The 144,179-nt window shown below is 36.1% G+C and overlaps 1 long non-coding RNA gene across 1 annotated transcript; it reads right to left on the minus strand.

Annotated features, from left to right (window-relative positions):
• Positions 1-14,989: 14,989 nt before the first annotated feature.
• On the minus strand, positions 14,990-94,247 carry LOC127502951 (uncharacterized). The gene is made up of 3 exons (XR_007926968.1): positions 94,101-94,247; positions 17,534-17,719; positions 14,990-15,860 (listed from the first exon to the last, which is right to left on the minus strand). It is a non-coding gene; the product is annotated as an uncharacterized LOC127502951 (long non-coding RNA).
• Positions 94,248-144,179: the final 49,932 nt, after the last annotated feature.

Genomic DNA, 144,179 nt, shown 5'->3' on the forward strand with positions numbered 1-144,179 from the left:
TTTGATTTGTCACATCAAATAAGTTCAAACAAATTGAGTTATGGCCCTAACTTTGTAGAAAAATGACAAGACATCAAAACTTTTATCACTGTTTTTGTCCTGTTTTATAATGATAATTTTAACCCAATTTCTCTCAGATTTTGTAGGCTTGTATTGTGTTTGCTACACTGTAAAAAAAAAAAAAAATGTTGGTTTAAGTTAAAAAGTAAGTAAGTAACCTGGTTGCCTTAAAATTTTGAGTTCATTGAAAATAAAAAAATGAGTTAATACAATGAGGGCGATTGGTTTAATCAACAGAAACTCAAAATATTATGTTATCTGAACTACATTAATTATCTAAGTTGATTTAACAAAAGAAAAAATGTAAATCATGAAAATATTTTGTTACAGTGTACTTTAGGTTCGTTTGTTTATGTTTCACTCTAAACTATTGGTCTCATAAGCATCATTTACAATTGGGACGGGTGGGACGTGTCCCCACACTAAGGCTATTATTTTATTAACTCACATTAAGAGATATGTCTGACAGAGAGGAAGCACCTTCTATTATTAATAAGGAGTTTTCAGTTGCCTAGAGTGTTACAGTATAATAAGAGGTGATGTGTCGCAGCAGTGAGTTATTTTTAATGTTATGCTGAGTGATCTGCACAGTTGTTTTTGAATGTGGAAATCAACAGCGGCAATATGTTCTCTTCTGTACAGGACGCTTTGCTCGATATCCACTCCAATTAAATCACACAACAAAATGCAAACAAATGCGTCCCCACTAATATCCATATACTGACATATATATGTAATGGTAGATATCAGGGCGGATTAGAAGTTGGAAATCCTAGTGTATCCCACCACTTTTTTGACTAAATGGATGTGATTAGTCCATATGTTTAATAAATTATCAGTTATAGTGGCTTTTAATTAATCAATGATCTAGCAATTATGCAGCTGTGATTTAACACCATCCCTCCCTTACGATTAATCTAGCAGGGATAGGTGAGGCAGCAACGACTGTCTGCTATATGGTTCATTAATCAAGCGAGGCATTTTTTATTTTTAAGGGCACAGCAGTTCATCTTTTTTTCTCATTTTTTTTCCTGAGTTTTTGATCTGACCATCGGCCCATTTCCTGACCAAAAATCAAATTATATGTGAAAATATTGTAATATAATGCGAGCCAACATACATTATTTTTAATGTATTTATTTTAACCCGGCACTGAAGAAAGTGCCTGTGGCAACATTCCTGAAAAGCTGTATTATATTGCTTCTTGCATGTTTCACAACACTTTTACAGTGAAATGTGTAGTGAGTTGCGCTAAAATTGTGTTCATTTTTATCTGAAACAGATGAACCTGAATATGGCAACATTTTATTATGCTGTTTGTTGTTTGTTTTGTCAAAGATTGTAAATGAAACGTCAAATGAATGGCAGTAATTAATAGTCTATGGTGTTTGAAAATAATGTACCACCTTAAACCCTAAACCTAACCAACAGTATTAAAAAAAATCAAATGCTAGATAAAAACACATTTGCTGAAGAACATGGCATTTAAGTCATCAAGGTCTTTTATCGTGGTGTTTCATTAGTGCTTCATTAGTCCATATGGCAAGTGCAATGCTGTACCAGGTGAGCTACCGAGCAAGTTTACTATGTCAGAAAAGCCACACACATGGAGCTGGTTATGTAATGCAAATGTCAAAATGTATTTACAAAATCATGCACTATGCTAAAAGTGTACATAGCATTGTGCAAAGAACAATAATGGTGATAATCTGACCCCGTAATCATAATTTATGTGAAAAGAATATAAGTTGTTGGTGTTTTACTGCCACTAGTATTCATTTCAGCTGGAAATGACAGTGAATTGTAATGTACTGGTACATTTTGGAATTTTGCAAAATATATATTTCAGTTTCTTGCCAGGTCTTATTGCTATGCAGGCTCATATTCTCTCACAGAACTCTTATACGTAGCCATTGTCAGTTGTATTCATCTATCCAGCGACATGTTGTGCATTGTAAACACATTTCAGCCTGTGATAGTGCGACACAGTGGCCTTGTCCTTGTGTTCTGGATATCTGGCTACATCTCTACATGCTCAGGTTAGTTTATCACTGATGAGGCTTTAGCTGTGTTCCTCCATTCATCATGTCTGGTGAGACAAGCACAGAGAGGACCTTGGCAGTGTGTACTGCATTATCATTTCTTTCCCAGGGGTGGATTAGCCTTCACTGTCCTTCTCTTTTCCTTGTGGGGGAAAGAAATTTCACCATAAAGCCAGCTCCTGCCACAGTGTGTGCTTGTGTCGAATAAAATTGTCAAATTAGAGTAAATAATTGTCCTCACCTCTGAATGTTTGTAACTGCTTGAGACTTTCGAACCGCAGAATGTTGTAAAAACACCATAATGAAGAGTGAAATGCTAGAACTGAACTAAAGTTTTCTCTGCTCTGCTCTTAATGGAGCATCTTAAAAATAGCTACATAAACTTGTTCCTTTTACTCTTGCAGAGATGGAAGATTCAAATGTTTTAACAAAACACATGACTGTCAAATTTGAACAGGGAATCTGTTTAATTCCCACTGTATATATGAGACTTTCCCCAGTCCTTCACACCACAATTAGACTGGATGAAACAATTTAACTGGGAAAGAAGAATCTGATGAGGACTTGCTAACCAGATTCATCTTCATCATGACCGGCCACAGGGGTCACACTACAGTATTGGACAGTAATTGAGAACAACATACGTTAAATTAAAGAAATGAAACACCTGCACATTACATGTGATGTGAGGTGATTGTGCCATGTGTCATGCTGTGAGGTAATAATGTGAAAATGTGGATTTATGGCAAAGATAACATTGTTACAATTTCCAGTGCGTTTACATAAGTTAAAGTGTGGGATGTGGTGGTTAAGGGTAATGAGATTTCAAAGACTTTAATGTAGTTTGTTTTATATAACTAGAAATTTGACCTTTATATATATATATATATATATATATATATATATATATATAAGCAATAATACTGTATAACTGACTAGACTAGTGAAAGAAAGTGTAAATAGTGCATTTGACTGACTTTAATTGCCAGCATAAACAGACAAACAATAAACGAGCGTACAAACAAACATTTAAAGTAAAAATAATTAGTTTATTAGTGCTAATGGCATGTGGTGGATTTCTGAAAAGAAGAGGCCATTATAAACTATTATGCCCTATAGGTCCAAAATGGATAATTCCCAAGCCTCAATTTTAGATTTGACAAGTAAATTGGCCACTTGGCTACTTTATTTGAAACTGTAACATAATAGTAGTCGGACCCTTAATTTTTTTTTTTTTTTTTTTTTTTTTGAAGTGAGCTAATCAAATGACCCAAATTGTATTCAAGTAACTATAGATAATGATTATATATGTAAGTAATTGCAAACTAACATGTGATTAACATACACATACAATTTGAACCAAATACCCATATCAACACAAATATTTCATAATATTGGTTTTGTTTTATTTTTAGACTGCCATTTGCTTCCTCGTATGTATGTATGTATGAATGAATGAATGAATGAATGGTATATTTATATAGCACATTTCCTATGTACAACTGTACACCCAAAGCGCTTTACAATCATATCAGGGGGTCTCTCCTTAACCACCGCCAGTGTGCAGCACCCACTTGGATGATGCGACCTCAGCCATAGTACAACAGCGCCAGTGCGCTCACAACACACCAGCTATAGGTGGAGAGGAGAGAGAGTGATAGAGCCAATTCAATGGTTGGGGATTATTAAGAGGCCATGATTGGTAAGGGCCAATGAAGGGAATTTGGCCAGGACACCGGGGTTATACCCCTACTCTTTACGAGAAGTGCCATGGGATTTTTAATGACCACAGAGAGTCAGAATTTCGGTTTAACGTCTCATCCGAAGGAGAAAATTGGGAGAAAATGTCTGTTATTAGTGCCAATAACATCCTTATAAATCCTTATAAAGGACTTTACCTTTCAATACAATAGAGGAAAGGATTATACAACTGCTTTAACTGATGCCACAATGAGAGGCACCTTGTGTTTTAAGACCCCAAGTGGGATGGCTGGATCAATGTGCTAAACTCACAGCTAACATTACATGTGTGTAGTAAGTACATTGATCTTTTTATCTCCCAGGCTTTGGCTTGTTGTTATCTGGTAGCAGAGTAGACCTTGCGTCACATTTAACATTCAGAGTTCAACAGCTATTCGGCTAATCTTGTGGTCAGTTCTTTGTGTCACTGTTTGAATCAGGTACACAAAGAGTGAACGTGGTTTCTAATACAGTAGAGGGACAGAGTTTACAGCAAATATAATAGATCTTCACAATTTAGGGCCCAGTTTCACAGACAGGGCTTAGATTAAGCCGGGATTAGGCTTAGTTCAATTAGGACATTTAAGTAGCTTTTTAAAATGTGCCTTAGAAAAAAAAAAAAACAATTACTTGCATCTTGAGACAAAACAGTAGCACTGATATATTTTAAGATTTATCACTGCAAGTTGCTTTCAGTTAAAACAACTCAAATATGCATTTTAGTCTGGGACTAGGCTTAAGCCTTGTCTGTGAAATCAGGGGTAAGGGTCTAACAGTGCTTGTCCACTACAGCGGCAAAACTCCAGTCAGTGCCGCTGACTTGGGGTGTGTCTGCAGCGAGTGTGTTTAAACTCTGGCACAAGCTGCATATTTTTAAATGCTCAAGACAGACGTCTCTACCCGAACCTCACAGTGATTGGCTGCCAACCGTGTTTTTCACTTGATATTTGCATAAAGTTGAGAATTGCCCAACCTTTTGACGCTTTCGACCGCTTTCTTCGGTCCGCTGTCAATCCCACAATGCACCACGCGAGAGTGAAGCTCAACTTCGATCTGAATTAATTGAAAACGCTCGCTCTGCTTCGCTCCAGTGGACAAGCAACGTAAGTGTCAATAAGGTATCTGAAATGCAACTTTTCCGCTCCAAACATCACATTATGGAAGAAATGGTGTGTTGAAAATTTCTTACATTCTTATAGGTCTGCATAATTAATCTAAATAAAACCAAAATCGCAATATGGCTGATTTCGGTTGCTAATGATGAGGAAACTGGTCTAAATGCAGCATTTACAGATTTATTAAACAAAAAAAAACACTAAAAACTGGAAAACTAGGAAACAGAACAACCGATTAAAACGTGACAAGAACTGACCATGAACAAAGAAACCCAGAGCTTAAATACACAGACAAACCAATCAACAAAATGAATAACAGGTGCTCAAATTAATCAAATCATGAAAAACTATAGAAACAAACTGAAAACTAGGACACAGAACTAAGGGTATGTTTACACAATAACGATGTACTAAAAACGGAAAGGTTTTTTCTTTGCGTTTTTCATGTACAGACGACAATGTTATCAAAACGTTCTGTAAAAATGACTAAAAACACTGTATTATTCATGCCAGGCCAGTTGTTGGCGATGTCACTTTGTGAAGAAACCTATACACGTAATACGCATCCACATGACGTCACACAAATTCGTGTTTTTGTTGTTTACATGTTGTTTTTCCAAACTTGCACTTTGAAACTTTGCATTTTCAGGTGACCAAAATGGCGCTGTCGTGTAAATGAAAGGCAAAAACAAGACCTAAAAACAAGCACAGCAAAGCACAGTTTTTATCAGAAAATTCAGTTGTTTTCTTTCCCAAATCGTGCAGCGCTACATTTTCTTTTCACCCACATTCTCATCTTGCTCAAAACACATAAAATTACACATTTTTGAGATTGACTACAAAAGAAACTATTTTTGAATCAACCGAACTAATTTACAATTGTGTCAAATCAAGTATAAAAGTTGACAACCTATGTGTCATATTTTCAGTGTTTTTTTTTTTTTTTTTTTTTACAACACCCTAAAAATGTAAAAGTGAAGGTTTATGCTTTGACAAGTTGACATGTCCGTCAAACATTACGAGCACTATGAATGTCAACATCCACCACTGAAGGCTCATGGTTAAGTTTAGCACAGGTCCTTTGAACAAAGGTCCATGAAATTATTAAGCCTTCAGGGATGTTAAAATTGCTCTTCGATTTTGTGTTACATTCTCTTTGCTCGCTGAAAGCAAGTTTCTGCAAAAGCATGCCATTACTCTTTCACCGTAGCTGTTGAGGTGAAATACATAGTACTTTCAAGAAAAGACAATCTCCTGAACCATTCATATCTTTGGAAGAGAGGTTACCTTAACAGTGCAATATGTGATTCTCTTCAGAAACATTTTTTGTTACGCTGGTTGAAAGTCTCATATCCTGATAGCAATCACTATGTTAAGCGGTCTAAATGTATTTTTATTAATATACAGTATATCATCTCTGGAAGGCGTAGGACTATAAAATGTTCGTTCAATCATTGCATTCTGTCAGAACGAAATGATAATGTGTTCCCTGTCGGTCAACGTGTGTTTGCATACCACTGCCAGCCTGTTCATGCAGGCATCATACGTCATCAGTGCGCTTCTTGTACGTTGTGCAGAATTAGCGCGAGAATGACAGGCAAACAGCAACAACCTAACTTTCCTTCTGAACCGACAACAAGTGGCACTTGAAAAGTACCGACCAAAAGAAAGACAGTCTTAGAAAGGGCTACAACGAAAAAAAAAAAAAAAAAAAAAAGAATTTCCTTCACCCTCGCACTCACTCAGATACGTGCGCGCGCTCAAACTCAAACTGTCCTTGCTCTGTCCCTAAAATTGTCTTCTTTCCTGGATTTAAAGTTGCCAGAAGCTTTTAACCACCCTGACTGACCAGTCAGGGTGGTTAAACCAGTCATGGCTTAACCGGAAAGGTTTTTAACCAGGCTTTTAACCAGTCATGACTGACTGACGAAATAACACAGTGTAGGCTACCTTCAGGTAACGTTACTGATCATCAGATTTCAGCGAGAGCACGACGCGCGACAAAACTTATGAAAAGAATGTGCTTTTGGGTCGAATGCAAATGAAACATCCAGTTGACGTTCTTTCGAGTTAAATAATATATACAATCATAAATGAACTTGTTTGATCCTAATGAGAAGAAAAAAAAAGAAAAAAAAACCATGCAAGGGCGGATTCGAACCACTGATAATTACAGCACAGCTGAACTTCTGACTCTACTAACAAAAGTTCTACCAGGAGACCATCGGGGAATACAAAAATTAAAGGCAGATTTATCTATAATATAAGATAAATCTTGGGGTTGGGGTTACACCACCGGCAGAAACATAAATCGGCGCCTATGACTACATCCACACGTTTTGTGCATGGATTCGTAAGGCCACCACCACCAGATGTTTCGACCATTGTTACTGAGTCTTGCTAAAAACAATGAGTAAAACATTGTTTCCTCCTCCAATGAAAATACCCTCAGCGTCCCTGCGGGTATTGTGCATGCCATCCTTAGCACGAAAGATAGTTTCGTGTTGTTCTTTCGCCTGATATTCTGCCTATGTTTACATTGTATTTTTGCTGAAATACTATCACCTTTCTGGTTATAAAGACAGTGATATTGTTTATTTTGTGTTCAAAGCTGTCACGCTAGAAATGTGAAATATATCCATTTGCTGCATCGAATTCCTTTTTTAAAAAGTTGTTTACGGTCGTTATTGTAGTACTGTCACTTACCGTACTGTAAAGTTTTCTTACCGGTGAATGACAGATGATGGCATGGCTTTGGATGGTGTTTTGCAGGAAGGGTGGGATGTACGCTTTCAATGCTAGCAAGCTAAAGTTAGCATTTTCCCAGAACACCTACTGCACCTTTAAGGAAAAGACATGAAGTACAGTACTGATGAATACAGAGAAAAGTATAGATGAATTTTTTTTTTTTTTTTTTTTTTTTGACTTTCATAACATTTTAACTTAACATTTAATAAGGATGTTACTGTGAAGAAAGACAAGCATTCTATTTCTATTTCTATGAAACTATGTCTGATATATATATATATTATATATTATATATTTAACCTTTGTTTAACCAGGCAAGTCATTAAGAACAGGTTCTTGTTTTCAATAACAGCCTGTCTTTATAAGGACAATCTAAATTGTTCCCTTAATGTTACTCATTTGGTGTACCCTAACAAAAATTTGGGGAGAAAAATGGACAATCAATCAATCAATACTTACTGAAAAAACACAACAGTGACAATGGCAGTTTGATTAATGAAAATAAACAGTAAATAAAAACAGGCTCACACTGTGTATTTTGAAAGAAAATAAAATATTATTAATTAATCAGCAACCTTTGTCTTTTCAGTCAGCCCAACATGACTGGCTAAGCCTGCAAACTAGTCACTCAGCCATAGTCATTTATTCAGACTGAAATACTCCACTGAATTTCATTCATAACTGACTAATAATTGCCAGCAAGCATTAGATTAATTGGACTGCATGATTGACTTTGTAAATGAGTAAGCAATTAGAGTCAGCAGCAGTCACAGGTGCCCCTCAGACAGCATTTGTAAACTGCTATAATTATACTAGTAAAGTTTACACAACTCAATAGGACTTTAATCATAAGTATTTTCAGCAGAGAGCAGGTCTGCTTGATTCCACATTCACACATGTGATACTGGACATGTAGTGGCCACATTCAAGCACAAAGATGTCTTCCTGTTGCTTGGTTACAGCATTTGGTATTATCTGTTTTTTAGTGTTCCTCTTGCTCCAGATTAATTAATCTGCAAGCCTTTTGATGTGTTTTTAAGTGTCTACAAATATTTAATGCACTGCACATCAGCAGTAACATTTTCGCAATTAAAATAATTTTCGTTTATTTATACTTTTTTATTACCGAGCCACAGACACGACATGTAAAAAATAAAATATATTGTGGCCACGGATTAAGAATTCCTTCTGATGACGTATTAATTGCATATTCAATTTTAATTGGTTGAGCCAATTAATTAGCAAGAATCAAACCCACAACTTCTCACACTCCAAGCCCCCCAAAACTGAAATCACTACACAACTAAAAAATATAATTGAAGCCAAATATTGTTAATATAATAAAATAATACAAGTCTAGGATTAATATAATTCTGTAGACATCAGTGTTTATATCCGAACAATAAACATTTATCCCAGTACTTCTGTGATAATTTGAGTAACAGAAATAACAAAACTGTGTGTGGTTGAAAAGACTGTTTGTGAAGCCGTTTCATGCCTATACATGAATGATAACTTCTTTCCCTGGGTCAGTGGCAGTGCAAACACTGATTTGAATGTTCAGGCGTGATTTTGTCAAAGGTTTAATAGACACAGGAGAATCGTTGTCATTTAGGAATGAGGTCGTGTGGATGAGATCACGATCTTTTAACAATTAATCGTGCAGCTCTGGTAGGTGGCACATGTCAAATTTACATCCACATGAATGGCCAGACCCAGGGTTTCCCAGCAGAACATTGCCCGGAGCATCACACTCCCTCCATCGGCTTGTCATCATCCCACAGTGCATCCTGGTGCCATCACCTCCCCAGGTAAACGGCGCAGATGTACACGGTCGTCCACGTGATGTAAAAGAAAACAGGACCAGGCGACCTTCTTCCACTGCTCCAACATCCAGTTTAGGTGCTTTCAATGGTGGACAGGGGTCATAATAGGCACTCTGATTGGTCTGCGGCTATGCGGTCCCATATGCAGCAAAGTGTGATGCACTGTGTTGTGACAAATTCCTCCCATAACCATCATTAAAACTGTGTGTGACTTGTGCCACAGTAGACCTTCTGTTGGCTCGGACCAGACGGGACAGCCTTTGTTGCCTTCGTGCATCAATGAGCCTTGGGTTCCCAACACCCTGTTGCAGGTTTGTGGTTTGACCCTCCTCGGACGACTGTTGGTAAATCCTCACCACTGCTGAGCAGGAGCAACGCACAAGCATTGCCATTTCAGAGATACTCTGACGCTGACGCCTTGCCATATCACAGGTGCTCAGATATTTATTCCTTCCCATTTCTCCTTATATATACAAGAATGTTAAAACATTATATATATATATATATATATATATATATATATATATATATATATATAAAACATAGTTAGAATGTTATAATTACGTTAGGTTCCTGTGACGGGTAGGTTTAGGTATAGTGTAGGGAAAGACGATAGTAAATTGAGCCAACATTAAGTCTCATATAAAAGATTTTGTCCTTGTGGGGTCCAAGTAAAGGACCCCACAAAGTCAAAGATTATGTATTTTTCGTACTCTGTTGGGTCATCTGGCCCCACAAAGTAATAAATACAAGTACACACACACACACACACACACACACACTCCCGAGAGCCTGCACAGCTTTTCTCAAAGCCAGCTAACTAAAGCAGCCATTAGCTTTTTATCAACCCCTGTCAGAGTGATGGAGGGATGCCAGGCACATCCACATAGACCGCCTGTGAGAGAGGCTACTTGCAGTTTACGAGGGCCATCCTCATGCATAACAAATCAGCAATACATTTGGAGATCTGTGCGAGTGAGTTCAGTGGAAGCAAGATGCGTTCTCAGACAAGCAGATGCTTTATAAAAATATTTTTCTTTAAAGACCGTCTGCCTCTGAAGTCACTGTTTTTTCTTGTCATTTTTGTAAATAAAGTGATTTTTGAAAAACTAATTGTAATCAAGATTTGTAGCATGTATATTTTGTATGTATACCCAACAGTTTATTTATATGTTAAATGCATGAAAATATATTAAATACGTAAATCCTGAAAATACATTAAAGAAGTTTAACTTCACCGATTTTCAACCTGCTTTGTATTGATACAATGTTTACTCTTTCTCTGTGTTACCTGGACTAGAAAATCATGTTTATTTGTCAGAAAATGTCCACCAGATGAATTGTATCATACTTTGTCTACTCTTTAAACAATATTTTTTGGTAAAAGAAATGGAACACTAGAGCAACAGCTTACCTGTACGTGATGGTGTTTTGCTTCGGGCGGAACTGACAGAACATTTCTTTCAGGTTTTCCCTCCATGGCTTTAAACACTGTGTTTGTACTCTTCCAGTTTGAAATGTTTACTACAGACACAGAGGTTTTTCAATTTTCCATTGTGGCGTTCTCTCCATATTTACTATTCTTTGCAGCTTTTAGCCACTCCCTTCAACATCCAGCTGGATTCTTTACTGGAAACTAAAAGATAACTCACTCTTGCTAAACGTTTACCCTTTGAATTCTTGCACCCAGGAACAATACAAGTCGACACCATTACGACTAAAAGTTTGCTAAGAAGTATTTCCTACTTAAAACAAGGCAGTATTTGACTCTGGTCAAACATATCCATAGCAAATGGGTGGGAGTGGCTTTGGATTGCAACATGCCCAGTGCATTATGGGTGTTGAAATTCCCTTATCTAGTTGGCAAAAGGAATTTTTTTTATTATCATCTTCGCACCCACTACGAAAGCACACTTCACACTTTAACAACCAACTTTAACAGTAAAGCATTACAAAAATAATGTAGAAGTTTTTTCTGAATTAACTTATATGTAAAATCCAGCCCACACAATCGTATACCATATGGCCATCATGACACATCCAGTTACAATTATAGATTTATATGATTCTACACGAGTCATTTACAATCAAAACTATAACTAGAGACAGGATTCTTTTAGATGATAACCACATATAATTTCTTGATAACATTGCTTTGACTGTATATTCCACAGCATGTTTATTAGAATGATCTTTCAAGTCATTCAGGAACCAGATTTTTACCTTGACAGTTGCTTTTCAATATGTTTTGTAAATCTTGCCATCCAGTGTGACAAATATTTGTGTGTGTAGGCATGTGTACATGTGTACGATTGGAATGGCAGCTAAACATCTGCACCAGCATCTTTTGAACAGTTGAAGTTTAAAGAGAATGAAACATGGCTTCATGTAAATTGTGTTTCTCCCATGCAGTGAATCCCTGATCAGCCTCTGTTTGCATCTAAGGCTGTTTGTAAGTCTAACTTCTCATTTGTACATCTACCAGCAGACAGCTTCCCTGAATTCACATCAGCAAATATGCATCTTTGCAGTAGTAAATCTTACAAACATACATTTCTGGAGACCTAAGTAATAAATCCATTAATAATCTAGACTACTGACAGCAACACCACCTTTAGGTTCTAAACATTATTTATCACTGCTTATATTTTACTGGGGTATTTTTTCTATGGCCCTCTATGTCAATAATCAGAATCTGCATACTCAAACTAAACATCTTTCCCTGATTTACACAAAAGTGACAGTATGTTAATTAAACATATGGAGCACTTTCCACAAACAGGGCTCTGGGCTCAGAAGTGAAGGACCTATGAATTCTCAATAGCAAACTGTGTGTGTGTGTGTGTGTGTGTGTGTGTGTGTGTGTGTGTGTGTGTGTGTTACTTTAAGAGAGCAACCTTACATTTGTATTTATATATATTTATATATATTTACATTTGTATTGAGTTTCTCTGAGGAACGCAAAGGTTTCTTTTGACTTATTATTTTTCCATTGCTTTTCCTTTGGAATAATAATGGTAACACTCTACAACAAGGTATCATTTGTTAACATTACTTACTTACACACACACACACACACACACACACATATAATTTTATAGTCATTTAAATTATTATTCATTTATGTCATTTCTACCAGAAAGACCCGGGAGGCAAAATAACGTAACAATGTTATTTATTAACGATCAGCAAGCAAAATATTATGAGATAAAGTTCTTTGGCGTAGGCCCCGTCTGTAGCACACATCCTGAGGGTTGTGGGCTCTGCATTTCCTGCCTGGAGATAAAGGCAGGGGCGTAGCCAATCCCCCAGGAGGTATGGACAGGGACCATCCTGGTGGTGGTGGGGAGGATGGAGGTGGAGGTTGTTAGACAGTGGAAGTGTTAGATAATGATTGGTTAGATCTAAACTAATAAGTCACATAACATTAGAGTCTTCCTGGCAGAACTTACGCTAGAGCATTCATTTCATGTATTTATATTTTAGATTACTATATTACGGAGCCCCTAAAGGGACATGGTGAAGAAAAAAGAAAAATATGAGATGGGAGGAAAATGTATATGTCAATGCAGATATATTAGCTTGGGACAAACTTTAATGTTGGCTTGACAAATTCTGGCCAGAAAGTTTGCAGTAGTTTCAAAAGTTTCCAAATAGATAAATAGACACAGACACACAGCATTTATAGAAATTATTAGCATAGCCTGTTCTAGTTGTGGGTTGTTAACACATTGCTAGCATGTTTTACCACGTTGGTAACATTGCTAGCATGTTTTAGAATGTTTTAAATATAGCTAACATGTTTTAGCATGTTTCTGGGCATGATTAGCATGATGCTAGCTTGTTTGAGCACACAGATAGCATTAGCTTTGCTAGTGATTGAAATAGAGATTGACAGGGATTGTCAGTTACAAAAGATATATTAAGCAAACACCAAGGATGGTGACTGTAACAATAACTATAAATGGGTCATTGACGAATAAGGTTTTTAAGTGTAAAAAAAAAAAAAAAAAAACATAATGGAGATATAATTAATTTTGTGAGATTGTGTTTTTTTTTTTTTTTATAATCAATTAACACTGCTTTTGTCACTTTTTACAAGATAGACAAAATTTGTCACCAAAAAAAGTATTTCGGATTAACCAAAATTTCGGTTTTACCGAATGACACTTTTGGTTATACCAAATGACGATATTTTCAAACAATGCTAACAGGCTGATATGTAGCTAACTAGCTAGTTAGCTTGCTAGCTAGCTAACAAAAGGACAATCAAACATTTTATATTTAGTGCAATTTTTGAAAATATTACAACATTTTCCATGTTGTACCGAATGACCTGATGTTTCAGGACAAGTTAAAACATTAATTTTTCAAATAGTTAAAAAAGAGTTAGTTACTTTGCTTCATGACCGTATGGTCCTTTGCAGGTGTCTGAATGAACGTCCTGTCACATGATATTGACTGCATGACTTGATCCAAAATGGTCCCTTTATATTGATTACTCTGAATGACATCAATGAAATTCATTTTTCTGGACATTTTTCTCATAACAAAGCAATGACGATGTTGATATATTATGTTATAAAATCATGCCAGAATGAAAAAAATATATACATTTATTACATTTTAAGATATTTTAATCATAAATGAAATGGCTGTATTGGCCTTTGGACGGTTAAACCAAATAACCTTTTGACACTTCAAAATCTTTAAAATACCTTTATATGTAGCAAAATATAATTAAAACTTTTAAATTCAATAAAACAGATCTAGTTGTACTACCTTACATACATTGGATGCCATATCTTTGTTTTTTATTATTATTTAGGCCTTTGGACACACACACACACACACACACACACACAAACATACAAAAAAACAAAACAAAAAAAAACATCCGACATTGTCCCAAATTTAGTAGCTTTATATATATATTTTTGTACGAATATGTAAACAGTCATAAAGAAAGAACAGAGCCTCTGCTTTTAAACAAACAAACAAACCAAATCTAGCTTCATTCATTATTTTTCAATTAGCACTTTTTCAACATGTTTTATAAAAAAAAAAAAAAAAAAAAAAAATAAACCTTCAACTTTATGAACAGGAAGTTGAGAAAATCATGTTTTTTGTCAAAGACTTCATTGAGGGGTGCATTTCCAGAAAGCATTGTTAGCTAACTATGGTTGCAAGTTCTGTCATTACCAACATAGTTCAATGATTTGGCGTTTCCCAAAAACATAGTTCTAACAAACATTTACAAAGAGCATCACAAACATATGTGCTGTTGAGCTGTGGTTAGAAGCAAACTTTCTTGTTAAATGACATGTGGACATAAATAAATCTCTTGGGCATAATCTGTCTAATATGAGAAAAGGGAAGTCCACACCACAACTATAACAATGATATTAGCTAGCAACTTTTTGCTATGCCATATTCTCATGGGATTCTTGCCTTATTGTTTGGCCATTGTCTGGTTTGTATAATACTGCTCATATACAAAAGATTCAAGATGATTCAAAGTGGAATGATTTGTAAACATGCAAAACCCAGCTAAATAGCTGCAATCATCCTCATAGATCATTTGGAAAACAAACTGCCTGTAATATAATAGATGACACCTTATTTTTGAGGGCCTGTGGGAAATTATCTTCACTCTGTGTGCCTCCTGATGGGACAGAGGAGCATATGGAGAGATAGAATACAAAGGATCCCAGTTGACAAGAGATTTCTTAGGAGCCAGCTGGAAGAAACATCGTTTACATGTCATTATAAAACCTGTGAAGTAAGACCACAATCAAGGAATCTTTCCACATGTGCTTACCGAGATAGAAGTGCTGGCAAAACCTCAAATATAAACAGGGGAAAAGAAAGTTATCTCTTCCAGGCAGTACACACACATGGACACATTTACCAACATTCCTGGCATCCTAAAGCACAGGGTAATCTCAGTCAGTTATAGGCACATACTGTACACACCTGGTACAATCGCTGGTAACTGTGATTACTTGTAAGCTAGAATCATGCAAAATATGTCTGCATCGTGATTGGATTGCTTTCATGTCTTTCAATATGTAAATCAACCATATAAGTGGAATGATGTTTGAAGTACATTTGCATCATAATAATTGCATTATCATTATATCATTTTAATGTGTGACACAGAAAATGAGATTATGCACATGATACTGTCATTATAAACATCCAATCAGGAAGACAAACAAACAAACAAAAAAAACCAATGAGGCTTAATCTTAGATAGACAAACAGATAGCGATGGATGGATGGATGGATGGATGGATGGATGGATGGATGGATGCAGACAGACCGACCTATCGACAGACAGAAAGACAGACATTAGATGATGATCGAGAGACAGACAGACAGACAGATAGATAGATAGATAGATAGATAGATAGATAGATAGATAGATTTTTTTTCACTGAGGATAAAATAAGCTTGTCCCATCTATCAGTTCATAATAAGATTTCCCATTAAATCAGTTGGGTTTGCCTTGATATAAATCATGTATTTGATTATCATATTTCACACAGCATGAAACTCAACTTTACCTTTCATCAGTTTTAGTTTGTGATAAGATGAGACAAGCTATGCTGTTTTTTTCATTTGTGTCAAGGACAAAATGTTATCGGGAAACTTTATACAGGAAACATTAATAAAACCCAATGTCATCTACAGAACATTGAGTTCCAAATAATTAATAGCTGCTTCATCTTATCAAGTACAAGCTGCTTATCAACAAATTCTAAGCAGAAGAATTCTGCTCAAAACACTAGAGATCTGCCACTGGGGGGGAAGGGGTGGGTGGTTTTTAAAATGTCTTTTTTTGTGTGTGTATCTCTGAGTATTTTATTAGAGGATTGGTTCACTTCTGAATGAAAATTTCCTGATAATTAACTCACCGTCATGCCATCCAGGATGTTCATGTCTTTCTTTCTTCAGTCAAACAGAAATTAAGGTTTTTGAGGAAAACATTCCAGGATTTTTCTCCAAATAGTGGACTTCAGTGGGGTTCACTGGGTGGAAGGTCCAAATTGCAGTTTCAATGCAGCTTCAAAGGGCTCTACGTGATCCTAGACTAGATATAAGGGTCTTATCTAGCGAAACGATCAGTCATTTTCTAAAAAAAAATAAAAAATTATATACATTTTAACTACAAATGCTAATCTTGCACTAGCTCTGCGATACACCACGCATGGCGTAATCATGTTACAAAGGTCATGCTTGACGTAGGCGGAAGTACCGATCCAGTGTCTACAAAGCGAATTTACAAAGATTCAGCCTAGCGTTCTTTACAAAAAAAAAGGTAAAACAATGATATCGGACCATTTTAAAGTTGGAGGAGAAAATTAGATGTTTTTTGCCCTACAGCGGTACTTCCTCCTATGTCACGTGTGACCTTTCAAAGTAATGCGTGGCACATCACAGAGCAGTGCAAGACAAGCATTTGTGGTTAAAAAGCATATAATTTTTTTTTTTTTTTTTTAAATGACCAATCGTTTCACTAGATAAGACCCTTATTCCTCGTCTGGGATCATGTAGAGCCCTTTGAAGCTGCACTGAAACTGCAATTTGGACCTTCCACTTGGTGAACCCCACTGAAGTCCACTATATGGAGAAGAATCCTGGAATGTTTTCCTCAATCTTTAAATTTCTTTTCGACTGAAGAAAGAAAGACATGAACATCTTGGATGACATGGGGGTGAGTAAATTATCAGGAAATTTTCATTCAGAAGTGAACTAATCCTTTAAGTATTTTACATTGACATCTTCAAAAAGATAAATCATTAAAATGCCATCAGATGTATTTTACATATAATGCAAAAAATCATGACTGCTGGGATAATCCATGTATTTCCATGTACTTCCCCTAATTATATATTTGATGATGCATCATCATCATCCTGTACATGCTAAAATCATCACCGATTTTATCACTGAATTCACTAGATTTCAGATTGAAAAGTTTACAACGTTCCTTCACCTCTTATTCGCACGAAGTTGTGCATTTCTCAACTTTTTGATGCTTTCACAACAAGTTCCACTTCTCTGTCAATCCCACAATTCCCAGTGCGAGCCTGTCGCTCAGCTTCCATAGAGAATGAATTAAAAACGTCTGCTCAGTTCCACGCCGGTGAATACGTACGGTAAGCATTTTCTTGGGAGTGATCTGTAATCATAAAAGGTATGTCACGTGTGGTGCCTCAGAGAGTCTCACACATCTGATTCATAAAGACATCAAATAATTGCCAAGGAATGGGAAAGGCACCAGTATATGGAGGAAAAAGGAACGTGAGTGAAAATAAGCTTTAGTGTTTTATTATCGCTCCACCAAGCAGCACTTTAATAGCACACCTCCATCAGACACAGATCTTGCAGACCGACACACTTCTATCAGATATAATTCTATCGGATACCTTTCTATCACACATCCCTCCTTCCAGCAGATACAGAGCTGATTAGGTCTGATTCCCACAGAGGAAATTGGTGCAGGAATGCTCTTAGACCCCATAATTCAGGTTGATCGCATTTTCCAGTGGAGATGCTGACACCATGTTTTGTGCCTTTCCTTATTCTGTTTTGCTCCTCTTTATCCCCATATTATCCACTTTAAGCCTTTGCCAATCTATTTTTTTTTTTCTTGCCCTTTCTTGTGTCTGTTGCTCCTGCCTTTTGGTCCTCTATCTCTGTGGGCGTGAACTTTCCCATTCAGAAAAACTAATTCTTAATTACAATGGCTGGCATGAACAAGTGTCTAACACAGCTGTCTCACTGATGTTCCTGCCAGTTCAGATAACCTCCTTTACAAATAAGCATGTCTGTCATTACCAATAGAGTTCAAAGGGGCTTACGACCATCGTTGACTAACAATGCTTTCGGGCAACGCACCCCAGATCGTTTCTGTGCGCACCACGCACACACCTGAAGCACAGCGTCTTGTGATTGAATGGCTTAAAATCATGAATGTTTAAACTGACAAGACTTAATAACATGTGAAAACGATAAACTTTCTTAAGGAAGCGGCACTACTCCGATCATTCAGATAGGTGATTATAGTTTTAGGGGGGCTGAGACAACAGATAGAGGGGCTAAAGCCCACCTAAAAATGGCCTAGAACCGCCCCTGAGTTGAGGTAACTTAAAAAGTTGAGTGTGATAGGTTGTCTTATTTTTTCAAGTTGGCTGAACTTGTTTTTTTTTTTTTGTTTTTTTTAAGTTGTCTTGACAAAAAGTTTTAAGTTCAAATGATTACCTGGGGCTCATTAGATGAACAAAAGTATTTAAGTTGATTTTAACTCAAGCAAGTTAAAAAGTTGAATGCGATAGGTTGCCTTTTTTTTTTTTTTAAGTAAGCTCAACTTTATTTTATTTTTTACAGTGTGGTGAATAAGCGGATCTTTTCCCTAGATTTCCTCAAGCAGATTTTTGGTAAAACTTATAAGTTATAGTATAACTAAAAGATAGCTTTCCATACTCATTTGTATGTTTTTAAATGGCAGTGAAAAGGAATATTCAAAAACTCATTCCCAAGCATCAAATATTCAGTCCTAACATGATTTTGTTCTACATTTGTTTTTTTGTTTTTTTTTCAGATTCAAAATGACTGAATTTGCACCAACTTTCCTCAAAACATGATCATATTTGCACTGATATTTTACTACCGTACTCATAATAGTGACTGGAAAACATATCATTTCTCTGTGATATTTATGTGAATATTTAAGCAATACCATGCAAATATGGCCACATTTGCGCAGGTAATCACAGCAATGCTTTGTTCAACAGTTCAACAGACAAATAGCCTTATTAGCCTTATTATAAAAAAAAAAAAAAAAATCAAGGAATTTAGACTCTCTTTTGTGTCTCCACTCCACTGATTAGTTAAAGATCCAAACATTACAAATTCAAAAAAAGGGATGTTAAAAAAAAAATGCTGTTTCTGAGAAGTTACTGCAGTGACAAAGAGACAAACTGATTATATGATTTCATACAACATTTCAATAAACAAGAGGTTCATACTGAGCAAACACATAGGCCTATTGCCACTTACATTATCTGTTTTTGCTCCTCCAATGAAAATAGGCTACTTTCAAAGTAGAAAGCATCAAACTGGTGTTTCTTTCCTGAATGCTTCATTGTGTTTAAACAAATTGGTCGATTAACTGATTCAATAACTCTTTCCTAAACAACAGTCACTTGTTCCCGTTTCTTAGTGAATCAGCGTTTTGAACAAAACGGTTCAGTGAATGATTCAAATGACTCACTCATACAGACAGTCACTCTTTGCCACAGGCCTACATGAAACGATATATCCTTCAGAGTCACACAAAAAAATCTCCATCACTAATACTCCACAAACACAGACAAGCGAGTGATATAAACAGCATACTCCTGTTCGACCAAACAGATTCGAAGACCAGAACTATCTGTTGTATAAAAACAGTGAATACTGTTTTATTTGCCTCAATCTTAACAACTATAAAAATCAATTTGCCGCTTTAATTGTTTATTTATTCATGAGGTAATCTGACTCAGATGATAATGTCTTGCACCCTTCTGAGTGCTCACTTCAAGTGTTCTGCCCTCCAGTTTGCTGCAAAAATGTGATTAATCATTGAGTTGATCAGTTTGATTTACCTCTGATTTGGGAATCTTGATAAAATTATATTTCCCCCTTTAGATTTACCTTTAAAAAAAATAAACAAATGATGTAGCGAATGGTTGAAATTGCATTAATTCTTGTGCACAAAATCCTGGAGGTATGGAATATTATTGATGCTTGGACAAGATCCCTATTTCAGAGGTATATCCCTAAAATGAAACTACAAGGAAAATGAATTTCTCACAATATTCTGCGTCGGCATTTGACAGTGAGAACCTGTTGGATTTATAGGTATGTTAGCGGAAAAGATGGCTATTGATGTTCAGAACCTCTGGATCTGTCCCAGCCCCTCTTACTGTGATGATTACTTCCATCCTCTCTTTCGTATATGTCTGAACAGTCCCATACTAGCTTCTTTTATAGTAAAATAAGTCTGCACGTGATGTGCACATGTGAACAAACCTCAGCAGAGTGTTTTTAATAGTGAATTAACAGTGCAGCTATGTAAATATGCCTTTTCATTCTGTCTGTTGCAGATATTCATATTCTGAAGGTATAAAGCACCTCAGAGTTTAATAAATCTTGGGCCGTCAGACGTTGAGTCACCAGCCCCCTTGGTTTGATTTAAAGGTGACAGGTTTATAACCAAGCGCTCCTGGCTTTAGTTTGAATGTGTCAACCCTTAAACAGGCTCACACACGCGCACACTGATTGGCATGTGTCCCTGTACGTATATATATATATATATATATATATATATATATATATATATATATATTATATATATAAAAGGGACATATTCTTAATTGGAAAAAAAGAAGCATTACCAAAACTAGAGTAACAGTATAAAGCACAATGAAGTGCTTCATGTGTAATAAAACAAATGTAGGGCTGATTTATCCATTTGTGGAAAGTGCTTGCGCAGAATCCCAGAGAAAGCTGGTGCTTTTTTTTTTTTTTTTTTTTTTGTGAAATGTTGAGCGTTGTGCAAAGGTGGCATGCAAGCCCTTGAAAACGAACCATTCAGTAAGTTTAGCTGTGCCAGTAAAATTATATATAGCATACACATGATCTCAGACAGGATGTAGTGTTAAATTAGGTCAGTGCAGTCTGTGTTATTATTCATGCATTCAAATGCAGTGTAATTGTGGAAAAGGAAATACATAAAACTGGCAGAGTCACTGTAAAGGCACAGTAATGAAGTTCTCTGTAATTAATTTTTTTAAACAGTTTAACTGACAACACTTGGCTTAAATCAAGGATATATATTACAGTAATATTGTGAAATATTATTACAGTTTAAAATACTGTTTTCCATTTGAATAAATTTTAAAATGTAATTTACTTCTGTAATGCAAAGATGAATTGACATCATCACTACTCCAGTCTTCAGTGTCACATGATCCTTCAGAAAACATTCTAATATGCTGATTTTATGCTCAAGAAACATTTCTTATTATTATCAATGTTGGAAGCAGTTGTGCTTAAAATATCCATGACAGCCTTGCTGAATTAAAGTATTAATTTCTTTAAGAAAATCTTACTAACCCCAGATATATATATATAACACATATAGTGACACTTCACAATAATAGTAAGGAAAATTAATTTCACACGTAATTACTTAAATGGACAGTAGACATTTTACATTTTATCACGAAATTCAAACAATAAATGGCATTTTGACGCTTTGTGTCAGATCGCTGTAGCGCCAGATCAGGCGAAAGTGCTGAGTGTGAGTCTTTTCTTCCACATTAATACAAGGTATATCTCCAAAAACATGCATGAACATCAAAAGGTCTGTTGAAAGATACAGTACTTACCGGAATGTATCGTGTCTCATGTAATCACTTAATCTGAGTTTTAACTGTGGAAAGATGTCAATAAAACAACTCATGGACATGAACAATGTGTCACATAATGTCACATTTACCTCAGGAATGTTTTCCAATGTTCACAGCTCCTTAGTTAGCTTAAAAAAAAAAAAAAAAACACTAGAGAGGAGCATATTTACTGTTAATTATATGTTTGAATAAATTTGCTATGAATATAAGTGGCTTATGAAAATTACTTTATGTGCAACTGAGATTTATACAAACATTTAATTAGCTGAAAATAAATAGCAGCTGAATATAATACCTCTGTTGTTAATTGTAACCTCTAATATTATAGTGTACTGAATCTTCTGTTCACTGTCAGGGACTATTTTTTTTCCAGCGGAAGGAAGCCTTTTAATGATTTTACTTCATGAAAGTTGCATTGATAGATATTTTTTGGCTTTAATATTTGTATTGTGTGGTAACCGTTTTATGAAAGCCCCATGAAGCCATGGTTTACAGTGAATTTATAACAGCTAAGGGGGTTTTAGGTGCTCTGCATTGTGCCTTAACAATGCCCCTTAGCTGTTATAAATTCACTGTAAACCACGGTTTCTTGGGGCTTATTGCTTTAATCGGCTATCGGTATCGGCAGAAAAATTTTGTATCAGTGCATCTCTAATAATATAATATATAATATACAGTTGCAAGAAAAAGTATGTGAACCACTTGCAGAATCTGTGAAAATGTGAATAATTTTAACAAAATAAGGGAGATAATACAAAATGCATGTTATTTTTTATTTAGTACTGTCCTGAGTAAGATATTTTACATAAAAGATGTTTACATATAATCCACAAGACAAAAAAAAAAAGCTGAATTTATTAAAATAACCCTATTCATAAGTATGTGAACCATTGATTCTTAATACTGTGTGTGGTTACCTGGATGATCTACGACTGTTTTTTTGTTTTGTGATGGTTGTTCATGAGTCCCTTGTTTGTCCTGAGCAGTTAAACTGAGCTCTGTTCTTCAGAAAAAAATCTCCAGGTCCTGCAGATTCTTCAGTTTTCCAGCATTTTTTGCATATTTGAACCCTTTACAGCAGTGACTGAATGATTTTGAGATCCGTCTTTTCACACTAAGGACAATTGAGGGACTCAAACACTTTTAAAAAAGGTTCAAACATTCACTGATGCTCCAGAAAAAAAACATGATGCATTAATAGACGGGGGGTGAAAACATTTGGAATTTGAAGATCAAGGTAAATTGTATTTAATTTGTCTTCCGGGAAACATGCAAGTATTTCTGTTGCTTCCAAAGGGCAGTGCTAAATGAAAAAAAATGATATTCAAGCGAAATAAGAAAAATTTGGATCTCTTCATCCTGTTTAAAAGTTTTCACCCCCCTACTCTTAATGCATCATGTTTCCTTCTGAAGCATCAGTGAATGTTTGAACCTTTTTTAATAGTTGTGTTTGAGTCCCTCAGTTGTCCTCAGTGTGAAAAGATGGATCTCAAAATCATTCAGTCACTGTTGTAAAGGGTTCAAATATGCAAAAGATCCTGGAAAACTGAAGAATTTTTGGGACCTGGAGATTTTTTCTGAAGAACAGAGCTCAGTTTAACTGCTCAGAACAAACAAGGGACTCATGAACAACCATCACAAAACAAAAAAAACAGTCATAGATCATCCAGGTAACCACACACAGTATTAAGAATCAATGGTTCACAAACTTTTGAACTGGGTCATTTTAATAAATACAGCTATTTTTTTGTCTCATGGATTATATGTAAACACATTTTATGTGAAATATCTTACTCAGGACAGTACTAAATAAAAAATAACATGCATTTTGTATGATCTCTCTTATTTTGTTAAAATTTTGCACATTTTCACAGATTCTGCAAGTGGTTCACATACTTTTTCTTGCAACTGTATATAAGGTTCAAACATTGTATGATAGGTCAACGCTATCTCACGACCAATTCGTACGTATTTTACGAGGTGGCTAATTCATACGAATTCATACAATTTGTCTCCAGTGATGGGTAGATTTAGGGGTGGGGTTTGGGGTAGGTCATTCGTACGAATTCATACAAATTTGGCAACTCGCAAAATACGTACGAATTACCAAAAAACGTATGAATTCGTACGAGTGAGGTTGTACGAATTCGTACAATTTAGCCACCTCGTAAAATACGCATGAATTGCCGTGAGATCGGGTTGGATAAGTGAATATTCATGTAAAAAAGGTGAAATACCCAAATTCAAAACTGACAACTCTCTTGACATTTTAACCACTGTAAACATTTATTACTCCCCCAACATTTTTCTCAAATATGAAATATAATTTTAAACCATTCAGTTCAACTTCAATTCAAATTAAATAAATTAATAATAAATAATAATAATAATAATAATAATAATAATAATAACTAAACACACACACACACACACGCACCAGCTGGGAATTTGGGTCTCTCATTGTTTAGGTGGAAAGAGGTGAATATAGAAACAGTCAAATTAATCATCACAATGAAAAATAAACACAAATCCTCACATTCCTGGCTTTCATTCACCATGGATTCAGACTAAATATGATAACCATGATGCAACTGTCCAGGTCATCCTTTAGTCTCCAAAAAGCAGCCGGGCCTGTCTATCATTCAGGCCTCTGTGAAATATTAATCACTTCAGAAGGAAATAAACATTAATGTTTTTTTTTCTCTTTCCTTCAAAAGAACATTTATCAATAATGAATTTAGGCATAAATATTATTTCCAGCTCTACACATATTTTAAACTGACAATTTGCTTATAAGATCTGAGTTTAAAGACCTTGAAAGAGACATAATAAAAAGGCTGCTTAAAAAAATAATAATAATAAAGGTGAAAAGCAAACCAGCCCTCATCAAGGTTGTTTCATCTTCTGAAGAAAAGAAAAAAAGAAAGAAGAGAGATAGAAATAGAAATAGAAATAGCTTCCCCACATTTCAGTCCCCTCTCATTGGGCTGAAACTAAAGAAAGTAAAGTTGTCTGATCTTGAAAAAGGGGGAATCATCCATCAAAGCCTTTTCCTTTTTAACTTAAAAACAACAGGGGACTTTAATGAGGTGCTCAAAAGACACCGACACCAAAAATAAATAAAGAAAAGCAGTTTCTCATCTGTCCTGGGGCCATGAACTAATCCAGTCCCTCCTCTTGCCTAGTGGCTCATATAATGACTACAGTGTCTCTCATACTTTAACCAGTCCTTTCTAAATGACTTTGAAATGTCACTGCCTCAGCCTTCTGTAACTCACCTTGTCTGGCGTGTGTGAACTCTGGTTTTACCGTCGTAGAGTGATTATGAGTCCAAAGAGAGGCTGTGTGCTCATGGAGAGCTTGCCACTTGAAATGTTCGCTCCAATCTTTCTCTCCTGTTGCTAAGCGCTGGTGTGGCATAGCACCATATGCTCAGAAAAGGTTAATGATCTGTTAAAGAACTGCCTGGATGCAATCATATGGTGACTATCTTCAAATTATTCTGTTCCCTTTTGAAGTAGAACTTCGACGTGAGGTCTGGAGTTGGTGCTATGGGGAACGCCCTCAGCATGACCGGTGTCTGAACACATGTACGAAACATGCCAATTTACTGGCCAACGGCAGTCTATCACATGAGCGGAGCAGCCACGAGCAGTGTTGGGGGTAAGTAACTTGAGTTACATAATTATATTACTTTTTTCAAGTAACTAGTAAAATAAGGCATTATTTTTAAACTTAAAACAAAATATCTGAGTAACTTTTTTCAAAAAAATAATGCAAGTTACATTGTTTTCCCATGTATTGACTGACAGCTCTCCTGTCCCCATGTTGAGAGAAATTGGGAGTAAGTGCAGAGCAAGCCCAGCCAAGGTGAGGAAAAAGTAACGCAAAAGTAATGTAACGCATTACTTTCCATAAAAATAAACTAAGTAATGCAATTAGTTATTTTTTTAGGGAGTAAAGCAATATTGTAATGCATTACTTTTGAAAGTAACTTTCTCCAACACTGGTTGCGAGTATAAGAGGGTCAACTCCAGACACTGCGTCTCATTCCTCTTCTCAGGGAACCAGGGTTACAGTCATAACCTGAGACAATTTATTGCATTATACAAAGACAGTATCATAGAGAAAAATGGTGTTTTGGTATTTAGCCTCAATTTCAGCGTTACTTATTACATTACATAAAATAATGTACATACATATCAACATTACTTATTACATTACATTGCATTATGTTAATACATTACATAATGTATACGATATAGTTTCACAACATAAACGGTGCTCAGATTCCATAATTTCTTGAAGAACGATGATGGAGAGCAGATCATTCAGGTGAAATCTGACATAAACTATGGACAATATATAAATATTTAATGGATTTAATGCTTTTGTGGACAAAAATGCTTTTGGATGTTTATCAATGGGCACTTGTCATGGACTTTTTACCCAAGTGTGACAGATTAGATTCATCTCACAATCGCTATTTCATAACAAAGGTATGAAGTCCCTTTTGATTTTGCATGTTGTCATTTACACTGCCAACACAAATTACAATATTACTGTTGCTGGAGCATCTATATCGTAAAAACAGACACCGTAGAATGACACTAAACCCTTAGAACTTTCAATGTACTTACTATACAGTATTCTATATAGTAAATGTAAAGAGACGTCAAGCCCGAGGTCGGGTCAGTGAATGTAAACAGGTTAACAGTTTATGTTTGTCCAAATACTTACAAATATAGCTCAAACACTATATGATAGCTTTATATTAATTTTAATTAGGTGAAATGACCCAATGTTCACAGACAAAGAGAAAATATTGAATATGAATATACTTTTTTATTCATTTCAAAGTGTGTGTTTATTATAACTTTAATATGTATTTAAAATATTATGTAAAGTGTTACCAAGTAAAGAAGTCATGCTGATCCAAAAACACAAAATGATAGATAGATAGATAGATAGATAGATAGATAGATAGATAGATAGATAGACAGATAGATACTGTAGATTGATAGATAGACAGAGAGATAGACTTCTTTTTTCTTTTCTTTTTTTTTTTTTTTTACAATAAAAGGGTTTTAAATAAAATTCTCTGTAGATTGCATATTTCTAGAAAGTTCAAGGTTGCTTCAAAAGATAAAAATGCTTAGATCATGCTGTGATATTTTTCAACTAAGTGGAAATATATCTGAAATATATCTACTGGTGGAATGACTAATGGGAAGAATGCTGAGAAGTGTCTGCATTGCGCTGATATTTGAACATCTGTCAGTCAGAGAAGCAGGCCGAGGCGAGTGGTGCCCAGCTGGCTTTGCTCACCCAACTGCTCAACAGGAGGGCAAACAGAATTAGGCAAATCTGAGGCAGTGCTGATGAAGAAAAACACAGATCTTTTTCCCAAACACAGCGGAGAGTAAATCATGGCACAACAGGGCATTAGGAGGACAAAATGCAGGCTTCAGTGTTGCCTTTCGTCTTGGCCAAACGGCCACATTCTAGAGCACCAACCAAACCCGCTTTATAAAGCATATGTGTCTATGTGTTCATGGAACTTCAGTTCAACAAGCTCAGGTTTCCTGGGCTGTCACATGCTGCAGTGATAAATAGAACCTATAAGCTGGGGTTTCCCGAGAAAAAGACAAGCTGAGCACTAATAAAACAAGGATGTCTTTGCCAGGGCTTAACTGCTGGATACAGTTCAGAGGCAGAGGTCATAGAATGGCATTTTAGCCTTTCCTTTTAGACTTTTTCAAATGTATTTTTATTTATTAATATTTATATTATTTAGTATATACACCGATCAGGCATTACATTATGACCACTTTCCTAATATTGTGTTGGTTCCCATTTGCTGTCAAAACAGCCCTGACCCATCTATCTATCTATCTATCTATCTATCTAAACATACCTCTACTTATTTTGTTTTCTGTTTACTAGCAACCGTGGAAATTAAAACCATAGATGATATCACTTCTTGTGCTTGTTAGAGCTGACTGTGACCTCATTAATTTTCCATGGGGTTACAAAACCAAAGATGACACACCTTCAATCTATTTGAGGATTTAGAGTCAAATGCACCGATACCATGTTTCCAAGGTGACAGTTCCTCACACTGATGTTGGGGCTGCATTCTTGTTCCACGTGTTGGAACTGAGGTAAGGCTGGAAAGTGTGGCATCATCTCTGGATTTTATGTAAAATAATGAGCCCCATGCTTGTGGTTATATGGGCACCGCCGTGCTGTTGAAACTCCAAATGAGACCATTTGCATTAGAAGTTCTTGCGTCGTGATTGTTAAAGAGATTTGTAGGCTGTTGAATCACATACATATGCCAACCACTCCTTCAGAACCACCAAAGACTCTATCATAATTCCTATATTTGTTTCTTATAAATTAAAAACTATATAGGATCAAGTTATCCAGGATATATCCACCACAGACAATTTCTGAATGATGAACTCTTTAAACTTTACCGTTTAAATGAAATACATTAAACAAAATAATTGTAAAATATATGCTAAAGTGAGTGTGAACTTTACTTTGTGCCAAAGGAAATATTAACAGAGTAAAGAGACATGGTGCCAGGCAGTGCCAAGATTGAACAACATAAGCGTTCAGATCTTTTCTATCAAGGAGAATGTGACTAATGCTGATCAGCGGAGCATATGGGGAAAATCTCTCATATTAAATCTTAATTGTCAGTGCAGGAACTGCTCAGAAGTGAAATCATGTCACTGTAGTCAAGCTTCAGGAGCTGATCCTCACTTCAAAAGAATATATTTGAAGAGGAAAGATTTACTTTTATTTGTTTACGTGAGACAGTTTGACAGTTTGTGCCTACACCACCCATTGTCTATATTGTGGGTTAGTTGAGGTTTAGACAGTAAACCCTGGAATGTGAGATGAGGTTTTCAAACCTCAGATGAGTAAGAATGGCATGTTTACCAAGAAAGGACTTTAGCAAGAAAGAAAACCACAAAATGCATAAAAACAGAAAATATGAAACTGTCTTATAACATCAGTTCAAATCAAATGGCTTTTTTTTACATTCCAGAATTCAACCTGAAGCATGATTCAATGTCTTTGAACAAATCGAGAGTGAATGATTCAGTGACAATTGCTTGTTTTAGTTCCTGAATGAATGAGCATTTTTGAATGAATTGGTTCAATGAATAATTCAATGACTCATTCGTATGGACTGCAACTTGTTTCACTCCTCAATAATTCAGGGTGTTTAAAAGAATTGTTTGAATGAGTCAATTGCCCTGTCCAAAATGGCACAATTCATATGCACTTACACTCTTGTGGACTGAAAATGGCCATGATCATGAATTCGAAGAGACCATAGGTCCCATTTGTCATTTTAGGTTTCAGAAAGGTGCTCGCGAGTACCCCATTTGCGGCCAATTTGTAACCTCGATGTGCACTTTTGCCGAACCCGCACTGAAGCTAGATCAGCAGCAGACTTCTTCTCAACAGTCAAAGCGTAGTTATGTCACAAAAGTGTGGACTCATAGGAGGACTGTTGAGGGTGTCTTGTGATAAAAGACTGAAAGATCCAATGAGACGGATGGTACACAATTGACGATGTGTCATAATGGTGTAAAGATCTTGAAGACTTCTTCAAAGTGGACTGTGGTGGTGCTGAATTATTCAAGGCCAATGCTGTGCTGAATTGTAAGGGATTGTAATACCTAGTCCTAGTAAGCAAAAACTTCATTATAATAAACTTTAAAAGGGATACATTCTTAAGGTGATTCCTACTGCTTTTAAAGATTCTGAACATGTAGGTTCAGTATGTAGTTATGATATTGAAATGTGCAACATTAAATTCCTCTTATACGTCATGTCAAAAACTCTAAAGAGTGAATATCCCTGCTATTTATTAGAATATATTGCTTCAAAAACACAGATGTTGTGTACGATACCTCAGGAAGCCGCAGTAAAATTCCTTTTCATTCTACACTCATAATCTGTTAAAACATCTGTGAAATGGCATCAGAAATGACACATTGCTCATGCAAATGAGTGCACTGATTGGAGGCTGCCAGCTGAATGCAATCTCATGTCTAACCACTCCAAGCATTCGCAGACCCTCCAATTAGATGGCCCTCAGTGATAACATGGTCTTCCTTTACTCCTTCACTGTTCACAAGTGCAAGAGTCAGATTCAGTTCAGAACCCTTAAAAACATGATGGTATCTTAATACCATCATAGAGACTGACTTTAACAGTTCTTAGAATGACCCTTTTCTCATGATATTGCTAAGCTCTCTCAACTTTCTCACATTGTACTTGTGAGAGAAGAAAAAAACTGACCAGGGCTAAATTACTATTTTCATACTTTAAAGAGGATCTAGTAACCATAACCATTTTTAGCAACCATAATTTATACAACATGCTCTATAGTGGTTACTTTTAGGTTTTATTTGTATAATCATGTAAAGCAACTTTCATCTGACATTAAAAAGATCAGATAAATCCAACTTTATAGCTGGAAAAACTGTTTAGCTCTAACACTGGTAAAACTCACCTGTCTGTAGCTCTAGTAATCCTGAAGGCATTGAATAGCTGGTTCTGGTGTGTTTGATTAGGGTTGGAGCTAAACTCTGCAGGGCAGTGGCCCTCCAGGACCGAGTTTGTCCAGGCCTGCTATTAAAGAACTACACCACAGTCGCCCAACTTCAATATCACCACCACCAAGCTTCCAACGAAAAAAAAAAAAAAAAAAAAAAAAAATCCCTGAAAAGTTAGAATAGTTCACAAGAGTGTGATTTTAAACACAATTAAAGCTGCAAGCAGCGATGAAAGGGCCCTCTCACCCGGGCTCCCCGCCACCATCTGGCCTTTGGAAAACAGTGAACAGTGGGCGACATGTAAGCGAGTAAATACAGGAGAAATATGGCAAAGTCATTTCAAAGTGCCACACTTCCTGCTGCCAACAGGTGGTGCTTTGACTGTAACTGAATATTGCCATGAAGATGTCTTTAGGCCAGGACCATTACCAAACATGTGAAGTTTGGAGCAGATCGGACATTGTATGCCTGAGTTACAACAACTTCCTGTTTCGTGGCGTTAATCGCATACATTAGCACTTAGCCAAGTGTTGCATTATTTAACGTGTTTCTACTATGTTTGGTACTTCATGGCATATTGAAATGTGTTTCTGGGAGTGAATTACAGTGTAAAGCATGCATTTCCTGTTGCCAGCAGGTGGCGCTATGACTAATTGAATATTGGCATATAAATGTCTTTAGGCCAGGAATCTTATCACACATGTAAAGTTTGGGGCACATCGGGCATTGGCTGAATCCCAAATGGCACACTTCTATGCACTTTCGGTCTTGTGGACTTACAATGGCTGCCGCATACGCATGTCCGTTAAGTCCACGAAGACCGTAGGGTGTCCCATTTATCATTTTAGGTTTCAGAAGGGTTCTTGTGAGCGCCCCCTTTGTGGCTGCTATGCGCCCTCGATGCGCACTTCAGTTGAGCCCGCAAGTTAGCAAGCTACGCAGAGAACTATACCCGGCAGTCAAAGCGGCATTATGTCACGAAAGTGCAGACTCGGAAGATGACCGTGAGGGTTTAGGGTGTAATTTGGGATTCAGCCATTGTATGCCTGAGTTACAACAGCTTCTTCTTTCATGGCAAAACATCAGAATATGTCAGGCTGCCACAGACACGCCCTTCAACGAAAACTCTAAATCATCACAACTTAACATCACTAAGGCCTTAAGATTAGACTGACAATTTATGGTGTTAATCTGATTTAATCTCTATGAGGAGTTAATCACAGTGTAAAACAAGTCATTTCCTGTTACCCACAGGTGCTATGACTGTAACTGAATACTGGCATGTAGATGTCTTCAGGCCAGGACTGTAATAAATCATGTGAAGTTTGGGGCAGATCGGACATTGTATGCCCGAGTTACAACAACTTCCTGTTTCATGGCGAAACATCAAACATGGTCAGGCCGCCACGGACACGCCCTTCAGCGAAAACTCTAGATCTTCGCAATTTAAAGGAACACTCCACTTTTTTTGAAAGTGGGCTCATTTTCCAATTCCCCTACAGTTAAACAGTTGAATTTTACCGTTTTTGAATCCATTCAGCCAATCTCCGGGTCTGGCGGTACCACTTTTAGCATAGCTTAGCATAGTTCATTGAATCTGATTAGACCGTTAGCATCTCGCTCAAAAATGACCAAAGAGTTTTGATATTTTTCTTATTTAAAACTTAACTCTTCTGTAGTTACATCGTGTACTAAGACCGACGGAAAATGAAAAGTTGCGATTTTCTAGGCTGATATGGCTAGGAACTATACTCTCATTCCTGCGTAATAATCAAGGAACTTTGCTGCCGTACCATGGGTGCAGCAGGCGCACTTAGCGAGATGCTAATGGTCTAATCAGATTCAATGAACTACGCTAAGCTATGCTAAAAGTGGTACCGCCAGACCCGGATATCGGCTGAATGGATTCGAAATTGGTAAAACTCAACTGTTTAACTCTAGGGGAGTTGGAAAATGAGCCTATTTTCAAAAAAAGTGGAGTGTTCCTTTAACATCGCAAAGGCCTTAAGATTACGCTGACCAAATATGATGTTGATCTGATTAAAGCTCTAGGAGGAGTTTGTTAAAGTACAATGTGTGGAAATGGCAAAAACTGCACAAATTTTCCAGAGAAAACTCAAAATATTTCACTTCCTGTTGGGTTTTCAGATTTTGCACCCGGGGACTTTTTTTGTAGGTATTGGGCTGTTACATATGTCTACCGAATTTCATACCAGTACGTGAAATGTAGTGCGAAGGGTGCTTAATTGAAATTTTGTGGGTGGCGCTATTGAGCCATTTTGATACACCTAATTCTGAAACCGATATCAGACGTAAATTTTCACCACTTCTGACACGTGGGCAAAGTGACATCGGTGCTCGGGCCCTAATGAGGCAGTGAAAGCAGACTGAGTTTACCTGTTCGGCTTACGATGTTTTTGAAAACGAAAGTTAAGGTTATGAGCTTAATCTGAGTAAGCTTACCCAAGTAAATCAAATAACCTGCTTTCTGAAATACCCCCCGAGAGGTGTCAGTCAATAAATGGGAAAACAAAGTAACTTGCGTTACTTATTTGAAAAAGTAACTCAGATATTTTATTGTAAATTTAAAAGTAATGCATTACTTTACTCGTTACTTAAAAAAGTAATCTGATTACGTAACTTATGTTACTAGTAATGCGTTACCCCCAACACTTCATTTTGCTTTAAGGTTTTATTTAAAATGTAAAAATGTTTCCTGCCTACAGTACCTCAGTAAATATAGAGGAAAGAGAGATGGTTTTAATTGAAGCCCTGGCAATCATTGTTTTCATTCAGCTCCTTGCACTACTGTTGCATCAGTTGAGGTTGTCAGGTATATACACCGTTACATCTGCGGTTGTGTTTTGGCAGAGGAGGAAAGAGAGAGGGTTGACCAGATGTGGCCTCTTTTTTAGGTGCGGTAGAAGCAAAACTATAGAGAGTCTCAGCCATCTGTTAGAGCGAGGAGTCAGTAATCCAAGCCTCTCTATTCTTTCCCTGTATCCACTCCAGTCTTCTGCTAGCTTTGTGCCTTATGTTAAAGAAAACAAAATTCGAATCCATTTCCTGCACAGGATCATACGATTCCTCATGCGTGCGCATGAGAATGGGAGACCTGATGTGGTTTGGTGGTTGTAAAAGAGAGTGAAGGGAGACAGAAGGTGTAGTGTTGAAAATAGAGAAGGTGTCGTGTCAGTAGATGGAGAACTTTCACTCCAGCAGCAAGGGGCGCAAATTGAAATATATTTCTGAAAACACTGACTATGATTGAGTGTCGGTGCAATAAAGGAATGGGAGGACCTCACGGAGAAGACAAGATTGATTTTTCTTTTCCTTCACAATATGCTGCCAAGTCACTGAAAATCACATAAAAATGTGTTTAATGCTAAAATATCCAGTCCAAAATAATTTCACTACGAATAATTGAAGTAAAAAAAAAAAAAAAACTATATATATACTGTAAATATACCGATCAGGCATAACATTATGACCACTGACAGGTGAAGTGAATAACACTGATTATCTCTTGATCACGGAACCTGTTAGTGGGTGGCATATATTAGGCAGCAAGTGAACATTTTGTCCTCAAAGTTGATGTGTTAGAAGCAGGAAAAATGGGCAAGCGTAAGGATTTGAGCAAGTTTGACAAGGGCCAAATTGTGATGGCTAGATGACTGGGTCAGAGCAACTCTAAAACTGCAGCTCTTGTGGGGTGTTCCCGGTCTGCAGTGGTCAGTATCTGTCAAAAGTGGTCAAAGGAAGAAACAGTGGTGAACCGGTGACAGGGTCATGGGTGGCATGTGGGGAGCGAAGGCTGCCCCGTGTGGTCTGATCCAACAGACGAGCTACTGTAGCTCAAATTGCTCAAGAAGTTAATGCTGGTTCTGATAGAAAGGTGTCAGAATACACAGTGCATCGCAGTTTGCTGTGTATGGAGCCCGCATAGCTGCTAACCAGTCAGGGTACCCATGCTGACCCCCGTCCACCGCCGAAAGCGCCAACAGTGGGCACGTGAGCATCAGAACTGGACCGCGGAGCATCGGAAGAAGATGGCCTGGTCTGATGAATCACGTTTTCTTTTACATCACGTGGATGGGGGGTGCGTGTGCATCGCATACCTGTGGAACACATGGCACTAGGATACACTATAGGAAGAAGACAAGCCGGCGGAGGCAGCGTGATGCTTTAGGCAATGTTCTGCTGGGAAACCTTGGGTCCTGCCATCCATGTGGATGTTACTTTGACATGTACCACCTACCTAAGCATTGTTGCAGACCATGTACACCCTTTCATGGAAGCGGTATTCCCTGGTGTCTGTGGCCTCTTTCAGCAGGATAATGCGCCCTGCCACAAAGCAAAAATGGTTCAGGAATGGTTTGAGGATCACAACGAGTTTGAGGTGTTGACTTGGCCTCCCCAGATCTCATTCCAATCGAGCATCTGTGGGATTTGCTGAACAAACAAGTCGGATCCATGGAGGCCCCACCTCGCAACTTAGAGGACTTAAAGGATCTGCTGCTAACATCTTGGTGCCAGATACCACAGCACACCTTCAGGGGTCTAGTGGAGTCCATGCCTCGATGGGTCAGGGCTGTTTTGGCAGCAAAAGGGGGACCAACACAATATAAGAAAGGTGGTCATAATGTTATGCCTGATCGGTGTATATATGCATTTTGAACAGTTGTATATATTTTTAGAAAATTTGTATTGCATTATATTACTGTCAGCAACAGGTTGCAATAATCGCATGACAATAGAGAATGCAACCAAACAGACTTGAACCACAAAATCCAACAGGGAACACGTAGAAGGTCACAAGCAATAAGCACAGAACACAACCACTTAATACAACGGCAACACTGAACCAAGAACTGTGAGAACAGAAAGCTTTGGAAATCAATGGAATAGGGAACAGGTGAGAAACTCAAATCAGTAACCAAGGTAACTATGACTGTGTCTGAAAATTTAGGCAGCTGACTTGTTGCCTCAAGCTTTGAGCAAGCTTTGGTGATACCTAAGTGAATGGTTAATTACTATAATAGTATTTTTTCTTTATATGACATGAGAAGTGGAAAAAGCTGGTCAAAAACGTACATTTACAAACAAACTGACGACCAGCAACTACTTTCAGATGCCATATTTATTTTCTAGCTCAACTGTCACGAAATGGAATGCACAGGATTGTGGGATATCACAGGCAGTGGAGGATACATTTATGCTGCCTTCAAAAATCAGTCAGATGAAGGTATCAGGAAGTAAAGCTAACATTGGATTCTGATGTGCCTTGATGCTTTTCTACATTGGAATACATCCTCCAAAGTCCGCATTTTTAAGCTTTCGGACACAGCCTATGACGAGGACACAGGCAGACAGAACAAGACCAAACTAAAACACAATGAAACTAACAGAAATAAACATAATTCTGACAATTATACAGTAGTAGCCAAAAGGAGGAGGTTGGTTTGGAGATTTGTTTGAACCATCAAAATATGAGAAAAACATATTGTACATTTTTAAATATTTTAAATATGAGAGAAGAACAAAACACTAAACACACCACTATAGCTACAGGCTATGAAAAATGCACATTTTGGCATGGTTCATTGTGTTATTACAAATAAAACAGTTGACTCCAAGCACAACTACGCAATATGCTTACATATACAAACACATTTTTAATAATTTGAATAAAGGGTAAAGATGTCAATTGTCCTAGACTGGACATCACTTTTGGCCACTACTAAATATATATACACTACTATTGACTATATATAGTGAAACAATTATAATTTTTACAGCTCCGTTTGGTGACACTAACAGCAATTTCCACTTCCATCCCTGTGGGTCGAGGAGTGGCTTCATATGCATGTGAAAGTGTGCAGTGGACTCTATGAGGATTACAGCAGCTGGCTGAGAGGCAGGGATGATGGAGGCTGAGTCTGGCTGCTACTGAGTCAGGAGTGGGCAGAGAGAGTCAGCAGCCTTCCTGAATAATAACCAGACACCAGCTCCACATTTCACCATCTAAATGCTGCCAAGGACACACACACACACACATCTATGGACAGTCCTGACCATTCTCTGGCAGCTTGCTCATTTATTGGACACCAGAATAGAAAACGATGGGAGAAGAGCTTTGAAGGAGAGAGTGAGTCTGAAGTAGAATGTCAAGCTTCTGACCACAACGCCAAGTCTAATGTGACTAAATAACACAGAAGAGTATATCAAAATATTATTTTGAAAACAGCCAAAACTATTTCCACCAATCCACAGTAGAATTTTCATAATTCTTTCATTAGTAGAATTTTCACCTTTTACAAATTCACATTAAAAGAAATAACATTGCAATTGACATTTAATTTTATTTACTGTGGTGTAGATTACTGTGGTGTATCATACTTTTGAGTATTACTTATTTATTTTGTTTGTGTATTTTAGTTGCATATGGAGACTAGGTCAATGTTTAATTCCAACGAACCTTTTAATTAGAGGTTCAAGCATGTAGCGCTGAAACCATATTGTAACTGTTAAAATTTCCAAAAATCAGCATTCTCCCCTAAAAGTGATCAGGCAGACCAAACCGTAAATTGTAGAGACTTGAAACTTTGAGGGCTGGTAATACTCACACCATCTACAACGTAACCAAGGCTCGCCCCAATCGGCCTGACAGGGGCGCTACAGCGGTCAAAAGTACGAAATGGCTCATAACTCCTGAACCGTGTCTTGTATCGTTAGAATCATTGGCTCAAGGCGGACAAAATGCATTTGCTCATCATTCTGCCAAAATTTCCAGGTATTTTTTGTATTTTTGTATTTTTTTTTTTTTTATAAAAACCTTCTTTTGCGAACTAGTCGTAGGTTTTTGGCCTGATTGGAACCAAACCAGTGCAGCAAGACTCTCTAGAGTCTGACTGTCAATAATTTAAAAAAAGAAGAAGTTGAAATTACAATTCATGGTCCTTAAGGGCCGCCAAAACGTTCGAAGTGGGTGGAGCCACTTTTACTAAAAAAGCTATAACTTGTGAACGGAATGAGATATGTTCATCAAACTCAGCACACCTATGTAAGAGCTCATTCTGTGGTCGCGTGAAAAAGGACGTGGCAACTGGCCACTTGGTGGTGTTATAACAGGGAAAAAAAAACATGAAAATAACTACTTCACCGTCAGTCCAATTGACTTGAAATTGACATGTAGTGTCTTTGTCTGAGGACACTGATGTATCTCAAAAAATGTCTGCCATCGGCCATTGAAGTTTGAGCAGCTATCAGACAAAGTCTGAGCAGCTATCAGACAAGGTTAACGCAGGCTGACCGGAACGAAACTCGCTGGGCCTGTTTGACTCACTGCCCTAGAGGCCTGTCAGAAATTCGAAAGAATTTGGCCACCGGGGGCGTCTTCGTGTTTTTCACATGCATAAAAGTATTTTTTGCACATGCCCATGACATTCTTACCACATGGTAGAATTCCATATTCAGATCAACTTTGCCTCTAGGACCACCGCTGTCCATCGAATAGTTCATTAAATATTGGAGATTATTTCGAAAACTAACTTTGGTCAACTACTCCTAGGTTTCTGGCTCAATCTCGCTAACTGTTAAAAAGCATTAAAAACTATATATTTCTTATGATAAATTCTGTATTTGCTGAAAATGCTCTTTTCCATTTATGATCGAGATTGTTACAGGTTTGCTAATTAAAATATAATACCTTTTTACACATGTGCTTAAAGGCCTTAAAGGGTTAGTTCACCCAAGTTCACCCTGTCATTAATTACTCACCCTCATGTCGTTTCAAACCCGTAAGACCTTCGTTCATCTTCAGAACACAAGTTAAGATATTTTGATGAAATCTAAGAGGTTTTTGTATCCTCCATTGAAAGCAATGAAATTACCACATTTAATGTCCAGAAAAGTAGTAAAAACATTGTTAAAATATAGTCAACATGACTGCAGTGGTTCAGCCTTAATGTTATTAAGTGAAAAGAATACTTTTTGTGCGCAAAAACAAAACAAAAATAGTTCACCATAATATACTTTTTTTTTGTGACAAATAAATACTGAATGCAAAAATAAATTTGTCAGCTACTTTTTGTTAGCTTGTCATATAATAAGTAGCTAGACTAAAGAATGAGTAAATTGTAGCTTTGCATGCTAGCTTCCTCAATACCTCTCGATGTTCACGTTAGTTGCCTCATCATGCCTGGTGTGCAGCAGGATGCTGTGATCCTGTTAGGAATAGCAATTCTCCTACTGAACTCATTGATTTTTACTCTTTGTGTATCCTACTTTGTTATTTAAATTTCCTTCCTCATCTTTTTTTCCAATCATCCCTTGATGTCTCTACTATTCAGATTAAAATAGACTCTTGATTGAGTGACATGAGCTACTGATAAGAGCATGTTGCTGTACACTGAATTCTTGTTTGTGTGTTTATCTAAATTATCCACATCTCTGTGCCTAAATGGCTCAATCTCTGCTTTGAGTTAATATCTTGGGATGTTCTTGGCTTAAGAATGATCTTATTTGTATCACTTTGAAAGAAATTTAAAGCTTTAGCAGTATAGCAAGGTACCATTTTGTCATCTATTTTTATCTTCTCCGCTCCCCGCCAGGCCATGCAGGAAGCACTTCTAGACATAAACATCATCAAAGTCCCCTTCTAGTGAGTTCATTTAGTGGCCATCTCGGGAATGCACTTGGACAGCTATTCTCAGTCATGCACGTACAGCTTCTGTCTAATTGAATGCTGAAAATATTGGAATTTACAGTCTCTGTTACTTATGTTGCCATTTTGACGAGGAGAAACTACAATTGTTCATTACAAATAAAAATGACATGGAATTACAGATAAAAAATACATTAGTTTCCTTTTTTATCAATGCTAGATGGTCTGATTTAGTAATCAGATAGGTAACACAAACCACCACAGTTGTATGTGATGTTCAACTGTAGGTTAAATCTGAAATCATAACAATAATCCATGAAGCACAAAGTGGTGACAGCAAATATTGGCAGCTGTCTCCGTGAAACGATCCAAAGACAACAAAAAAGGAATCCATTTCACGATCCAAACTGCCTCAAGCAAAACTCTTGAATATATTCCAAACATTCTATGTAATTAACCATCCAAACTTTAGCAAATCCAGAGACTAGTTGTTCTTCAGCGTGGGCCATCTGACATAGGATCAGAGCTGATCCACTACGTGATGCTGATTCATAAATGCCAGTGTAGTGTAGTTACAATATATTTATAACATATGTACAGTATAGCAAATTTAGTGTACGAGTAAAGTACTGCAGCTGTATTGGCATGAATTTAACATTAAACTTTTATTTAAAGTGTATGGTATTATTGGTTATTATATCAGTGTGGCAGAGTTTCTGATACATTTTGTTGTGTTACATGATTATTATCATTAACAAAAATTGAAACTATTAAAACATTTGTTAATTGAAATAAAGCTGAAATAAAACAGTTAGTTAAAATAGTTGAAAAATTTAAACTAAATGAAAATTAGAAATGTTGCATGTAGTAGAAGCACTAAATTATTAACTGGAAATAAATATAAACTTAAAATAAATAAAACTAAAATAAAAATAAATTAAACCTAAATAGCAATAAAATGAAAAAGCACAAATGGCTAAAACTAAAAATACAAAAATTAAACCTAAATATTAAAATATTAATAAATCTATAATAAAACTCAGATAAAAAAACTAGAACACCAAAACCACTAAAACTAATGCTAAAAATATTAATTTTCAAATAAACAAGCAATTAACACATTATTTATGCACTGAAAACTAACTAAAACCAAACAGAAATTTAAAACAAAATACTATTTCACTTTAAGTCCCTTTAAGACAAGTCATTTCACTCGGCGGCCATCTTTGAAACGTTTTGTTCAGGCTTGATCAAGCTAATGCGCATGCGCAGTCCTAAGTGCGCATCTCGTGTCTCATTTCTGAGCTGCGCACCTGACTGTTTCTATAGGAACCAGTGATTCTAACGGCCGCTGCAGTGACGCAATGACTTTACCAATCAGCGACTGACTCTTATTTAGAAGGCGGGACTTATTCCACCAAATTGCACGTTGCACTTTCTCCCATTGAAAACAATACGAGTGAGGCATCTTGTGTTATTCTATAGTCTTTGAAATGGACAATTAGTAAGAACTAATAAGTACAAATAATAATAATAATAATAATACAAAATGTCTTTATATTGACCCACATTACCCTGTTATGGCTGTTATTTTGAACATAAATATTTAGAGATTACAACTCATCTCTTGATCTCAAGTTAACACTCATTAAGTCTGAGTCTTAAGTGTTCATATGTCAGAGCTGCAGAACAGAGTAAACACAAGAATCATTGACTCAGTTCTGTTAATTAGCTAACACACTCCAGAACAACCTACACACTGTGGAGCTTTCCATAGTAAAAGAAAAAATATATCTGTTTGTGACCTTCCTGCTTTACCTATAAAGAGCACCAGATATATGAGGGCTCTTCTATGTTATTCAGCGTTTGTTATCTGTGCATGAGTACCTGCTTAAAGGCACACAGGAAATATGCTTTGAAAGATGAAGCCCGACTGTATTTTATTTACAGATAAAATCTTTGAAAAAAAAAAAATAATAATAATAAAATCTGTCCATATAATACCGTCATTCCTGCCAGGACTAATTCGCGTTTTCCTTCTAATAAAAAATGATTTTATTTTTTAGAAATCAGTCTGAAATAATCAATATTTATATATCATTTTAACAAACTTTTCCTGTAGCTGTGCTTGTGAGGGCAACAGGTCTTTTATCTGGGTCGTGGGGAAGTAATAAACTCTGGCAGTTCTTTCCTGCAGACCTCCTGATGATAGGAACCCAGAGCCAATCTGTAAATCTAACTACATTTTTGGGTCAAACTGTAATCTCAGACCATCAGCACAATAGCGCTCCAATTTCACATTGCATTCAGATTCAGATATTGTAGAAAATTGAATTATGCACAAGTACAGTTTTTCACAAGAGTCAGGCACAACATATGTACTTTAAAAATAATTATTGGATCAAAATAATGCAGTATTACTTACCCAGCAGTCATTACCTCAGTCTTCATTGTCACATGATCTTTCAGAATATATATATAACACTGATTATCTCTTCATCATGGCACCTGTTAGTGGGTGGGATATATAAGGCAGCAAGTGAACATTTTGTCTTCAAAGTTGTTGTGTTAGAAGCAGGAAAAATGGGCAAGCGCAAGGATTTGAGCGAGTTAGACAAGGGCCAAATTGTGATGGCTAGACGACTGGGTCAGAGCATCTCCAAAACTGCAGCTCTCGTGGGGTGTTCCCGGTCTGCAGTGGTCAGTATCTATTAAAAGTGGTCCAAGGAAGGAACGGTGGTGAACCGGCGACAGGGTCATGGGCGGTCAAGGCTCATTGATGCACATGGGGAGCGAAGGCTGGCCTGTGTGGTCAGATCCAACAGACGAGCTACTGTAGCTCAAATTGCTCAAGAAGTTAATGCTGGTTCTGATAGAAAGGTGTCAGAATACACAGTGCATCGCAGTTTGTTGTGTATGGGGCTGCATAGCCGCACACCAGTCAGAGTGCTCATGCTGACCCCTGTCCACTGCCGAAAGCGGCAACAGTGACCACAGAGCAATGGAAGAAGGTGGCCTGGTCTGATGAATCACGTTTTTCAATCTTCTGTTGTCTAATTTTGGTGAGCCCGTGTGAATTGTAGCCTTAGTTTCATGTTCTTTGCTGACAGGAGTTGCACCGGTGTGATCTTCTGCTGCTTCAAGGTTTGACATGTTGTGAGTTCAGAGATGCTCTTCTGCAGACCTCGGTTGTAACAAGTGAGTATTTGAGTTACTGTTGCCTTTCAATCAGCTGAAACCAGTCTGACCATTCTCCTCTGACCTCTGACATCAACAAGGCATTTTTCCCAGAGAACTGCCACTCACTGGCTGTTTTCTCTTTTTCTGACCATTCCCTGTAAACCCTAGAGATGGTTGTGCGTGAAAATCACAGTAGATCAGCAATTTCTGAAATAGTGTCGGACCAGCCCGTCTGGCGCCAACAACCTTGCCATGTTCATAGTCACTTGAATAACCTTCCCCATTCTGATACTTATTTTGAACTTCAGATTGTCTAGATCATGTCTACATGCCTTGATTTGCTGCAATTTGATTGGCTGATTATATATTTGCCTTAATGAGCAGTTGAAAAGGTGTACCTAATAAAGTGGCAGTGAGTGTATATAGCTACAGTACTCATGTTTTCTCCAAAGAGCTTTAGGAAACAATGAGTCTTGTTTAAGGTCATCATGCCAAAGGTCACACTCTTTATCCTGGGGCATCTACAGACCATCATATTGGATCAGTCACTGCCTGAGGCCCTGGAGCAAACAGTGACGGATCCACAGTTTCAGAAACATGGTCTCGGGAGAACGAGGTCAAGGCACTGCTGGCTGTGGTCTCTAAAGGTCATGATGTGAACTTTGGAGTGCTGATATAAGCATATGACAGTACTTTTGCTGGGTGGACAACATGTGAGCACAAGAAAAATGTATCTGTTAAGACTTTGCTGTGAAGAAATACAGCTTAACTTCAAAAAACACAATGTATGAGATGCTAAATCTTCTTTTTGGCGCACAAATATGAGTTATTAGTATCTCTGCTTTATAGATAACAACCATATTACAGTCATTATTAGTCATGGATTGGGTAATTGAAAGGTGGAATCCCAAACTGTTCATAAATCACCTTGAATTCTGTATTTTATCATATAACAAACAGCCTTAAACTTACTCTAACAGCATGATTTAAATGAATGGGCCTCATATCATATTTGCTTTAGATAAAAATATGCATCACTATGTTTTGAGTCCTCAAAGGCCAGGTTAGATGTACAACAATATAATACTTCACTGCCAAAAGGTGTTCTTTTTGTTTATTTTTACCATCAAAGCAGAACTGACTACAAGACTAGCCCACATTTGTCTGGAATTTCCCCTAATAATCAGGAAGCAGGTGTGAATTACCAGAATTCAGCAAGATGAACACTTTACGAGATTGCATTTTGGACCACTGATTAGTGCAGTATTTTTCCAACTAGTTATAGTAACTAACTGATGGAAAATAGGTCAAGACCCAAGGGCATAGCAGAAGTGAAAAGAAAAAAAAAAAAGAAAAAAAAAAAAGCTACTACTGTATGATAAAATAATAAGCCCCTTGAGAGTGTGCGTTACTGTGATTTTACCATGGTTAAGGGGCATTGTTAGGCACAACAGTGAAGCAGAGTTAAAGACCCCATAAACTGGAGTTTTATGCCTGTTAGTTAATCTATAGTCTAGTTTGTTCCTAAAAGAACTTTTAGCAGATACAGTATGCATATTTAAAGTCTTTCTCTTTGGGGAGAAATAGAGAATGCCCCCTCTGCAATATCACCTGTCACTGACTAGAAATAGGAAATAACAAATCATGGTTTAGTGGTGTGCCTTAAACTAAATGCTATTGGCTATTACAATGAGCCGGTCCCAATTTGACTGAATACATTAGTAGTGAGGATTTTTCAGTGACTGTTTATGCAGGTTATATCTTTATGCCAGTAGGGGCCGACATGTTATTGCATTATGAGTGAGCAAGTTAATCATTAATTCAAACAATTCATTAATCATTCAGCTGACTGTCTTTGTGAATGAGTCATTGAATCACTCACTCAAACAATCTGTTCAAAAACTCTACTGTGTGTTGCAACGGTTCTGCTGTGGCTTTGTTTGGGACAAACAAACACTATCTTTTTGAACTGTTATATCAATATCATACAATCATGCTGCTTCCAAATTACTCAGAAACAGATTGAGACAGCGTTGCTAGTTTTAATGTGACATGTTTGAATTTACAGAGTACACTACACAAGGAAAAAAAAAGAATATTGTGGTCATAAAAATTTATGAATTTATTCCCATGACTTTATAATTTTTTTCCTTCATACAGAATGAATTAGTACAACATGGCCATGATTTAACTAAAACATGGGAATGAAACAATAGTTAGTGGGAAGAATTTCTTAATTTGTGGCCACAATTGTTTTTTCTTGCATGTGATATACAAGGCTCCAAACAAATTAACACTTAAAGTGACAATAAAATCAAAACTGACCATTATTATTTTTTATGAAATATTGCAGTATTTATTACAAATGATTTATCAGTGCACATTTTTATTTTTTATGCCCTCATAATATTTAATTAAAATAACTTCCCCTCCCTCTTGCAGCTTCTCTTCTCTTCTATGATGACCTGTTACTGGCGCAACCTGTCACTCACATGAGATCAACAAATAGCAAACCACAACCGTCCAATCAATTCCTGATGGACAAGTCCCGCCCAACATTTTTTTTTTTTTTTAAGAAGCCATTTCACTCGATCAGACATAACATTATGACCACCTTCCTAATATTGTGTTGGTCCCACTTTTGCTGCCAAAACAGCCCTGACCCGTCGAAACATGGACTCCACTAGACCCCTGAAGGTGTGCTGTGGTATCTGCACCAAGATGTCAGCAGCAGATCCTTGAAGTCCTGTAAGTTGCTAGGTGGGGCCTCCATGGATCGGACTTGTTTGTTCAGCACATCCCACAGATGCTTGAGTGGATTGAGATCTGGGGAATTTGGAGGCCAAGTCAACACCTCAAACTCATTGTAGTGCTCCTCAAACCATTCCTGAACCATTTTTGCTTTGTGGCAGGGTGCGTTATCCTGCTGAAAGAGGCTACAGACACCAGGGAATACCGTTTCCATGAAAGGGTGTGCATGGTCTGCAACATTGCTTAGGTAGGTGGTACGTGTCAAAGTAACTTCCACATGGATGGCAGTACCCAAGGTTTCCCAGCAGAACATTGCCCAAAGCATCATCTGCCTCCGCTGGCTTGCCTTCATCACATATTGCATCCTGGTGCCATGTGTTCCCCAGGTCAGCGACACACACGCACCCGGCCATCCACGTTATGTAAAAAAAAAAAAAACTTGATTCCTCAGACCAGGCCACCTTCTTCCATTGCTCCGTGGTCCAGTTCTGATGCTCACGTGCCCACTGTTGGCGCTTTCGGCGGTAGACAGGGGTCAGCATGGGCACCCTGAATGGTCAGCATCTATGCAGCCGCATACACAACAAACTGTGATACACTGTGTATTCTGACACCTTTCTATCAGAACCAGCATTAACTTCTTGAGCAATTTGAGCTACAGTAGCTCGTCTGTTGGATCGGACCACATGGGTCAGCCTTCGCTCCCCACGTGAATCAATGAGCCTTGGCCACCCATGACCCTGTCGCCGGTTCACCACTGTTCACTCAAATCCTTCAGTTTGCTCATTTTTCCTGCTTCTAACACATCAACTTTGAGGACAAAATGTTTACTTGCTGCCTAATATATCCCACCCACTAACAGGTGCCGTGATGAAGAGATAATCAGTGTTATTCACTTCACCTGTCAGTGGTCACAATGTTTTGCCTGATCAGTGTACGTTACAATAGGGAAGAAAAGACTATTGCAACTTCTGTTTCATGCCGACATTAATACATATGGCCCTATCATACACCCGGTGTTTTTTGCTAGTTTTAGCCCAACGTAGTTTTCACGTCCAGCGCCCACATTGTTTAAATAGCAAATGCACTCGTGTATGTTACATATAGTATGTAATTATTTACATACTTCTTGTTTGAACTGTTGTTTAAAAGCAATATCAAACTCACATATTCCTTGATATTGCTGCATTACTTCTTCTCAATAAACAATTCTTTAGATAAGTAATACAGAAACCACTCCCATTCTATCAGACGCTTTTAAAAGGGACATGAACAGACATTCACAGAATACAGAAGTCATAACAGTAGTTTAGTCACTGCTGGTGGCAGACAGACTCTGATATAGACATACCTTTGTGACTCATTGTTAATTTATGAGTGTATATTCATATGATGGTGTTGGTGAGATAGAAAAAAGTTAGGGAATGAAGTGGTAACTCTGTCTAAGCACAAATGTCTTAACCCAGGCCAGTAGACAGCAGAATTATGCAATTATAAGATACTTTGTTTTAGCCTAAGTCTAAGTTAGCATGTTCAATGAAATTGTGATTATAAATATAACAAGAATATATAAATGTACAGAACACAGTACAGATATAGAACATATATAGTACAATCTTTTTAAAAATCCATTAGGAAAGTCAGAAAATTCCCCTAAATAAAGACTGCAGTGTGCCTTCAGTTTAACAAACTCATCTGATTTTAACACAACAGTTGTTTTTCTACTGTTGAGAACGGTTAGGCATCTGAAGCTGCAAACAAGCTCAGATGCACTGCCATGATATGTGACATAAAATACATTCCCAGTTCCCTGAATTTGTCAGAATTAAAGGCCACCTCCTGTAGCGCCGACTCAAAAGCTCCATTCCACCACAAGAAAAATAAAGGCCGAGTCAAAGGCGGGTTCAGTTATTGTAATCATTGGCACGGATGTTGTGTGGTTGCTAGGGATGACGTGGGTGACTCGAACCACAAAGCATCGAAGTCCTGCCAATAATCACAAAAGACCAGCCCCCAGAAAAAAGCCAGGCTGATATTTTAAAACAGATTCCTTACAGCACTCATACCTAGATATATGTTTCAAATCAGATACAAACCGCTATTTATTTAGAACATGTGTGTATTTATTTGCTATATAGTACATGTTAACCACATGCCATCCACAATATGGTTTGGTCAACGTAAAATAAGAAGCTAACAACAATATCATTATACTCTACGAAATCAAAACAATAATTAAATGCCAATAAAAACCTGTGTACTTGAGTCCCAAGTAGATTTGTGTTGAAACAATACTTGAATCAAAATTAGATTCGTTTTTGCAGCACAAAATCAACTACACATTGTAAGTCTATAAACATCTGAAACCGTCTCCTGTGGAGGATACTGTATATATTAGGGTAAAAATTGTTACCAGCCCTGCCTTCTCAATATCTGGCAGGTCATATATACCGCAGTCTTTCTGATGGCCGCTGTAAATCCCTCCTCTCTCGTGTCTGAGTGCTTTTGGGAAGAGAGAAATTGTAGTGTAAATCCAGCCTTTCCTTATTCACATTAGCATGCAAAAGGTCCGGGAGCAATTTGGCTGGCAAATGTTCCTGAGCTCACAGTACATTAATATAGGAGGGACACTGGTTTGGCACAAGCATTTTATAAAGACAGAGACATTGGTTTTGAGATACTTACTTTATTTTTCCTTATGAATCAGCAGAAGCGTATTTCAAAAGCAATATTTCATGTCTCTTGATTATACATAAAAATAATATATACATATATCAAGGCTTAGTAGGGATGTCACGTCATTGCACCTCTGGAAATGTCTGAAGGTAAAGTGAATCAGTTTCCTTTGAAGAAAATTGCTGTTGCAGTTCTCTGTATACTGAATTACAGCTTTTTGAGGCATGTTGACAAATGAATTACTATAAAAGAAGTCAAAGTAAACTTTAAGTTCAGCAAGTTTCTGCGGAGAACTATGAATATGAAACTCTGGCGTGACTGGGAATTATTATTATTATATTACAGTCACTGACAGGAGGGCTAAAAGCTCCAGCCAGACTGTCTGCTATGCCAAAATGTTATGATTAACCAATTCAAAAATCCACAGAAGATCCATTTAATTTTACAGCTCCAAAAAACTAAGAATAGACCCGAGACTTCATTAAACTGTAAAAAAAAAAGTTATTAATTTTAAATAATGTAATGTCTACAGTATACAACAGTTAATTGCAGTGGTGTAGTCTACGTGATACGCAGGTATACGCCGTATACCCACTAGGAATGTTCAAGGATTTCCGTATACCCACTTAAAAAAGCGCGAGGATACATAACCATCCAATAAATCACAAAATATGATTTTGACATGAAACAAAGTCTCATATTTCTCAAAGTCTCAAGTTTCATATTTTGCCCATTTTACTTCGGAATAAAAAAAAAATAATAGGCTAAATACCGTTTTGGCGCTCTTTAATGTGATCGTGACAGATCGCAGTAGCAGTTCAAGAGAAGCGGCAGCCTGACGCGCACGTGAACTGATCCTCTCCTCCGCTTTAAGTTACCAGTTACAGCGCGAAATAAACATGAATGAACATCTCAAGGTATGATAAAAGATACACTACAACTTAACGAAATCCATATCATGTCTTGTATAATCGCTTAATCAGTGTTTCAACCGCGGAAAGACGTTAATAACGGCTTGTAAACAATGTCATGTAACGTCACATTTAACTCAGAACAAACATATTCAGTGAAAATAAACTCGTTAGTCAGCTAGAAAAATGAACTCTAGAGAGGAGCATTTAGCTGAATATATACACCATATTACATATTAACTATAATTTTTAATGTTCTTCAATAGCCTATATTATGCATGTTTGAATAAATCCGTTGACAGCCACCATTTAAATGTTTATATTTCAAAAAACGAATTGGAGTAGAAATAAATTTAAAGTTAGTAGGCCTATTATAACTTTATTATTATAAAAATTTCCTTAAGTGTAATTTAAGTTTGTATACAAATCAGTTCATTTTAACCTTCAATAACCAACTGATTCCCATATTTTACAGCATTAGTTGAGAATTTTTTTCTTGAGAAAATGGATAAACCCAGCAATTGGGTTGTTTTAACCCAGCAGTTGGGTTAAATGTTTGCCCAACCTGCTGGGTAGTTTTATTTAACCCAACTATTGTTTAAAAATGTCTATATGGCTGGCTTAAAATGAACCCAAAATAGGTTGGAATTTGAAAATCAGACACATAATTATAGAGGCAACAATAATAATCAAAAGGTAAACATTTATTAATAAACAATTTGATAAATGTTTATTGTTTAGCTATTATATTTAATATTAATAAATGTTAATTTCCAACATATTTTGGGTTCATTTTAAGCAAGCAATACAGCAATTTTTACACAATAGTTGGGTTAAATAAAACTACCCAGCAGGTTGGGCAAACATTTAACCCAACCGCTGGGTTTGTCCATTTTCAACCCAACTTGGATTGTTTTTAACCAAACATTTTTTAGAGAGTAATAATAGTTGCAACTTGCACTCTTAAATGTGCATTGAAACTTGCCAGCTGATAAAATATGCTCCAGGGACCATATTCATATAACATCTTAGGCTATCTTAACTGGTTGAGTTAGATGGTGATTGACACTAAACAGTAGAAAATCAGTCCAGAGTCTCTTCAGCTGTAAATGCCATTGGCTGGTAAAGTCTTTTGTTGATTATAATAAATTGACATGTTGATAAAACACACATAAGCAGTCTTTCAGAATGCTCTCAATTGCATATAGCCTAGATCAGATGCATACTACGTGCAGTAGTGAGTGTGGTGGTGCTTATGGGGTGTCGCTCTGGGACAGCTAAGTATGAGGCTGGGAGGAAAAAAATCACAGTATACTCACTACAAAAAACTAGACTACACCACTGGTTAATTGGTTAAGTAACCTTAAATGTAGTGAGAAATCATAGTAAAGACAATTAAAATTGAAATAACAATACTTAAAAAGTAAAAAGTACAGTATAAACTATATTATAGTTACAGTTTCAGAGAACATAATTATAAATATATTATAAGATACAGCATATATAAGAATATACGACTTGCATATAATACTTTTATTGTAAATTGTTTTTTATTTTTTTATTATTATTATTTATGAGTATTTTTTCACTCCAAAAATCCCTAAGTGACCCATCATATTTGTATATTCATATTTTATTAAACACTAATCTCTGCTCTTATTTTTAGTTACATTTTGTAAATAATTTAGTTATTTCATTTTTTATATTTTTCATTGCATCACCTCTGATTATCAGTATTTTAAAGATTTAAGCAGGTTTTTAGAATAACATACTTTTACCTTTTAGGTAACACTTTATAATAAGGTCTTATTTGTTAACATTAGTTAATCTATTAGTTAACATGAACTATTTATGTACAAAAATATTTTTTACAGCATTTATTAACCTTTTATTAATGCTGGTTAATAAAAATACAATTGTTCTTAATTTGTTCATTTTAGTTCACAGTGCATTAACTAATGTTAACAAATACAATTTTTAAGATTAATAAATGCTGTAAGTATTTTTTATCATTAGTTTGACTAGTATCTAGAAGTATCATTAGGTTAACTAATGTTAACAAATGAAAAGTGTTACCAGATTTTATAGTTATGGACTGCAAAATGTTATGACTCCAGTAATGACATTATCAGTGTGTTTTTACAGTAAATTTAAAAACCTTTAGAAGAGAAATAATCTTACACTGCCATTTGATGAAATAAAAAAGTTTAGTGAAAGCAAATAGGACATGGAGAGAGCATGAGTGAAGCTCTTTCATGTGAGTAGCAAGATCCATTTGCAGTTCATGTTAAGATTTGTGTAATAATGACAGCAAAAACAAAATGAGATTTATAGTAAAATGGAGTTTTAACTTTCGGTATTTATAGGAAAATCCACCAAAAATGGATCAGTGTCACTGAACATTCTTTACTATGCGATATGTTATTTGTATGGCAGTTATGCCATCCATTCTCTCTGCTTGACCAAGAATCAAATGAGCCTCGGCGGGAATCATAATGGGATTCCACACTGTCAAATAAACTTGAATATCAGTGTTCAAACTGAAGTAAGTCTCTCCCAGTGTGTGATAGAGATCAGCGGCAAACTTATAATGTTGAGGATAAAATCTGTGGTTCTTATTCCTCTGTGATTTAAAGATTCATGTGATATTGAAGAAAGTATAAACGTTTAGATCCCACATAGATAGTCAAGTTATATGCTTCTAGATTTCATGTGTTTATACTGACTGATTGCCCATAAATGGAACATGAAAGTGGGTCATTTTCAGAGAAATCACAATAGTGTCTGTAACAGCAAAGTATGTAGTAGTAATCAAAGCTCTCAGAAAATGATTATAGATATGTGATTGCTTTCTATTGTCACAAATCCCGAACATGCCATTACAAAAATAAGTCATCATAGTAATTCATCATAATTGTAAACCTGTCAGTACATTGCAACAAAATATAAAATCATTTAAGAAAAAAGTGTTGCATTGCTATAGCAACAGAGTGTTGGAAAATCACAGATGTTTCACATCTGTGAAAAATACTAATTACTGATATGTCATATATTTAATAAACGATCCATTGTTGATATTGTAGACAGATTTAGACCATTTGAGAATGGTACAATCCATATATTTTTAGTATGGATTCACCATCCACAAATATGACAGTCTTGGAATTCAGGCTTTCAGCCAAGTGAAGCAAAATGTCTCACTGCTTATAGTGTCAGCCTCAGACGGTGTGCCAGAGGACCTCACACAGTTCATTCTCTCACAGGCTGATACATATCACACACTGAACTGTGAAAAAATGCAAGTTCCAATCAGGTTGCCAAACAATGCTGTTTTATGAATATGAATATTTTATAATATAAATATATTCTAAAATATAACATATATAAGAAAATACATACTAATAATATTATATATAATTAATATAACGCATAGCATATAATATAATACTTTTATTGTACAATTTGTATTTTTTTCACTCCAAAAATCCCTGTGATCCCTTTGTATATTCAGATTTTATTTAAAAACTCATCTCTCCTCTTGTTTTTAGTTACATTTTGTAAATAATTTAGTTATTTAGTTCACTCAAAAAATGAATTGTTGAATTTACTTAAAAAAAAAAACAGTGTCAAGTGGTTTCATGCAACTATATTGAGTAATTTGTACAAATAACAATTTAGTTGTATGAACAAAAGAAATTCAAGTAAAGCTGACAAAATTTCTTTGAGTAAATACAAATCATTTGAATTTGTCACTGTTACATAATATTTATATGTGCAGCTTACTTAATAATGTTATGTTTATTACGTAAGGTGGACACATTTATTGACTTAATTTACCTTATTAAATGAAATATTTGCTCTACAAAATGCACTCAATAAATAAATAAATAAATAAATAACTCATTGAACAAACTCAATTGGATTGAGATAAGGAATTCCATCCTATAAATGTGTATATATGAGCGGTCACAACCTAAACACAGGGACCACTCTTCTGCATAATAGTAATAACAAAATTCAAAAACATAACATTAACCCCACCAAATGTCCAACATAACTAAACATTAAACACTAACATAAACTAACAACATCCTTCCCTTTACTGAAAAACACATAAAATAACACTTTAATCCCTAAATTTACTCTTCTAATGCAGTCCCTTGCAAAGCATGCTGGGAACTACAGATCCACTGCCCAGTTAGTTGTCAACATTAATTTGTGCGTTTCACTCAGCAATGTTAAGTTGACTGAACAAACACTTTATTAAAGCTGACAATACTTAATTTAAGTACAAACAACTCAGTTAAATTAAGTTCATGTACTTACATTAGTTTTTTAAGTAATGTGAACAAGGATGGATTGAGTGAAACTAACAACAGTGAAAGTTTATTTTTTTGAGTGTTGATGTTTAATATTTTTAATTGTATCACCTTTGGGGCCTCATTTATAAAATGTTGCGCAGAAACTGTCCAAAATTTGATCTTATGATCATTTCTCAGATGTGGATACGTGTGATTCATAGAATAAACGTACACACAGAACACGAGCGTACGCCTCTTTTTCAGATGTGAAATCTATAAATAGCAAATAATCTTGAACTTGCGCGCAGCTGAATGCTTTCAGTTCTCCACGTTTTAAACGACACCTAATTAATGTCATTTACATATAAAATATCAACAGTCATTGTCCAAATCCTTGGTGGGCAGCAAGAATAGCTTAGATTTCCAAAAACCTGCAGTAATCTGACCAGGAAAAGTGTGTACGTCTGCTCAGACCCTGACGTGACGCTAAGCACTTTTCCACGTCAAAGACCGTTTTTATAAATATGAGCGTTGACGCACGCTTTATAAATGAGGCCCCTGATTATCAGTATTTTAAAGATTTAGGCAGGTTTCAGTAGTTAATGTACGTTACTATTACCTTTTAGGAAGGTAATAGAATTTTTGATATATTAAATATTATCACAGTTTAAAAGAACTCTTTATTTCTGTGAAGCAAAGCTGAATTTTCAGCATCATTACTCCAGTCTTCAGTATCACATGATCCTTCATCTTAAAATTCTGATTTGCAAAATCAGATATACCACATTTATTTATTAATAATGGTTGTTATTATTGTAATTGTTGAAAACAATTTTTGCTGCTCAATATTTTTGTGGAAACCATGAAATTTTTTAAAGGATTCTTTGATGAATAGAAAATTCAATCAACAGCATGTATTTGTAACAGAAATCTTTTAAAACCTTATAAATGTCTTTACTGCCACTTTTGATCAATTCAATGCAACCGTGCTGAATAAAAACATTATAAAAGCATTCATTTCTTTTTCTTTCTTTTTTCTTTTTTTAATATGTACACCAAACTTTTGCATGGCAGTGTATAATGGTTTCCACAAAAATATTAATCAGCACTGTTTTGAATACTGATAATCAGTGTTGGGGTAACACATTACAAGTAATGCGAGTTATGTAATCGGATTACTTTTTTAAGGTAGGCTACTAGTAAAGTAACGCATTACTTTTAAATTTACAACAAATTATCTTAGTTACTTTGTTTTCCATGTATTGACTGACAGCTCTCCTGTCCCCATGTTCGGAGTAAGTAAGTAAAGTAAGTAAATCGGGAGTAAGTGCAGAGGTGTTGTATACGTAGCCCGCACATGACATGCAGGAAAAAAAAAGTAAATTGTGCGCATTATTTACTAATTCGTTTACTATTTCATTCCCTCAATTTGCTGACTCGTGCGCATGATTTAGCAAATCGGGGGAACAACTCAGTAAATCGTGCACAATTTATAAATCAAGGGAACGACATGGTAAAACATGTGCACGATTTAGCCTACTATTTTTTTCCTGCATGTCATGTGCGGGCCTCCGTACTTGTGTGTAAACATGAAGTACTTCTAGACCAGGGGTAGACAACATCGGCCCTGGAGAGTCGCTGTCCTGCAGAGTTTACCTCCAACCTTAATCAAACACACCTGAACAAGCTAATCAATGTATTCAGGATTACTAAAGCTACAGGCAGGTGAGGTTTTTTTCTTTCTTTTTTCTCAGGGTTGGAGCTAAATCAGCTAAACTCTTTAGGACAGGACCGATGTTGCCTATACCCTTGTTCTGGACTAAATGTGAGCAGACATTTACTCATCTCACTTGCACAAAAAAGATTCAGTATTCCTCAAAAGGAATAAAAAAACAGTCAAATGCAAACTATTAAGCAAACCTGCAATAATTAAAATTACCTACAGTATTTAATCACCAATAAGCAAAAATGACTTTAGTTAAACATCACATTTGTTTCTTTTTTCTTACTTTAGTAAGAGTGTCATTTCACTTTTGGTATGAAAGACCCTTCACATTTGCTAAAAATTTAACTTTTGTTATTTTGGTATTAAAACAAACAAACAAACAACCAAGTCCTAGTCGAGAAAAAAGTAACGCAAAAGTATCCGTCTTTTTATGAAGTTTTTGAAGTGTCAAAGTGGAAGTTGCAAAGGCAGTCAATGGAAGGAAATCTGACAGAATTCTGTCATCAGAAATATCTTAATTTGTCTTCCGAAGATGAACAAAAGTCTTGTGGGTGTGGAATAACATGAGGGTGAGTAATTAATGACAGAATTTTTATTTTGGGGTGAACTAACCCTTTAATGCATTACTTTTAAAAGTAACATTCCTCAGCGGTGTTGATAATAATAATAAATGTTTTTAGGCACCAAATCAGCATATGATTTCAGAAGGATCATGAGACACTAAAGACTGGAGCACACACACTGTGGAAATAGTTAATTTAAAAAAAAAAAAAAAAAAAGTATCTTTACTCATTTCTTATTTCCTATTAACGATCCATCCATCCATCCATTTTACAGTCTACTATTTGTGTATGTAATGCCGGTGTGTAAGTAAAAAAGTAATAATAAAATTAACTTTGAGTCATTTTTAGAGTTAACTTTATTGATACAGTCAAAGAGTCAAAGTCAATATAGAGTCAAAGTCTAGCTATGAGACACTATGATAATGACTTTCAGAGGATAAAACACATACATATCATTGCATGCATTATTCTTAAGTGATTCCGAGCTAAATTTCAACTGCGGGATGCTTTAGTTTGCCTTTATTTGAAATGAACATAGTAAACTGAGAGAGATGATTATAGTTTTTGCCATGCATCTACTTCAGACCTCTAGGCCTGAAATGACAGCAGAGATTCCACACCCTCCTCTCCATTCCTGTTTCCACTTTACATACAGTACTTTATTTCTCATCTTGTGACACAATCAGCACTCTGCACAATTAAAGAAAGAATCCAGGAAACGGTAGTGTGACCACAGCAGATTGTGAGGATGCCATATTGTGTTATCCTTGTGTCTAAGATGATTTATGCTGTCTTGACGTCTCGTCTGTCTCTCACGGCACGTGTGAAGAGATGCTCTCAGCCTCCGAACCAACTTCCAGAGTCTCTTTGCCAAATGTGCATCTCACACTGAGTCTACCAGCCTGAGCTTCGCTATACCAGATGTCAGAGAGAAAGCAAACACTGGGGAGCTCTTGATATTTAATAATAACATGAAGGATGAGCTGATGTCTGAAAAGACCTGAAGACAATGGTTGAAATGACGGCATTAAAAGTGTTGTGTTTATCTATTCATTTATATCTATTTATTGATTTATATTAATAATAATAATTTCAAAATATTCTCAGACTTATGATTACCAACTTATAAGGCCTACTTGTATATACTGTATATGGGTCATTGACGGATCCCATCTATTCACTTTGCTTGGTAAATAATTATTTTTCCTTCCTGCTTCTCTGTCTCCCTTTTTTCTGTTTGTATGTTACCACTCTCTTGGTATAGGCTAAGTGATGTTTATCATCTAATTGCTTGACCTCTCATGTTAATTATCTGCAGTTATTTGTTGTCAACTTCTGTTCTTCTGAATGTCCTTTCTGACTGTCTGTTATATTTTTTGTCAATTGATTGTATTATTGTTCGTCTATTGATTGTATTAATTTTGTGAAGCGACCTTGGGTTCTTGAAAGGCGCTTTAAAAAATAAACATTATTATTATTATTATTATTATTATAATTATAAGGTTTTTAAAATTATATATATATATAAAAAAAAAAAAAAAAAAAAAAAAACATAATGGAGAAATAATTAATTTTGAAGTTTTATTAAGTGTTAACAATGAGATTATGTGGTTTTTATAATCAATTAACACTGCTTTTGTCATTTTTTGCAAGATGGACAAAATTTTTCACCAAAAAAGTCATTTGGTTTAACCATAATTTCATGACACTTTTGGTTATACCAAAGGACGATATTTTCAAACAATGCTAACAGGCTGATATCTAGCTAGCTAGCTAGTTAGCTTGCTAGCTAGCTAACAAAAGGACAATCAAACATTTTATATTTAGTACAAGTTTTTAAAATATTACAACATTTTCCATGTTTTATAGCGGTTCTACCGAATGACCTGATATTTCGGGACATGCGTATGAGCAAGTAAAAACATGAATTTTTTAAATAGTTGAAAGAGAGTTAGTTACTTTGCTTCATGACCATGTGATCCTTTGCAGGTGTGTGAATGATGTCACATCCTGTCACATGATACTGACCACATGACTTGATGCAAAATGTTCCCTTTATATTGGTTACTCTGAATGACATCAATGAAATTCACCTCTTCATTCTTTCTCATAACAAAGCAACAAGTTCTACACATAATTTTAATACCATTTTGCACTGTGTTGATATATGATGTTATAAAATCATGCCAGAATAAAAAAATATATACATTTATTACATTTTAAGATATTTTAATCACAAATGAAATGGCTGTATTGGCCTTTGGAGGGTTAAACCTAATGACCTTTTGATACTTCAAAATCTTTAAAATACCTTCATATGTAGCAAAGTATAATTAAAACCTTTTGGATTCAATAAAAGAGATCTAGTTGTACTACCTTACATACTTTGGATGCCATATCTTTGTTTTTTATTATTATTAAGGTCTTTGGACAAAAAAAAATGACCCGTCACGTCATTGACCCATATACTCAGCTGTGTAATTAATAAAGTCCAGATTTACATAAAAGTGTAACGGGGTAATAACCAGTATTTAAGAGTCAAGCAGAATATGACTTGCAAATGTAAGAGCAGGTCTGAAAAAAAAATTATAATATTTGCTAAATAAAAACATTTGCTTTCAAAATACAAAAAGGCTCCAGCTTCCCATGAGGCATTTGTGTGACTCCCTGGCATCAACCCATGGCCAGCGCTCAACCCTGTCTGTGCCCTGCTGTTGCAGTAATTGAAAGAGTAAAGTGCTCATTCCACACTTGCCTCTGTTTTGGTTCATAACCTCAGGGGCAAACAGCCGTTTAGAATTTTTGAAAGAGTGTGTGACAAGTAAACATTTAATGCATCTAAATACTCCATGGGCTTAGTGTTTGAGCAACTGTGCATCAAGCATGTCAGCAGCCTGTGGGTCTCCAGATTGCAGTTGTTATTTGCGATAACATGTACAAAGTAAATGAGAATAACAATTAGTAAATGACAGAGCATTAAATGAAATGGATGTGTGTGCATGTGTGTGTGTGTGTGTGTGTGTATGGGGTTGTTGCTAAGAAATGACACACAGTCAAAATATTTCGCTTACAATTGTTATTGACCTTTACTTTGCATTGTTTTCTTCACATATTACATATCTTGATATCTGTGACCCTGGACCACAAAACCTGTTTGCAGCAATAGCCAACAATACATTGTATAGGTCAAAATTATCGATTTTTCTTTTATGCCAAAAATCATTAGGATATTAAGTAAAGATCATGTTCCATAAAGATATTTTATAAATTTCCTACCGTAAATATATCAAAAACGTATTTTTGTGAGTGGATATGCATTGATAAGGACTTCATTTGGACAACTTTAAAGGCGATTTTCTCAATATTTTTTTTTTTTTTTTTTTTGCACCCTCAAATTCCAGATTTTCGTCCAAATATCGTCCTATCCTAACAAACCATACATCAATGGGAAACTTAGTTATTCAGCTTTCAGATGATGTTTAAATCTCAATTTCAAAAAAATTTACCCTTATGACTGGTTTTGTGGCCCATGGTCACATTTCATATCAGGCTTGTCACTAAGACTGCTCTCCGATTGGTCACTAACATTTGATAAACCTTTTTTTTTTATTATTATTATTATTATTAGTAGCAAAATTGTTCATTATTTGTTGTTATTTGTATATTGTACTCTTTTATATTTGTATATATTTGAAGAGTTTTAGCAATATATTTAATTAAAAATAATTTAATTCATTACAATTAACATGTAAAGCAATTATAAATAAATTTAAGTCTGGGTTTAGGACAAGTGTAAAAAATAAATAAATATACAGTTTATACAATCATTTGAAAAGCACAAATGAATATACGATATAAGTTTTCAAGAACTTTTAACCTTCAGTTTGACCTTCATAACAAAAACTATGGAAGCTTCTTGTTACCACTGAATAAAAAATGTAATTATAATTGCGACTTATCTTACGTGATATAAACTCACAATTGCGAGTTACAAAGTCAGAATTGTGAGATATAAACAATTGCAAGTTATAAAGTCAGAATTGTGAGATATAAACTCACAATTGTGAGTTTTAAAGTCAGAATTGTGTGAGATAAACTCACAATTGTGAGTTTTAAAGTCAGAATTGCGAGTTATAAAGTCAGAATTGTGTGATATAAAGTCACAATTGTGAGTTATAAAGTCAGAATTGTGAGATATAAAGTCACAATTGTGAGTTATAAAGTAAGAATTCTGAGATATAAACACAATTGCGAGTCATAAAGTCAGAATTGTGAGATATAAACAATTGCAAGTTATAAAGTCAGAATTGTGAGATATAAACACAATTGTGAGTTATAAAGTCAGAATTGTGAGATATAAACACAATTGTGAGTTATAAAGTCAGAATTGTGAGATATAAACTCACAATTGCGAGTTATAAAGTCAGAATTGTGTGATATAAACTCACAATTGTGAGTTTTAAAGTCAGAATTGCGAGTTATAAAGTCAGAATTGTGTGATATAAAGTCACAATTGTGAGTTATAAAGTCAGAATTGTGAGATATAAACTCACAATTGCGAGTTATAAAGTCAGAATTGTGAGATATAAAGTCGCAATTGCGAGTTATAAAGTCAAAATTGTGTGATATAAAGTCACAATTGCGACTTATAAAGTCAGAATTGTGAGATATAAACACAATTGTGAGTTATAAAGTCAGAATTGTGAGATATAAACTCACAATTGCGAGTTATAAAGTCAGAATTGTGTGATATAAAGTCACAATTGCGAGTTATAAAGTCAGAATTGTGTGATATAAAGTCACAATTGTGTGTTATAAAGTCAGAATTGTAAGATATAAACTAGCAATTCTGACTTTTTTTTTTTCTCAGAATTGTGTTTAGGCCTATATCTTGCAATTCTGACTTTATAACACAGTTGCGAGTTATAAATTCAGAATTGTGAATTATAAAATCAGAACATTGAGATATAAACTGGCAATTCTGAGAAAAAAAAGTCAGTCTTTTAATCCTCAGAATTGGACTTTGTAACTTGCGAGAAAAAAGTCAGAAATGCGAGTTTATTTAAAAAAAAAAAAAAACTGACTCAAACATGCTTGTATCTCTTTCTTTTCTTTGTCAATTTTTTCAAATAAAATCCCATTCTCACAAAGGACTGGCTCTCAAATGAAACTGCACTGCTCTTGGCATTAAAATGAATAAAAAGACTAGTATTTCCACTTTTTTTTTCTCCTGAGTTACAACCTTTTATGATTAGCTGATGCTGGCAGAGCTGCGTTTAGCAAAACAAGCATCATCAGACAGAACAAATAGACAGGCGTAGCTTTAGCTTCAGGAATTTGCCAAGTTAAATATATTCAGCTCATTTCTCATGTGGATCCTCAAAGAAGGTTGGACAGACTGACCTCATCTGCTAAATATTGTTTCTGCCATCATACGCGCAGAAATCTCAATTGAAATGCGCTTGCAGCGTTCACAGAAACACGTGTCTACGTTAGTGTGTGCGTACATCTACACAAAGCTATAAATTTGTGTTTTCGTGGTTGCATGTTGCTAAGACCCGGAGGGATATGGACATTAGCCAGCTAAAATACAGATGTCTGACCAGCACCAACAGTGTAATTCCATTCAGCTGTAATTTATATTTCGACCCCGTCGGCAGACCTGCCATTCCCAGTTCAGACGGGAAATCGAAGCTGACTGGTACTTAATGAGAAAAGTGAAACAGTTAACTTTTATGAGACTCCCACAAAAGTCACAAAACTTTCATTATAATACAAGAGCCTTAAGCTAATCATGCTCCGCCGTAAAGCGCTCTGGCATTTAAGAGCGAAATAATTAACTTCTCATCTCCATTCTGTGTGAGTGACACGAGAACAAAGAACAGCGTCCAATTATAGTGCTCTCCTTTACCACGCAGGTCAAATTCTAGCATTGCTAGGTGTGAAGTCTTTAATGACTGTGTAATTCCTAACTCGTCAAATCCTCCGTGTGAAAGCAATATGTCTCGCCCCTAAAGTTAAGACAAATCAATATTATTCTTTGCTGGTTTCAGTGGTATTGCGTTTGCAGTTTCAGGTGCTTTTTTTTTTTTGAGTTGTGTCTGCGTTTAGAGGCGTTATTTGAGAACATTGATTTCTAAGGCTTTGTGCACTATATTCTAACTGCCAAAAGGTATCAACAACAAAACCTAATAAAAAAGCCCTGTGACCAGAATGTTTACATACAGCACTGAGGCTCTGGGAGTTCTGTTTAATATGAAAGTCTGTTTCTGTTTCTAAATAATAATAAAAAAGTGACATTTATTGTGACTTTATTTTTTTTTTCCTTTTCATTCTGACTTTATTACTGGTAATTCTTATTTCTTGTAATTGTGAGTTTATTTATTTATTTATTTATTTTTTTTTACAGTTGTGACAATATCTTACAACTATTTTTTTCTTTCTTGTAATTGCTACTTTATTTCTCATAAATGTGAGTTTATATCTCACAATCGCAACTTTATTTTTCATAACCGAGTTTATGCCTCAATAACAACTTTATTTCTCATAATTGTGAGTTTATGCCTCACAATCGCAACTTTATTTCTCATAACCGTGAGTTTATGCCTCACAATCACAACTTTATTTTTGATAATTGTGAGTTTGGGCCTCACAATTGCAACTTTATTTCTCATAATTGTGAGTTTATGCCTCACAATCACAACTTTATTTCTGATAATTGTGAGTTTATGCCTCACAATCACAACTTTATTTCTGATAATTGTGAGTTTGGGCCTCACAATCGCAATTTTATTTCTCATAATTGTGAGTTTATGCATCACAATCGCAACTTTATTTCTCATAATCGTGAGTTTATGCCTCACAATCACAACTTTATTTCTGATAATTGTGAGTTTGGGCCTCACAATCACAATTTTATTTCTCATAATTGTGAGTTTATGCCTCACAATCACAACTTTATTTCTGATAATTGTGAGTTTGGGCCTCACAATTGCAACTTTATTTCTCATAATTGTGAGTTTATGCCTCACAATCGCAACTTTATTTCTCATAATTGTTAGTTTATGCCTCACAATCACAATTTTATTTCTCATAATTGTGAATTTGAGCCTCACAATCACAACTTCATTTCTCATAATTGTGAGTTTATATCTGTCACAGTCACGCCTGTCCTGGACTCCGTTTCCCATGTTCCTCCCTGTTCCACACCTGATCTCACTTCCTCATCAGCTTTCCCGCTCTCCCCGGATTCCCTGCACCTGTTCGTCATCGTCAGCACTCCCTTTATATTGGACTCACTCCTTGCACTCCCTGTCCATTCTTGATGTTATCTTATGTTAAGTATTGTGTCGCTGTTCTGTTCCTTGTTTAATAAATACCCAGTTTTGTTTGAAGTCCGTATTTCTCCTCATCCCTGCTGCAGCAACACACCATTTGTAACAATATCTCACAATCAACTTTATTTCTCATAATTGTGAGTTTAAGCCTCACAATCACGACTTTATTCTCATAATTGAGTTTATGCCTCACAATCTCGACTTTATTCTCATAATTGTGAGTTTGAGCCTCACAATCACAACTTTATTTCTCATAATTGAGTTTATGCCTCACAATCTTGGCTTTATTCTCAAAATTGTGAGTTTAAGTCTCACAATCACAACTTTGTCTATTTCTCTTTATTGTCACTTTATATCTAACAATGTGCTCATTTTAAACTCAATATCTCACAATTATCTAATTTACTTTTACTCTGTGTAACGAGGCTTCCATAATTCATCATTAAACACAGAAAATAATTATTAGCATAAAATGAATGTCATTTAAGAAGAAAATATGCAACAAAAAATATTATGATGACCCACCATGATACAATACACCAAACATTACATTTACAACAAGTATACTGTATATGACTCTTTGTCCCACACATAACAAAAGCCAGAAACTCACGGAAGGAGTAGTTGCTGTTAAAGTATTGTTAGAGGATAATTTGTGAGATGCCAGGTGAGTTAAATAAATACAATCTGTCATGTGGTAATCTTACAATCTTCTCCATTTTTCATTTCATAAATAGGATGTCCCTTGTAAACAATAGAAAGGATGTAGCCTCACCCGTTTCAACTCAAAATATATCGCCTGCACGCCACTGGCATACGCTCAATTGCTGATTAGTTTCCAAAATCGTTATATTATCTCAGCAAATCAGAGGAAAGCGTATCACAAACAAAACAATGGCTCTTACACAAAGCATCTAATATTTTACTTCTCAATGACGTGATTAGGGAAGGAGAAAACGAACAAAAATAATAATTTTCTTTTAAATGAATCTATTTCAGTAAAGGTAAAGCAGGACTTTTATTGACTGTCTGCTGTATTTCTCACACCACACACACACACACACACACACACACACAGACTAGAGCTTGCTAAAATAGCCAGTTCCACAGGGTTTTATCACTCCGCCTAGGAACAAAGTCATTTTTACCAGGTATCAATTTACTATAATACTGAGGTCAAACTAGATATTGGATTTGGAAACATTTGCAAGGTTGGAGGTAGCAAATATTTAGTTTGAAACACTTTGTAAACAAGATATCCACAAATAGAATTGTACTGTCTGTAAAATAATTTGACCTTATTACTTTTGGATGGGCAGAAATTCTGATCAGAAAATGTTATTGCCATGGTTTTTAATTTCATAACTGACAAATTTTGCAACATTGACACTGTTATTGAACTGAATTGAGCTGAATAACAACACTATTGTCTTTTTAGAGCTGCTTATAGCTGAATTGAACTCGATTCATAATTGATGAACTTTACACAGTTATTGAACTGAACTGAATCAACATTGAACTGAGCTAAAATTGACACTATTGTCTTCTGTAGAGCTGCTTTACAGCATAAGTTGTATTTGTCTCATATTTGATAAAGTTTGTATCACTGATCACTATACAATACAGACTGTATTTTGAAACATTCTGTATTGTATAAAGTGCTATCTAAATAAAGGTGACTTGATTTTTTTGTATGCTAACACTGTGAAGATTGTTCCACTATTTGAATTGATTTTTAACCAACCAACCAATTAGGCATGTAACGGTATCAAATTTTCATGTTGCGTTAATTGCTGAAGCTTTAATCACGGTATACGGTATTATCACGGTATTGAAATAAGTTGCAAAAAAGTGTTTTCATAGTATAACAGGTTTAAGAAGTCTTTTTTCTTTTAACAAAATTAACTCTGAATGATTAAATACAATAACGCAATACATAAAACAATTATAAAGTAAAATTTTTCAAACATTAAAGTGCAAAATAATCATAAAGAACAACAGTTTACAATAAGGTCTCATTATTTAATGTTAGTTAATGCATTAACTAAGATTGAGCAATAGCTACATTTGTTACAGAATGTATTATTTTTTTTAATGTTAGTTAAAAAACACAAGCTATCAGTTAACTGATCATTGTTAAGTTTTATCTCAGGTCCACTGAATAAGTTCTTTTGATTTTAGTAATGTTATTAAACATTAACTAAGGAATTAACATTAACTAAGATTAATAATTGCTTTATAAGTATTTTCCATTGTCAGTTTGGTAATAATGAATTAACATGTTAACTAATGAAGCCTTATGTCACCAAGTTTTACTGAACAATAACAAATAATCAGAACATTTTCAGTCATTATAGGGCATGTTGTAGTCCAGATTAAAATATACAAATATTTAAATTTGAAAATAAATAACCTATTAAGTCTTTTAATATTAAGTATTTGGTGCTGTGATGAACAACATTGCGATTACAAAAAAAAATGAATGGCTGTTTGAAACATTTTAAAAACCGTTCAGTAGCGCAGCTGCTTTGTTTACGGTGTTTCCAGGGTAACCGCTGCATTTCTGCTGTTCCATCAGCACCCTGAACGTGCACTTTCAGCATGTCTCCTTCACTCGTTCCGCCATGTGATTCTCATGCATGTTGGGCTTGTTTACATCTGAGTGTGTGTGTCCCTGTGACGCAGCATACAGCGGTGTTGTGCATTTTATATGGCTGATGGTGAAAGTATTCTTAAAATTCATTATAAAAATTTGAATAATTCATAATAAATAATTATTCACGATATTTTGAAGTGCCCGCGATAACAATATCGTGCATATTCATTATCGTGACATATCGTATTACCGAATATCGGCAGATGTCTACAACCATTCAAACCAACCAACCAACCAATCGAATGTACGGAGAGAAGACACAATATGGTGAAAGTTAAGAAAGTAGAAAAGTGAAGACAAATGAATGCAAATATCAGCATGTACTGTACTGTTGATCAGACAGCGATTTAAGCTGCTGAAAGCCAAAGCCTGCAGTTAATCAAAACCTTCTGATGCTAAAATCAAGAAGTGCTGAGTATAAAGCGTTCCACATTTGAATCCTGTGCACCAGTCACCGACAACCACAAGCTCCATCTGAGGAGCTGCTAACTTTAATAAAGCGGACTATCAAACTTGTTCCTTCCCCTGTAAAAAGAAAATATTAGTGTACATTTTGCAGAAAGGGAAGATCCACATGCCAGTTTTTTTTTTTTTTTTCCAACCAGCAGCATTGCCAGTTTTTAGTTTCAGAGGTTTGGAGAGAATTAGAAACAAATGTGGGGTCTTTGAAACAGCACTTCTGATGTATCACTCAAAAAGATCTCTGTTGGCTCGACTAAAAACAGAAAAATCCCTTCCCTGAAACTGACAACACCCTTCTAAACGCAACAAGCTCATCATCAACAAACATGAGCATTTGCTGTATTGCTTTCACAGAAAACACATGCAAGTGAGTCGTTCCATGTTTTCGTCTCGCACACATGCAGTGTGAAGCTGAGTCAGCTTAGTTATGAACTTTCAGTCTGCAGGCACGATTATTTGCAGCAGAAGCGGTATTTTGAATGACATCATTGGCGTGAAGCGTGTGATGTGTGGCAGTGTTTGGGTTAGCTAGGTCTGTTGCAGATGTCTGGGTGTCAAATCATCAACATTCACAGCTTTCTCACATCCACAGTGGAAATTCTCACACACATAGATCAAAATACATATGAAAAACAAACACTTAGTTACTGACTTCATGTGATAGTTTTATCGGATTAACACTTTATACCTAAATAAAGCATCATTAATAAGTAATTTGCATATAATATAATTCATAATTAGTAACATAATAAGTAACTTTTACAGCAAGGTTAACATTAATTATGTTTTTGGAAAGAAAAAAATTATTTATGAATATAGTTTCCTGTTAATGCTTATTATTTCATAATGCATGAACAAATATTGATGTATATACAACTTCAAGGCAAGACACTACATTTTTCTCATGCACTGTGAAATCTCCATTTTAGTTTCACTTACATACACCAAACTTTACACCTTTTTATTTTCTGAAGGTTTTTACAGAGGTGTTTGTTCATATTCGCTTGCTATATAACATTTTATATCTAAAAACATTGATTTTTTTTTTTTTATTTATTTTTTCTGGATAGTGACAGTATTTTCTGATGTATGGAGTGATAAAACGAGATATCCAAAATCCCCTCAGTAAAAACCTTTAACTCTATGTCAATAAAATGAAACAAGAGTGTTGAATCTGGCTTCATCAAATGTTCAGATTTCTGTTCTGGAAATGTATGCAGTGCATATTTAAAGATAACATTTCAAGATTGTAATACAAAAACAAATGTCTTAATGTACTGTAATTAATAAACAGGAGAAGGCTGGTGATATCTACTTTTTTTTTTTTTTTTTACCTTTTTACCTGTAGTGTCTTGTAAAATAAAATACAAATTAACATTAAACAATAATTAATAAATTCTGTTAAATATGTTTATTATTAGTTTATATGTTAACTTTTGCTTACTGTTAACAAATAAAGCCATATAATAGTGTTACCCAATACTACTACTACTACTAAACATTAGAATCACATTAATCGGCATATTAGAATGATTTCTGAAGGATCATGTGACACTGCAGACTGGAGTAATGATGCTGAAAATTCAGCTTTGCATCACAGGAACAAATTAATTTTTAAAATATATTAAAGGGTTAGTTCACCCAAAAATGAAAATTCTGTCATTAATCACTCACCGTCATGTCATTCCACACCCGTAAGACCTTCGTTCATTTTTGGAACACAAATTAAGATATTTTTGATAAAATCCGATAGCTCAGTGAGGCCTCTATTGACAGCAAGATAATAAACATTTTCAGATGTCCAGAAAGCTACTAAAGACATATTTAAAACAGTTCATGTGAGTACAGTGGTTCAACCTTAATGTTATGAAGCGGTTACAATACTTTTTGTGCACCAAAAAAAACAAAATAACGACTTTATTCAACATTATCTAGTGATGGGCGATTTCAAAACACTGCTTCATGAAGCTTCGGAACTTTGCGGATCTTTTGTTTCGAATCAGTGGTTGAGAGCATGTATCAAACTGCCAAAGTCACGTCCCCCAGTGGTGAACCATTGACATTTCGAAACACTTATGACGTAACGAAGCCTCGTTTACTGAAATCACGTGACTTTGGCAGTTTGAGAACCACTGATTCGAAACAAAAGATTCGTAAAGCTTCAAAGCTTCATGAAGCAGTGTTTTGAAATCGCCCATCACTAGATATTGTGGAATAAAGTCGTTTTTTTTTTTTTTTTTTTTTTGGCGCACAAAAAGTATTCTCGCCGCTTCATAACATTAAGGTTGAACCACTGTAGTCACATGAACTGTTTTAAATATGTCTTTAGTAGCTTTCTGGGCATCTGAAAGTGTAAATTATCATGCTGGCGATGCAGGCCTGACTGAGTCATCGGATTTTATCAAAAATATCTTAATTTGTATTCCGAAGATGAACGAAGGTCTTACAGGAATGACATGATGGTGAGTAATTAATGACAGAATTTTCATTTTTGGGTAAACTAACCCTTTCAAATAAAAAACAATTATTTTAAATTGTAATAATATTTCACAATATTATTGTTTTTATGTTTTGTATACATAAATACTGTTTTTACTTGCAGCCTTGGTGAGTATAAGAGACTTCTTACTGAACTCAAACTTTAGAACAGTATTGTATTAATGATTTTTATAACTATTTTGAATATACAATTACAACCAATGACTGTATTATATGTAATAATGTTTTTTAACATTGTTAATGAACATCTTTATAATGTGCTATAAGGCTTCCATGTTAAAAGTGCTATTTTCTGAGAGACACCGATAGTCTTCATTAAGTCAGTCATGTGAAGGTCATACACACTATTCTCCATTGAGTTGAGAACACTGGAAAAAATTTTAGAGCTCTTGATGTCTCAGGTGCATTTGGAGCTGTAGGTATCACACTGTTTTATTAAAGAACGTCAAGTCAAGAGAGACTTGTGTAATCAGAAAACTGTAATGGGATAACTAGCATGTAACATGTGGTGCATAAGTGGTACGTAAGATCTTGTCCTGGGGACCTTGACTTGTAATTGCTTTTGTCACCTATAGCTGGGTGAAATTTGCCTCAGACAGAATTCAAAAGAGCAAAAGCTGTTTGTTGTTTCGACAGTATTACAATTTAAAATTAATGTTGTGACACATTTCAAAATTGCATGTCGGCAAAAAATACCACAAGGTGTGACACGGATAGAACCAGGTGCACTAGAAAACGGGTTTAAGTTGTTATCTGAATTGCATCTGCAGTGCATCTCTGTATAAGACAGATAATATTGTAGACAATACTTCACCAAATATAACTCATCAAATAGTGAATAAACAGGATATAAACATGCAAACGTCAATGTCTCAGGAAAAAAAAAAAAAGACCAAAGAAAGTAGCAAACACAATGGGCATTGTCTGTAAAGGTGAATAATGTTAAACAGGTCATTCTCCACTCATGGATTTCAGTGCTCTGACGCCTGCCAGGAAACTGGCTTTTTTCCTGTTCTGTTTTATTCCAACTTCCTTTTTGAAGCAGCTGAAAGGGAGAAGCGTTTCTGGCATGTCTTAAGTGAACGTGATTTACAACTGAACCTCAATAAAAAAAAGATGACCTAATAAACATCAGTCAGCTAGTTTCACTCCTTTAATCATATGATTTCCTTTGTAATTTTTAGGTTAGTTTTAATTAAATGTATAATGTCCTGTGCAATAATTTTCAACTGAGGTATTCTTAGTTGAATAAGTTTCCTCTTTCCTGACATTACGGTTCAACTTTCACTACCGCTCAAACGTTTGGAGTCTCTTATGCTCACCAAGGCTGCATTTATGCATGTAAACATAGTAATATAGTGAATTATTATTATTATTACAATTTAAAATAACTTTTTTTTATATTTTAATATATTTTAAATACTAATTTATTCCTGTGATGACAAACCTGAATTTTCAGCAAAATTACTCCAATCTTCAGTGTCACATGATCCTTCAGAAATCATTCTAAAATGCTGATTTGATGCTCAAGAAAGATTTCTTATTATTATCAATGTTGAAAACAGCTGTGCTGCTTGATATGTGTGTGGAAAATCTGATCCACTTTTGTCAGGTTTCTTTGATGAATAAAAAAAGTTGATTAATATTTTTGTGGAAACCAAAATGCATAGATAATTCAAGAGAACAACATTCATTTGAAATAGAAAACTACACTACAAGACCAACAAAAAGTATGTAACATATTGTGTAAAGCTATAGTACAGATTCTGTCGTCAGTTACTCATTCCAAGCCTCTATGACTCTCTTTCTTCTGTTGAACACAAAAGGAGATGTTCGACAGACAGCCTCAGTCACCATTCACTTCTATTGCATCTTTTTTCCATACAATGACAGTGACTGAGGCTGTCATTCATTCCCTTATCATCTTTTATGTTCCACAGATGAAAGTAAGTCATAGAGGAAAGATGTGAGAATGAGCAAATGATGAAAGAACCTTCATGTTTGGGTGAAATATCATTTTAAGAGGGTAATATCTTTTTTGAAAACAATATATTAGAGGTGTATTCTAGCTGGCAAATTAAGCCTTTTTTTCCTCAATCGGTGACACAAACAAATACCCTCACCTAATATTCATGGTATCATGTTTATGTTTCAAATGGTGTTGTGAACAGGACCGCTGACATATTACATCTGCGTTTGTTCTCTCGTAGAAGCTGAGACTCTGTGGTAGGTGATTCTGGGCACTCGTTATTTCTCTCATAGAACTAAAATAACATGGAAGATGTTAAGGGTTTGTTCTGTGCTATAGAACATATTGAGTTTGTGCCGTCAGAGTCTGAAATGGAAATTGAAAGAGGTTATAGCGATATATAGTGTAAAGGCAGACGACATACAGACCTGCAGATTATTATTGTATCTGTCAGTGCAGATGATAAATGTCATTATAAAAAGTACAGCTTGAGAAGAACGTCTAGCAACAATGATTCATTGATCAATGAATAGATTCATTGTCATTAGTGTAAAAAAGTGTTTGAAAAGACATGAAAAGCATATCACCTTAACAAAAAAACTGACTTGTCATAGATTCAAGAAAAATTCAATAAAAAATGTCATGATACAGCAATGAAAATGGAGCATATATTAAACCTTAAACACATACCTTGGGTCTTTATGAACCCAGGACGTCATTCAGTACCCTCATTCATTTATTTTTAAAGTTAAACATCAACCTTCTTAGTATTAGTAAAGAACAGATTGATTGGTGAAACATTCATGCATTTAAAGGGGACCTATTATGCCCCTTTTTAAAAGATGTAATATAAGTCTCAGGTGTCCCCAGAATAAGTCTCAGCTCAAAATACCCCACAGATCATTTATTATACCATGTTATAAATGCCCATTTTTGAGTGGAAGAAAAAACATGCTGTTTTCATGCATGCATCTTTAAATGCAAATGAGCTGCTGCTCCCCACCCACTTTCCGGAAGAGGGCGGAGCCTGTACAACTTTGGATACTCTGCCAAAGACCAATACATCTGTTTGGTTTGGATTATGATCTCTTTCGTGGCCACACTCACGTGACATCGTAGTTCTTCGTCATCATGAAAGTTTATTATTTGCAAGCGTTTTAAAGCCATAACAGTTTAAACTTGTGTTATATGGTTTTCTGAGCGCTGAATCCGCCTTTTGCCGAGCTCGCTCTTCTCCATTTTCCCATCACATATCACATCAGAACGACATTTATTTTCAATAAAAATGAAAATAATGTTCTAAAATGTTCTAATGTTCTGTTCAATAATATTAAAAGTGTATTGGGTAGGGTTAGGGGAAGGTGTAGGGAGGTTTTTATTCTCCCAATAAGGCAACATAAATTTAATGATTTTAATAAATATAATCATTTACACTCTATGATATTATTGCATCCTGTTAACAATAATATCATATAATATCAATAATAACAATAATATCCTGTTAATTTTCACTTAGTGTAAATATCATCTATCACTATTTGCACTTAGTGTAAATAGCTGCCGCCGGGTATTAAACTGATTTCTCTTACACGTCTTATTGCACTTAAACTGTCAAATACACAAGGTTATGTCTAAAACACACAAAGTTCACAAACACAGTTGGTTATGTCTGTGAACATAAACATCAGGGACAGAAATGCTCTGGCGAGGAGATAAACATGGTGGACTGCGTACAGCTCTCTCAGGGGAGGAGCTAAGCTAATAGGGCAGATTCCCTCGCCAGTCATGGACGGGGCTTCCCCCTACTCTTATGTAGGAGTCTGGAACCACTCATTTGGAGAGACTGCTTATGATTTATGTGGATTATAAAAAAAAAAAAAAAAAAAAAAAAAGGTGGTGGGTGGATTTTTACCATTATAGGCTGGTTGTTTACACACTGTGGGCACACATCTGTGTTCAAACACCTTACAAAAGTGAATTTTGCATAATAGGTTCCCTTTTAAGGGTTACATCTTCATATCAAAAGGGGCTGAATTTACTTTTAAACTGGCATTTCTAAACATTTAAGAAATGTTTGACATTTAAACTTTTTAAAAGTTCTTTGAGTTTCAAAAGCAGATCAGAAACTGTAGCGTGTTATAATCACAGGACACCCAGACTGCAGCACCCATTATTTTGTTCTTGTGAGGTCACCAAAAATAGGTGAAACACACAAGAGCTGCAAGAGTGTTTGAAAGAGTGTCGAACCTAGATTTTCTTTTGGCATCACATTTAAAGGTTTTATAAGACTTTCTTTATGGCCCCATTAACTCCAAAGCAAAGGAGAGCAGAAACTACAGCAGGGTTTAATTAGTCATTACGCATTTGCACATATGTGTTTCGCACACAGTTACATACAGTTTCGCATTTGCATATAGAGTTGATTTAGAAAAATACATTTATAAATATAAAAACACACAAAATACAACATGATTCTTCAGTTAACTAGCCGGAAGGAAACTGTGGAGGTAAATGTCTGTATGAGACAAGTGTATTGCATGTCCAGTCACCTCAGGTCCATGGATACTTACTATACAGTATGTGATGTATAATGTACAAAAGTACAGCAAGACCTGGTGAAATTCACCAGGTACATCTCTTTTAAAAGTACAGTTGTTTTTATCAGTCAAAATAGACACAGAGAGCATATGTGAGCAAAATATATAGTCACTGGATTTAACAAAGGTTGTGAGGTTAAAAGATATTCATGGTTTTTGCTTGAGGCAGCTAGTAGTCCTTAGCGAGATGTCCTTTGAGATTTCTGAGTTATGAGCAAAATATCTATCTTCAAGAACACCTAAGAAGCTTCCCATTTCCACCCATTTTGTTCCATGTCCAACATTATTCATCACTTTATGCCAATAACAAACTGTGTTTAGATGGAAGACATGTTTTTGGGAAGTTAACGAAATGTTTTAAAATTTCTTTTCTTTGGGCAATATTTTTTGTCATTGACACAAGTACTCTTAGGCTCTACCTTCACAGTGATAATATTAACAATATCCCAACAATCAAAGAAAATCATATATCTGCCCCTGTCAATTGGGAATTTGGAGTATCTTGCTTGGATACGACTAGTTTTGACTAGTTTTAAGAAGCATTCCTCAACTTTTCTAGCACCTTCCAGAGCAGCTGTTCCATTTGTGGATGGTGTGTAGACAGTCATATACAGTCTGTGTTTGAAATGTGACCGGTGACCCACATAAACCAGACACGAAACTGCCAGTATTATCTTGGTGACCTGGAAGAAGTCTTCTTTTTCGCTGAAAGAAAAAGGCACCTGTCTTTCGTTTAGCCTAAAAACAGAAATAAAGCTGGACTTACTCAGACACCAGATGAGCTCATCCTCTCAGAATGGGGGTAACGGTCTCAAGCTGAATCTTAATTGTGTTTTTGGAAATGTTCATGGGACCAGAAGGTGCCATTGGGTTTTGGAAGCAGACAACAATGTGTCTGGACCAAGAGCCTTGCTATTCCTCAAAGACTCTTAGATTTTTCTTCTTCTCAACTTCCTCCTTAATAGCATCTCTGAGCCTCTGGCACCAGATCGGGCTTTACAATCATTCCTGGTGGGGTTATTATATCATGATGGATTACTTTGCTATCGCCAGGCTAGTCTTGAAGTAGACTGTGCTGGTCAATGAATTGTTTTATTTCTTGTCGTTGGAAGGAAGACAGCTGTTCTCTGTGTTGGATGTCCACACTTGAGTCTTATCCTGGGCTGGCACTGGCTTGATCTACATGATGCTACTACTGGATATTTGATTGACATAATGCAGAATAACAAAGATATACTTATGATACCTGACTGTCAAGGAAGTGGCCTCACTAGGATCATTCCCATATGTTTGGAGAAGGCATGTTTGTTTGCAAGCGATTGCATTTTTTAAAAATCTAATTAATTACATGATGTGCTGATTAATTAATCTAATTAATCACACATCAATTTTGGCTGGGAAATTACCCCAAAAGAATCATTATTGTGTTAAATAAGAAAAGCATCAAATAGATATTACAAAAAGTAGCTTTAGGGAAAAAAAAAAAAAAAAAAAAATGATTCAACACAATTTATTACACAACAGGCATGATTTTTTGAATTCTGAATTTATAGATCATTTATTGCAGCTCAGAGGTGGAATGAATGCATTTACACTGCAATTACAATTGCATAAATAATGAATGATACTCAATGCAATGATGGGTTTCAAATGGGTAATATATATATATATATATACACACACCCACACACCATTTTGCCAAAAGTATTGGGACACCCCTCCAAATCATTGAATTCAGGTGTTCCAATCCCTTCCATGGCCACAGGTGTATAAAATCAAGCACCTAGGCATGCAGACTGCTTCTACAAACATTTGTGAAAGAATGGGTCGCTCTCAGGAGCTCAGTGAATTCAAGCGTGGTACCGTGTTAGGTTGCCACCTGTGCAATAAGTCCATTTGTGAAATTTCCTCACTACTAAATATTCCACGGTCAACTGTTAGTGGTATCATAACAAAGTGGAAGCAATTGGGAACAACAGCAACTCAGCCACGAAGTGGTGGGCCACGTAAAATTACAGAGCGGGGTCAGCGCATGCTGAGGTGCACAGTGCGCAGAAGTCGCCAACTTTCTGCAGAGTCAATAACTACAGATCTTCAAACTTCGTGTGGCCTTCAGATTAGCTCAAGAACAGTGCGTAGAGAGCTTCATGGAATGGGTTTCCATGGCCGAGCAGCTGCATCAAAGCCTTACATCACCAAGTGCAATGCAAAGCGTCGGATGCAGTGGTGTAAAGCACGCCGCCACTGGACTCTAGAGCAGTGGAGATGTGTTCTCTGGAGTGACGAATCAAGCTTCTCTGTCTGGCAATCCGATGGACGAGTCTGGGTTTGGCGGTTGCCAGGAGAACGGTACTTGCCTGACTGCATTGTGCCAAGTGTAAAGTTTGGTGGAGGGGGGATTATGGTGTGGGGTTGTTTTTCAGGGGTTGGGCTTGGACCCTTAGTTCCACTGAAAGGAACTCTTAATGTTTCAGCATACCAAGACATTTTGGACAATTTCATGCTCCCAACTTTGTGGGAACAGTTTGGGGATGGCCCCTTCCTGTTCCAACATGACTGCGCATCAGTGCACACTTGACTGGCCTGCACAGAATCCTGACCTCAACTTGATAGAACACCTTTGGGATGAATTAGAGCGGAGACTGCGAGCCAGGCCTTCTCGTCCAATACTCACAAAGGCGCTTCTAGAAAAATGGGCAAACAATTCCCATAATTCCCTTTTTCTTTTTTTTTTTAATGGCACTCTAAATAAGAAACTAAAACTGCCAGTAGGTGGCGGGAAATGTCTTAATGAGACATTCATTCATTCAATTTGTTCAAACAGCTGATTCATTCATGAACTAAGTAAACTGGCTTGTTTGACTTGAAGCAGCGCTGCACAGGCCAATCAGTGTATGACATCAAAGTCCTGCGAGAGTAAAAACATATAGAGCCTGCTTTCTAATCGCCTAAAGTCTAAAGTCTTTCTAAAGTCAAACAACCTTAATAGCTCTATTTAAGAATCGGCTATTGATTCATTGGTTCACCCTATTCGTTCAAAATGAGGATTCATTCAGAAACAAAACAAAGAAATGAAAAGCTACACTCTCCATCTTTTAGGGATAAAAGAACCGTTGCCAAACATATAACATGCTAGAAAAATAATAATCACTGTAATAATGATCCATCCATAGACTCTTAAGTATTTGCCTAGTAAAATCTAAACAGTGACTTTTTTTTTTTTTTTTTTTTTTTTTTGGTCGGGCAGTGTATAATCATGATGCATATTTTTGGCTTTATGATTGACAGACAAAAAAAAAAATCTCTAAGTAAACTAACAATTTTTTTTTATTAGTAATTTAGTTTACGAGGTTAACACCGCACATGTGCAGTGCTGGCCATCTAAGTCAGTCAGTCAGTCACATTCACATAGGTCACAGGGGCTTGTTCATCTACACAGCACATTGCTAGGCACTCAAGACAACCCCATGCGAGTGGGCTGTCATGTAATTGAGTAAATGATGGCTCCTTGGATTACTAAATTGGCCACAGTGATCTTTTGTCCTTTAGAATGGTCATGAAACATCCAAAACAAACCATACTTTGTCATTGTAGCTGAGTGGTGTTTATGGCCTTACTGCATGTGCTTAGTTATTAAACTGTCAATTCTAAACCCACAACTGCAAACAATTAGGGAGCTTGGGATAAAAGAAATATTTTAGATAAATGACAATGTTTACAGCTTCTCCAGAAGACTGATTCAATCCTGACCTGGGGCGTCTCTGTTTATTCATAAATTGAATGTGTCATGTTGGAAGCTTGGATTTGGTTATTAATTTTCTACCCTGAAAACTTGATTAAACTGTTGATGCTGTGAACATATTGTAACAAGTTTTCCTAAACTATGCACTATGATTGCGGCTTAAACAAATACTTGATCATGTTTGACGTCTTTTCTATCAGCCAAGATGAGAGACAGTGTTAAAGCAGAGCGTCAAATCTGATTTACATTACAACCATATTAATACTGAAATTATAATTATTAATCTACATGGATCATAACCTTAACAGCTAAAACTGTTAAATTATCTGGATTCAGTCATATTTACTGAACATGTGATGTTTGTGTCGCATGTGAAACTTGAATCAAGCATAACACAGATGTGTTTTTTTTCTCAAACAATGAATAAGTAGTTGCCTCTAGTACTTTTATTTCCTCATAAAAGCATATATTGCATTATATGAAGCTTTTTTTTACCACATTCACAGAGCTCAGCGTGCTATGCGTGTCAAAAAAGGGCAAACAAAGGACACTTCACAACTAAAATGAAACTGAACAGACTAGAGCAAACATGAAATGGCTATTATTATACAGTCACCAGCAGACACAGCCTCCACATACCCCTCCACCAGAAAAAAAAAAGGTAACATTTTATTTTGATAGTCCACTTTACAACAGCAGACATTAGATTATTAGTAGTGTCTGCTTAAATTCTGCTAGCACTTTATTTTGATGGTTCCCCAACAGGCATTCTACTGACTATAATTAACGCTGCAAGCACATGCAACTTATTCTACTGAACCCTAACCCATAACCTAACAGTCTTCTATTGTCTGCTAATACTAATGAGAATTAGTTGACATGTTGCAAATTAATGAGTTAGTTGACATGCAGTTGCAAAGTTACTTATAGTTAGTAGAATGTCCAAATTGGACTATTAAAATATCATGTAACCAAACAAAACAAACTTATTGATTGAGTGGATTGATTGGTTGATTGGATTTATTGTTTGATTTATTGTTTGATTGATTGATTGTTTGAATGATTGATTGATTGATTGATTGAGATTACTCACAGGAAAACAAAAATAAGACATATTTAAAATCTCAACTGCTTTTTCTCCTAGAGAGCAAAGAGAGAGTTCAAACAGAGATTTTTACAAAATACAAAATTTTGTTGTTTCATTTGTAGATCTTAACCGTTTTCCCCCTCATTTGACACTGATGTCACGTGTCCTCATTTTCAGGTACAAACACTCAGATGGCAAAAGAAAGCAACAAATGGTGATAGATTTACACTCACAGTGTGCTGTAATATTACTGAAAAATCATGATCCCTGATCTCCATGAACATCTCCATACTGAAATCTCAGTTAGCCAGACAGTGATTCATTTTTTATGAATCGTTAAAATACTGTCTGGGACGCCGTGAGCCTGCAGTGTATACTGTGCATTTTTAAAAGCTTACCTTAAATGTGTGATTTGAATAAGCAGTGCTCATAAACGACTGTTGAGATGGTATTGAAAGGAGTGAAGGCTTGGACACGGAAACATTATTCCTTACGACACAACTTAACAAGCAGTAATTTTGATTTATCCTAAAGAATTTTATGAGGAACATCTGAGGCCAAGTTGATACTTCAAAGAAATATACCCGAGAACTCCAATACGTTTCTTGAGCTATGAAAGAGTAAACAAACTTTAGAAAATATAAGTTCTGCATAGATAATTGTTTCCCCCTTTTGATTAATTGTTTATTTATTTATTTTTTTTCAAGATTCAGAACAGCAGGTTTGAGGTCATAGCAGGTATTGATTTACACTCTTCACCTACTAGATAGGTAATGTTTCCCTGAGGAAGTGCTTTTCCCATAATTCACCGTCCCACAAGCTGGTGCTAATGACACAAAATGGTTGCACACTAATCATCCTCTCCTTATACTGTGACCTTTCTAACACTACACAAACAAGCCACCGCTGCACATGAGTGAACAACACATTTTACAAGGACAGATTAAGAGACATAGTACTACAACGACAGAGCTCTCATTCCACTGACAGCAATATGACAAGTGATAATAACATCCAATTAGAGATCTCTTTAAAATCTCAAACACTTATCTTAGAAATAAGAGCATTCAAACTGAGATTTTCCTTAGGTACTGCAAAATGATTCATGTCTCTAAGTAGCTCTACAGTTTGAAATAGTGCTAAATAAGATGTGAACTGTCAGCTTGCTTACAGTGTTTACAAATGCACTGTAATATCTGAGACAATGTCATAATGGTGCCTATGTTGTTATTGTGTTTCACTGATTTCCAATAGTAAAACATCATACAATATCTAATCCACCTCTTATTTTCAGCCCCTGGGCTTCTTCCATCTTGAACAATATGAAATACTCACTGTCTTTGGCTTGTATCTTCAATTTATGGCTCAAAAAAAAAAAAGATGATCTGGCTGCACAATCAAGCCTTCAGTGCATTTTTATGTGCCAGAAAATTGTGTCAAATGAATGGTTGGTCTGTCTTGGAGCTCTTAAATGTTTTCCAACAGATATCCAGATGGTTTCATCAAGCACTTCTAAGTTGGTTTGAAGGCCTCTGCTGTCACATCAGACATTGTTTGGAGTGCTGTTTCTCTAGTCTTGCCATGAGTGAAGGTTGCCTTGATGTATAGGAAGGAATGAATGGTCCCTTCCAATTACGCACCCAACGTTTGTTGTTGTTTGTTTTTATTCAGCATTGGATATAATTTCGTATGAGATGCCAGTAAATGAAGCATTATGAGCACTACAGGGTTTTTGTTCTAGAACTCATGAATCATGCAGGTGATGCTGAACTTTTAATAATTGCTCATCAGAGCACTAAAAGTGGACAAATGCTATGTTTATGAGCAATGTTAATGTTCTGAGTCACTGAAATATCCACACTTATCACAGCATGTGAGGCTGATTATTTCCGTATTGCCACCCACTGTGTTTTTCAACAAACATATTGCAACATCTCATTATAAAGAATTTTTAACATTAAGATGTTTCTTAATATGGACACTTTAAAGTAAACACACTCTTAAAACATTCCACACTTCATTATTTCATTTTAAAACATGGTCCACTAACAATGTCCATCAATGGACATTCATGCATCACAGAGGTTTTTTGTTTTCATGAAAGTAATGAAAATTCTTTCCACTATGTAATTTCCACCATTTTAAATTTAGTATTGCATTCACATTCTGTGATGGAAACAACAGTGGTGGAAATTATATTTTTAACATTCTTTAGAATTAAATCTCAGACTTCATCTTCCTAAGGCTAATTTCATAGCTAGCATTTTATGTATCCTAAATATTTTCATATATTTTGCATAATTTAAGAAAATGACAGCTTAACAGGAAATGATGTCCACATAACATACATATTCTACAAAACTAACTTGAAAAGGGTTAAGGAGGAAGAGACTTGCAATCAATCAATCAATCAATCAATCCATATATTTGTGCATATATATATATATAATTACATGTGCGAGAAGATATAGGTGTACAAACAAACCAATCAATCAATCAATCAATCAGTCTCAATTAAAAATAATACAATATAAAACAAATGGTTGGGGAAATGCAAAATTTCTTCTTTTTTTCTTATTCTTTCTTTCTTTCTTTCTTATATAGCACAGTTTAATACAACACCAGTTGCCCAAAGTGCTTTACAATCACAAATGACATCAATGCATTCAAAAAAACAAAAAAACAAAAAACACAAACATAAAACAGACACGTTTGCAATCGAAACCCCTTCAAGGAAGTTCACACACAGCGTTTAACAGATGTGATTTTAACCTCAATTTAAAAGTAGTTAGTGATTTGGCTGATCTATTAGCGAGAGGGAGATCATTCCACAGTTTTGGACCCACATTTGAAAATGCTCTGTCCCCCCTATGTTTGTAATTTGTCCTACTCTCAAACAAAATATGACGATTCTCCAATTTCAAGGATCTGGGTGGAGCATTTAATGACGGCATATTGGACATATACATAGGTGCCTGATTATGAAGAGCCTTAAAAACAAGTATAAGGATTTTATACATAATTTGAAACCGTATGGTCAGCCATTTCAAAGAGATCAAAAGCGGTGTAACAGAGTCATACTTTTTGGCAGACTTGATCATCCTAGCCGCTGCATTTTGGACTTTCTGAAGGCAGGCTAGAGATCTCACCTCAATTCCATGGAAAAGGGAGTTACAATGATCCATTCGAGTGAAGACCAAAGCTGTAAGTGCTTTCTCAAAATCTCTGACTGATAAAAATGGTTTGGTCTTAGCTAAAAGACATAAATTAAAAAAAAAAAAAAAACACTGAGAACCACTAGTTCTCACCACTGAGTTTATCTGACTGTCCATTTTTAAATTGCTATCCAAGACAAAACCCAAATTGTTCACATTGGGTTTCACAAAGCCAGACAAAAGGGTTGATTTTCACATCATCGCTGCCAGGGCCAAACACAATTACTTCCATTTTATTTTCGTTGAGCTTTAAAAAAAATTTCAGCCATCCAGTAACTTAATGTCCTATAGACAAGCTGATAAAGCATCAATTGAATTTGTATTTAACTGTCTCACTGGCACATAGATCTGAATATCATCAGCGTAGCAATGAAATGCTACATTGTGTTTTCGAAAGATAGCCCAGAGGTAACATATACAGCGAAAAAAGTAACGGAGCAAGGATCGACCCTTGCGGGACACCCCAATGAAGATGTATTTTTGATGAATAGCAGTTCCCCATGCTAACTGAAAAAGATCTGTCCGTAAGGTATGATTTAAACCATCTCAGGACATTACCCTTCAGACCAACCCAGTATTGTAAACGTTTCATTAAAATCTCATGGTCACCATGTCAAAAGCTGTACTGAGATCCAGTAAGATTAAGATAACATTTTTTCCATTGTCCAATGATAAAATAAATAAATAAATAAATAAATAAAAATGTCATTTAATACCTTGACCAACACTGCCTCAGTACTATGGTATGTTTTAAATCCTGATTGAAGAGGCTCACTTACTGAATTCAGTGAAATATAAGATTATAATTGTTTAAAAACCACTTTTTCTAAGAAGTTGGCTAAAAACAGGTAAATTATTATTATTATTATTATTATTATTATTTATAATAATTATTTAAAATAAGAATGAAAACTATGCTAATGATTACATGGCAGTCTGCTAATGAGCTTTCAGATATTCAAAATTTATTGATAAAAGGATCAGAATCCATGCTGTTTTAAAGTACCATATGGTTCAAAATACAGGTGGAATACAGCTGAGAGCTGCTGTTTTCTCTGAAGTCTGACATCTCTGGAGTTTTAGTCTGTCAGCTCCTCACATGCTCCTCTTGTCTCCTCAGTCAGAATAAGCAGAGACTCGGTTACACAAGCGCCCGTTTAAGGAGACATAGTGACGGAATAAGACTGAAACTGCTCATCTGCAGGCCAGATGAGATTTGGCTTTTCCATCAGCAAAGTCTGTCCCATCCAGACCACCTCATCTGTGTTAATAAAGCTGTGTGTTATATTCCAGCAGTGTCATAAGTTGACATAGAGGAATTGGAAATGACATTTTTATTTATTTATTAATTTTTTTACATAATCTGTTAGAAAAACACAATGCTGTCAGAACAAAACTGAATATAAAGTGAGTTATTTTACGAGAGGAAAAAAAAAAGTGAATGTAGAATAAATGGACAGTGGCTGTTATATCATGGACAGCATGTGGAAAGTAACAAACTAAAATAAGCAATGTCACTAACTTAACTACATTTTCAGTAGCGTGATAGTAGGTCAACTGTTTTTAAAACAATGTGAGTTATGTTCACTTCACTATTAATTGTTATATATAGCATTGGAAAAGTTGAATTCTTTCTAATGAAAGTGAACTGGTTTATTAATAACATTATATGTTTTTTTTTTTATTATTATTATTTTGTTTTTTGCATTACATTATTAGTCAGATTCATTCAAGTGAATCAGTTCATCTTAATGACAGCCCACGCCACACACACCCCGATTTATTCAGAGAACCACATTGGAACTGGCGGGGTAGTCTTCTGCTCTCCTTCTCCCCGGTCACAGCTCTCGCCGTGTAACAATACCTCTGTTCAGCCTTGTTTAACACCTTGCTTAAATAGGCTACAGCTGTTGTGTTTAATAGTCAACATATTTTCTGATTCTCAGTTATTAAGCTTGGTACAGACTGGTCACAGACATGGAGATGTACACTATATTGCCAAAAGTTTTGGGACGCCTGCCTCTTCTGGGAAGGCTTTCCACAAGGTCTAGGAGTGTGTTTATGGTAATTTTTGACCATTCTTCTAGAAGCGCATTTGTGAGGTCAGGCAGTGATGTTGGCGAGAAGGCCTGGCTCGCAGTCTCTGCTCTAATTCATCCCAAATGTGTTCTATCGGGTTGAGGTCAGGACTCTGTGCAGGCCAGTCAAGTTCCTCCACACCAAACATCCATGTCTTTATGGACCTCGCTTTGTGCACTGGTGCGCAGTCATGTTGGAACAGGAAGGGGCCATCCCCAAACTGTTCCCACAAAGTTGGGAGCATGAAATTGTCCAAAATGTCTTGGTATGCTGAAACATTAAGAGTTCCTTTCACTGGAACTAAGGGGCCAAGCCCAACCCCTGAAAAACAACCCCACACCATAATCCCCCCTCCACCAAACTTTACACTTGGCACAATGCAATCAGGCAAGTACCATTCTAATGGCATCCGCCAAACCCAGACTCGTCCATCGGATTGCCAGACAAAGAACCTTGAATTCGTCACTCCAGAGAACACATCTCCACTGCTCTAGAGTCCAGTGGCGGCGTGCTTTACACCATTGCATCCGACACTTTGCATTGCACTTGGTAATGTAAGGCTTTGATGCAGCTGCTCGGCCATGGAAACCCATTCCATGAAGCTCTCTACGCACTGTTCTTGAGCTAATCTGAAGGCCATACTAAGTTTGGAGGTCTGTAGCTATTGACTACAAAGTTGGTGACTTCAGCGCACTGTGCGCCTCAGCATGTGCTGACCCTGCTCTGTAATTTTACGTGGCCCACCACTTCGTGGCTGAGTTGCTGTTGTTCCCAATTGCTTCCACTTTGTTATGATACCACTAACAGTTGACCGTGGAATATTTAGTAGTGAGGAAATTTCACGAATGGACGTATTGCACAGGTGGCAACCTATCACGGTACCACGCTTGAATTCACTGAGCTCCTGAGAGCAACCCATTCTTTCACAAATGTTTGTAGAAGCAGTCTGCATGCCTAGGTGCTTGATTTTATACACCTGTGGCCATGGAAGTGATTGGAACACCTGAATTCAATGATTTAGAGGGGTGTCCCAATACTTTGGCAATATAGTGTACCTTTAATTTCACCAAGCTGATTGCTCACATCATGTTTTCAGGCCATTTCAAGTTTGATTTTGATGTGACATAAAGCGGTGATATCTAAGTGGGTGAGTTGTTTATGTACTTTTTAATTAGTCTTCCCATTAACACCATTATTTCATTAATTCAGACTGATTCGCGAATGTGGAACACACACAAAATCAAGAAGCGGGATATATTGCACGAAGCAATCATATCCAATCATGACAAAATCATATCCAATCAGAGCGTGATGGATGCATTGCCGCCTCTCACGTGATTTTCCCCCATTCATTCTCAATTACACCCCACCAAATCTACCACAAGCTTTAGGGGGTCTGTGAAAACTCAGTGGGCTCAGGGGAGGCAAGAGAGATGCGGACTCCCGCTGTTACTTTACCTGCTGGTGTCACTGTTGGACAGTGTTACTTTAGAAAAATGAGGGATTTATGCACTTTTTAATGTCACATTTTATAACATTTGCATTGTTTTATCTTTGTAATCTGGATTATTTTCTCGTCCAATTTTTTTTGAAGAGACGCCGCCTCCTTTGCCTCTTCGGAGGAAACGCCCCTGTTTCAAACTAGCCTAGCTTCACCAACACTGAATGACAGCAAGTCAGCACATTGAAATTTTGAATCTTTAGATAAACACCCATATCATACAAAACTCAACTCAAAAACTTGAACAAATAATATCCCCATGGACTCCTGTACACCAAATGAACCTTTTTGTTGGCCTCATACCTTCCACATGAAAAGATTTGTTTGATAGAACTGGACACTGGAATTCTTTCTTAATGAACTGTGTTCATTTTGGAATCATCTCAAGGATATGGAGTCAAGTCTGCACAGAAGGGCCGTTTCTTATTTCTTATCTTGGAATGGCTGTCCATCATTTAGAAGTTCTTTTGTAGAACATTTATTATGTACTTACTTCTGGACACTGTATTGTTTTGGGCTGAACTTTTTTGTGTCTTATAAGTGGGTTTAAGACATATCTTGGCCTTGGTTTTCTTTCCATTGCATCTAAGACCTCAGTGATGTTTGAGCAGTTCAAGACGGTGCTCTTTGGACCAAATGCAGTCAGGATCAACTCAAATAAACTAATGGCAAGGAAACCAAATATACACATGCATGTTTCAAACTGTTTATCTGTACAAAAACATTCTTCTTTACATTTAATTTGGAAAGGACTCTGCATATTCAACTTTAAGCTGAATTTATGTCAAGCTGATGAGAAGCAGCCAGATTTAACATGTTACACATTATCCAGTTATAGCCCTCATCTTGACTTTCCTAAAATATTTCATATCCAGTAATGGCTAATGGAAGAAAATGATCTCTAAAACATCCCTTCTGCTTGCCCTGCTTAGTCATGCTAAAATTTTCCCCCAAACCAATGGACAACGATAAAATATGCAGAACATAAAACACACATTTCCAAAAGTCTATAAAAAAATCAGAAATAAGGATGTGCGGATGTAGCACAGATTAATGATCTTGTAACGTTATACTGATTCCCAGAATTCCAAGCAAATAAACAACTGTTATATATTTAATTTTATTATGCAATCTCATGCTATGAGCTGATATTATCATTCAAAAAAAAAAAAAAAAAAAAAAACACTTGGCTTGAATGAGATGATAAATAAAGTCAGTTGGTGGAGATTTACAGGGAGCTTCTTCTTACACAATTGGATAACGATTCCATGAGAGAAACTCAGGTCAGTTACCAAACAGCAAGTGATCCCACTCACCATTCAAATATGGTTTCTATTTATATAATGTGGGTTGATTTGAAGAAAACAAGTCAATTTTCCAGATTCAATTTCCATCTCAGTGGGTTTGAATCTGTCTTGCTGTGATTAATATGAAACTCGATGCTACATCTCGGAGGAAGGAAACTTTGAGAATGACCGCCGTAGATTTGCAATGACGGAAATGAGAAATTTCAAACAGGATGAGAGAAACCTGCTCTACTGGACGAGTGAATGTCTAATTCACTCCATTACTATTGACTGTGCCTTGGAAGGTTTTCATAATAGGTTTAATGCAGATTTTCTACACATTTAACTGTTCAGACAGTGTACTATAAATGTCTTTCTTGCCCATTTTCCACTGACAGGGTGTCGGGGAAAGTGCTCAATAGACCTTAGTCAGGGTAGCGCTATATTAAATTTTTGACAGGAATGTAAATGAGGCTGAGGGATAGAAATACAGTGTGTTTAATGGATTGTCCTGTTTCCAATGGATTGTACATCTTCCCAAAAGACTTTCAGTAGACAAAAACTCCATAAAACAGTTTTGAAATTTGTGAGTTTTGAATATTTACATGTGATCTTGGACCTTTTTACAGTGAAAGCCATTGTAAAGATTGTAAGACTATCCCTCACAGCCTCGTTTTCATTCACGTGAAAGATTTACTATGGTACCACCCTGATTAAGTCCCTGTTTACACCTGATATTAAGATATTAAGTTTTGGTCAATCGGATCACAAGTGGATGGCGCTAAATACAGGTGTAAACGGGGTCTAAAACGTACTGAGCTTGTCCATGTTCGACCACTTTTGACCAGAGGTAGTTGAAAACGCATTCTTTTGTAGTGTAGATGCTCACATGGTCGAATGTGTTTGAGTCACAAAAGACTACCTACTCTCTTTATGACCTAAACATTATGGGAAGCGCGCTAACCCGATGGGATTTATACTTTGTCGACTGAAGACGCAAGTTTCGTTTGAAGACAAAAAAAAACAAGACACAACCCACAGCATTGCGTTATGGCAATGACATCTCAGATATTTTGATGGCAGATAAAATTAAATAGTAAATAAATGACTTTCGAGTGATTTCTTAAAAAATGTGCGCATCAAATATGCTAAACACGGAAGCTTGAATGTGTGTGTGACGCTCTAGAACAGAGCTCATTGGTTCTCGCACCACTTTGAAGGTGCATACCGCCACCTACTGCACGACTCCGGCATGACAGCTGATTTAAAATAAAGGATTGGGCATAGAATAGCCAATAACGATCGGATAAAAAAAAAAAAAAAATGCTTAATTGGCCCTGATCCTTGAGATCGGCTCAGGACATCCCTACTTTATAATAAAAAGAGCTTTTGACTAAACATTGTAACTCCAGTGGATCCTCAAACTGTCGGCAAAACTTCATACAGTAGCTCCACCCACCTCCATTTAGAATGAAATGCCGCACACATTTTGGAGACGGTCTCTGCTTCTTTGCAGTGCAAAGGTAAATAAAGAACTGCTTGTTTGAATAAGTACAGCGTAATGATTTATGTATAGGAGTGTCTTAGTCTGGTATCTAGTCATAGCCAACACAGCCTGTGCATAGCACTTCATTTTTTATAACACAAGATTTTGGACAAATGTTTTAAACAACAGGAAAAACTGAGTGCCCACATAGCTACAATAAACTTTGTAACCTGTAAGTTTATGAAAATGTAATGCTATGCACTAACTGCCTCAGATGCAGCCATTGTAATGACTGGAAAAACACAAATCTCCGACATTTGTTGGTGAAATTCGGAACTCCATTTGAGCTTGATTTTGGTAAAATGTTAATATTATAATGCAAGTTTCTGACCATACATAAAGCCACAATACAAACGTTGACAACATGGTGTATTATTATAAAAAAAAAAAAAAAAAAAAAAATGTAATTTCCGGAATAGTAGCAGTTCTACGCTAACCTGCAATTTTCCCTGGTTTCAAAACACACCACGCCAGATTTAACCTGCCATTCATTTTCACTTAAATGTAATGCTTTAACGGTTGGTGACATATCCTCGGAAAAACTCCTGAGATCCAAAAGTTAATGCCACGGCGACTTACCTATAATGAGTTGACAACTGAGCGCGGGCAGTTCACTAATGTTGGATGTGTCAACATCACATTTACATAAGGCATACTATTTGTATTCATGATTTTTTGACTGTGAAATTAAAATATTAAACAAAGATAAAATAAAGTTATTAACTGGTTAAAGGTAATTTCAAATAAGTGTATCTGTTCTGAATGATTAAACTTGATTTCAATTTGTTTTTTTCATTCCTTGAACCTGTTCAGATTCCTAGTTCTAAATGACTAAACCTAACTTTTATGGCTGAAATGTTACAGTGCTTTGCTGTGGATAATTATCTATATTATTTGATGATAATAAAAAAAAAAAAAAGTCAATTATGTCATTTTTTTATTCCTCCAGACAGTGCATCGGTTCCAGCACGCGCCTGGTGGAAAGGGAGTAACTGTGGATATTTCAGTGGAATACAGCCTGAGGCATTTCTTCAGTGATTTTCTCTGTGGGAAAAGCAGCGGGATCATCAGACCCAACAGTGTGTGGCATTTGCAAAGATAAGAGCATTATGTCAGCATTTAGTCGGACATTAATCAGCCCTCTTATCGGTCACAAGGGAGAGAGGCTCTCCAAATTGTTGTGATGGACAGGCATTTATGGCAAAGGCAAAGACAATGCTTCTGTTTTTCTCTTATTGTCAGAAAATGAATCATCACAACGGTCAATGAAAGACTAGAAATGTGGGCCAATGCTGTCTCTCATTGAGCATATCTGCAGTGAAGGCTGTATGTAGCTATTGTTGGGGATCCCAGGACAGTAGTTGGGGTGTGGAATGGAGTAATACACATTCAACATCTCTCTGGCAGCACTGATTGTGCAGTAAACACACCATCCTCAGCATGTTTTCACAGCCCTCCATGACCTCTGTCTCTTAGGACATCATTTGAGCATATACACAAATATTGATTTATTTATTCACACTTGCCACACTTGCTTTTCACTATACAAACCCAGGACAGACTTTATCAACCCTCAAGAGAGAATACTAAACTGCCCTCAAATATAGAAATTAAAATGCATGTTCAATTACTGAGCCCTCCTCAAACATGCAACAGTGACCTTCATCATATAGAGTAATGGCAATCTTGGTTGGTCGATATAGGCTGGACCAGTTTGCATATGGACAAAATGTACTGCAGTCGATAATCACAATTCACTGGTCACAGTTGTTTGTGAAAGAGCTGTGAACACATCCAAGGACGGCAAACTGAAAAGCAACTGGACAAGTTAATTAACCAATATGAACTGATTGATATTTATAGGTATTTTATGTAATGTTTACCTATACGTTTTTGTAAAAGCTAAATATGAGCATACATTTTAGTTCCTTTCTGAGTCCATTATATTATATTATAAATATATTTGAATAGTTATATTTTAAAATTATGTGCATATGGACAAAAATATTGGGGCACCTGACCATTACACCAATAGATACTGTGATGACATTCCATTCTAAATACATAGACATTAATTTTTGTCCTCACTTTACAGCTATAACAGCTTCCACTCTTCTGGGACGGCATTTCACAACATTTTGGAGTGTTTCTGTTAGATTTTTTGCCCAATCATCCAGTGGAGCAATTGTGAGTTCAGGGACTGATGTTGGACAAGAAGGCCTGGCTCAGAATCTCCATTCCAGCTTATCTCAAAGGTGTTCGATGGGGTTGAGGTCATGGCTCTGTGAAGGCCAGTCAAACTTATCCAGCCATGTCTTTATAGACCTTGCTTTGTGCACTGGGGAACTGTCATGCTAGAATAGAAAAGGGCCTATCCCAAACTGATCCCACAAATTTAGAAGCATAGGATTGTCTAAAATGTCTTGGTATGCTGAAGCATTAAGGACTATGTACAACCTTCTAAAACTATATCCCAAATATCTTTGCTTTGTAAGGTGATTGAGTCTTTTTGAAAAAGCTGTTTGAATGATTCAGTGACTCACTGCCATATCTTTGTGTTCTGAATTTATCCAGACATTTTGCTAATGAATTAATCTGCATTTTTGAATGAATCATTTGAATGATTCAATGAATCGCTCATAGAGACAGTCTTGTTAAATTCCTTAATGAAATAGGATTTTTGACTGAATCGTTTGAGTGAATGATTCAATGACTTACTCTTAAAGACAGTCACTTGTTTCGTTCCTAAAGGAATCAGCTTTTATTTATTTATTTATTTAGCAAATTTGTTGAACAAGAATCCTTTTGTGAAAAAAAAAAAAAAAAAAAAAAAATACAATAAAAAAAATCAATGTTACTTAAGAAAATATTTAAGGCAACAGTAGAACCTAAAATAATCAATGTACCAGGTCACATTGAATTTTTAAGTTTTCTCAACAATTAACATTTCACAGTTAATATATATCTCACATTTTTATGAAATATATTGTATTATGTGCATAAAGAGTTGTTACAATTTAACAATTCTTACATTTTAAATGCTGTTGATACGTTTATAATGTCCATGCCATAATGCAATGTACTTCATTTCAGTGTCTGTGCAAACATACATGATTGCACTTGCTAAAACCACACTTTACGTGGGAATACCTAACAATGTTAAACACATAACAATGTTAGACAGTTATGTGTAAATTAGTTATTTGGGTGAACAGGCAAGCAGCTCTAATATAATCGTGAAAGCATTCAACTTGTCTTCATTCAGTACAAAAGCATACACGAATAAAATGGAAATTGAAGTAGGAAGGTGCATTTTTTCAGCTTTAGGCAGAATAAAGTCAAGCATCTTTTAGTTAATACCCTCTTTTGAATGATTGCTGGTGTACTTATAACTCTTCATGGCACAATCACATTCATAGGAGGTGGAACAATAGCATGTGCATCCCCTGCAGCACAAAAAGACAGCTGTGCACATATATTTAATCTGTCAAATAGAGACATTACCAAAGGAATCCATGGAGACTGCTCCAGAAATTAAACGGATGTTACCTGCATCTGACTCACTCAGCGTGAAACACAACTAGTTTTGTTTCCCGAAACTACGTGATCATGTACTGCAGAGAATGAGATATTTTAAGCCATGTTCCAAGAGAATGCATGACATTTACAGAGACCTACATCACTAAACCAGACCTTCCATTGGTGCCCAATACAGTATCTACAAACAATACAATGCCATTACAAAACATGACATAATTGTACATCATTAAACATACTGTAGAAATGCTTGTGCTACTGTACACATGCTCCAAAATGTTGCACATTGGCAACTATGCATGAGTGAGCTTAAGTCAGTGAGTTTAAGTCCATCTATCTCCTTTTGGCAGTCTTATACATTACCACCAAAAGCCCATATAATAAAAACATCCATCACTAAGCATAGCACAGATAGTAATAACTGGCTATAGAGGTCCTTGAACTTATTGGTTGGCCATTAAAACCACATTGCTGTACTAAAGCAACATCACAATCACAAAATTGTGTTGTGTTTATACTACAGTTCAGTTCAATAAGCAAAAAGTTCATATTGAGTTTAAGGCACAATTATTTCCAGTTTCTTTGTCTGCTTATGCTATGTCAACAAAAAAATTTCCAAACAAAGCCACAGCAGTAAAACTGTGCAAATCAGTTGAATGAGTCAACTGAATTTGGCCAGTCACATAGTTCCTGAATTTATCAGTATTTTTGAATGAATTGTTTAAATAAATGATTCAGCAACTCACCAATAGAGTCTTGTCACATTCCTGAATGAACCAGCATTTTATTGACCGAATTGGTCGAGTGAATGATTCAATGGCTTACTCAAAGACAGTGGCTGTGCTCAAAATCACCCCCTATACCCTCATTCACTATTCCCTACATTAGTCCAATAATATAGTTTACCTGAAGGAGTTAAAGAAAACAAGTGAGTGAAACTGGACACTGAGCTTCCACTAGTTTGTGCTTGCTGTTTAAAAATCATTTGACACTTAGCTAACTGGCAGCTCCAGAAGTAATGAAATGATTTGTCTTGAAACATGTCATGGAAACTATGTATAAACCTCAGTTAAACAATGTAATAAATGCAATTGCACATTTTTACAATTACAGCTCTGAAGGTTAACTAATCATGAAAAGTGTTGATTATATTTAGATCTATGAGATTACATTTAGATTGTGGCATGAACGGTTGCAGTGATGAACATTGATTGTAGCCGATCACAGACATGTTGTTGAGCGCATGAAAGCAGTGATCTTGCAATTGCAACTCAATTTCTGCACACTAACAAATGCTTTCATCATAACTAACAGTGCAAATGCCATATAACTATGAGATTCGTTGAATAAAACAGGAGTTTTGGCTGCGAGTCCAGAACTCAGTCACTGATAAACTCGCGCTGTTTGATTGACAGCTCCAGGGATTGTAAAGGGAGCGCTCCTTGATCTGCTTTCTATATTTAATTTAATCACCGTTTAAATAACAGATTATTTTCATCCTACTAAGAGAAACAATGTGAAGTTGACTGTTAAGTCACTGGTTTGATTTACTGACACATAGACAAAGAACATCTGACTGTACATGAAACATTACAAATCAGATCAGGCATTAGAATTAACACAGTTACTTACATGTTGCTGCATTACTGTTTCGTAACAGTCTGTTTGCAAAGCCTGCTGAAATGCAATTGATTTACCAAAGAATCCACAGTGAAATGTACCGAATACAAATAAATAATCTCAACTGAGACATTCACATTGTTGAAAATAAATAACCATATTCCTAGCATTAGGATCCCTAAAGGTAATGTTTATTTTTTTTATTTTTATTTTTTTTGTTTGTTTAGTTCTGAATCGCTCTTCTCTCCTCGTCATCTCAGTAATAACACACTGGTGAGCTAAAGTTGCAATAATCAAGTAGGCGTTGATTTTTTCTGCGGAGGCGGCGTTTCACCTATAGGCATATTCCAGGACGAGTTGTTCGCTGGCCCTGGTGTCAATAAAAGCTTTTATTGGACTAACAAGAAAGTTTTCAGTTCTGAAACTTACAGGATATTCTTATGGTACAATGACCTCATATCAAAAGCTCAAGGAAAATTTGCTTTCTCAATTCATGACCCCTTTAAGACTAATTATCACATTGCTACACATTTATCATCTGGTTGTTTCTTCTAAACCTGGGCAGCTGTTTTCAAGAAGGGAAATTCCAGGATCGTCATATTTAGATTGTTTGTTTGCTGCAAAGTTATTTCAGTTTCAAAACAATGTGCATTACATTGTATGTAATGAGCAGCAGAGAAACTAGTGTTCTCGCATGAAAAATACTTTCTAAAAGTTTGTGACTCAATGTTAGATCTACTGAATGTGACACTGTGTAAAACATTGTTGTCAGTTTGTCTTTGCAGTGTTCAGTGAGCCCCAAAATAACATTTGTGCATCTGGTTTTTAGCTGCAGTTTCACATAAAATGAACACATTTTTCAACTTTGTGCTGATTTGTTACTAAGTGATATTTCCCTCTCTCAGAAGATCAAAGTTAGAAAGCTAATCTTTTAATCAATGCCAGCATTTCAAAATAGAGCCTTTAACGCTCATTCGAAAAGACTGAGTGTACACAAATCCCAGTGCTTCAGATCTCTGAACTATTCATATTTTATGGATAATTTTCCTCAGACTATTCACAGCGGGCTTGTTAAACAACCTGTATAGGACTCACATGATTCAAGCTCATTTTCTGAATCTGTACACATTGATTTTTCACATTTGATCATTTGCCTAATGCTGTTTTTCCTTCAGCCTAATGAAATCACATGTGGCACATGAGAAATGTAGAGAATGACCTAATCAAGATGCAAAATATGGATTGAAATGTTGGTTTTGTCTTTTTTTACAAATGCAGTTATTGATTCTACATTACACCACATTGAAAAATCCTGAACACTTTGAAGACATATGCTCTAGACATGCTTGAGACTTAGATAGGTGCTTATTTTCAAGGTCTCATTTAGAATTCAGGCCTGGTTGCATATCAGAAATCATTTTCAAAAGACACTCACAGACCCTGTGAGACCGTGAGGCATTGCGACCTACAAAGTGGTTCCCAAAAAAAGAAATACTATTTGCTCAGTTTACTTGATTAACATGTGAAAAAGCAGGATAAGTCTTGAATGTTTTGTCAACTTAATTCCTTGCATGCAATCCAATTTAATTAATAAGGATTACATTAATTATTTACCTTGTTAACATGTGCTCTTGAAGCAAATGGAGTTATTGTCTTGGCAAATAGTCGGTATGATGAAGGGACCAAGGCTGGTGTGGGTAACCTTGAGAGCAGCCTGATGTAACTGCATGAATATCTCCCAGAAATCCTCTGTGATCTACAGGAAATAACTATTCATATTAGTCATGTGAAAAGGTTGTAGAACTTTGATTACGCTGCTTTCCACCGTGTGACCTGAGGGCTACATATTTGAAACAAACAGGAAATTGAGTTTATACTGTTTTTGTGGAGGTAAACTATGAAATTAGATAATTCGTTTTTAAATGTTGCAAGACGAGCATTAAATGCCCCCGTAATGACAAAAAAATGACTTTAGCAATCACTTTTTTTCCGTAAATGTGATGTGATCACCAGTACATGACCTCATTATTTGAATTGCACTGCAATAAGGTACAGTATGTTAGACCTTTGCTCAGGCAAATCTCCAAAACGCTGCAAAAATCAAGTATTGACTGCAGGTGTGTGTTGCTGAGTGTAAGTAATATCATGAGTAATTATTAGAGGTTATGATTTATTATTGCAAAATGACCTAGTTTCAAGTCTCCAGTTTATAACAAGCATAAAATCTGCTAAAATATTCCTTGTCTCTGAAGTATTTGAGACTTGAAATATTAGATGTAAGAACAATGGAAATTTGCGTGCAGTTCTCAGACATTTGATCAGAGCAGGCCTTTGGAAAAAAAAAGAGAGGGAAAAAAAAAAAAAAAAAAAAAAAAGCTTTGGCAGGACTTTGTGTAGCAATAGCCAGACAACCACAGGAAACATAGAAGTAAAAGGATAAAATGAAAAGCATAATTGTACGACAAGATGCTTTAGTCTCTCCATAAATATTCAGCAGCTCATATAGATGCTTTCCCAGGAGTTACAATCAAAATCTTGTGATTTTGGGTGGAAAATCAAAATATACATGCAGAATAAAGCGTATAATGTGTTTTATTTATTAATGTAAAATGATATTTTGATCAAGAACCTCCATACATCTGGTAAAGTTTAGTATTCCTTTAGCACATGAGAATAAAGTATGATTTGTAACCTTTCCTCACAATTGTGGAAAAAAGGAAAAGAAAATATAATGCAATCTTCGTGAACATACTCCTCAGCTCAGCAAAAACCTATGTGGATTTCTCAAGGAGAATGCTGTGATAAAACAATTGTGCAAAAGATAAGTTAGATGTTTTGCTCAGCAGGATAAACCTTGAACGTTCAGAACAAGATCTAAGAACAATCGCAGATAGACTGTGTTCTTGTCTAGATGCAAAATTCTTTTATTGTTAACACATTTAAATAAACACATTTTAATAAACATTTTATTAATCAAAATAAAAATTAAAAACTGTGTAAATACATTTTCATGACTGCTAAAATAAAACAAAAACACATTAATTTTAGTTTTGCTATCTTATTTATGCATAATAAATTGCATTAAATGTGAAAATGCCACTAGATAACAATTATAGACCGTGCAAAGAAATTTAACACTGTTAAATATTCTCAAATGATACAAGTTAGCATATTTTGTTTTGTAGCTCTAAAATACTAAAACTAAAGTAAAAATAATAAACTGACAAAAAAAAAAAAAACGAAATAAATTAAAAACCAAAAAAAAAAAAAAAAATTACACACCCTAAAAAAAAAAACTAAATTGAAAAAGTAACTGTTTATTTATGAAGAAAGTTTTAGTCTAACTGTTATTAATTTTATGTAGCTAATTAATTAATTTCCTCTAGACAACCATACTGTAGGTCATACTCACTGTAAAACCAAACAGTGAAATTAATTAAATGAAATGAGTTTGTTTCACTCAAATAATAAATGAAAGTTCATTGTACTTAATAGAAAAAAGTTGTGTGAACTCAAAATTTGATTTTAGTAAGCTGAACTTAATATGATTGAGTTAAATGTAAATATTTTGAGTATTCTGAATTTATTGAGTTTTACAGTGCTCCTGTTCTGTCATCATTGCTTTGTACCAATGTTAGTTTTTGCTTAGTCTTATGTAACTTTATTACTTTGAGTTTGATGAACTTAAACCATTTAAGGCAGTTGGTTTCCTTAAACCGTTTAAGTAGCTACAGTATATAAGCCGCTTTTCCACCGTCTGACCGCACGATTTTTAGAATGGCAAGGAACGGTTCCAGTTGTATTTCCACTGGAGCCTGGTACGGCACGATACGATTACAAACCGTTCTGGGCCCGGAATTCTCGGCACAGTTGTCTAACCGTGCTGAATCGTGCTGGTAGAATGCGTGAAGTGACGTCGGCACACAGGATGGTTCACTTGTCTGTTGCCTGGCTACCAGTTTCTCCGTAGCTGGCTAAGCGCTCTATTTGAGCGACGTAAACACAAATTAATAATAAAATTAAAAGAAATATCTGATCATCCTCCATAACGCGGTCGTTATTTACATCTCATGTCATCAGTAAACCGTTGTGTTATCAAGGCAATGACTGATGCTTTTGTATTACATTCCAAAGAGCGGCCGTCATCAGCCCCACAGTGGAAAATAAAACCGTAACCGTACCAGCTGGCCCTGATCGGGAACGGTTACACAATAAGAACCGGCCCGACGGCGGAAAAGCGCTAGTTGTTAAGACTACATAACTGAGGTGCTAACTGAGCCAGAACTAATAAATCCATTGCAACTTCCCATTTCATAAAACCATAACAACCTCTAGGCCAGAGTCCCCCTGGTTTCCTTGTACTGTAAATATTGGTTGTTAAATGCCACAAGCAATTAAGGTATTGCTTATGGTCGAGACGCTTCTGGAGGGCGTTACCTTATTCGTCTTCCAAGAAGCCTAAATTTTCAGCAAGGCAGAATGTTTAATGACCCCTTTTCTTTTGTACCACCACAACAGCCCTAAACGCAGCACATGAAATGAGCTTGCAATTTAAGATGATCAATCCAGAGTGTTTTTCGTCTCAGAGATTAGAAGAATGAGGCAAATACACAGTGCTCTGGAGGATGCAAGAGAGGACTTTTGCTACTGGAACTGATGTTAAAATATAAGTTGTGATTAAAGGAACAATTTCTTTAACTACAAACATCAAATATGCACTCTCACTCTGCTCCAATTGCATTTCATCAATCTCTTCAATGTGAATGTGTGTGGTCCAACGAGAAGCCTTAAATTCCACAGCACAGTTGCACTTTACACTGCAGGTCCATTCATCAGAGTCATTGTGACATGATCATGATCTGTACTTCTGAGCCAAAGAACTGTATATATGAGTTTTATAAACCTACAGTAGCAAAAGAGCAAATCGTTAGAGTTTGAGACTGAATATTACTTAATCTGATGCACTCTCACACTGTTGGAATAATTAAAATAAAATAAATGCATTGAAATAATGTTTTTTTTTTGTTTTTTGTTTTTTTTTCAGCATCCTTTAATTAGATTTTTATAAAAAAATAAGACAATTGTTTTGAATTTATTATCATTTTACTACTACTACTACTACTCTACTAAAAAATAAAATAAAACAATAATTCATTAAAACAAATATGTATGGGCAAAAATGAAGCACAGTTACAACAACATAATCTGTTAAAAAACTAGTTCCGTTTGCAAGGATTCGGATATCAAAGATCCATCTCAGATCCGGAATGTGTCTGCTGAGAAGAATTTTAGGGTGGATAATTCCTGTGGTATTGCAGACGACCTGCCGGTGACCCTCTTTAATGGAGATGTTGACTGGTTACATAGCAGAACTTTTCCTGAGAGCTGAACGTAATCAAAAAGCCACCTGGTCACTCTAATAACAAATCTATCCCTAAACACACTCCCACCACAACACAGGCGGCTGAATTGAACATGTCCTCTAGTGCAGTGGAAGTCCCGAGAAATGTGTGGCTGTATAAATTATGCTGTCATCAGAAATTGTGAATCCTAAATGTATTTCATGTGAGATTTTTTGTTGAAAAATGTGCATTTAGAGAAGACTGGGAGAATCGCCATTGACAGAATTTTCCGGCAACTGATGGGCAATTTCAAAACACCGCTTCATGAAGCTTCGAAGCTTTATGAATTTTTTGTTTCGAATTAGTGGTTTGGAGCGTGTATCAAACGGCAAAAGTCATGCCCCCCAGTGGTGAACCATTAAAATTTCGAAACATTTATGATGTCACGAAGCTTTGTTTACTGAAATCACGTGACTTTGGCAGTTTGATACACACTCTGAACCACTGATTCGAAACAAAAGATTTGTAAAGCTTCGAAGCTTCATGAAGCTGTGTCTTGAAATCGGCAATCACTTGATATTGTTGAATAAAGTTTTTTTTTTTTTTTTTTGGCGCACAAAAAGTATTCTCGTCGCTTCATAACATTAAGGTTGAACCACTGTAGTCACATGAACTGTTTTAAATATGTCTTTAGTAGCTTTCTGGGCATTGAAAGTGTTAATTGTCTTGCTGGCAATGCAGGCCTCACTGAGCCATCTGATTTTATCAAAAATATCGAAATTTGTGTTCTAAAGATGAACGAAGGTCTTATGGGTGTGGAACAACATGAGGGTGAGTAATTAATGACAGAATTTTCATTTTTGGGTGAACTAACCCTTTAAGGGTATGGGCGTGATTTCAGACACAGCCAGTTTTAACACAAAGACATTCTCAACCGAGCACCAAATCCAGGAGTCATCGTAGAAACGGACGCTAAGAAGAAGCACGCCATACTTCTTCTTTTGTTTAATGGTGATTTACAATCTTAGTGCATATTGCCACAGAGCAGTTGTGCAATCATTTTTTAATCTTTAATCTTTTTTTTATTACTGTGAACAAAAATTATATTTATTTGATGCTAATAAATTTAAAAAGTGTTTGTGCTTGCAAAGATAATATGGCTGTATAAGTTTTTTATTTATTTATTTTTATGTTTAGTCATTTTGCTTCCACATTTCTTGTAAGGTAAGATGTATCACATTTTTTTATTAGAAATAAATTATATATAAAACATCCTGTCACAAAATAAACAAATAAATACAATTACACAAACTGATACTGCAGTGTTTCAGATAGTGAATGTTATTATATATGCAACAGATCTGATCTCTCTCTCTCTCTCTCTCTCTCTCTCTCTCTCTCTGTCCCTCCCAGATGACAAACTCCAGAAAATGATTATCTAATCATTCATTCGACCGCTTCTGTTTTCTTCCCACAAGCCATCTGCACTCCTAATATTTACCCATGATTCCCACTCTTATTTATCTCACATTTTTATACCGCACATTTATATGAACTATGGGCAGGATAAATGATTGATTTTGACCTTGCTTGAGAAAAAACATGACCTAAAAGTTATTTCCTTGGAAGATTATCGCTCACATCTCAAAAAAAAAGAAAAAAAAAGGTGAAATTTAAAACTTTTCAAGGTAATGTTTCAAGGTGCTAACTTTTTTTTATTCAAACACTTAGGATTTATTCAAAGATTCCCTAAAGGAAGAGCAGCTGTTTTAGGAAAAATTGCTTTGGTTTCATTTCCTGATGTGGCATGTTGGATCCTTGGATATGCCTGCTGAAACCATAGCTGCATTTAGAACGGCCTATCATGTCTGACCACCAAACACTTCATCATTTTGGACCTAACTGTGATTAATGTCCCTCTGCCCTGCAGGGTTAAACAACCACAAACACCCAGCATTTACTAGCCTTCCATGTGTTTGCTGACAAGTTCTCAGATACACACTTAACATTTCATTTGGTGGGTCGAGGTTGCATAGCCGCTTTAGAAAGGTCAAAGGGTCAGCTTATTACATTACCATCTGTTAACAATGACTCTTCACTGACAGAGAGGGTTTATCTGAACAAGCAAAAGCCCATAGATGTGCCTGGGTCTCATTCAGACATGTGACAGACAGAGACCAATCGAAACCAAGGAATACCAGGCCTTAATCAGAACCACATGTGGTGAGCAAAACGCTTTGAGCCGGCCCTTGGATGTATAACTTGCAATGATGAATCTAACATGTGAAGCCAGACAGATGTTTATGGATTGACTGCTTGTTTTAAAAGAAATGTTTCATGGTGGAATGTGGAAGTGGAGGAATTTGTTTAGGTTTTGCTAAACTCTTTTTGATCATCTGTTTATGACACCTGAGCATCACGACATTCGTATGCATTAACACATTTGGCTGAAATAGAAACTTCTCAAAATGTCCTAGATCTTTGGCGTAGGCACAAATGTATGCAGTTAATGCATAAATGTATGCGATTTATATTCATTCGTGCAGCTGAAACCCAAGTATATTTTATTAAGATGGTTCTTTAGCTTAAAGAGATATAAGTTTTTGGCAGGCATTTTCAATTGAAAAAGGATCTCAGTAGGTGAGCATGCTCTCTGAATTAAAATATAGGGGGAAATCCTTATAAATGACCTTTTTCATTTTGCCTCTTTTTATTAGTTCTGCTAAATGTCTGTAATTTACATCTTTATTCAGGTCATTTTATGTCTTCTGCCACTAGGTAATTAAACAGGCTTTGAATTTAAGGTTCTTGCAAGGACCCAAAAGGGACAAAATAATATGGGGATTATTCAGAGCAATATGGACACATTATATCACAAGTAAATTATAGGCTTTATAGACAAAGAGTGTCCAGCATAAACTAGAACACCTTCAGTACTGCCTTAAAAGGTGTGCAAAGCTATAATATTGTCACGGATGAAGGTAGACAAATGCAGAATCTCAATAATAAACAAAGTTTAATTCAACAAACAGAAGGAAGCGTAACAGTGTGTAACACACAAAAACAATAACCGGCAATGAACAGGAAACCGGCAGGAACTTAAATACACAGAGAATGAGGACACTTAACGGGAACAGCTGACAAGACTTAACTAATTAGAAACCATAGTGACTAACGAAGACTAATGCAGACAAATCAGAACTGAACTAAACTGAATATACATGTGCCATAACACCCCCCTCGTGCCATGATAAAAAAGTCTAAGAAGAGGAAAGGGCGTGGAGCTGGTGATAGATAGGAGCCTGGAGGAGTGGGCCACAGGTACCATTGGGGCGCTGAAGGTGGGAGGATCCAGGGTGGTGCTTTGACTGACGGGCTGGGCGGCAACCAGGAGCCGATTGACGGTAGCAGAACCATGGTGAGTGGTGGAGGAACCGGCAGAACAGAGTGGCTGACGGACCAGGGCGACATCGCAGGCCTGGTGCTGAGCTGCTGGCTCACGGGACTGAGGCGGCAACGGGGACTCGGATGACTGGGGCGACACTGGAGCGAGTGAGGACGACGGGGAGGTCTTAGGAAGGGAGGAACCCGATGACACCATAGGGGTGCAGGGTGCAGGCACAGCTAAAACCCCGGAAGTCCATGGCGGAAGCTTGGAGGCTGACCTGGAGTGAAGAGTGAGCCCAGAGGAGTTTCCGGGTAGACGGGCCGCGGAGGAGAAGAGGGAGCGGTGGGCCGAGGTGATGGTGACGGGCTGACAGGTCGAGGTGGAGACATGCAGCCGGGGACTCTGCCTCACACCGAGCTGGTGGAGGGTAAGCCCGAGGCGAGGAAGATGAGCCGCACGGAGTAAGCGGTGGGGACAGAGCCGAGGAGCTCGACGACACTAGTGGCGCCAATGGATCCAGGGGTCTGGCTGTGACCAGCGGTGGAGACGGGATCAGGAAGTCATGCAGGGATACAGGCTGAAGAAGATCTCCGGACAGGACCGGAGCATTCAAATAACCGGATGGGACCGGTGAAGAAGAGGATGATTCGAGGGTGGGGACTTGGATCCGTGGACCACAGATCGATCAGGTCTGCGGTAGACTGACCCACTTGCGTCAACTCCGGGGCTTTGATGTTCTCCGGTTCTGGAACGACTTCGGTGGGCACCTCAGGCTCATTGGCTGTGAAGGAGAGGCCGCCATTCTGGAGCATCCAGGCCAGGTTCCCCAGATATGGCCTCTTTTCCAGGAGGAGAAGGAGACGCAGCGCTGGTGGGTCCATATTTCTCTTTTCTCATTTTTGAGAGGTTGGTTATTCTGCCATGGCTGAAGGTAGATGAATGCAGAATCACAATAATAAATAAAGTTTAATTCAACAAACAGGCAGAAGCATAACAGTGTGTAATACACAAACAATAACCGGCATTGAACAGCAAACAGGCAGGAACTTAAATACACAGAGAATGAGGACACTTAACGGGAACAGCTGACAAGACTTAACTAATTAGAAACCATAGTGACTAATGAGGACTAATGCAGAGAAGACAGAACTGAACTAAACTGAACATACATGTGACAAATCTAGACTATGAAGAAGTTAAAATATTTGTTAAACATTTTTGTTCACTGTATAATAACCTACATATGTCCCATTTCTGCAATTTTATACTTTTGCTTGCTTGTGGAATGTGGAAAATAGCAATAAAAAAGAATTATTAAATGTGCCAAAAAGTTTGACTGGCAGTGTAGGTTACATTATATACTGCAATTAGCCAGAGAAAAAAATACAATAATAAAGAATAGAGGTAATATAACTACAGTAATACCATTTACAGACCCAGAGACAATGTTTGATTTAGCTAATATTTCTCGTAACAGTGAGGGAATTCTTTAATCTTGAAACAATTTCCATTGGTCTATTTGCTTGTGTTGAATAGAGCCAAACATCATTTGCCTTTTACAAACACGCTGCGGCTTTGGTGTCTAAAACACGACCTCGCTGATGCGTAATATTTAACTCTCGGGAAAGGGAGGGACTCTGATACTCTGTTATTATCGGCAGAAGAATTCCATTCCATTGGGAATAACAGCTTTTTTGGACTGTGTGCTGCAAGTTATTATAAATCAATTAGTGAAGCTGTCTGGAGGACTACTCTGCTGCAAAGAGGTCAAAGTAAATATCAGAATAATAATACAAGTGGAATTTCAGTCAGGAAGTTAAAAAAAAAAAAAAAATAGTAAAGCTGTTAATATTCTTTTAGATTAAAGGCAAGAGATCATTTGTGAGGAGAATTCCATTAAACAGGCTCTTGTGATCATGTATGATGTTGATGGTCACACACACACACACACACACACACAGAGCTGTGAGGAAGGTTGAGGCATTTAATTTAAACTGCATGGCCTTGTGCTGATACCTCCCGCACTTTCACAGACCTCAGGTGAAAACGCAGGACTCTTGACATTTTGAGCTGATTAAGAAATTTAGAGGGTCTCTGCTTAGTGTTATGTCAACCATTCTGACATCTAATAGGACCGTTTCATTTTCATTCAGTCAAAGAACTGGAGGATTCAGAATCCCAGGCATTGTTCAGATATTATAACAAGTGTGAATGACACAAAACTGGAAGCCACCTGGAAGTAGTTTATAAATAAGGAAAAATAAATAGAAATATTTGACAGTTTAGTTGTCAAAGCAAAAAATGTAAAATTACTTCAAAATTGTTAAAGGTGTCATGACCTGAGAAATCAAATTTACCTTGATCTTTTGACATATAAGAGGTCTTTGTACCATTAAATATTCTGCAAGTTTCATTGCTTAAAACATCCTCATTATAAGCAAAGCATTTATTTGATCAAGCTCGAAAAACAGTTTGTTTAGATAGTTTGCATATGCCTGCCTCCAGAGACATTGACAGTTTTACATCAAGTCTAATTCATGATATTTATTTACTCCAAAATAAAAACAATATTTTGTGCTCCACAAATCTAAAAAAAACATGAATGTCCACAAATTCCTCAAACAAATAAACACAAAACATTAATGCAATTATTAATATGTAATTAATATGTAATAAATATGTAATAGGTCACCTTTTTTTCCAGAGACACAAAATTAGATTAACATCAAAACTGTTTTGACTGATTAAATCTCACAAATGATGATATTCAGATGAAATGACACAATTAAGAAGAGTGTAGTCATTCATCAAATATTTTGAGATGAGATTTTGTGCCATTTAGGGTCAAGAGAAAAAACTGAGGCGCCCCGGGGGGTCATTTTGCCCAATCTTACCATATACAATGTTTACTACATTTATATAATCAATTATATAATTAAAATATAAATATGCTATTAGAACCAACAACACTAAATCATAACTAAATTTTTAAGTAGAACAAAAACACTATACATACACCAGCAGTGTCACGAACTTGTGCTTCACAGTCATCTATTTTGGTCACTCCACTCCTAATTCTCAAAACATACCCTGCTTTTATGAAAATAAATTACAGTTGTACCTATTCATAGCTCATTCAGTGATTGCCTGTGGAGGCAAAGTCTTTCAGAACAACCTCCGCATCTACTGGAATATCATGATGGGTTTTCATCAGGGTAAGTCACCCAGTCTTTCAAATGTCATTCAAAAAGACACATTTCAGCTTTAAGTTCCACAATCAGTCACAAGACACAATGTAGAGCATAAGAGAGTAAATATGAAGGTGTAGAGGGAGAAATGAAGCTGGAGTAGATAGAAATATCCCTTTGAAATAAATTCTTCATATTGAGTGTAAAATATCATGCTGCGCTGTCCTTCGTTTTGGAACTCAGAGGTTAGATTGATTTTTTTCTCTCTCTCTCTCTCTCAATTTTTAATGCTGAGATATCCATAGTTGTTTTAGAGAATGAAAAAAATAAGACTCATTGAAGATATTTTTGGTATATATATATAAAAAAAAAAAAAAAAAAAAAAAAAAAAGTAATTGGTTTGAAGTTCTCATAGAAAAGGCAATCCCAACCCGATCTTATGTAAATCTGTAAATACAGTAGTGGCCAAAAGTGATGTCCGGATGGGATATTTGATTTTAATGACCCTAAACCACCAAAATATGAGAAAATTATTTTATTTTTGAAACCAAAATTATATCTACCAAAATTATATATATATAAAAAAAAAAAAAAATAAAATAAAAATGGAAAAGTACAGGTACAGAAAGCTATAAAGATGCATAGAAAAACAAAAAGCTCACAGGAAAAAGCATACATTGACTACAACATAATCAGTTATACATTTTGTATTGGTTCTCTCTTGTGTTTGCATGTGGTCATAATTTCTTTGTATGGCAGCCAGGCCAAAAGTATGCCCGCATAATTTGGCATGTTTCATGCGTTATCAAGTGTGAATGACACAAAACTGGAAGGCACCTGGAAGTGGTTTATAAATAAGGGAAAATAAATAGAAACATTCGACAGTTTAGTTGTCAAAGCGAAAAATGTAAAATTACTTAAAAATTGTTAAAGGTGTCATGACCCGAGAAATCAAATTCGCCTTGATCTTTTGACATATAAGAGGTCTTTGTACCATTAAATATTCTGCAAGTTTCATTGCTTAAAACATCCTCATTATAAACAAAACATTTATTTGATCAAGCTCGAAAAACAGCTTGTTTAGATAGTTTGCATATGCCTGCCTCCAGAGACATTGACAGTTTTACATCAAAAAGTGGCCTAAGTATTGAGAAATGTGTCTGAAATATAAGTCTAATTCATGATATTTATTTACTCCAAAATAAAAACAATATTATGCGCTCCACAAATCTAAAAAAAAAAAAAAACATGAATGTCCACAAATTCCTCATTAACAAATAAACACAAAAACATCAATGTAATTGTTAATATGTAATTAATATGTAATAAATATGTAATAGATCACTTTTTTTTCCAGAGACACAAAATTAGATTAACATCAAAAGTGTTTTGACTGATTAAATCTCACAAATGATGATATTCAGATGAAATGACACAATTAAGAAGAGTGTAGTCATTCATCAAATATTTTGAGATGAGATTTTGTGCCATTTAGGGTCAAGAGAAAAAACTGAGGTGACCCCGGGGGGTCATTTTGCCCCATCTTACCATATACAATGTTTACTATATTTATATGATCAATTATATAATTAAAATATAAATATGCTATTAGAACCAACAACACTAAATCATAACTAAATTTTTAAGTAGAACAAAAACACCATACATATACCAGCAGTTTCAAGAACTTGCACTTCACAGTCATCTATTTTGGTCACTCCACTCCTAATTCTCAAAACATACCCTGCTCTTATGAAAATAAATTACAGTTGTACCTATTCATAGCTCATTCAGTGATTGCCTGTGGAGGCAAAGTCTTTCAGAACAACCTCCACATCTACTGGAATATCATGATGGGTTTTCATCAGGGTAAGTCACCCAGTCTTTCAAATGTCATTCAAAAAGACACATTTCAGCTTTAAGTTCCACAATCAGTCACAAGACACAATGTAGAGCATAAGAGAGTAAATATGAAGGTGTAGAGGGAGAAATGAAGCTGGAGTAGATAGAAATATCCCTTTGAAATAAATTCTTCATATTGAGTGTAAAATATCATGCTGCGCTGTCCTTCGTTTTGGAACTCAGAGGTTAGATTGATTTTTTTCTCTCTCTATCTCTCAATTTTTAATGCTGAGATATCCACACTTGTTTTAGAGAATGAAAAAAAAAAAAAAAAAAAAAAGACTCAGTGAAGATATTTTTGGTATAAAAAAAAAAAAAGAAAAAAAAGTAATTGGTTTGAAGTTCTCATAGAAAAGGCAATCCCAACCCGATCTTATGTAAATCTGTAAATACAGTAGTGGCCAAAAGTGATGTCCGGATGGGATATTTGATTTTAATGACCCTAAACCACCAAAATATGAGAAAATTATTTATATTTTAAAAAATATATATTTTAAATATGAACAAAACAGATATTAAGATATTTATCTGACAAAATTATATATATATATATATATATATATATAAAGTACAGCTACAGAAAGCTATAAAGATGCATAGAAAAACAAAAAGCTCACAGGAAAAAGCATGCATTGACTACAGCATATTCAGTTATGAATATTACATTGGTCCTCTCTTGTTTTTGCATGTGGTCATAATTTCTTTGTATGGCAGCCAGGCCAAAAAGTATGCCCGCACAATTTGGCATGTTTCACTGTATTATCACATATAAAAAAATTGACTCTAAACACTATGAAAAATGCTTACAAAATCTTCAATATTTTTTAAAATAATTTGAATAAGGGGTAAAGATGTCAACACACTCACAAACACACACACACACACACACACACTCTAAATTACTGGTACCAAGAACAATGTCTAGTAGCAGTAAGCAGTCCTCCTGGAGCAATTTAGAGCTGAAGGCCTTCATTTAGATCCTATTTACAAGTAGTTACTGCCACAGGAAGCTGCAGATATGCTGTACTACTTAACATTGATTCACATAATTTTACTAAAAGGGAATCGAGTCAGCTGTTTTCCAGCCACTGTTTTTAACCTCATTTTAAGCCGCATTTGTGCACAATATATAATTATATACAGGGCTCTTTAAGTTCACCATCAGCCATTGCTACAAATGTAATATGATTTGAATATTTAGTGAAATGTAGCATGTTGTAAATGTGACTCTTTTGCAGTTCACCATCTCCACTTGATTTTGCAGAGAATCTTGGAGCCTTGTTATAAAATCAAACATGATCAAAAATGAATCAAGTATTTTTCAATTGTTGGATCCACACTTTGAATTAATTAATACACCATCATCAATTGCTCATAATATGTCCGAAACATAACAGATCTGCAACATTTTGAACACATTCTTTTTAAACACATAGTTTGTGATTACAGTGCTTTTTTTTTTTTTTTTTTTTTTTTTTTTTACAAATTCAATCTAAAAATTATTATTATTCACTGAAAGAAAAAAACTCAATGACCAAAATCCTCATATATGAAAGACACAATTGCTCACTGAAATGCTGAAAATGGAACAGGAAAGAGCAAAGAGAGGAGAAGGCGAAGAAAATGAAGCAGAAATGCATCAGATGAGATTCAGTGTTATAATGTCTCTTTTTCTCGGTCTGCAAGGGGTCATTTCTGTGCTCTGTGGCACAATGTCAACAAATATGACATGGTATTTGATAATTAAATATGAAAATATAATTTAGGCATACAGATACACTACCATTTCAAGGTTTGGGGTCAGTGTTTTTTTTTTTTTTTTTTTTTTTTTCCTCCACAGAAATTTATATTTTTATTCAGCAAGGGCAAATTACATTGATCAAATGTGACAGTAAAGACATTTAAAAAATATAGCTGCAAGCAGAGGTTAAGGGGATAAACACACTAACTGCAAAAATGACTAATTTAAGACATTTTCTAGATGATTTTAGACATAATTGTTGAAAAATGATAAATACAATCACATTTGACCAATAGGTTGTGCTATTACCAAATTGATGTGGTCTGATCAGCGTAGGGTGACAATGGCATACACAAAGTTTGGTGTCAATAGAGCAACGCCTTGCAGAGATACACCCTCAGATTCAGCTTGGCATCATGCCATCAAATTCGTTGATACGTTAAATTATAGCAGTTTTGTCTATAAACATGAAATCCATAACTTTTTGCAGGCATGGTCTGAAGTTGATCTGAATCGAATGTGGTGAAAAATGGCGGATGGCATTGTTCTTGGTATGACTTGTGGAATCTACCAAGACCAGTTTCTATACTATAGGCAAAACGAATCAATTATATATTAGCATTTTTTATATTTTATTAAAAAATAGTAATATATGCTTTCATTTTTGACCACTTGGTGGCGCTGTCCAAAAACCTTTTGAGTAGCTTCAAGGCATTGTGCCGAAGGCACATACCAAGTTTCGTAAAGATAAGCCAATGCGTTCTTAAAATTTTATGGCATTTTATGGCAAAATTCCACATGGCCGACACTCAAAATGGCCGACATGGGAAAACTGGGTATACTTCGACTCGGTATGCCACACTGATCAAAAGAGACCCGTCTTGTGTTTTCTGACCAAACTGTTCAGAATTTATACGCAAAAATAAATAAATAAATAAATGACTATATATATATATATATATCTCTCAAGACCACTAGGTGGCGCTATGATGATACTGCGCAAATACCCTCAGGTCATGCTTGTGATGACATGCACCAACTTTTGTCTCAATATGGTAAAACATTGCAGAGATATAGCCTTACATCCATTTTGTTGTGTTCTTCATAGAATTTGTTCGCAGTCTATTTTTACGGCTTGACTAATAATTTTTTTGTCTGCATGGTATGAAGATGATCTAATTTGATTTCTGTAGAAATCTGAACATTTATCAAATAATCCTGATAAAAATGTATCACGGTTTCCACAAAAGTATTAAGCAGTACAGATGTTGTCAACATTGATAAAAATAATAAATATTTCTTAAGCAGATTTCTGAAGGATAATGTGACATTGAAGATTGGAGTAATGATGCTGAAACTTCCTCCATCAGAAATAAATTATATTTTGAGATATATTCAAATAGAAAACTTTCAAAAAATAGAAAAAAAATGTGATAATATTTCACAATAGGATGGATGGATGGATGAACTTAAAAATCTAAATTTGAATATGTATATGATTCTATAGTACTTGTATATTGAAAAATTCTATAAATAAATATAGTAAAAATGTTAATCTTTTTTTTTTTTTTTTTATTATTATTTACTTTATTTATTTATTTGTCTAATTGTAATCTTTAGTATCAATTGTCTTGTAGCCTGTGCATTTAAAGACCACACAAAACACTCACTGTTTTCAGGCAAAGTGAGGCGATCTTAAATAATATCATGAAGATTGATTGTGTTTTATAAATAATTGCTTTCTAACAGCTGGTTTTTACAGCTGTTATACTCATAGCATTGATGTTCATGGCACTTATTTAGTTTAGCTTGACAAATCCCAGCACAAGTAACTGATGAAAAACTTTTCATGATGCTTATTGCTTGTTCTTGATTGATGCCAGTCATTTGCATTCAAAGGAATATCACAGGGCTCTGATTCCTTCAGTGCAAGACTGGATTCTGAGATTTATTTTAAAAAACACTAAATCATGCCAACAGGGTCCAGGAGGCTAATTAGTCTTCCTGTCCAGGACACAGAGCCTGTTCTTTGGGTCAGACCTGTGTTTTTAATTGCTGTTCCATGTGTCGTCTGGTTCTGGGGCTGTTCCACTGCACCAGTGCTCATAGAGAGCAGACGGCGGTCCACAGCTCTCTGTACCACTGTCTACATCACCATAAAAAATATGGATAGTTTGATTGCCTCAAAACACACTAATGATATACAATCAAATGTGTCTGTAAAACATAAATAACTAAAGTAACAAAATGGTACAAAGATGGTTAATGGAACAGTTTAGTTTCAATAAATGGCCAACACTTTTGTTTTTGCCTCCATTTTTCATGAGCTGAACTCAAAGATCTAAGACTTTTTCTATGTACACAAAAGGCCTATTTCTCTCAAATATTGTTCACAAATCTGTCTAAATCTGTGTTAGTGAGCACTTCTCCTTTGCCGAGATAATCCATTCATCTCACAGGTGTGGCATATCAAGATGCTGATTAGACAGCATGATTATTGCAGAGGTGTGCCTTAGGCTGGCCACAATAAAAGGCCACTCTAAAATGTGCAGTTTTACTGTATTGGGGGGTCCGAAAACCAGTCAGTATGTGGTGTGACCACCATTTGCCTCACACAGTGCAACACATCTCCTCCGCATAGAGTTGATCAGGTTGTTGATTGTGGCCTGTGGAATGTTGGTCCACTCCTCTTCAATGGCTGTGCAAAGTTGCTGGATATTGGCAGGAACTGGAACACGCTGTCGTATACGTCAACCCAGAGCATCCCAAACATGCTCAATGGGTGACATGTCCGGTGAGTATGCTGGCCATGCAAGAACTGGGATGTTTTCAGCTTCCTGGAATTGTGTACAGACCCTTGGGGAAATGCATTATCATGCTGCAACATGAGGTGATGGTCGTAGATGAATGGCACAACAATGGGCCTCAGGATCTCGTCACGGTATCGCTGTGCATTCAAAATGCCATCAGTAAAATGCACCTGTGTTCATTGTCCATAACATACGCCTGCCCATACCATAACCCCACCACCACGCACTCGATCCACAACGTTGACATCAGCAAACCGCTCACCCACATGACGCCATACACGCTGTCTGCCATCTGCCCTGTACAGTGAAAACCGGGATTCATCCGTGAAGAGAACACCTCTCCAAAGTGCCAGACGCCATTGAATGTGAGCATTTGCCCGCTCAAGTCGGTTACGCAGACGAACTGCAGTCAGGTCGAGACCCCGATAAGGACGACGAGCATGCAGATGAACTTCCCTGAGATGGTTTCTGAGAGTTTGTGCAGAAATTCTTTGGTTATACAAACCGATTGTTGCAGCAGCTGTCCGGGTGGCTGGTCTCAGACGATCTTGGAGGTGAAGATGCTGGATGTGGAGGTCCTGGGCTGGTGTGGTTACACGTGGTCTGCGGTTGTGAGGCCGGTTGGATGTAATACCAAATTCTCTGAAATGCCTTTGGAGATGGCTTATGGTAGAGAAATGAACATTCAATTCACGGGCAACAGCTCTGGTGGACATTCCTGCAGTCAGCATGCCAATTGCACGCTCCCTCAAAACTTGCGACATCTGTGGCATTGTGCTGGGTGATAAAACTGCACATTTTAGAGTGGCCTGTTATTGTGGTCAGCCTAAGGCACACCTGTGCAATAATCATGCTGTCTAATCAGCATCTTGATATGCCACACCTGTGAGGTGGATGGATTATCTTGGCAAAGGAGAAGTGCTCACTAACACAGATTTAGACAGATTTGTGAACAATATTTGAGATAAATAGGCCTTTTTTGTACATAGAAAAAGTCTTAGATCATTGAGTTCAGCTCATGAAAAATGGGGGCAAAAACAATAGTGTTTATAATTTTGTTCAGTGTAGATAAAGCATGACCCCTTAAAAAAAAAAAAAAAAAAAATATATATATATATATATATATGGCTGCATGGCCGTAGACCTGTCAGGGTGCTCATGCTGACCTCTGTCCACCGTCCCATCCATGTGGATGCTACTTTGACATGTATCAATTGTTGCAGACTATGTACACCCTTTCATGGAATGGTTTGAGGAGCACAACAATGAGTTTGAGGTGTTGACTTGGCCTCCAAATTCCCCAGATCTCAATCCAATCGAGCATCTGTGGGATGCGCTGAACAAACAAGTCCGATCCATGGAGGCCCCACCTAGCAACTTACAGGACTTAAAGGATCTGCTGCTAACATCTCGGTGCCAGATACCACAGCACACCTTCAGGGGTCTAGTGGAGTCCATGCCTCAATGGGTCAGGGCTGTTTTGGCAGCAAAAGGGGGACCAACACAATATCAGGAAGGTGGTAATAATTTATGCCTTGTCGGTGTATATATAAACCTGATCTGACGGTTACACTGTTACAAGACACTTTCAATACACTTTCTAGAACAAAAAAAAAAAAAAAAGTAGTTAAAATAGATGGTGGCACCTGCATGATATTATTGAGCAATGCGCAGCAGTGATGCACCTGTCCATGCAGAAACTGAAAAACAGCTCCTTCAAATTGTTCTGCTACATAGGCAAGACTGCAAGCAAAGCCGCTTCTTAAAAGAGCAATGACAGATTCACAGCGGAGGAGAAGAACAGAAGACACAACAGAAGAGTTTAATCATCAGCGAAAGAGAGAGAGAGAGAGAGAGAGAGAGAGAGAGAGAGAGAGAGAGAGTGAGAGAGAGATATGTCTTCCATCTGCACCTGTACGTCATGTCAAACTTTTCAAGTGTGTCTGTTTTGTAGTCCACACCAGAATGAGAGAGAAAGACTTCTCAGTCTCCTTGGGGAAGAACACTTCCCTGATGATATATCGCCTGCAGCCATCTATGGCAGAAACTGAGCTGTTTTCCTGTTGATTTGGCAAAAGCCCAGTCTCACTGTTTATTTAATCAGAAGAGCTTCTCTGGATATAAACAGGATAACATGAACTTCTCCACGTTATCTCATCTGTCTTGTGTAGCCAGACCCTCAGACTGACGGCAGAAGGTCTCTGGACTCCACTGCAGCTCTCATTGGCCAAAGACCACCCAAGAGGCCGTCTGACTGACATGTAAAGCAACCAATCACTGTTTGTTTTGTTCAGTGTCATGTTTAGTAAAGTCAGTGTTCCTATAATAACTGAATGGTGTGTAAAACTCTTGGAAGTATTTTAAAATCTATGCCATGATTTTCAAATACTTCTGATAATGAAGCATTTAGTTGATCATGATAAACGCTCATTGTCACAGTTGTAAACACGACAACTTTTTCCTTTCATGAGGGGGTTTGGCATCACAACAGCTTTGTTTCTAGATGGACTGTTAACCTGTAAGCGTTCCACTGTACCAACCGCAGTACACATACCTTTCAAAAGAGACCAAAACCATGCATATACTCCAAATGGTTCAAGAACAGCATGCAATTTACTGAAAGAACGTGACACACACGTTTCCTGGAAATCCTGTAGAATTCAACCATCAGATGATGACTACGAAACTGAAGTGTTTCGCATTTTGTGCGTTTTATGCATCAGACGTTCAGCCAGTGGTCCGTAGGCATGACGTCTGAGGCTGAGACTATCTCGCCTGTGACCAAAGGTTAATACATCTCTGGCTGTAACATATGTCAGGCACATGATGGCTCCTGCTGGCTTCCTCTACCCAGAATGCTCCACATAATGCTGTCAACACTGCACTTTAAAGCAGAGCAAAGATCTACATTTTAAGACGGGAGCAGAACTATATTGTTGCCTGTCACACAAAATGTGTAAATCATCTAGATGTCCACAATCTCTGGATGTGCAGAAATCCAAGGCTACCTTGCAATAAATAATTGCTAAGGTGGATCCAGTTATGTGACTTTCAACATTTCAACTGTAAAACATTCCATTAATATTGAAATGGTTAAATAAACTAATTTATATAACAGTTTGTTATATGAATACATGGTTGAGTGCATTCTAAGACTGTTTTGAGATTTACTGATAATACAGAACACAACTGCAACCAAGGCCTGCTCGCATAATCTCAAATACAACCTAATGGAAAGAAAGTTATTTTGTCTAATGCACATTGTTGTCCTTGTTCAAAAAAAAAAAAAAAAAAAAAAAAGAAAAGAAAACAATATTTTACTTTTCTGAAATGAAAAATTGGAAGTATAATAAAAGTGTAATAAATGTGTAATAACATAATATTTGCAACAAACAAACAAAAACAATAAGGAATGTTTTCCTTAGGAGTATTTCTTGAAGAGTGTGAACAGAGAGATAAAAATAAATTATATATACAGTATGGAATCTCAAGAGAGATTTAAAAATAAATTATATATACAGTATGAAATCTCAAGAAAGATTTATAAATATATAAATTATATATATATATATACACACAGTTTCCACAGAAGGATTTCACTGTTTTACTCTTTACTGGTAACAGTCTAAATGTAGATGACCACTTTCATTCTTCCGTGGAACACAAAGGAGAATTGTTCCTCTCTTTTCAATGTAATTGCAATTTAATGGGGCTTTAGAGCTTTAAAAAAAAAAAATCTTGATATATTTCTTTGATAAGTTCATGAGAGATGTCCATATTAATGAATGCATGAATCATTATTTTGAGTTGGATCTTTTCATATTTTTGCACTCTTTTTTTGAAGATTGACCAGTACAATTCTCCTTTTGTCCACTATGGAAGTACATAAGGGTAAGTGATGATAAAAATTTCATTTCTGGATTAAGTATTTCTTTAAGCAATACTACAGGAATGATGTAGATGATTCCTGGAGAAATGGGCAGAAAATTGCTGTGGTTTAAAAAAAAAAAAAAAAGCTGAGATGGAGACTTCTCAGGTCTGCATGTCTCCTGAGAGGGACATTTCCCACTGTTTTATGAACCCTGACGGAGGAAACTGGCAAAGTTATTTTCCCCATTTCTCTCCCAAATAACCCCTTCCTGCACTCTCTCAAACATCAACTTTCTTCCATTATTCTCTTGTCCTTTTTTTCACCTGCTTTCATGAAATAAATGAAAGAAAGATTCTATGATCTATTCCTCTCTCTGTTTGATCCATTCCTGAAGATATGTTTTCTATCTGAGTGATAAAAGCATCTAACTGTCCCAATGGATCCAGAATCAACAAAGCATTAGGCTGATGGATGTTCCTCTCATTATTTTCCTATTTCAGTGCTGTGATGTTGTGTTAAAATGCTTAACCTGAATGACTGAGTAATGACAGCAGGGCTTCTTGGTGTGTTTGTCTGGCTCGGTTGAAATCACACTAAAGTGGGGAGAAAAGAAAGGTTAACCTTTGAAGGACACCACGTAACCCTATCTGCAGGGTTTTACTTTACTTTTGCTTTCTTTTAAAAGTTGCCTTTAAAATGTAATTTATGTATTTATTTATTTTTGAATTTTAAGCAAATCCTTTTTTTTTTTTTTTTTTTTTAATAATATTTCATATTATTAGGGCTGTACCTAACAATTATTTTAATGATCAATTAATCTATCAATTATTTTTACGATTAGTCAATTAATCTGTAAATTATTTTCAAGATTAACCTAATCATTTTCTGATCAGTCGATTAGTCCTTTAATTAACCTACCGTAACTTCTGCCTTAATCTTTCAATGTTTTATTCAAACATTTTCTCATAAAAAAAAAAAAAAAATAATAATACAGTTCATCATATCGATCGAGTCTCTTCAGAAAATTTGAACTAAACCACTCAATTCATATGGATTAGTTTTACGATCTCTTTATGAACTTTTTGAAGCGTCAAAGTGGTAGTCGTGTAGCTGTCTACCACAATGTTACTGTTGCATAAACAAGCATCATAAAATCCCATGGCAGATTTAAGCAGGTGGAGCTGGGGGAGGTGGAGGGTGTCAGAGGAATTCTAACTGATAGCGAGCTGCAGGACCATCTTACAGCGCACACTGAACCAGATTATTTATTTAAATTTTAAGCAAGCAATCTCATTGGTTGCAGAATCAGCTTGCACCATGTAGTAAATTATGTAATTGCATGTAAAGGACCAATCAGCCTGAATCATGACTGAACCAGATATGTGTAGCACCAGCACACTCAGTTCTATTTCAAATCCAAATAACATGGCCAGGAAATTGTTAATTAAAAGGAAAGCCAATAGTCCAGTAGAATGTGTGCTACACTATCTTGCATATTTGTTGTCATTTGAAATAACCTAGCAGCGCACCAAGCACATAGATAGCCCTGGGCTTTCTCCAGCCCCACTGCCATCACCTCTCCACTGCAATGACAGTAGACCACTGCTGAGACGCACAGCAAGCAAAAATATGGACACCAGGCATTTTCTTGGTAATAATTCACACCAGACAATTGTGCAAAGAAATGAACTACCTCCACGTTTCAGGCACCCACAGTCAGTTCACCCAAGCCAGGCACACCAGACTATTATAATTATTCTTTTCTTTTCTTCTTCTTCTTCTTTTTTTTTTTTTTTAAATGTACCTTTATTAGGCAGCTTTACAGAAAGAACACTATTTGTGAAATTAATTTAGAATAGAAATAAATTTAGAGAAAGGCGCTAAAAGTATACAAGTTTTAATACATTAAGGATAATGTTAACATTTTCCATTCAGTTTTACTGTATTTAATCAATTCATTCATTCATTCATTTATATTTTAACTGTCCTGAAACTCGCATACAACATCTACCCTCAACCAAATTTGGCCTCCTAATGCCCGGTGCATATACACAAATTTGTGTGTGAAATCTGCGTACAAACATTTTGATTTATGAACATATGATTCATCAATAATTTTTTGGAGGATAGTACACTTGGCATTGCTTGAGGATCTTGTCGCACGTGCTCTCAGGCAATATCGCGTCTTTAGAGACAGTCATATTTTTGCTGAGAGTTGCTGAAAGGGTCCTTATATGGAGATGGTTTGGAATTATTTTATGCAAATTACTAACCTCAGGCATGCGGTCACTGTTTTAGAATATGATAAATTAATTAACATTAGTATGAGGTTGTAAAAAAAAAAAAGTGTGTCCTCAAGAAATTTTTCAAGAGAAGTTCTCGCATGTGTATAAATAAGAATAATTCACATACTTATTAGTGAATGAATATTAAATTTTTTGACGTGGTGACAATGACATACTAAAATGCATGTAAAGTACCTAATATCAAAAAACAAGACAATTAACACTTTCAGTGCCCAGAAAGCTACTAAAGATGTATGTAAAACAGTACAGTGGTTCAACCTTAATGTTATGAAGCGACGAAAATACTTTTTGTGCACCAAAAAACTTCAACAATAGCCTAGATATTCAACAATATCTAGTGATGGCCGATTTCAAAACAGCTCTTCATGAAGCTTCGAAGCTTTATGAATCTTTTGTTTCGAATCAGTGGTTCGGAGTGCGTATCAAACTGCCAAAGTCACGTGATTTCAGTAAACGAGGCTTTGTTACGTCATAAGTGTTTCAAAATTTCAATGGTTCACCACTGGGGGGCGTGACTTTGGCAGTTTGATAAGCGCTCCGAACCACTGATTCGAAACAAAAGATTCGTAAAGCTTCATGAAGCAGTGTTTTGAAATCGACCATCACTAGATATTGTTGAATAAAGTTGATATTTTGTTTTTTTGGCAAACAAAACGTATTCTTGTCGCTTCATAACATTAAGGTTGAACCACTGTAGTCAAATGAACTGTTTTAAATACATCTTTAGTAGCTTTCTGAGCATTTAAAGTGTTAATTGTCTTGCTGGCAATGCAGGCCTCACTGAGCCATCGGATTTTATCAAAAATATCTTAATTTATGTTCCAAAGATGAATGAAGGTGTGGAACGACATGAGGGTAATTAATGACAGATTTTTCATTTTTAGGTGAACCCTTTAAACATCATCATTTCATCATTGTTACAAATGTGTAATTACACATATTTAAATACATGGAAAACAAGTTTCATTAGAACATGCAATTAGGTGTCTAAAACAATACATTCAGTTTGCACTTAGGTATATTTGCAAGAAGTATATTACTTATGTAATAAGCACTCTTTTTAAAAGTATGCAAAAATGTACTTCTTTTTCACAAGGGGAGAACCATTGTGTCTGAATAACACATTAAAAGCAATCAAGCACAAATACTTAAAGCTTAAAATTTAGCTTTGATTTGTTTAACCGTTATCTTTTCTGTAATTCCTATACTTCCAATTGTAAAATGTCTTACTTTGAATGCGGATGACCATAACAAAATGTAATTATGTTTGGAAAGGTGAACTAGAATAAACCAACTTAATGGTAATAAATAATGATAAGATTGTTACATCAACACAATTACTCATGATTAGATAACCACGGCTGTGTTTACCACTGTTTTTGTTTGTATTGCAGAAAAGTCAACTTAGATAAAATAGATTAGCATTCACTAGCACTGACCGTGAGAACTGTAATCTCACCTCACCTTCCGTACATTTCACACAAGATTCCCGAGAGACAGAAATCCTGACAGGTCTATATAAACAGGCATTCCTCCGAAGATTAACTGGACCATTGCTGAGCAGTTTCATCCTCCCCGGACTCTCCAGCCCTGTTTATTACTCTTTCAAAGTCTGTTTCATTTCAGTACTTTCGCAATAATTCTGCAGGTTAGCACTTCCACCTCTGCTGAGACAATAACAGTGCAGATTATTAAATATTAATGCGCGTGGCCCTTCCGGCCTATCCACGAGCATTAATCTCAGATCTTTCCCCTTCACAGGCATGTGGCCTTGGACACTTTTATGGAGTCATGAGAGACCCTATTCTCAGCTTGCTTTAGAAATCTGGACACCTCTGAAGTGTTTCTGAGCCTGCCTACAGCAGACTGAAAAAGAAAAGCTGCAGATGCTCTCCACAACCTAGCATCCATCATTCGAGCGTTTACTCTAGTCAGTCTTTACTCTCAAGGGCTTTGAAGACAAACTATCTGCTCTTATGTCTGCGTGACCTCCTGGACCTCAATAAGTGTTGGTTAAACCCTCATCACTGAGAGACACCAGTATCTTCACCCAAACATTATCTCCCGTGTCTCCACACCCCTACATAATGCCTAATGAACGGGTTTTGGACATGTCTTCTGTCTCACGGGGACACCGAGAGTAGCATTCGCTGCCTTGAAGTCCTATATTTCTCCCAGGAATAGCACAATCACCTGCCAAGGACACTCAAGCTTCCTGTGGAGGCAGTAAATACTCTTCGCAAGACAAGCTGGCAAGTACAGAAATCATCCCAGCCAATCAGGGCGCAGTAATCTGCCTTTTTAATTAGCTGTTATAAAATGAAATATATAATTCCCTTTTAAAACTTTAAATAAAGTTATTTGGCGTCCAGACAAGAACTATAACTACGCCTCAAGAGTGGCTATTGTGACTAGCAAGTGTTTTAATTCACATTGGAGAGTGTTAATGCTCTCTCTCAAACCACCTCGATTCATCAGTGACGCTATTTCCTTGACTTCTCATGCAGCTCATTTAGTGGATTGGGCAGCAAGGGAGTTTAATGGAATCTAGGGCCCTGGGCAGTCGCCGTGATTTTGCCAAGTAAGACACGTTCCTGGATCAACATTTTTTGTTGATCCTGGAACAACAATCCTGTCCGAAAATTCAGTCTTAAAGGGTCGGTTCACCCAAAAATGAAATTTCTGTCATTAATTATTCACCTTCGTGTTGTTCCAAACACGTAAGACATTCATTCATCTTCAGAAAACAAATTAAGATATTTTGATGAAATCCAAGAGGGTTTTTTTTTTATTTTATTTTTTATCCTCTATTGAAAGCAATGAAATTACCACATTCAAGGTCCAGAAAAGTAGTAAAAACATCATTAAAGTAGTCAACGTGACTACAGTGGTTCAACCTATTATGAAGTGACGAGAAAACTTTTTGTGCACAATAACAAAACAAAAATAATGCCTTTATTCAACAGATTCGTCTCTCCCCTGTCATTCTGCTATGCTATTTACATTGTAGAGACCAATACACTGTAAAAGGTAATACGCTCTATCTACTCAATAAAATTGTGGCAACAGATTACAAGCAATATTATTAATTAAATTCAACATAAGAATTGAGTTAAAATTAATCAAATTAATTCCTTAAAAGTCAACCATTTAAAATTAGCAAACACCATTACAAAAACCACAAACTGACATAAAAAACAAAGTGTCAAACTGACCAACTAAACGAAATACTGATCACCATAATGGTGACCAAACCTTTTAAATTAAATTAAAATCAACATCTAAACCTCTGTTAATTCATGTGTTTCTCTTTCCTTCAGTGATTCTGCTTGTTATCAGGTGTCTTCAATGTTGGCAATAAAAAAATTAAAAGTTCTTAATTCATCTTTGACGTCTGTCTGTTATTCATATATTTTTATTTAAATTTTACTCATTTTAAGTGGTTGACATTTAAGGAATAAATTTGATTAATTCTAATTCAATTCTATTTGTTGAATTTCATTAATAATATTGCTTGTAATCTGTTGCCAAAATTTTTTGGAGTAGATAGAGCATATTACTTTTTACAGTGTACTGAGCCGGCATTCGGACGTAAACACGGAAGCTAAATAGCTTAGCACAATGACAGGGGAGAGACTAATATGTTGAATAAAGTGTTTATTTTTGTTTTGCTTTTGTGCACAAAAATATTCTCGTTGGTTCATAATATTAAGGTTGAACCACTGTAGTCACATGGACTATTCTAACCATGTTTTTACTACTTTTCTGGACCTTGAGTGTGGTAATTTCGTTGCTTTCAATGGAGGATAAAAATAAATAAATAAATAAACCTCTCAGATTTCATCAAAATATCTTAATTTGTGTTCCGAAGATGAATGAAGGTTCTATGGGTGTGGAATGACATGAGGGTGAGTAATTAATGACAGAAATTTCATTTTTTGGGTGAACTAAACCTAACCATACCCATAACTTATCCCTAAAATCAGAGGGAAATAATATGTGAATAACACTGATGTAGAAGCACCTATCCCTGGATGCAAGCTTAAACTTTAAACTTTTAAACTTAAACTGTAAACTTGTCCCTCAAATCTGATTGGTTGACTGGAATGTTGTTCCAGGATCAACAAAGATGTTGATCCAGGAACATGTTGAACTTTGTGGAACAGTGCAATCAGACTCATGTACAAAGTAACGTTTCACAATTGTTCACAATTGACTAAACACTCCTATATTCCTAAAATGATCCCTATAATCACACTATAATCCAAGGACAATTTTGTGGACTAGTAATGCAATACATTTTCAGTATTGTGACAGCAGTGATTTGCTTTGTCATGTATTTTATTTTATAGTTTTATCATTTGTGGTTCCTGTTTTGTTCATGGTTTTCCAAGGTTTTCTTTTTAATTAGTCTTGTTTACCCTTTTAGTCTTTAGGTGTAGTTAAACCAAAGTCCCATTCAAGGCATGTAATTAAAGTGGCGGCCATCTTCAAAAATTAACCAGTTATTTTGTCAATGCCTATATGGCATTTTTGCATATCTGGCATAGTGGTATGCAAAACAATATTTTAATATTTATTACAAATTGCATTTCTCAAATTATGCATTTCTAGAACAATATAACATTTGGTTAAATTCTCAGTTTTCAGCTAAATATTGTTGGTTTCTACAGTAGCTTTATTGATGGTTTAATTGTTTTTGTAGAAGAAGAGTGCTTGATTGTATTGAATATGCACATGTAGTATATGTCAAAAATTGTAAGTAGTATATTAATAAAAAACTGTACTTGCAGATAATATCATTAAATAAAAAAAAAATAAAAAATAAAAAAAACAATTGTAAGTGTACTTAAAGACAGTACACTTGATTCTTAACACATTTAAAGGGTTAGTTCACCCAAAAATGAAAATTCTGTCATTTATTACTCACGCTCATGCCGTTCCAGACCTGCAAGACCTTCGTTAATCTTCGGAACGCAAATTGAGATATTTTTGTTTAAATCTGATGGCTCCGTGAGGCCTACATAGGGAGCAATGACATTTCCTCTCTCAAGATCCATAAAGGTACTAAAAACATATTTAAATCAGTTCATGTGAGTACAGTGGTTCAATATTAATATTATAAAGCGACGAGAATATTTTTGGTGCGCCAAAAAAAAAAAAAATACATAACGAATTATTTAGTGATGGCCTATTTCAAAACACTGCTTCAGGAAGCTTCGGACACGCTGATTCGACACGCTGATTCATTACGCTCCGAATCTTCCTGAAGCAGTGTTTTGAAATCGGCCATCACTAAATAATTCGTTATTTTGTTTTTTTTTGGCGCACCAAAAATATTCTCGTCGCTTTATAATATTATTATTGAACCACTGTACTCACATGAACTGATTTAAATATGTTTTTAGTACCTTTATGGATCTTGAGAGAGGAAATGTCATTGCTCCTTATGTAGGCCTCGCGGAGCCATCGGATTTAAACAAAAATATCTTAATTTGCGTTCCGAAGATCAACAAAGGTCTTACGGGTGTAAAACGGCACGAGGGTTAGTAATTATTGACAGAATTTTAATTTTTTGGGTGAACTAACCCTTTAAGTGCACTTCGTAATTATATCCAATAAAATAATTTTAATTTAAAGTACATTTTAAATCATCGTTTTAAAATTCTTTTGTTGCGCTTAAAAGAAGTACACTAATTTTGATGTGACTAATATATGGAAGCACATGTAAGGTACATGATCATAATTATAACTGCTGTGATATTCAATATTACATTTAAATTGAATATATTTTAAATAAAAAAAAATAAATAAATAAATTACAGCATCATTAGAAATGTTTAATTACAAATATATTTTAAATGGATAAACAAATTTCTATAGAAGTTGTTAAAATATATTTTAGTTTACCATAAATGCTTGTCAGTGCATTTGGAAGTACACTTTAACCATATTTCAAAGACATTAGAAGTAATCTTGAAATTATATATAATGAAGTACTAATTAAGTGAGTCAAAAATCCAAAAAAAACCAAAAACACTTAATTTCATTAAATATAAATTTAAACTAAAACACATTTTAATTGCAATTAAAATGCAATTAAGTACAGTAGCCTAACTGAAAACATTACATTCAGTTAGCACTTAAAATATATAAATTCCATAGCAAGTACTCTTTGTACTAAATATATTATATATATATATATATATGTAGTCTTGCAGTCACATAAACCCCACACTCTAACAAAAGCACAGAGAAGGGTATATGTGTGTGTGTGCACTAACAACAGAGTCTCATCACGGTTTAATCAATGTCTAATCAGCATGACTGTGACTCCCATTTCAATGTTATAAATGACTTTCATTCTAATTTTCATTCAAGTGTCCTCTTCTTTATCCTCTACAGATTATGTAATCAAATGACCACAAAGAAACCTTTACATGATGAAATAAAGGGAAGTAAAAGTATATTAACAGACTTCTGTAGTGGGCAGTCAGGGAAAAGCCGTGCTTTACCACCGCTCTCTGCCCAGACACAGGTCTTGAACACCAGTGTGACTGTATGACTGATGGCCTTATGAAACATGAAGGTGTTGTGTCAATAAACGCAGTTCCGCTACATCCATCAACTTGCCCTGACAGGAATGTGCAAATTTTATTGCCTGTGCCCTGCATTTCATTTACTTTTCACTAGCGCCATTTCTCTAGTGCGGCCTTCACTGCAGGAGGGTATAGTGAGGTATGAAAGGCCTTATGGGGTAAGTAGTCACAATGGAACATGTTTAAAGAGCTTTTTGTATGATTTTCAGCAAAACAGTGCAAAACACATAATTCACAGGGGGAAAAAAATTGTAAAAGGCAAACACATTTGTTGAATTGAATTTTTGACATCAAACCTTATACTTATGTGACAATTAGTCCCAGTCCCCCCAACTACTGTTTGAACATCATCATCCAAAAAAAGAACACTTACATAAAAAAGTCTCAGCACCTGAGATCATGTGATTTGCATCCACAATGGCTCTTACAAGTCTTAAAAGCAATTTCAAGTCCTAATTTCCATCAAGAGCCAGGTTCGTAAATCTTCCCAGAATTACACAACACACTCCCAACTCCCTGAGGGAATTCTGGCTTAGTATCTTTATAATGGTGCTTTAAATTGGTTTGTCCAAATGTGCAAGACTGGAAGATTTACAAGTACGCCATGCATATAAAATGCACAGTGGGAATGGAGGAACAAACCCCCATGCATTTCTAATAAAGGGCAAACACCATGATAGAGCCGGATTTTAAACAGCATCCTTTCTATCCCACAGACAACATTACAGCAAGACTAAACTGTTCCATGTTTCACTGTAGAGCATGAACAGATTTCTTTCTTTAAAAAAAGTGCATTTTCTTTATCTGTTTTGTAAAAGGTTTGAGATAAAGTTTAAAATAAGAATACACATTGTGAAATATAAAGTCAATAACTGGGAGACATAAAATTATAATTGCAAGGGGAAAAAAAAAAGTGTAAACTGATATAAAGTCACAATTTTGATATATAAAATTGCAAATTTGTTTTGCAGTTTTGAGTTAAAATGACAATAAATGAAGTCACAATTGCAAGATAAAAGGAACATTGTAAGACTTTAAGTCAAATTGTGAGATATAAACTCTTATTCTGAGAATCAAAGTTGCAACTGTGGTATAAAGTCATAATGTGAAACATAAAGTCACAACTAGGAGACATAATGTCACAATTACAAGAAGCGAGGAAATTGTGAGATATAAACTCCAAGAAATAGTCACAATTGCCAGATTTTAAGTCACATTAGCTATGTTTCCATCCACAGTTGCAAATTTAACTTATACACAAAATTGGAATATCGCATAAAACATTTGCGAATAAAGGAACATTTCTATCCCATGGGTTCAAGAGAACAAAATATCTGTGATAAAAATGGAAGTTGCTGCAATCGGGGAAGAAACTGTGACTCTTTTTTCCTACATCATAAATGACTTGCGTCTCGGAGCGCACAGACGAAACGCAATAAATGCTGTCATGTTATCTTGTGTTCGGATGCTGGTGTTTAGAAACGCATTTTGTGTAAGATGCTTCTAGGAGGGAATCAATCCAAATCATTTTCAAGACTTTGGCTCAGACATTTCAGAATGACCAAACCAACATTTGAGATGCTGTGCGATGAAATCGGTCCACTGGTTAGTCCTGTTATCTAATCACATCTTCTGTTGATGCAAAGTCACATGACTTTGCTGTGCATTTAGGGATTTATTTGGAAATTCATTTCCATCTTAGTTTATGTACATAATTCTTATTGGATATATATAGCTCATGAAAGTCCAAAATCCAGTATTTCAAAATATTAGAATATTTCCTAAAATCAATCAAAAAATGGATTTGCAAAACAGAAAAGTTAAAGTTCTTTAAAGTATGTTCTTTTGTGCACTCAATACTTGATCGGCAGGACATATTACAGCAAATGACTTGCTCCTAGCCCAAATTACTGCATCAGTGAAGTGTGGCATGGAAGTGATCAGCCTGTGGCACTGCTGAGGCACTATTGAGCCTTCAGATCATCTGTATATTGTTGGATCGACTGTTTCTCATCTTTCTCTTGAAAATATCCCATAGATTCAGGTCAGGCATATTGGCTGGCCAATAAAGCACAGTAATATCATGGTCAGCAAACCACTTGGAAGTGGTTTTTGCACTGTGGGCAGGTGCTAAAGTCCTGCTGGAAAAGGAAATCAGCATCTCCATAAAGCTTGTCAGCAGATGGAAGCATAAAGTGCTTCAAAATCTCCTGGAAGATGGCTGCATTGACTTTGCACTTGATAAAACACAATGGACCAACACCAGCAGACGTCACGCCCCCCCCAAATCATTATTGACTTCAGAAACTTCACACTAGACTTCAAGCAGTTTGGATTCTGTGCCTCTCCAGTCTTCCTTCAGACTCTGGGACCATGATTTCAACATGAAATGCAAAATTGACTTTTATCTGAAAAGAGGACTTTCGACCACTGTTCACTGTCCAGTTCTTTTTCTCCTTAGCCCAGGTAAGATGCTTCTGACATTGTCTCTGGTTCAGAAGTGGCTTGGTAGTCCTTTTCCTGAAGATGTCTGAGTGTGGTGACTCTTGATGTGCTGACTCCGGCTTCATTCTACTCATTGTGAAGCTCTCCCAAGTGTTTGAATCGGCTTTACTTGACAGTATTGTCAAGCTTGCGGTCATCCCTGTTGCTTGTGCACCTTTGCCTACCCAATTTCTTCCTTCCAGTCAACTTTGCATTTAATATGCTTTGATATTTCACTCTGTAAACAGCCTATATATATATATACACAAAAAAAAAAAAAAAAAAATACTATAATTGAGAGTATACATTTTTTTTTTACACGCATTTTTAGAATAATTGCGCATCTTAGCATTTCCATCCACCGATTTTTTTGTACCATATTTAAATGTGCTAAATATATATAGCTAAATATAGCTATTATGAGATATAAAGTCACAATTTCAAGAAACAAAGTTACAATTGTTATAACTAAAGTTGCAATTAAAGGTGCAATATGTAAGAATTTTGCAGTAAAATATCCAAAAACCACTAGGCCAGTGTTATATATTTTGTTCACTTGAGTACTTACAATATCCCAAATGTTTCCAACTATTTGTAAATCGTGAGAAAATTGCAATTTTAACCCAGGCTCCCGGACGTGTGAGGAGTCGCCTGTCAATGGCGTCATACCAGCTTTACCCTTGGTTTTTTGTAAAAACACCAAAGACGCTATAATATATTACATGTTTTAATAGGCAAGGTAACAACTGTTTGGTTACGTTTATAGACAGAAAACTAATTATTGTTATGTAGCTCAACACGTTTAGTATCATGCTTTACCATGCCTCAGAGAAAAACACTATTTTGTCAAGTAGCTAACATAGCATAATCAAATGCAGCTTTAATTTTAGTAACAGTAATACAGCATTTTCTCCATCATACAGTACGTTTTAAAATTAATTGCATGCCATTTATCAACACAAGCCATCCAGCATTTAATTTGATATTCTAAAATCGATCTATCTTACTGCAGTGTGTCTCAAACAAGTGTCTCGCAGCAGCCGCCGAGCAAACGCACTGAGTAATGTTATAACTTCATTTTCAACACTCTCAAATGTATCTAATATGATAAACAGAGCTGTGTTACCTCATACTCATGACCGGAAAAGCGGAAGCGGCGCCGGCGACTGTGGTATAAAGTTCCGCTGCTTGTGAGGCGTGTGTTGCGCAATCGCTCCAGCGGCCTCGTTCAGCTCCCACAACACTCGGTCCTGCTCTGCTTCATACTACATTAACGTTAATAATCGCATCCATGAACATGATTTCTTCCTGAGTCTTATCCCAATTGTTTTCACCGTCCGTTGAGGTGAAGACTACATGTCCCACAACACTCGGTCCTGCTGTGCTTCTTACTACAGTAACGTTAATAATCGCATCCATGAACATGATTTCTTCCTGAGTCCTATCCTGATTGTTTCCACCGTCCGTTGAGGTGAAGACTACATGTTCCAAGATTCCGCGCTCAAACTTGCCGTCATCAAGCTACGCCTTTGTTTTGAATAGGCCTCTAGCGACCTCTAGCGGACAAAATGTTTACATATTGCATATTTTTCAGGCCTTTAAAAAAAATTGTTATATATAAAGTTGCAAAGTTGCAATTGTGAGATATAGTCACAACTGCAAGAAATAAAAGAGCACATTGTGATATAAAGTCGTAAATCTGAGAAATAAAGTTGTAGAAATAGTCAGATTTACAAAAATGTTGTATTTGCAAGATTTAAAGTAATATTGTGTCAGAATATTTTTTGTCAGCATTATGGTTTAAAGGGGACATACCACGAAAATCTGACTTTTTTTATGTTTAAGTGCTATAATCGGGTCTTCGGTGAATCTACCAACCCAGAAAAAGTAAAAAAAAAAAAAAAGAAAAGAAAAAAGAAAAAAGAAAAGGACAACCCAGTAACTTTGTTTTGGTAAGCATTTCCCTGCAAGCATGTGAAAAAAAAAAAAAAAAAGAGCCGCTCAGATTTCGCTCCCCTAGGGACAGACTGTCCTCCAAAAATAATTACCCTATAGGTCGTTTTTCAAGCACCTTATTACGATCTATGTTTATGTTTTAAAGTCATGCGCCCTCTAGCAGGCGTATAAATAATGACAGTGTCGTGTTACGTCTGTCGTCATGAAATGACGTATGACTGTCGTTACCAATCAAAATGCGTGTTCATTTAAATGCAATGTGTGGACTTTTTACACCATTTGTCCTATTTCCATTTAGCAAAACTCATTTTTTTTTATTAACGACTACACCCATGACCTATATAGGAGTATTGGGTGGAGAACATGTTGCCTAGGGATGTAGGAAGAGGATCTTATAGTATTACCATGGCGCCGCCATTTTGTTTTCGCAAGCAGCAATGGTGTACCACTTCTAAAGCCATGGCAAAAGACGCAACAAAGGGAGTGAGGCCATGTCGGGCTGCTTTAGAGAAGAGGAAAATATGTTGTAGTAGAGTGTTGTTGCCATGCCATCATTTTACGCCGGACTGCTTCTCAAACGAGGGTCAATTCAACACTGGATTTGCACAAAAGATTAACATGATGACACATGCTAGTCGATGAGTTGAATCAACTCCACAGCAACTCCACTAACCATTCAAACGTCCAGTTGCATTCTAAAAGTTGTAACTTCTTCCTGAGTCTTTCCATCAGTGTCCGACTCCGGTTTGAACAATGTAAGCTGAACACTGTTATTGACAATTGTCATTTCAGCTGAGATTCTCCAGCTTTGTTGTTGAGAAACCGAAGTCTGAGCTGTTAAAGCTCCGCCCTATTTTGGAAAGTGGGCCGGGAGCAGCAGTTCATTTGCCAATCATTCTTACATATTCGGGTCTTTAGTGACCTGGATCTATATCTAACATGGATGGATCTCTGCCTGTCGCAATAATATAAAACTCCCCTAATATTAGAATAACCATTACAGAAGAATAAAATAAAGCATATTGTGTTAACTTTTGGAGCTTAGAAGGGTTCATTTTGAGCAGATGTTTTATGCCATCATCACTGTCCTCGTCAGAGCTCATTTCCCAGTACATTCAGCAAAACTATCATTTTCAACATCTTCAAAATCAATATTGTGATCGCTGATAGCTTCACCAGATCCTCCAAGTGACAGTGACACTCATATTTGATTGCATTCAGTACTTGCTCTGCTGTAAATTGCCGAGCCATTTCATGTTTTGCCTATTCTTTCGTTTTCTGTCTGAATGAAACGTCACTTCATCATTGTGTATCAGACATTGCCACCTTGTGGAATAAAGGTAAATTGCGCGTATTCCGTCATCAAAAATCCAATTATTGTTGTGCAAAAAAAAAAAAAAAAAATACGTACACTGATACACACCTCGGGTTGTTGGCGACCGTATACAATTTTTACAAAAAATGAATGGGAAAACAGGCATTCTTAAATAATTTTATGATTTTTTTTTTTTTTTTTTTTTTTTCTTGTTTTATTCTTTATAATGAATTGATTGAAGAATACTAAGAAGGTTGATGTCTAACTTTGAAAAATGAATGAGGAGGAGGGTAGTGAATGACAATCTGGGTCAATAAAGACCCGAGGTATGCATTTAAGGGTTAAAGGGACACACACAAAAACAGTGTGTTTTTGCTCACACCCAAATAGGGGCAAATTTGACAAGCTATAATACATGATCTGTGGGGTATTTTAAAGCTGAAACTTCACAGACACATTCTGGAGACACCAGAGACTTATATTACATCTTGTGAAAAGGGGCATAATAGGTCCCCTTTAAAATATTGCCATGGGGTGTCTATTTCATCTCATCTTCAATAGCATTGACGGAATCAAAAAGCACAGTGTCAACAAACATCTTCACCAGTAATTGCACTGACAATCCTATAACCCAAACCATAACTGTTACATTTGTTTCTAAACCCTAAAGTCGTGTTTCATAGCTTTCTAATTGACTCCTGCATGAGCCGAGCCCGAGCGCAGAGACTCTCAGCACACTGTGGCCTATATGAAGGCCGTTTATCCTCCATAAATCAGTTTGGCAGGTTCAGCAATGTGTACATTCAGTGTAGACCCATAATTATAAGACATCATCAGGGGAGTATGTGCTAAAGTCCAGCATACCCATGCTGCACAGGCTGCAAGAACACATCACAAGCACAAATTGTCCAAATGTGTCAGTGGAGGAATCATTTTTTCCTAAAAATTCACCAATTTTTTCACCCTGAATACAGAAATATGTGGAGAAAAGACAATTGCTTTTGCTTTAAATATTCATAAGACGAATACATGCTGTCTGCAGGAATTGGACATGGATCCAAATGCAGCACCAAAATTCATGTGCTAGGAATCTGTTGCTGTTACTGATTATAATTTGACGTGCCAAGTGATAAACCATTTCAGATCCATTAATGACTTAACTTTATGTTGTTTGTTAAACTCGACATTGTATATTTCTTTTACTCACTGTCAAAGTTTATGTAAATGAAGGAATCCAAAGAGATGTGGAGGGATTTGCTTAAACCTGTCATTATACTTGCCTTCAGCATAACACTAATAAGCTCATTTCATCACATGCATTTAGCTAATTAGTCCCATGGTGGACCTTTCCCTCATTATAACGGGATAATCTATATACATTTTCACATGATTTAGACTTTAAATATTTATATTACAATGAATGTGGGATACAAAGTAAGCCTAAGCCAATTAAAATGATTATAGCTGATGGTCAGAGCTGTCAGTGGCTGGAACTAAATGTCATTCAATCATCATCAAACCAAAAAAAATAAAAAAAATAAAAAAATGTGAGCATGTGTTTAGAGCTAGTGTTGAAACTGAGTCTCTACAGCATCAGGCTAATAAAACCCAGACATCTCGCTCTTGATTTCATGTTGGTTTTTATAGACGCATCACTTCAACATCAAGGTTTCTTGAAGGCGTTCAGTTGTGATTATTGTCTCGGCTCATTGTTTAAGTTTGACAGACGCTAACTTTATTTCACCCTTCTCATTATTGTGGACATATTGTGGTGTTTCCATAGAAATTCATTCAAGTTACTCAACTTCAAGGATAAAAGCATGTGACAAGACATTGTTTCTGCATCCAAGTAGCACAACCCACAAATCTTTTATAGACTTCTACAAACTACTCAAACTGTCATTTTTCTCTCTTCACGCTGGGTTAACATTTTTAAAGCAACTTTTACTCCTGAAAACTCTTGAAAGGAAGTTGTATCCTGTTCCAGTTCACTTTTGCAGCACAAAATATAAATTGCCATTTCAAAAGAATACGGTGGGAAACAACGTAGTGCTAAAATGTTATGCTGATTTGTTTAGCGATACACAACTAATCGCAAACTGTGTTAGTGCTTACTGCATTAAGTGAAGTTAATAAACGTAATTTCGGGAGGAGTACGCCCATCTAATCTTCCAATTAATACCAAGGTATAAAACCAGCATCTTACCTCTTACTGTTGTTAGTTCTTTCGGCATCCCTCCTGCTCCCTTTCTCCTCCTTTTTGTACAATTTTGCCTGTTATAGGGGGGCAATCGTATATCCTCTCTGAGCCCCTCTATAGCAGACAGCAAGCTAAATGTGTTTACCACTTACGCTAAGATTATATGGACACACGAACTCGTGAAATATTCTTTGTTTTGCACAGTCACATAACTATTCACACGCTGTTTATATTCAGATTCTAAAGGGAAGCAAATAAAGGGTTAGTTCACCCAAAAATGAAAATTCTGTCATTAATTACTCACCCTCATGTCGTTCCACACCCGTAAGACCTTCGTTCGTCTTCGGAACACAAATTAAGATATTTTTGATAAAATCCAATGGCTCAGTAAGGCCTGCATCGCCAGCAATAACATTCCCTTTTTCAATACCCAGAAAGCTACTAAAAACATATTTAAAACAGTTCATGTGACTATAGTGGTTCAACCTTAATATTATAAAGTGACTAGAATACATTTGTGCACCAAAAATAACAAAAAAAGCAACTTTATTTAACAACATCTAGTGAAGGACGATTTCAAAACACTGATTCATGACGCTTCGAAGCTTTACGAATCTTTTGTTGCGGATCAGTGGTTCGGAGCGCGTATCGAACTGACAGTCACGTGAACTATTGAAATTTCGAAACACTTATGATGTAACGAAGCCTCGTTTACTGAAATCATGTGATTTTGGCGCTCTGAACAAGCTTCAAAGCTTCATGAAGCAGTGTTTTGAAATCGCCCATCACTAGATATTGTTGAATAAAGTCGTTATTTTACAAAAAGTATTCTTGTCGCTTCATAACATTAAAGGGTTAGTTCACCCAAAAATGAAAATTCTGTCATTAATTACTCACCCTCATGCCGTTCCACACCCATAAGACCTTCGTTCGTCTTCGGAACACAAATTAAGATATTTCTGTTGAAATCCGATGGCTCAGTGAGGCCTGCATAGCCAGCAATGACATTTCCTCTCTCAAGATCCATTAATGTACTAAAAACATATTTAAATCAGTTCATGTGAGTACAGTGGTTCAATATTAATATTATAAAGCGATTAGAATATTTTTGGTGTGCCAAAAAAACAAAATAACGACTTATATAGTGATGGCCGATTTCAAAACACTGCTTCATTAAGCTTCGGAGCGTTATGAATCTTTTGTGTCGAATCATGATTCGGATCGCGTGTCAAACCGCCAAAACCGCTGAAATCACGTGACTTTGGCGCTCCGAACTACTGATTCGACATATATTTTTGTAAGAATATTACTGGGTTTTTTTTTTGGTTTTTTTTCTATTATGCTCATCAAGGCTGCATTTATTTGATCATAAACACAGCAAAAATGGTAAAATTGTGAATTATTAAACAATTTTAAATAACTGTTTTGCTGCTTATTATCTTTCAGCATTATTTGACAAATAGAAAGTTCAAAAGAACAGCATTTATTTGAAATAGCAATCATTTGTAACATTATAAATGTCTTTACTGTCATTTTTTATCAATTTTTTGCAGCCTTGATGAATAAAAATAGTAATTTCTAAAAAAATAAAATAAAATAAAAAATCTAATAAAATCTGATCAGTAGTGTATGTTGAAACTTTTAACTGCCATTGGTCTTATTCCCTCAAAAAAAAGTTGTGTAAAATATAATTATATACAATATAATATATAATTTAGCATTATATGTGTACATCGGAAGTGAATGTTATTGAAACATTAGTATAATCAAATGATTTAAACATAATGCTTTTATTTTGAAGAAAATCATTGACTCCATCAGGGGTTACTTTAACCCCTTTTATGGATTCATGTGCATTTTTTGGGTCATGCATTCTAGGGTTAACAATTTCAAGCGCAAAAATCCTCTAGAAGCGAATCTGCCCGCATATAGACTTAATCCACACCACACAGCTTACCATAAACTCTTTTAGAAACTGGTATCATTATAAATGCCGAGGGCGTCGGGTGACTCAGAGATCATAGAAGAGGATAATTATGAAGAAATGATCGAGCGCTCCAAATGCCAAATGATCAGGGCCTGAGAACGCCTGGAGCGATGACAAACCTCGGCCACAGCCAGAGGAGAGAGACACAGGAAACTTGGCTCACTGTTTCCCCTTCATCGCTCTTTAGTGAAGTGGGATATTTCTCTCTATTGCTCTCTCTCCCTCTATCCATCTTTCTCCATGCTGAGACAAATCCCTCGGACCCATAATTCATCCTTTTCTCCCAGGGCCTGACAACATGGCCGCCGGGGAGACAGACCGAGAGTACAATGAAGTTTCTGTTCCGCGTATATATATCACGGCTGCACCAGTGGTAGACGTGTCAGGGCAGGTGTGAAGGGCCAGTGTAATGGCTTTGGAGAGCAGCTAATGTAAACAGAGAGGAATTTGATATGCGTGCGGTCCGACGTACCCTTCCAGCCCCCCAACATTAAAAAATGGAATATTATCAGTGTGAGGACTGATCCAGCTCTTTACCCACTCCATCATTATTTGTCCACTGACTGACTGTGGTACAGAATCCATTAGTAGGAATGATTCACAGCTTTGTACTTCGTTTGTCTGTTTGGGACAAGACAAAACAAGGTGCCGAAAGGATTAACATTCTTGTTAACCTGCAACGAGTGCGATTTCACAGGTGTTGCGTGGGCCGGGCAGTCTTCCTAATTTTGTAATTGTACTGTATAGAAACACACTCACGCAGCAGTCAGCATTAACAGAAGAAAAGTAACTCTTTTGAAGTTTCACAAGCTACTTTTTTTCGACACACTGTCAGAACAAGATTCCTCTGGGCCTTTTATTCAGAATACTGTACTAAATTGGAGACTGTCAATTTATCTTGCATCACCTTACCGCGGTTCAGCAGTCAGTGAAATTAGAGGAACGTGTCAGTGGAGTTTTCCGTGTGGTAAAGTTTAAAAAAAGTTTGGGCCCTTCATCATTTGGATGTACTCAAAAGACTGGAAAGACTAATAACTGATGAAAAGGTGAAGGCTAACTTTTTTATCATTCAATCTACTTTTTTATCATTCAATAAAGATTTCTACATTTATATTTGCAGTCATTTAACACTCTCTGAAGTAGTTTAAAAACACTAACAATTTAATATTACTGTTAAATATAATCATTAGTAAATCTCAATATAAATATCAATTTTTCATACTGTATACTTAATTTTAAAAAGTATTAATGATGAAAAAATATTGTTATTATTAAATACAATTGAAAAGTATTATGATGAAAATAATATACAGTAGTCAACATTTGAAGTGGATCAAAAAAGTTCATCAAAGTTGTCCTAAGAACTAAGTTGTCCTAAGAAGAAAGTTTTAGGAAAACTTTGATGAAAGGTTTTGATCCACTTCAAATGTTGACTACTATACTTTAAAATAATATACTAAAGAGCTTTTTGAGCCCTCTTAAGTAGGATTTAAGTACATCTTTACATGTAATTTCATAATTTCTTCCATTGTCTTTGAAATATGGCTAAAGTGCACTGCTAATGATGAAGTTGTAATTTAATACATTTAAAATATATTAACTTTAAATGCAATATTGAATAACATAGTCAATAATAATCAAGTAATTTGCATGTGCTTTCATTTGATAGTCAACAAAATAAAATAAGTTTACTTCTTTAAAGCATGACAAGTTAAGAATAAAATAATGATTTAAAACAGTAAAGCTATTTCAAAGTGTATTTAAAGGGATAGTTCCCCCAAAAATGATTTGCTCACCCTCAAGCCGTCCTGTATATGACTATCTTCTCTCAGATGAACACAATCTGAGTTATATTAAAACATATCTTGGCTCTTCCCAGCTTTTAATGGTAATGAATGGCGATTACGATTTTGATCCCCAAAAAGTGCATCTTTCCTCTCACAGAACAACCGATTGAACGTCAACCAATCTGGTTTCAAGAGCGGCCATTCAACCTGCGGATTGCAAAGGCTGATTCCAAATCATCAGTTCTCATTCTGCTCGATCTATCTGCTCTCTTTGACACAGTGAATCATCAAATCCTTCTGTCCACCCTCTCATCACTGGGCATCACAGGTACTCCACTTCACTGGTTTGAATCCTATCTCACAGGTAGGTCTTTCAGGGTTGCCTGGAGAGGGGGGTATATCCAAAGCTCATCAACTGATCACAGGGGTTCCTCAGGGTTCAGTTCTTGGACCCCTCCTCTTCTCCGTATACACTACATCACTGGGTCCCATCATACAGGCACATGGTTTCTCCTACCATTGCTATGCTGATGACACGCAGCTCTTCCTTTCATTCCAACCAACCAGATGATCCCACAGTAGCTGCATGAATCTCAAGCGGACATCTCGGCATGGATGAAAGAATCATCTGCAGCTCAACCTGGCAAAGACTGAGCTTCTTGTCTTCCCTGCCAATCCAACTCTAAAGCACGATTTCAACCATCCAGTTAGGTACATCTTCAATTACCCCATCAAATTTGACCAGAAATCTTGGAGTAATCTTTGATGACCAACTGGCTTTCAAAGACCACATTGCAAAGACGGCTCGGTCATGCAGATTTGCACTACACAACATCAGGAAAATCAGGCCTTTTCTAACAGAACATGCAACACAACTTCTCATCCAGGTCATTCCTAGGCTTGATTACTGCAATGCTCTTCTGGCTGGACTGCCATCATGCACAATCAAGCTTCTACAAAAGATTCAGAACGCTGCAGCACATCTTGTCTTTAACGAGCCCATGTCACACCTCTCTTCATCTCTCTGCACTGGCTACCACTTGCTGCTCACGTCAAGTTCAAGGTGTTGACGCTTGCTTACAGATCTACCACAGGCTCAGCACCCCCCTACTTCCACTCATTTTTACGGGTCTACACCCCTACCAGAAGCCTGCGATCACAAAAGGAACGAAGGCTCATGGTACCATCGCAGAGAGGCACAAAATCACTCTCCAGAACATTTTTGTCCACTGCTCCTTGCAAGTGAAACGATCTTCCTGCCTTCATCCAGAATGCAGAATCCCTGGCAATATTCAAAAGACAGCTAAAAACTCATCTCTTGAAAAATCCTATCCTTTCATTTCCTTTAATTCCTCTCTATTATAGCATATGATATTCTGAGCAATGTCTAAAACATGTATTGTGAGCACTTCTTGTGTCTATTTGCTTCTTCATGATGACTTGCTTGTTGTATTCCTCACTTGTAAGTCGTTTTGGATAAAAGCGTCTGCTAAATGAATAAATGTAAATGTAAATGCATCCATCCATCCATCATATAAGTAATCCATGTGGGGTTAATAAAGGCCTTCTGAAGTGAAGCGATGGGTTTTTGTAAGAAAAATATCCATATTTACAACTTTCTAAACTATAATAATCAGCTTCCAGCAAACAACCATACGCAAGTCGACTTACGATGGAAGCGTAACCTATGGTTTAAATATGGATATTTTTCGTACAAAAACCCATCGCTTCACTTCAGAAGGCCTTTATTAACCCCCTGAAGCCGTATCGATTACTTTTATAATGGATTGATGCACCTTTTTGGGCTTCAAAATCAGGAGCGCCATTCACTACCATTATAAAGTGTGGAAGAACCAGGATATTTTTAATACAACTCAGATTGTGTTCATCTGAGAGAAGATAGTCATAAACAGGATGGCTTGAGGGTGAGTAAATCATGGGATAATTTTAATTTTTGGGTGAACTATCCCTTTAAGTTTGTTAAGAAACATAGTTATGAAAATTGTCTTTAAGCACACTTAAGTTGCCTTATATTTCATTAATATTATATTATCTGCAAGTATTTTTTTTTTTTTTTTTGAATATACTTTTAAGATTTGAAGTACACCATTAGTGCACATAATACAATTAAGCACACTTCTTTTTCACAAGGGTTTAGACAAAATAGTGCAGAATTTTAATATCCTTTTATCTGCCATAACATGAAAATAATTATCAGCTTATTGGCATTAGCCAGAATTTGAATATTGGCTTTGAACTAAAGCATGACATTAGGCAAGATCCCACACTGTGGTTTGGCAAAAACAGGACACTTTGAATTTCTGACAGCTAAAGATGTAGCAACTTGTTGATGGTTGCTTACGTTTGTATCATATCAGATAACGCTGGCTTACAATTTCGGGAATGGGGCAAGGTTGAACATGTCTGTCCCACCACTAGACACAGAAAGGAGAAACATGTTGCATCTGGATCTATCTTGGAACCTTGCCTTAGAATACATTTGTGGTTGTTATTTTTGGCTTCATCCTAAATTTGGTCATACTGGTCTGAGTGGTCAGTCATATCTATAGCCAAAATTTCAATACCATCTTGCTCAGAAAAAAAACAACTAAAGTTCAGCTGCAGTACAGTTCAGCCTTAGAAGTAAACAAGCAGATGGATTTTTTTTCTCATTTATCTTGGTAATAAATCACGTATTGTTATGTAATTGAACAAATGGGAATGTGTGCTACTCTTTTGTGTAGAGAGCAGTGGCATGGTCTAAATCCATCAATAAGCAAGTCTATAATCAAGCATCCACTACTGTAATATTTTTTACCAAACGTACCAATTTTACCAAAAACAAATATCAAGTTTTTAAAATGTAACATTTTTTACTATATTTTGTATTTGTCAAAAATAACTACATTAATACAGTAAAAAGCATATTTACTCTAGATTTTATTTTTATTACTAACTGTTGCTTGCCTGTTATTAATAGTTACAAAAAAGCTCAAGGGAGGCAAAAGAGACACCGCACCTCTGAAACTTCATCCGCTGATATCACTGTTAGACAGTGAGTCAAAGAGTGATTTATGCATTATTCCAACACATATTTTGTCTTCAAACTAGTAGAGAGAAACCTGGTATTGAATGTTTTTGGATCGCATTAAGATAGTGCTTGATGACATTATACCCCAGAAACTTTGTGAGTAAGAGAAGGCCAGGAATGAATTCCAGTCACATTAAACAAAGTTTTAAAAGTAATTTTTGTTTTCATTATTCACTATACAAATACAACCTGAATTCCAGAAAAACTGGGACGTTTTTTTTTTTAAATTTGAATAAGATGAAAACTAAAAGACTTTCAAATCACAATATTTTATTCACAATAGTACATAGATAACATAACAAATGTTTAAACAGAGAAATTTTACAATTTTATGCACAAAATGAACTCATTTCGAATTTGATGCCTGCTACAGGTCTCAAAATAGTTGGGATGGGGGCATATTTACCATGGTGTAGCATCTCCTATTCTTTTCAAAACAGTTTGAAGACATCTGGGCATCGAGGTAATGAGTTTCTGGAGTTTTGGTGTTGGAATTTGGTCCCATTCTTGCCTGATATAGGTTTCCAGCTGCTGAAGAGTTTGTGGTCATCTTTGACGTATTTTTCGTTTAATGATGCGCCAAATGTTCTCTATAGGTGAAAGATCTGGACTGCAGGCAGGCCAATTCAGCACCTGGACTCTTCTACGACAAAGCCATGCTGTTGTAATAGCTGCAGTATGTGATTTTGAATTGTCCTGCTGAAATACACAAGGCCTTCCCTGAAATAGATGTCATCTGGAGACCTTTATATACCTTTTAGCATTCATAGCGCCTTCCAAAACATGCAAGCTGCCCATACCGAATGCACTTATGCACCGCCATACCATCAGAGATGCTGGCTTTTGAACTGAACGCTGATAACACGCTGGAAGATTTCCTTCCTCTTTAGCCCGGAGGACACGGCGTCCGTGATTTCCAACAAGAATGTCAAATTTGGACTCGTCTGACCATAGAACACTTTTCCACTTTGAAACAGTCCATTTTAAATGAGCCTTGGCCCACAGGACACAACAGTGCTTCTGGACCATGTTCACATATGGCTTCCTTTTTGCATGATAGAGCTTTAGTTGGCATCTGCAGATGGCACGGCGGATTGTGTTTACTGACAGTGGTTTCTGGAAGTATTCCTGGGCCCATTTAGTAATTGACACAATCATGCCGATGAGTAATGCAGTGTCATCTGAGGGCCCGAGGACCACTGGCATCCAATAAAGGTCTTCGGCCTTGTCCTTAATGCACAGAGATTTCTCCAGTTTCTCTGAATCTTTTGATGATGTTATGCACTGTAGATTAGGGATGTGCCTGAAGCCGAATACCACATTCGGAAAGGAAATGACGTGTACTACAGAGCCCCTAAAGGGGATACACGAGATGGGAGGAAAAAATATATTTCTTTCTATATATATGCTTTCTCTCGCAATTATATAGTTGGGTAATCATAATGTAAATAATTTGCCAGCATCAGAAAGCTGCAGTTAATATGCAGAGTATTGAAATCGCTTTTGAATGTGCGCACTTTTACTTTCACTTTCGAGATTTGAGAACCCTTGCCATAGAAGAACCATTTGTGGTTCCCCAAAGAACCTTTCAGTGAACCATTTTTGTTTTCCCAGTGTGAAGAACATTTTATAATCTAAAGAACCTTTCTCCAGTGTAAAGAACCTTTTTTTGCATTGAAAAGGTTCTGTGGATGTTAAAGGTTCTTCATGGAACCATCAGTAACAATAAAGAACCTTTATTTTTAAGAGTGTAAGGCAAAATGATATTACTTTCGAATGTTATCACGCATGAAATATCAGCTATTACTAAAACATAAATTGTACAATACAATACAGGTCTATGGTGTGGTGATTATAGCTAGCAAACCTACCCATAAAACCTAACTTTAAAAAAATATAAAAAAAATAAAAGTTTCTGTATAGTTTCTCAGTTAAAAGTGGGAAAATCAAACAGAATGATTTCCACAGCCTGTAAGCCACAGAATACAATCGTAGGTCTTATCACTAGTCTTTAATTGAACTATTAATTTGAACGTTTTGTTGTAAGGGGAGCAACATGTACTGGATGTGAAGCGAAAAAGGCAAAAAAAAAAAAAAAAAAAGTAAGGTATAAGAAGAATGGTACTAGTGATGACATCAGCAATTCCCAGAAGGAGGGGCTCAGATGACATTTCCTAATTGGCTGTTTTGTTGTAACGGAAACAACTTGAAGCAGGCATGGAAATTTGTGGCCGATCAAACTTCTTTCCAATCACACAGGTGTGAATGCCATCCAGCTAAAGAACATGAAAAACATGTAATTGCCAGATCTGCCTTTGATTCATAAGGAAACCATCAGTATTGTACAGCTGTTTGCCATTGTTTGACCCTCATTATACCTGGCTATTTTGTCCTCCATATTCCGAGAGTGTCACCGTAACTCATCAGGACTCCTCAAACATTTATCAAACCTGCTGCTCTAAAGCTATAAACTTATTAATTTTAAAAGCTTGTCCTGCAGCCTGCTGAATAAATGATGGTGTTAAGCTTATTCAGGTTTTCCAGGCCTGGAATAAAGGTAGTAGTAAAGAGATTTGACACGCATGGCACATGCTTACTGATATCTACATAGACTGTGTGTGGGAGGCCATTTGTTGTCAACTTCAGATGGTATGATGATTCAAAAGGCCAAAAGGATAAAGGTAAATTAAAGAATGTAGCCTATTTGTGGGATGTTCAAATTTTCTTTTATTTGGCAGAGGAGATTGTTTGAAGGGACATTTTCCCCGTTTAGGCCTCCTTTGCTAAATGGTGCCATTGTGAGCCAGGTTGATGATAACAATCTCGCTCACTCTCTTGCACACTCTCCAAATGTGTTGTTGAAGTACACATAAGCTTGTGAAAAGGAACACCATATAATGTGCTTTAAAGAAATAAGAATGTTTTAATAATATTTTGTTATGCTTGAAACAAGGTATTATCATTAACTAAAACTACATTTTTAACTAAAACTAAGACATTTTGCCTTGGCAAAAAAATAAAAAAATAAAAACGAAGAAGAAAAATTAGAAGACATTATGAAATTACATCATGAAGATGCATGGAATGATTTAAAGGGTTAGTTCACCCAAAAACGCAAATTGAGATATCTTTGTTTAAATCCGATGGCTCAGTGAGGCCTACATAGGGAGCAATGACATTTCCTCTCTCAAGATCCATAAAGGTACTAAAAACATATTTAAATCAGGTCATGTGAGTACAGTGGTTCAATATTAATATTATAAAGTGACGAGAATATTTTTGGTGCGCCAAAAAAAACAAAATAACAAATTATTTAGTGATGGCCTATTTCAAAACACTGCTTCAGGAAGCTTCGGAGCATCACCAAATAAGTCGGCCATCACTAAATAAGTCGTTATTTTGTTTTTTTGGCGCACCAAAAATATTCTCGTTGCTTTATAATATTAATATTGAACCACTGTTCTCACATGAACTGATTTAAATATGTTTTTAGTACCTTTATGGCTCTTGAGAGAGGAAATGTCATTGCTCCCTATGTAGGCCTCACGGAGCCATCAGATTTAAACAAAAATATCCTAATTTGTGTTCCGAAGATCAACGAAGGTCTTACGGGTGTAAAACGGCACGAGGGTGAGTAATTAATGACAGGATTTTCATTTTTGGGTGAACTAACACTTTAAGTCCTACATAAGTGGGTAAAAAGCACTATTAAATTCAACTTATTGCATTTAAACTGTAATACATTTTCATTTATTTGTAGATAACATCCATCTTTTAAAGTATCTTATCAGCTAATAAGTACTTATTTTAAAAATATGCTAAAGTGTTCTTTTTCTTTTTTTTTTTACAATGGTATGCTGGGAAAACAACAACTTTGAAACAAACAAAAACAGGCTACAGTTTAGTTAGGATATAAGGTGTGCATGTTGAGTTCCTCTGAGCGTGAACATTGCTCATCTCTACTATTTTCCCACAGAGCAAGCCCTTATTATTTTGGATTTGTTGAGACTATTTTTAGGGGAGACTTACAGACAGGGTTCATGGCGGCTGTGAGCTTGCGGTTGTTTCAGAGAGCAATGGGGGCCCGCCGTAACGATTCTCTGTCTTCCTTTGTCCTTTATGTCCAACCTTCATCCATAGGCCTCTCGCGGCAGAAGCAAGGGATTGAAGTGAGAACAACTCTTGCTGTGAACATACTAACACAGCATAATTCATGTGGCCCATGTGTGCGTGAATCAAACAGCCTTATGACACAGACGCTGAAACAGTGTTGTCAATTATTCATCTGCGCCGTAACTGAAACATATGCTAAATGTTCAAATGCTAAATGTACACAAGTAAACACATTGTAATGTCTTGGGCATATTTGTTGCTTCACAAAAACAGTTGTTATAAGACTTTATTTATTTATTTTGCTTTAAGGCCCTGATATACTCACAGCAAAGTTCTTTTTTCGTTTTTCGCTTAGGGGTAAAAAAGAAGTTCGAAATATGTGAGCAGTGATATACTGTTAGTGAACATCCCAATGGCGCCCACACTGTTGAGAGTGACATTTAGATGGATATGTACATATGTGCTGCACACTTTCCTCTCAATAACAAAATAAACACACAGCAAAAATAAAAGCAGTGGCGAGAAAACAGCAGTTAAAGGATTAGCTCACTTTCATATAAAATTTTCCTGATAATTTACTCACCCCCATGTCATCCAAGATGTTCATGTCTTTCTTTCTTCAGTCGAAAAGAAATTAAGGTTTTTGATGAAAACATTCCAGGATTATTCTCCTTAAAATGGACTTCAATGGCCTCCAAACAGTTGAAGGTCAAAATGATAGTTTCAGTGCAGCTTCAAAGAGCTTTAAACGATACCAGACGAGGAATAAGGGTCTTATCTAGCGAAACGATCGGTCATTTTCGGAAAAAAATGTAAATGTTTATGCTTTATATAAACAAATGGTCGCCTTCCAAGTGCTTCCGCCAAAACCGTACTTTCGTATTCTTCAAAAAGCTTACACTGTATGTCCTACGCCTTCCCTATTCAACTTACGGAACGAACGCTGCGCCAGTTACATTTTTTCCGTGAGTAGAATAGGGAAGGCGTAGGACATACAGCGTAAGCGTTTTGAAGGCGATCATTTGTTTATAATAAAGCATATACATTTACATTTTTTTCGAAAATGGCCGATCGTTTCGCTAGATAAGACCCTTATTCCTCGTCTGGTATTGTTTAATACCAGACGAGGTTGCATTGAAACTGTAATTTTGACCTTCAACCGTTTGGAGAGACCATTGAAGTCCACTATAAGGAGAATAATCCTGGAATGTTTACATCAAAAACCTTCATTTCTTTTCGACTGAAGAAAGAAAGACATGAACATCTTGGATGACATGGGGGTGAGTAAATTATCAGGAAAATTTTATATGAAAGTGAACTAATCCTTTAAGAAAGCATCCGATCATAGCGATGAACAAGCTCTGCAATTCAGCACTCCAGTCAAGTCAGGTTCATATAAATACCACTTTATACAATATTTTACTTCAAATCAAACAGCTTTATAGTATTAAACATGAAAAAACAGTGTCAGTGTCACTTTGAAGTAGTATTACAACTTTAATTTCTACTATAAAGCAGCTCTCCAGTGTGTTCATGTTTTTGCTTGCAGACGTCCGACCTCAACAGACTTAACACAGAAGAAATGAACTGGAGAAAATTTCCATGTCATAGAA

The sequence above is a fragment of the Ctenopharyngodon idella genome, chromosome 20 (genome assembly GCF_019924925.1).
Source record: "Ctenopharyngodon idella isolate HZGC_01 chromosome 20, HZGC01, whole genome shotgun sequence".
Taxonomy (NCBI): Eukaryota; Metazoa; Chordata; class Actinopteri; order Cypriniformes; family Xenocyprididae; genus Ctenopharyngodon; species Ctenopharyngodon idella.